At 40.6% G+C, this 121,268-nt stretch overlaps 1 protein-coding gene and 1 non-coding gene across 2 annotated transcripts; both read left to right on the top strand.

Annotated features, from left to right (window-relative positions):
• Positions 1–14,197: 14,197 nt before the first annotated feature.
• On the top strand, positions 14,198–14,268 carry TRNAC-GCA. Its single transcript has one exon. It is a non-coding gene; the product is annotated as a tRNA-Cys (tRNA).
• A 45,878-nt stretch (positions 14,269–60,146) lies between these two features.
• Positions 60,147–119,887, top strand: ME2 (malic enzyme 2). The gene is made up of 16 exons (XM_025273405.3): positions 60,147–60,636; positions 71,717–71,836; positions 78,611–78,744; positions 81,331–81,480; positions 83,851–83,926; positions 85,558–85,719; positions 86,019–86,122; positions 88,685–88,794; positions 88,891–88,988; positions 89,285–89,398; positions 91,777–91,891; positions 94,453–94,595; positions 104,465–104,567; positions 113,226–113,296; positions 113,848–113,946; positions 119,045–119,887. Exons 2-16 carry the CDS (start codon positions 71,729–71,731, stop codon positions 119,210–119,212), a joined length of 1,755 nt encoding a protein of 584 aa, XP_025129190.1. The 5' UTR covers positions 60,147–60,636; positions 71,717–71,728; the 3' UTR covers positions 119,213–119,887.
• The last annotated feature ends 1,381 nt before the right edge of the window (positions 119,888–121,268 follow it).

Here is a 121,268-nt window from a genome sequence, read left to right as displayed (position 1 = left end):
TCTCCTGCTTTGAGCAGCCAGTCGTTGGAGGGTTCGGCCACTCACCTCTACAGGCCGTTCGCACTCTCTGAGATCTTCCCTTCTCTCACCCTTGACCTTTCCCACCTTGGTTTCTGCTCCCCTCCCACACCTCCCTGGTCCCTGTCTTCAGTTTGCTGTGGGCATTGCTTCCCAGGCTCCTTCCTCCTCAACGACTTGGTGTTAGGATTGTGTTTACTTTCCCTTCAGTGTTGCATTTACAGTAGAATCCGGTAGAATTCCCGATGACAAGTGTGTAGGTATTTGATGACAATGAGAAAGACCTCAGTCACAGTTTGACCATCAGAACCATACATCCACATTCAGAAGTGCTCTATAATGTAGGCTGGATTAGAAACCCAGGCTGTGGGACTTTCCTGGCAGCCCAGGGGTTAAGACTCTGCCTGCCACTGCAAGTTCAATACTGGTGATACTGGTCGGGGGAATGAAGAGCCCACATGTCACGGGATGGGGTCAAAAATTAAAAAAAAAAAAAAAGAAAAGGCAGAAAGAAAGAGATCCAGGCTATGACTGGGACGGTTGACTCTTCGTTGAGAGACTGGAGAAAATCACAGTAGTAGAGCACTCTTTGTACTAGCCCACAACAGGTGTTTCAACACCTCCACCTTTGATCACAACACCAACCTCCCACCATAGCTCCATCACAGTATTCCTGCACCTTTCCTGATATTGTTCATTTAATCCCTCCAGAAAAGAACAAAAGAAGTCAATTTGATCAACACACATCTGTTTAGGAATCAAGTCTGTAGCTTTAGGTTCTAGAGCAGCTGCTTCTCTTTCCTGCTGGTCTCTATTCCTTTGAGAAACGATACATTAGATGGTCCCCTGGAAGGAAGGGAAAAGGAGGTAACAAGCAAATCACCCAGTTTCACCCACTAGGATTTTTTTTTTTTTTTTTTTTTGGTAGCTCTTAAGTTTGGGAGGGAAAGTTGACAATATCGACTAAAAGTCCATGTGCCCTTTTTTGTTTTGGCTGTGCTGGGTCTTCATTGCTGCACTCAGGCCTTCTCTAGTTGTGGGGAGCAGGGGCTACTCCCTAGTTAGCGGTCCATGGGCTTCTCATTGCTGTGGCTTCTCTTGTTGCGGAGCACAGGCCCTAGGGCCCGCGGGCTTCAGTAGTTGCTGCTCCCAGGCTCTAGAGTGCAGGCTCAACTGTTACGGCCCACAGTCTTAGTTGCTCCGAGGCATGGGAGATTTTTCCTGGACCAGAGATCAAACCCGTGTCCCCTGCACTGGCAGGCAGATTCTTTACCACTGAGCGACCAGGGAAGCCCCCATGTGCCCTTTGATTTCAGCAATTCTGTTGATCGTTATTCACCTAGGGCAGAGATGATTTTTTGTAAATTAGAAAAAAAGAATTTCTTCCTCAAGCCATTTTATGTTTATCTGCCAGAAAATTATCATAATAAGTATTTACAGGTGTGACATCCACCTGAAACTAACACAACATTGTAAATCAACTATACGCCAATAAAAAAATTTTTTAATAAAATGAAAAATTAAAAAACTAAAGTTATGACGTCTACAGAGTGATTGGTGCCCATATAAAGGAGTCACTTTGTGTAGTGTACAACCTGTACAACTGTATACGTTAGCCCTGCCTGCGTGCATGCTCAGTGGCTTCAGTCGTGTCCGACTCTTTGTGATTCCATGGACTGTAGCCTGTCAGGCTCCTCTGTCCATGGGGATTCTCCAGGCAAGAATACTGGAGTGGGTTGCCATGCCCTCCTCCAGGGGATCTTCCTGATCTAGGGATCAAACCAGCGTCTCTTATGTCTCCTGCGTTGCCAGGAAGGTTCTTTACCACTAGCACCACCTGGGAAGCCCACATTTACCCTGGTTACCTTATAAATGCATACAAAGAACAACATCAGGATATATGTTAAAAAGTGTTGACAGAAACGGTTTTTGTAATAACAAAAGGATTGTTGCGATGTCTATCGGTAGGGGACAGTTTAAATAAAAATTTGGGGCATGTTTATATAATGGAATTCTAGGGAACCTTACAGGAAAAAAAAATGGAGATTTATCAGTTCAGTTCAGTTCAGTCAATCAGTCGTGTCCGACCCTTTGCAAGCCATGGACTGCAGCACACCAGGCCTCCCTGTCCATCACCAACTCTCGGAGTTTACTCAAACTCATGTCCATTGAGTTGGTGATGCCACCCAACCATCTAATCCTCTGTCGTCCCCTGCTCCTCCCGCCTTCAATCTTTCCCAGCATCAGGGTCTTTTCCAATGAGTCAGTTCTATGCATGAGGTGGCCAAAGTATTGGAATTTCAGCTTCAGTACCAGTCCTTCCAATGAATATTCAGGGCTGATTTCCTTTAGGATGGACTGGTTGGATCTCCTTGCAGTCCAAGGGACTCTCAAGAGTCTTCTCCAACACCACAGTTCAAAAGCATCAATTCTTTGGTGCTCAGCTTTTGTTATAGTCCAATTTTCACATCCATACATGACTACTGGAAAAACCATAGGCTTGACTAGACGGGTCTTTGTTGGCAAAGTAATGTCTCTGCTTTTTAATATGCTGTCCAAGTTGGTCATAACTTTTCTTCCAATGAGTAAGCGTCTTTTAATTTCATGGCTGCAATCACCATCTGCAATGATTTTGGAGCCCCCCAAAATAAAGTCTGTCACTGTTTCCACTGTTTCCCCATCTATTTCCCATGAAGTGGTGGGACCAGATGCCATGATCTTCGTTTTCTGAATGTTGAGCTTTAAGTCAACTTTTCCACTCTCCTCTTTCACTTTCACCAAGAGGCTCTTTAGTTCTTCTTCACTTTCTGCCATAAGGGTGGTGTCATCTGCATATCAGGTGATTGATATTTCTCCCAGCAATCTTGATTCCATCTTGTGCTTCATTCAGCCCAGTGTTTCTCATGATATACTCTGCCTATAAGTTAAATAAGCAGAGTGATAATATACAGCCTTGATGTACTCCTTTCCCGATTTGGAACCAGTCTGTTGTTCCATGTCCAGTTCTAACTGTTGCTTCCTGACCTGCATACAGATTTCTCTAGAGGCAGGTCAGGTGGTCCGGTATTCTCATCTCTTTAAGAATTTTCCACAGTTTGTGGTGATCCACACAGTCAAAGGCTTTGGCACAGTCAATAAAGCAGATATAGATGTTTTTCTGGAACTCTCTTGCTTTTTCCATGATCCAGCAGATGTTGGCAGTTTGATCTCTGGTTCCTCTGCCTTTTCTAAAACCAAATTGAACATCTGGAAGTTCACGGTTCACATACTGTTGAAGTCTGGCTTGGAGAATTTTGAGCATTACTTTGCTATCGTGTGAGATGAGTGCAATTGTGTGGTAGTTTGAGCGTTCTTTGGTATTGCCTTTCTTTGGAATTGGAATGAAAACTGAGCTTTTCAAGTCCTGGCCACTGTAGATCTGTATGTGCTGATATAAGTAAATGTTCAATATATATTACTAAGTAAAAAAAAGCAAGGTTCAGAGGAAAATATATTATAACTCAATGTTTTAAAATTTTTAAAAGAAATCTGATATAGCCCTTTTTTTCTTCCAAGACACTCAAGAAATCATTAACCAGAGTCTCTTTGGAGGAGAGTAACTGGGGGAAGAAGGAAGCTTTTAGTTCAAATGTATACCTTTCTGTGTAGTTTGAATTTTTCTTACCAAATGTATTTATTGCTTTCAATTAAAAAAAAAATCAACAGGGGTAATCAGAATAGAAAGTTACAGGTCTTTTAAATTTTTTATTTATTAAAAAAAATGTTTGTTTATTTATTTGGCTACACTGGGTCTGAGTTGCATACATGGGATCTTCAGCTGCAGTCCTAACTCCCTGACCAGGGATGCAACCGGAGCCCCCAGCATTGAGCGCTGGAGTCTTAGTCAGTGGAACACCAGGGAAGTCCTTACAGATCTTATTTAATTCTTGCACTTTTGAGCATAAAAATATCTAAGAAACATTTTTTAATTGCTGTGCACATCCTCCCATAGAATACATTTAAAAAATAAACTACGGGGTTTTTTAGTTTGTAAATATTGTTGTTAAAACTTTTTTTTAGTAAAAGAAGTTCAATTTATAAATATTTAAGGTAACTTGAGAAATACATAGTAAAAAAGAGAACAAAGCCCAACACAAAGATTTAGCTAATATGCAAACTCCTGTTCCATCTAAATTTGGCATATGCAATCTACTTATCTGATTTGCTTCATGTGGTGAATTTTTTTGATAAAATTCAGCATTCCACCCTGGTTATCCTTGTCAAGGGCATAAACATATCACTCTGCCCCCAGTGTTTTGGGTTGTCTCTTGTAGCAGTGGGGCTGAGGAGTGGGAGTGGGTAGGAAGCTGGTGGAGGAAAGGGAAGACAGAATCCTCTGCACCTCTTAGGGCATTTTCACCTCTCACTTCGTGCCTCTGAAAACAGAGACTAAACTCATGTGTCTGTTAGACCACAGATACATTTAATCATAGAACAAGAGCATCATTAATCTCACTTTATTAATTCAGTTCTTGTTGGGTGTAAATTCAGCGCTTCCTGAGTTGCCTGTCATTTAAAACCGAGGGACCTGGTAGAAAGCTGATAATTGTATGTCATTTCACTTTATAGTACAAAGTGGGCGTAGAAGAATCAAATGAGCTGTCTTTCTCCCTCTGATCTCTGGAGAAAAGAGAATTCTAATTGTTCCTCTCTATTTGTTCCTGAACTTAAAACTTCATTAGAATGAAAAAAAAAAGCTGAATTCATTATTACAAATTTTGTGCTAAGAGTTCACTCTCCCCAAATGAATATTTATTTAGGCTTCAGGTACATAATTCCAAAAAGAAAAAGAGAGAGAAGGAAAAGAATGATTGTTCTTGGATGAGCAGAAGTGACATTGAATATCATTAAGTAACATAGCAACCCCAACTCTAACGATGAAGTGACATTTCTTTCTTTTTTTTTTTAAGAAAGAACTATTTGTATTTCTTTTAAAAGTCATTTCGGGATGTAGGAGGAGGGCACACTGAACGTGATAACTTTTACAGAACATTTTCTACTTGGGAGTTTTGTATCGTGAAGCACGTGTTTGTTCCGGTGTTAAGGGTATCAGACCTCGATTTTGATTACAAGTTACACACATTCTACACATTGGAAAGTAAGTTTTAAATACTGAACTCCAGGGCAAGGTCTTCCCTCAACCCATTAAGGTAACAAATACTCTTTCTACCTCGCTGAATTTCCATTTGGAAACGCTATTTAGAGCCCAGTATTTATTTGCTGGCCACATCTGCCCCGGGTGTCCCCCGACTGTGTCATTGAACAAATATTTGTTCATTCAATAAACATTTATTGAGAGTCTCCTCCGTGCCAGGCTCTCTGCTCAACACGAGGGTATACGGAAGATGAAGATAAATATATAAAGAAAAAGACATGATCCCCACCCCCTAAGAGGTCACAGGCTGGCAGGCTACGGGCTCTTCCATCCAACGTCCACGAGGATGTTTTTTCCTGTGCATTTTGGGCCAGGACTGAAGTAAGGCCAACTTACACAGTAGGACAAAATTCTAGGAGCCGCTCACTCACAGGGGTGAGCGAAGGCAGACGGCATCCCCTGGCTGCCTGAGCTCCCCACGTGGCCTTTTCCTCCTGTCTGCTGCCCTTCTCTCAGTTCACTGACACACTCACGCTTATCTCAGTCACTCCCCCCAAGTGTTTACACTCGGTGTCTATTTCTCACGCCCAGGTTACCCTCCCGGTAACCATCCTTTGTTTAACCACTTCTTCCAGGCCTTGTTCAGTCTCCACCTTGAACGTCCTTCCCAGGCCTAAGAGCCTGGTCAGTTTCTCCCCACGCACTTGCATTCCTGCAATGGCCTTTATCACCAGACAACTTTTTAAAAAATAATTTTAATTTTTTTGGAGACACTGCCTTGGGAGAGACCCCTGGTCTTCTCCTTACTTGTTGTTGTTCAGTTGCTCAGTCGTGTCTGACTCTCTGTGCCCCCGTGGACTGCAGCATGCCAGGCTTGCCTGTCCTTCACCATCTCCTGGAGTTTGCTCACATTCATGTCCATTGGGTCGATGATGCTATCTAACCATCTCATCTTCTGCCACCCCCTATTCTTTTTGCCTTCAATCTTTCCCAGCTTCAGTCTTGTTGTAAGTAATAAGTCTTTCATTTTCCCTGAAAAAAATTTTTTTTATTTTTAATTGAAGTATAGGGTTTTGTTTGTTTGAGGTTCTTTTTTCTTTTGGCCATGCCACAGCTTGCGAGATCTGAGTTCTATACTATATATATGGGCTTTCCAGGTGGCGCTAGTGGTAAAGAACCCAAACTGCCAATGCAGGAGACAGAAGACAGGAGACAGGTTCAATCCATGGGTTGGGAAGATTCCCTGGAGGAAGGCATGGCAACCCACTCCAGTATTCTTGCCTGGAGAATCCTATGGACTGTAGCCCACCAGTCTCCTCTGTCACAAAGAGTTGGACACAACTGAGGCAACTTAGCACATACGCATACCATGTATATGATATATATATAGTATATAGTAAATATATATAGTATATGTATATGTGTATATATATATATGTATATATATGTATATATACATATATGTATATATCAGATCAGATCAGATCAGTCGCTCAATCATGTCCGACTCTTTGCAACCCCATGAATCGCAGCACGCCAGGCCTCCCTGTCCATCACCAACTCCCGGAGTTCACTCAGACTCATGTCCATCGAGTCAGTGATGCCATCCAGCCATCTCATCCTCTGTCGTCCCCTTCTCCTCCTGCCCCCAGTCCCTCCCAGCATCAGAGCCTTTTCCAATGAGTCAACTCTTCGCATGAGGTGGCCAAAGTACTGGAGTTTCAGCTTTAGCATCATTCCTTCCAAAGAAATCCCAGGCCTGATCTCCTTCAGAATGGACTGGTTGGATCTCCTTGCAGTCCAAGGGACTCTCAAGCGTCTTCTCCAACACCACAGTTCAAAAGCATCAATTCTTCGGCGATCAGCCTTCTTCACAGTCCAACTCTCACATCCATACATGACCACAGGAAAAACCATAGCCTTGACTAGACAAACTTTTGTTGGTAAAATAATGTCTCTGCTTTTGAATATGCTGTCTAGGTTGGTCATAACTTTCCTTCCAAGGAGTAAGCGTCTTTTAATCTCATGGCTGCAGTCACCATCTGTAGTGATTTTGGAGCCCAGAAAAAGAAAGTCTGACACTGTTTCCACTGTTTCCCCATCTATTTCCCATGAAGTGATGGGACCAGATGCCATGATCTTTGTTTTCTGAATGTTGAGCTTTAAGCCAGCTTTTTCACTCTCCACTTTCACTTTCATCAAGAGACTTTTTAGTTCCTCTTCACTTTCTGCCATAAGGGTGGTGTCATCTGCATATCTGACGTTACTGATATTTCTCCCGGCAATCTTGATTCCAGCTTGTGTTTCTTTCAGTCCAGCGTTTCTCATGATGTACTCTGCATATAAGTTAAATAAACAGGGTGACAATATACAGCCTTGACGAACTCCTTTTCCTATTTGGAACCAGTCTGTTGTTCCACGTCCAGTCCTAACTGTTGCTTCCTGACCTGCATACAAATTTCTCAAGAGGCAGATCAGGTGGTCTGGTATTCCCATCCCTTTCAGAATTTTCCACAGTTTATTGCGATCCACACAGTCAAAGGCTTTGGCATAGCCAATAAAGTGGAAATAGATGCTTTTCTGGAACTCTCTTGCTTTTTCAATGATCCAGTGGATGTTGGCAATTTGATCTCTGGTTCCTCTGCCTTTTCTAAAACCAGCTTGAACATCAGGAAGTTCACGGTTCACATATTGCTGAAGCCTGGCTTGGAGAATTTTGAGCATTACTTTAGTAGCCTGTGAGATGAGTGCAATTGTGCAGTAGTTTGAGCATTCTTTGGCATTGCCTTTCTTTGGGATTGGAATGAAAACTGACCTTTTCCAGTCCTGTGGCCACTGCTGAGTTTTCCCAATTTGCTGGCATATTGAGTGCTGCACTTTCACAGCATTATCTTTCAGGATTTGGAATAGCTCAACTGGAATTCCATCACCTCCACTAGCTTTGTGCATAGTGATGCTTTCTAAGGCCCACTTGACTTCACATTCCAGGATGTCTGGCTCTAGGTCAGTGATCACACCATCGTGATTATCTGGGTCTTAAAGATCTTTTTTGTACAGTTCTTCTGTGTATTCTTGCCATCTCTTCTTAATATCTTCTGCTTCTGTTAGGTCCATACCATTTCTGTCCCTTATCGAGCCCATCTTTGCATGAAATGTTTGGTATCTCTGGTATCTTTGGTATCTCTGATTTTCTTGAAGAGATCCCTAGTCTTTCCCATTCTGTTGTTTTCCTCTATTTCTTTGTATTGATCGCTGAAGAAGGCTTTCTTATCTCTTCTTGCTATTCTTTGGAACTGTGCATTCAGATGTTTATATCTTCTCTTTTCTCCTTTGCTTTTCACTTCTCTTCTTTTCACAGCTATTTGTAAGGCCTCCCCAGACAGCCATTTTGCTTTTTTGCATTTCTTTTCCATGGGGATGGTCTTGATCCCTGTCTCCTGTACAATGTCATGAACCTCATTCCATAGTTCATCAGGCACTCTATCAGATCTAGGCCCTTAAATCTATTTCTCACTTCCACTGTATAATCATAAGGGATTTGATTTAGGTCATACCTGAATGGTCTAGAGGTTTTCCCTACTTTCTTCAATTTAAGTCTGAATTTGGAGTTATTGGAGCAATAAGGAGTTCATGGTCTGAGCCACAGTCAGCTCCTGGTCTTGTTTTTGCTGACTGTATAGAGCTTCTCCATCTATGCATATGTATATGTATATACATATATATATGTATAGTGTGTATATATATATATAGAATCTGAAAAAGAATATTCTTTTTCAGATTTTTTTTTCATTATAAGTTATTACAAGACTAACACCAGCCTATTTGTATCCAAATTGTTACCTAAAAACCTGCCTCCCCAACCTGGGATCGGGTGCTCGTGGAAAGCAAGGCTTGTGTTCCAGTCTTTGCAGACCTCACTCCAAACCTTCGGGACCCAGTACAGTGCTTTACACGGGTGTGTGTCTTAGTCCACTCAGGCTGCTGTAATAGATACCACTGACCGGGTGGCTTAACAACAGACACCTGTACTTCTCACGGTTCTCCCAGTTCACAGGAGGCAGTGAAGCCCAAGGTGCCAGCAGCGGCAGTGGCTGGTGAGGGCTGGCCTCCTGGTTGGCAGATGGCTGGCTGTCTTCTTGCTGTGTTTTTACACAGAAGCAAGTTCTCTCTCAGCTCTCCTGTGTAAGGGCACTAACCCCCTACCTGAGGGCTCTGCTCTCTCGACCTGGTCACCTCGCAAAGGCCAGACCCTCAAATACCATCACACTGGGAACTAAATTTCAACATAAGGATTTAGGGAGGAGCCCAAATAGTCAGTCCTGTAGACCAGAGTTTTAGCAAATGATTCCTTTATTTATCTGATTCTTTACAGGCTTCAGCACATTTTTAGGGTTTCTTTTTGCTTTAACAAAAGCAAACATTGATTTAAGGCATTCCCAGCACTTGAATTTAATTCTACAGAAGCAAGAAAGGAATTGTAAGAAGTTAGCTTGCTAGAAAAGAAAAAATGTGTGTGTGTGTGTTTTTCCTAGCAGCTAATTAAATGCAACAACAGATTAAGTAAACGAACATTTTGTTCAGCAATGGCACCCCACTCCAGTACTCTTACCTGGAAAATCCCATGGACAGAGGAGCCTGGTGGGCTGCCATCTATGGGGTCGCACAGAGTCGGACACGACTGAAGCGACTTAGGAGCAGCAGCAATTTCCTCTGTGTGGCAGGGAGGGAATAAATTGGTTAGGGCAAAATAGGCTTTCTATTTGTAGTGTAAGAGATGGCTACTGGGTAAAGGTCTAGGGGCTACTACTGAATGGCTTCTAATAAAGAATCACCCTGGTGACCCTCTTCAAACTGGGCAATAGTCGCAAGATCTTCTCTTTCCTGGTGATGAAAATGTGTGTGGAAAAGAATTGGATGCAGCCAATTTTATAAGCAGCGTTTTCTATGTATTGCTAAGGCACACCACTCCCTCATTGTAGGAAACACCACACACACAGCACAGATGATCATCTAAGCACACGAGTTAGAGTGCTTCTCAAGATGGTGCCCTTCATGCGCTATGTTTAAAGTGGATAACGAACATAGACCTACTGTATAGCAGAGGGAACTCTGTCGAATGCTATGTGGCAGCCTGAATGGGAGGGGAGTTTGGGGAATAATGGATACATACATATGTACGGCTGAGTCCCTTTGCTGTCCACCTGAAACTGTCACATTATTAATCAGCTATACTCCAATATAAAATAAAAATTTTAAAAAAGAGATGGTGTGCTGGAGGAGTTAGTGGGCTGGGCCCTTAGCATAGTTTTTACTAATGGCATTCGCTCTGTCCTGTGGCATTTAATCTATCACAGTTATTTTGGTATTGATCCCACCTGAGCTTTTGTGAAGTCCATCCTGAATCTGCCCAATCACTGGCCTCGAGAGTAGCCCTTCCCTCTTCTTGCTGTTGCCGTACACCAAGGGCCTGGCGGAGGAGCCGTTTGTCTTCATGTGGTGACTATATAATGCAGTTTAATTTTGCTAATATAGTTTAGGCCAGCAAATTCAGAATACTGAATGGAAATGCGTATCTTTCTTGGAAGGTCTTAGCTAAAGCTCTCTGTGATCTGTTTTTCCTCCCTCCACATCCAGGCATCAATCCTCTTCCACCTTAAAGACGAAAAACTCAAAAGAAGCACCACTTGCTGAATGTAGAACAGAGCAGGGTGTCTCTAACGCACGACGACTTTACAACTGCCATCAATATAGGTTCTGTCAACCAGGAGCGGCTCCAAATGTGGAAGCCCCAGGGCACATTCAGGAGACCTGCTCTGAAACGTGGGAACATTGTAGCCAGAGGGTAAATAAAGGGAGACTCACACTCCTCAGTATATCTGTTTCTGAAATCAAGGAGACTTTTAAATTAGTTAATTGGAAGTTGATTGTTTTAAAGGAAATAGGAATGAAGAATTCTTGATTTTTATCTGCTTGAAAATTTTGACTTTAGGGCTTCCAAAAAGTACGGAGGGTCCTCAAAAAATTAAAACTGTAACTACCAAACATATCTATGAAACGGAAGCAGACTCACAGATAAAGAGAACAGACCTGTGATTGCCAAGGGGGAAGTGGGATGGGGAGGGACGGATTGGGAGTTTGGGATTAGTAGATGCAAACTGTTATATACAGGCTGGATAAACAACGAGGTCCTACTATAGAGCACAGGGAATTATGTTCAATACTGTATGATAAACCATAATGGAAAATAATAGAAAAAGGAGATATATATATATATATATATAGATAATTGAATCATTTTGCTGTATAGCAAAAATTAACACAGCATTGTAAATCAGCTATACTTGGTAAGTTTTTTTTAAATAAATAAAATCGTTTGCATAAAGTCTACTTTTTCTTTTTTGTGGCTTTTTTTTTCCTGGATAAGTTAGCTCTCTGTACTTTTCCTATTAATACCATTCAAACCAATTTGAACCAGTATCATTTAATCTTTCTACAAACATTGACAAAGCTCTTCTTTTGTGTCTCATTCTGGGAATATAAAAATGGAGAAGAGACCATATTTTTGGTCTACAAGCAGTTTATAATGTAGAAGAGACAGATTTATAAACCAATAATATATAAGAAATTGGGTGTCATACGTCTACCAGAGAATTATAAGGGTGGAGGACAGAAAGGCCAGAGTCATCAGTTCCTGATGAAATAGAGTCAGAATTTAAGAATCTGAGTCATTAACATCAGAGACCTTTTCCAGAACTAGCATTTTCTGAATTGATTGTATCTTCAAGGATTTCTCAGATGTGTCTTCCCTTAATTAACAATGGCATATGTCAAAACTCCTTTCTTTTTTTTTTTTTTTTTTTGGTTGTATCATGTTTTAGTTGAAGCACACAGGATTTTTCAGTTGAAGCATGAGAGATCTTGTTCCCTAACCAGGCATCAAACCTGGGCCCCCTATACTGATCCAGTGCTCTGAGCCACAGGATTACCAGGAAAATCCCTGTCATAAGCTCTTTAATAAAGTCCTGTTAGTTGGAGAAACTCTTGGTGTTTTCAATGATGACAGATTCATTTGTCATTGCCTATCTTGACGATCTCTGGTTCATAGGAAGATCGCCAAAGGGCAAATTTGAATTCCCAGTTTCCTTCAAGGTCAATGGGAAATCACTCCCTTTTTTCCCTCCAGTCACTTGGCTCTCCTGACGTAGAGCAGTACACAGCACTAGCAAGTAAGCAGGCATCTACTTGTGATCTCCAGCTTCTGAATTCGTTCCCTCAACTTTTAGCTAAATATGGATGAAATTTAAAATTCAGTGATTTCTTATATCAACCAGTGTTTTTAACCTGCAGATTGTGATTCATTAACAGGTCATGAAATCAGTTCAGTGGGTCTTAATCAGCTTTTATAGAAAGAAGTAGGATAGAAGAAAGCAAAATAGAAAATATCAGGATGCATTTCTTCAAGTAAGATAAAAATTGGTGAAACTTTTTATTCCCACTTTTGTGTGTGTGGCCACAACATAAAATGTATTTCTTACTGTGTCACAGGGAGAAAATTAAGCCACTAGACTCTAATCATCATAAAGGCACTTATAACCATCTAGCAAATATTTGTTGAATCGACCTGATTTGTACGTGTGTTTGTGGATTTACTCAACAGACACTACGTCTGTATGTGTATATGACATTGACCATTGCAACCCCTCATTTAAATTTTGTGAAAATGAAGGATGAGAGCAGGCTTTCAAAGGCTAATCAGCTTCAGTAAATGCTCTTTTTTTAAGAATAAATCATTCTGTTTACCAGGACTGCTTGATAACCTTTAATCTGGCTGGTGTAAAATAGACCCTAAGGTCTCTAAATCATGTCCAAAACAGATCCTACAAAGCAGGAAGCCCCTGAGAAAGAAAGAAAGTAAAGTCAGTCATGTCTGTGACCCCAAGTCAACTCTGTGACCCCAAGGACTGTCATCTACCAGGTTCCTCCATCCATGGAATTTTCCAGGCAAGAGTACTGGAGTGGGTTACCATTTCCTTCTCCAGGGGATATTCCAGACCCTGGGATTGAACCCAGGTCTCCTGCATTGCAGGCAGACAGTTTCCCATCTGAGCCACCAGGGAAGCCCCCGGGTCATAAGCAAACAGAGCTTTCAGATGCTAATCTGTCCTGTGCTGGCCCAAACTGCTGCCTAACAGCCAATTCGAGCCGCTCAGCACACGTTCCTGGCCCCCTAGCATAGATACTGTCTCAGGTACTTGTCCCTGGTGTTCTCTTTCATGCCGTGAGGCTGAGCACTGATTTTTTCTGGCTATGATGACTGCCCACCCCCACCGGCATTGTCACCACAGGCGTCGCTCTTCCTGGGAGCCACAACCTCCCTGTCCCCCGGTGGGCGGAGCCACCACTATCCAGAACTCCCAGTGCCCACAACGGTCACAGGCTGTACCCAGCTTGCAGATCTGGGCCAAGGCTGCAGGGGCCTGCACCGTCCCATCTGCCCTTCTGTGCTTCTGTCTCCCTGCTGTGTGGGCTAGATCATCCTACAAATTCTTCAGTTCTCTGCCTGTGGGTCCAGGAGAGTGGAGTGGGGTGTTGGGAGGAGACTGGGGGGAGGGGAGTTGTGGCAGGGGTGTCTGGTCATGAATGCAGTCAATAAGACTCAGCCTCTGACCTGCTTGCAGCCCGGTGGAGGGCATCGGACTGTGATGGTCCACAGATAATCTGAGCAACTCGGGGAGGCGGCAAGGGAGGATCGCAGAGGCCCCCTTGCCATCCCTACAGCAAAACAGAGTGCCCTTCAGCAGGACCTGTGCCCTTCAGCAGGACCAGAGCTCTGAGGTTTCACAGCTGCTGCCGCAGCCCATGTTCCAGCACTTCCTGGAGCAGGGGCTTATCGCGTCCCCTGTTCCCACCCCTGAAGGTCAGGCATGTTTCAAGCGCCAAAGCTTCTTTTGTGGGGAGCATAGACGTGGCTCCACTGAGATAGAACACCAGAGCCTACTACCCAGACAGAATCTGCAAAAGGGTCCATTTTTGTGCCCTCTGTTTTCCCTGGTGGCTCAGTGGTAAAGAATCTGCCTGCAATGCAGGAGACCTGGGTTCGATCCCTAGGTAGGGAAGATCTCCTGGAAAAGGGGATGGCTACCCACTCCAGTATTCGTGCCGGGAGAATTCCATGGACAGAGGAGCCTGGCAGGCTATCGCCTATGGGGTCGCGAAGAGCTGGACACGACTGAGCAACTAACAGTTTCACTTTTCCCAAATTCAAACATCACAGCAGCCTTGTCTTGGAGCAAAGCAGAGTCCCAGCTTTCCAACATAGACAGCTATTGAATGGAGCAACATAAAAACGAATACTGAAACTCCCTTAAGGGGCTCCTCCTCAGAAACTGAAGACAGATTCTTGCTCACTCCTGTGTGATCTGGAAGATCAATTGCATTCCAGAATCTTCTAGTTTAAAAAAAGCAAGCAACCAGCAAGGAGTTTTTAGTCTGCCATTTGTCTGGTTTTTGGCACAGCAGCAAAATGGCTAAATCTAGATCTGGGGTCAAATCCCAGCTTTGTCACTTAACATCACTTAACCCTCTAAGCCTCAGTTTCTCTCTCTATAAAATAGGGATAATTCCACAACCTACTGTATTTGGTTGTTATGAGGATAGATTAAAAGAACCTATCTTAAGTACCGAGTATAGTATCTGGCACATAGGTAAACAGAGCAGGGGCCTGTGGTCCTTGGCCCCCATGTCCTCTGCCTGCCCTTCACAGTCTGTGAAAAACTTTAGCCAATAAATAAGTTTAATCAAGAAAGTGAGAACATGCAAAAGCAAAGGAAAACAGTCAAAGGAGACCAAATAATAATAGTTTAGTCATTAAGCATAGTCAAGGACCTTGAGTTCCTTCTCAAGGGCTATAGATAATATTCTAGCCATATCCTGTGAGCTGTCTGATAGACACCGAAACCAGCACAGGGAGAAGTGAACTATGCGACAGCCGATTGCAGATGACATAAGCTGCCACAGTTCTGAGAACTGGCCTCAGGAAAATGGAAGCAAACAGACCCTGAACTGAAGATTAACTGTATGTAAAACAATCGAGATGACGCTGGTCAGACAGCTGATGACCAATTTCGAGATGACTGTCAGAGCTGACTGAGCTATCTCTGCTTGTAGGCCTCTCCATCTGTCTACAAACGCTCTAGCCACTGATCGTCGGTTGTGGGGACTCAGCCTTTGGACAGGATGGACTTCCCCATTTGCCAGCATCCAAAATAAAGCAGACTTTCCTTTCCGCTAACCTTGTCCCGCTATTGGCTTTTGAACAGCTGCTCAGCCAGACCACACTTTCAATTACAATAGGAAACAATAAATGTTCATTGTTGTTGTTACAATTATTAGCAATTATGAGAACTGGTGAAAGAGTAGGACAAGGTAATTCAGACTAAGACAAATGATAGAGAGTTTATAGACATGTGTCCTTACTTCAAAGTAGAAATTAAATTTACTGTATTTCAGTGTATCCTACTTGTTTGCTTGTACACATGCCAAAACCAGAGACATAGCACATCATACAGTGGAAAGAATATGGACTTCAGAGTCGGACTGTGCTCACATCCCCGTCTTTTACTTCCTGAGACATTTGGGCGAATCATCTAACCTCTCTGAGCCTCAGGGTGCATGCGTGCATAGTCGCTCAGTCATGTCCAACTCTTCGTGATGCCATGGACTATATAGCCTTCCAGGCTCCTCTTTCCATTGGATTTTTTTCAAGCAAGAACACTGGAGCAGGTTGCCATTTCCTCCTCCAGGGGATCTTCCTGACCCAGGGATCGAACCCGTGTCTCCTGCCTCTCCTGCACTGCAGGCGGATTGTTTTACTGCTGAGTCTTCAGGGAAGCCCTGAGCGTCAGTGCATTCATCTACAAGATGGAGTCATAACAAACTTGTAGGATTGTGCTGAGGATTTTAAAAAAAACCCTCTCTTCTTCTCTCGCAGGCTGACACTCTGTCCCATGCGCACAAACAATTCTTACCCTATAGGAGCCCTTATCACGTTGTGCCATATTATCTCCCCCACCATAGTGTAAACATCTTGATTGGAGTGAGCCTGTTTTGTTTGCCTTTCAACCTCTGGTATTTAGTGAGGTCCTTGGACGTAGCTGGTGACCAGCAAAAGCTTGCTAGCTGACTGAATGAATCACAGAAAATGGCAGAAAAATACAGTTGATAGGAAAACGAAATTCATTTATTCCCCATATTCCGGAACAAGCTTAGTAGCTCTTTCATAAGCAAATTGTGTGTATGCTGAGATTTTCTCACTGTAGGAGATGTAATCTGATTCGTGCTTCATCTAAATCTTCACGATAAGTGATATTACCATGCATCCCACTATATTCCCAGGTCCTCTGGGCTCTGTGTTATCTGACCTTGCTTCTAAATTTTCTGCTGAATGGAAATCTTTTCTTAAATTATCATTACACAAATAACACACAGTCACAAAAAATCATAAGTCTGGAAAAGTTAAACTAAAAATAAAACTAAAACACTCCAAATTCTACCAATAAATTATTATTAATATTTTAGGTATAAGCTTCTAAGATTTTTTTTACACAACCTTATTGAACTACAATTCATTACATTGTTGTATTAGCATTAGTTTGTATTACTAATTGTATTCTTGTATTAGTTTGCTAGGACAAGATATCAGTTAGGGTTCTCCAGTGAAACAGTAAAGGGTGTGTGTGTGTGCGCGCGTGTGTGTGTGTGTGTGTGTGAGAGAGAGAGACAGAAAGAGAGAGATTTGTTGATTAATTTTAAGGAATGGTCTCACACGATTGTGGAGGTGCAAGTCCAAAATTGGCAGGGCAGGCCGGCAGGCTGGAAACCCGGGGAAGAACTGCAGCCCAAATGCAGTCTTCTGGCAGAACTCCTTGCTCAGGAAGGTCAGTCTTTTGTTCTATTAATGCTTTGATTGACTGGATGAGACTCACCCACATTAGGGAGGGTAAACAGCTTTACTCAAAGTCCACCATTCAAATATTCATCTCATTCAAAAACACTTTGACAGAAAAGTCCAAAATAATGTTTGACCAAATGATTTTATTTTTGGGGGTTCCAAAATCACTGCAGATGGTGACTGCAGCCATGAAATTAGGAGACACTTACTCCTTGGAAGGAAAGTTATGACCAACCTAGATAGCATATTGAAAAGCAGAGACATTACTTTGCCAACAAAGGTCTGTCTAGTCAAGGCTATGGTTTTCCTGTGGTCATGTATGGATGTGAAAGTTGGACTGTGAAGAAAGCTGAGCACCGAAGAATTGATGCTTTTGAACTGTGGTGTTGGAGAAGACGCTTGAGAGATCCAACCAGTCCATTCTGAAGGAGATCAGCCCTGGGATTTCTTTGAAAGGAATGATGCTAAAGCTGAAACTCCAGTACTTTGGCCACCTCATGCGAAGAGTTGACTCATTGGAAAAGACTCTGATGCTGGGAGGGACTGGGGGCAGGAGGAGAAGGGGACGACAGAGGATGAGATGGCTGGATGGCATCACTGACTCAATGGACTTGAGTGTGAGTGAACTCTGGGAATTGGTGATGGACAGGGAGGCCTGGCGTGCTGCAGTTCATGGGGTCGCAAAGAGTCGGACACGACTGAGTGACAGAACTGAAATGAACTGAACTGAACTGAAATATATGGGCACTGGCTGTCCTGCCAAGTTGACACTTAAAAGTAACCTTTGCAGGCAGCCATGACAAAAATACCACAAACTGGGTGGCTTAAAGAATAGGGATTACTTCCTCACAAATCTGGAGGGTACAAGTCTAAGATTAAGGTGTAGCAGGGTTGATTTTTTTCTGAGGCTGCTCTCCTTGGCTTGCAGATGACCGTCTTCTCCCTGGATCTCCATATGGTCTTTTCTCTGTGTGTCTGAGCTTTAATTTCCTCCTCTTAAATAGACACCAGTCATATTGGACTAGGCTTCATCCTAGTGACCTCTTTTTAAATGAACTGCTTCTTTAAAGACCCTCTCTCCAAATATAGTCACATTATGAAGGGCTGAGGGTTAAGATCTCAACAAATGGCCTTTGAGGGGGACATAATTCAGCCTGTAATGGTACCATTTTGAAACTGGGCAGGATCCTGTGGGGCCCTCCTGGTACAAAAAGACTTTCTGTGTCCTCTGTTTCTCATTGGCAAAGAAAAGGCCTCAGCTTCCCAGACCTTCCCGGAGTACCATAAGGCAGATTCAAACAGTTGTTAACCAGGGAACTGAAGGGACGCAGAAACAAAGGAAGAGTCGTCCAGAAACAGTAGTGCAGCAGTAAAGCAGAGTCCTCTGAACTGTGGTGCTGGAGAAGACTCCTGAGAGTCCCCTGGACTGCAAGGACATCCAACCAGTCCATCCTAAGGGACATCAACCCTGAATATTCATCAGAAGGACTGATGCTGAAGTTGAAGCTCCAATGCTTTGGCCACCTGATGCAAACAGCCAACTCATTGGAAAAGACCCTGCTGCTGGGAAAGATTGAAGGCAGGAGGAGAAGGGGATGGCAGAAGATGAGATGATTAGATGGCATCACTGACTCAGGGGACATGAGTTTGAGCAAGCTCCATGAGATGGTGAAGGACAGGGAAGCCTGGCGTGCTGCAGTCCATGGGGTTGACATGACTAAGTGACCAAACAACAAAGCAGAGTCCTAGTTCCTCCTCAAGCAACTTACAACACATCTCCAAGTTCTTCCACAGGAACTGAGGCCCCCACCCTTACTTGGTGGAGGATGGTAACCACATGCTGAGACCTCAGACCGGATGGGCTGATGGGTTGGTATTCCTAAAATCCCACTCTGTTACTTCAGGACCAACCAATCAGAAAAATTCACATGCCCTGCAGCCCTCCCTGAATATTTTGCCTATAAAACTCTTCCTGGAAAACCATCAGGGTGTTTGAACTTTCTGAGCATGAGCTACCCATTCTCCAGGCTTGGCCCGTCGATAAACCTTTCTCTTCTCCAAATTCCAACAATTTTGGTTTGCCTGGCCTCATGGTGCATCTGACACATGAATTTGCATTCAGCAACAATTCAGTTCACTCACGGAAAGTGTATAATTCAAATTTTTTTTTTTAACATATTCAGAGTTGTACAACTGAACTCTGGTCCACTCCCCTGCTGCACAGCAAAGTCAATGAGCTGACACTGGATTGTAGTGAAGGAGAGTACAGCGTTTATTTGTAGGGCCCCAAAAAGCCCAGACACCCTGAGATAAATTTCAGGGAGAGTTTTTTTTTTGTAATTAATTAATTAATTTATTAATTTGGCTGCACCAGGTCTTGGTTGCAGCATGCGGAATCTAGTTCCCTGACCGGGGATTGAACCTAGGCCCCCTGCACTACGAGCTCAGAGTCTTAATCACTGGACTGCCAGGGAAGTCCCCAGGGAGGGGTTTTTAAAGGCAGCATTTGGAGTGAAGGTTGCAGCTCATGGACTTCCTTCTGACGGGTTGGTAGTGAGGTAATGGGGTGATATTTGGGGAATGACTACCATCATTCCCCATTCTACAGGAAAAAAAAGATAACCTTTTTCTTCCAGTTGTTCTGGGGTCTACGTGCTTCTGGTCAGTAAATAGTCACCATCCTCCACTCGGGTGGGTGGTGGAGGGGGGGGTCTTAGTATCTGCAGAACAGCACAAGGATATGTATCATATTGCTATATATATCCCTCAAGGTGGAACTAGGACTCTATTTCATTGCCCAATGATTGTCATTTCCTTTTTTGCCTAACTGCTTTTCTTTGGTCTCTGTTCCTTCACTTTCCTAATTAGTAAGAGACGTGCCTGCTCTTTGGAACTCAGGGAAGTACTGGGAAACTGAAACCTTTTTCCTACAAACGAGAAACGGAGGCACTTTTGTATCTGGGAAGGCTCCATGGGGTCCTGTTTGGTTTCACAACCATCACCGTAATCAAATATAGACCAGTTTTATCACCCCCGAAAGAATTCCCATACCCATTAATAATTGCTCCCCATTCAGCACCCCCAGTAAAGGAAGGATCTAAAGCTCTATTCATAATTAAGGAAATGGCGGCCTGGAGATTAATCCAAGGCTAGAATCTAGCTGAGGAAAACCACAGGGCTTCCTCCCAGGGAGGAATTTGAAATACTGATAGACAACCACCTGTTCAGTCATACTCCTTTTTCTAAGTGCCAAAGTAAGAACTAACATTCCCAAGAATTTTCCCATCTGTCAGTAAATCCCACAGCTATCCCAGCTGTATGATTGTGGAGCTAGATATCTGCTTCTTGTACTCATGTTCATCAGGGTGTTACAGTCTTTTGCTTAAGCATCTTGTTTATCCCCTCTTAGAAGCAGGTACAAAGTGCCCTTCTCAGAGAGTAAAGAGCCATCCAAGTCTGAAGCACGAGCTACCCACACACCTAGGGTTTAGTTCATAACATGGGTGTCAGCAAAAAACAACAACATGATTTTAATTGTTCAGAAGTGCTGCCGCAATATCCCCACTTGGAAAAGGCAGCCAATCAGTTCTCTTTACATTCTTTAGAAAGGACGATGGGAAATGCCACAACAAATTATGTCACGGGTTACACAGTTTTTTGGTTGAAAAACAAAATACAAGGAAGGGGGATTTCCCTTCTAATGATGTGCATCCCTAAGATGCTAGTTTCTTTAGACTTTTTGTCACTTTTCCTTACTAAAGTGACTTCAAGCACTGCACTTAGCAGCCCCATCAAACTTCTAGCCCCATAGGCTTCAAGCATTATCTTCAAAGATGTGCAGTTTAAAGATTCCCACCTAGTACACTACTGTTTTATAAAACAAATAAGAACAAATAAGTAAAATTATTCTGGGGTGATGGGGTTTCTATAAAAGAAAGCATGGTAGGAGACAAGTTTCTATACTCTGTCCACAGTACTCTGTCCTCAGTGGGGTGGGGTAGGTACCAGATTGCAAAATAGCATAATAAACCCAGAATCAGCTCTGGTTTGATGGCCAAACTAGGCTAGGGCCAAATTCCTATCAGTGAGCTAGGCTTATAGACACTTGCTTGGATTTTGCTTTGCAGTGTAAAGATATTTCAGTCCTAAAATCTGATCTCTGGCCCAATAACACTTTTTTTTTTTTTTTTATGACCATGTGGCAAGCAAGACTTTAGTTCCCCTACCAGGGATCAAAGCCCTCCACATTGGAAGCTCGGGGTCCCAACCACTGGACCACCAGGGAAGTCCCATCAATTTTGAATCAAAAGTCAGAGCATGGTCAAAGTTGCTGATATACTCCTGTTTCAATTCATGCCCCTTTTAGTGTGACAAGCCAGTCCACACCCAAATTTCTAGCTCTTCAGGTCCAAGAATAGAACTGGAAATGTGCACCACCCTCAATGTAGAAAAAGACCAGGATTCTACAAAGGTATACAAACTCTGCCCAGCCATATACCTCTTCCTCAGCCAAAACAAAGAGAGCTTGTCAATTTTTGAGATGTAATCAAAAAGGATAATCCAGAACTTACATGCAGATTATGTGTTTGCTTCTCTATAATGTAATTATCTATTAGTAATAAAATAAGTTACCATTAGCAGCATTAATTGACTTTCATATGAACTCATTGAAATATAGGACCCTGAATGTACAGACAGATCCAGGTCAACAAGGAGAAGTACTAGGACCCAGAGTTTCTTCCCCTCAACTTAGGGAAAGGGTTTCTTTCCCAGCACCCCTAGCTTTGTTGTAATGCCATTACCCATTTCTTAATCACTTAAAATTCCAAAAGAAGTACCTTTGACCCACTTTTCTTTCTTTTGTGGCCCTAATCCCTTTAGTCATCAAGTTCCAAGCATTATTTCCTTGAAAAGTCTCACATCCTCCCTTCTTCAGTCCTCAGCCAGGGCAGGTCCTCAGTAACTACATGCTGCTCATGTCTTGCCCTAAGCTCCTCCCCATCTAGTCCGCTTGGTACATCCATACCAGAACCCCTGTAATGCCATCTTCATTGAGTCATTCCTCAGCACAAACACATACAATGGTGGCCCCCTGGCACCTCCAACTTCAGTCTGTAATCCCCTACCAGGTTTTTGAAGTCCTTCACAAACAAGATTCCTCCGCTAGACTTGCTACTCTTGGATGGCAAGGCTGGTCTTAACGATCCCCCATTGTAACACAGGGTAGGCAGGGATAAAATTCCAGCCAAACGAACCACCAACAAACCTTGAAGTCCACAGAATAGGTCATATCACCCATTTGACTATAATTACTGGGACAGAGAGTTAATGAGTAGTGTGGATGTTTTGCGTTTATACCGGTGAGAAAGCACAGGAAGGGCATTTTGACAGGTCAGTACTTTGCCTGGTCTTGTAAGTGCTTGCAATCTTTCTCTTGAGTGCAGAACAATAAAACACAATTATTTCATGAATACTTTTAAATGGTAGTATAGTCTCAGAAGAATTGATGTCAAATATTTCTTAAAGTTGACTGCAATGTGGTGATTTATAGGAATAACATATGTTTGGCCTTCATCCACAGCTCCCCAAACCCTTGGAATTTCCTGAGCAATAAGAGCAATGGGATATTTGGTCTCTTGTCTTCTGCTCCTGGAAATACTTCAGGGAAGTTGACATTTAGATCCCACTCAAGCATGGGACTGGCTGCCAGGAAAACTGACCATGCGTTTAGAGGGTTGGAACTTTCAGTACTACCCCCATCTCCACTCCACGTTTCTCATTTCTGGGGAACATGGAGGGGTCAGAGGTTGAATCAGTTGCCTTTAGTCAATGATTTAGTCAATCATGATAATGCAATGAAGTCTCCATAAAACCCCCAAAGGACCGCTTCTTGATTGTTTTGGGGGGAGCTTTCATGTTGGGGAACCAGAAAGTTTCTGTGTCCCCTGAGCCAGACCCTAAACACATCCATCACAGAAGCTCATTTGTTCAGGACTTCTCCTTATGTATTTCTTCATCTGGCTGTTGATTCATGCCCTTTAATATCCTTTTATAATAAACTGACACTCTAGCAAGTAAAATGTTTCTCTGAGTTTTGTGAACTATTCTGGCAAATAAATGGAACCCCAGGAGGGGGTTGTGGGAACCTCTGATTGTATGGCCGATCAGTCAGAAACACAGGTAACAACCTGGACTTGCTCCTGGCTCCTGAAGTAGGGGGCAAGTTTGTGGGACTGAGCCCTTTACTGTGGAATCTTATTCTATCTCCAGGTAAGACAGTGTCAGAACTGAGTTGAATTGCAGGACACCCTGCTGCCGTCCACGACTTGCTTGTTGGTGTGGGGAAGCCTCCAAGGACTCTGGATGGAACTGGGTCCAGAAACCATCTTCATTTACTGCACAGAATTTGAGGCTGTGGTGAATACCCTGTCTGACCACAGAACACTGTTTTGTTTGATCACATATCCTTTCACACAAATTAGATATACTATAAATAGCACCACTTGAAAATATAAAAATAAAAGAACACATCACTGGGGAGATCACTTAACGTTTCTAGGCCTCAGATTCCTTATCTAAAATGAGTTTGTACAAACCAGATGATCTCTGTGTTCCCTTCAATTTTGATGTTATTTTATTTCATATGCTAGACAACCATCTTCTGCTCCATAAATTAGTAAGTTAATTAGTTTGAGCATTTAATTTTAAGAGCACACAGACCAGTAAACTCCTGTATCTCCAGTATATTTCTATGGAATATTCAGAGGGTTGGAAACTATTTATTTTGATAAGGAAGGAGTTTTGTTTTTTCTTAATTTTGAGCACAACCATGCTGCCAATCATTACCATCATATCATTTTAAGAAGACATTTTAAAGCCAAAAATTTAGTCTCTGGATAAAAGATAAACCTTATGTTTAAAATATTTACTTTATTTTTAAAAACTCATTGCAACCTCTTTATTTGTCTCATTTCACCACAGACTAAGGAAAACTTAGTCACAGACTGATATCTGTTGTCATCCTGACATCATTTCTTTTCCTCTGTGTGACCTAGAATGTATTAAATCCAGCTTCCCCATCTGCACATAAGGGTACAAGTAAATCCACCATTTCATCATCTATAAATATAAAATATAAAATTTTGGCATTGGAAGATGTATTAAATAGAAGAACCGAAAGACACATTCCACCCCAATGTTTATAGCTGCACTATTTACAATAGCCAAGGTACAGAAGCAACCCAAATGCTTATCAACAGATGAATGGATAAAGATGTGGTATTACACTGGCACAAAAGTAATTATGGTTTCGAACCTGAATTTGAAATCATTATAACTAGGCTCAAACACACTTTATTAATCAAAATAGGAGCCATTACAATCAACACATTTTTTTTAATTTAATTTAATTTTATTTTTAAACTTTACAATATTGTATTGGTTTTGCCAAATATCAAAATGAATCTGCCACAGGTATACATATGTTCCCCATCCTGAACCCTCCTCCCTCCTCCCTCCCCATACTATCCCTCTGGGTCATCCCAGTCCACCAGCCCCAAGCATCCAGTATCGTGCATCGAACCTGGACTGGCGACTCGTTTCATACATGATATTATACAGATTTCAATGCCATTCTCCAAAATCTTCCCACCCTCTCCCTCTCCCACAGAGTCCATAAGACTGTTCTATACATCAGTGTCTCTTTTGCTGTCTCGTATACAGGGTTATTGTTACCATTTTTCTAAATTCCATATATATGTGTTAGTATACTGTATTGGTGTTTTTCTTTCTGGCTTACTTCACTCTGTATAATAGGCTCCAGTTTCATCCATCTCATTAGAACTGATTCAAATGTATTCTTTTTAATGGCTGAGTAATACTCCATTGTGTATATGTACCACAGCTTTCTTATCCATTCATCTGCTGATGGACATCTAGGTTGCTTCCATGTCCTGGCTATTATAAACAGTGCTGCGATGAACATTGGGGTACACATGTCTCTTTCCCTTCTGGTTTCCTCAGTGTGTATGCCCAGCAGTGGGATTGCTGGATTATAAGGCAGTTCTATTTCCAGTTTTTTGAGGAATCTCCACACTGTTCTCCATAGTGGCTGTACTAGTTTGCATTCCCACCAACAGTGTAAGAGGGTTCCCTTTTCTCCACACCCTCTCCAGCATTTATTGCTTGTAGACTTTTGGATCGCAGCCATTCTGACTGGCGTGAAATGGTACCTCATAGTGGTTTTGATTTGCATTTCTCTGATAATGAGTGATGTTGAGCATCTTTTCATGTGTTTGTTAGCCATCTGTATGTCTTCTTTGGAGAAATGTCTATTTAGTTCTTTGGCCTATTTTTTGATTGGGTCATTTATTTTTCTGGAATTGAGGTGTAGGAGTTGCTTGTATATTTTTGAGATTAGTTGTTTGTCAGTTGCTTCATTTGCTATTATTTTTCTGAAGGCTGTCTTTTCACCTTGCTAATAGTTTCCTTTGTTGTGCAGAAGCTTTTAAGGTTAATTAGGTCCCATTTGTTTATTTTTGCTTTTATTTCCAATATTCTGGGAGGTGGGTCATAGAGGATCCTGCTGTGATGTATGCTGGAGAGTGTTTTGCCCATGTTCTCCTCTAGGAGTTTTATAGTTTCTGGTCTTACGTTTAGATCTTTAATCCATTTTGAGTTTATTTTTGTGTATGGTGTTAGAAAGTGGTCTAGTTTCATTCTTTTACAAGTGGTTGACCATTTTTCCCAGCACCACTTGTTAAAGAGATTGTCTTTTCTCCATTGTATATTCTTGCCTCCTTTGTCAAAGATAAGGTGTCCATATGTGCGTGGATTTATCTCTGGGCTTTCTATTTTGTTCCATTAATCTATATTTCTGTCTTTGTGCCAGTACCATACTGTCTTGGTGACTGTGGCTTTGTAGTAGAGCCTGAAGTCAGGCTGGTTGATTCCTCCAGTTCCATTCTTCTTTCTCAAGATAGCTTTGGCTATTTGAGGTTTTTTGTATTTCCATACAAATTGTGAAATTATTTGTTCTAGCTCTGTGAAGAATACCGTTGGTAGCTTGATAGGGATTGCATTGAATCTATAAATTGCTTTGAGTAGTATACTCATTTTCACTATATTGATTCTTCCAATCCATGAACATGGTATATTTCTCCATCTGTTAGTGTCCTCTTTGATTTCTTTCACCAGTGTTTTATAGTTTTCTATATATAGGTCTTTAGTTTCTTTTAGGTAGATATATTCCTAAGTATTTTATTCTTTCAGTTGCAATGGTGAATGGAATTGTTTCCTTAATTTCTCTTTCTGTTTTCTCATTATTGGTGTATAGGAATGCAAGGGATTTCTGTGTGTTGATTTTATATCCTGCAACTTTACTATAATCATTGATTAGTTCTAGTAAGTTTCTGGTGGAGTCTTTAGGGTTTTCTATGTAGAGGATCATGTCATCTGCAAATTTTGCCAATAAGAAATAAATTTGTTTATTCCTGTAGCAAAAAAAAATCCATGCCTCAGGATTCAATGAACTCTTGGAAAGTATTTTCTGTGTGGAAAATGTGGAAGTATTTTCCCTGCAAAAAGATGTTGAGATGCTTGAAGAAGTGGTGGTCAGTTGGCAAGAGGTCAGGTAAATATGGCAGATGAGGCAAGCCTTGTAGCCCAATTTGTTCAATTTTTGAAACATTGATTTGCGACGTGCAGTTGGGAATTGTCATGGAGAAGAACTGGGCCCTTTCTGTTGACCAATGCTGGCTGCAGACCTTGCAGTTTTTGGTGAAGCTCATCCATTTGCTGAGTATACTTCTCAGATGTAATGGTCTTGCTGGGATTCAGAAAGCTGTAGTGGATCAGGCCAACAGCAGACCATCAAACAGTGCCTGTGACTGCTTTTGGCGTAAGCTTGGCTTTGGGAAATGCTTTGGTGCTTCTTCTTGGTCCAACCACTGAGCTGGTGGCCATTGGTTGTCATATAAAATCTGCTTTTTGTTGCACATAACAATCCAGTCCAGAAATGGTCTGTTGCTGTTGCATAGAATAAGAGAGGATGACACCGCAAAATGACAATATTTTTGATTTGTGGCCAGCTCATGCAGCACCTACTTATGGAGCTTTTTCACCTTTCCAATTTGCTTCAAATGCTAAATGACCATAGGACGGTTGATGTTGAGTTCTTCAGCAACTTCTCGTGTAGTTGTGAGAGGACCACCTTCACTGATTATTTCCAATTGGTCATTGTCAACTTCCAATGGCTGGCCACTGCACTCCTCATCTTCAAGGCTCTTGTCTCCTTTGCCAAACTTCTTGAACCACCACCGCGCTGTATATTTCTTAGCAGTTCCTTGGTCAAATGCATAGTTGATGTTGTGATTTGTCTCCCCTGTTTTATGACCCATTTTGAACTTCAATAAAAAAATCGCTTGAATTTTCTTTTTGTCTAACATCATTTCCATAGTCTAATATATATATATAAAAGAATTAGCAAGTAATAATTCATTAGCAAAAAAACATAAAGCAAAAAATGTGCATTAAAATGATGTATAACATAACCACATTTATTTAAGAATGTATTCCAATATCAAATGGGAAATTTCAACAATGCAAAACTGAAATTATTTTTGCACCAACCTAACATGTATACAATGGAATATCACTCCGCCATAAAAAATGAAACAATGCCTTCGCAGAAACATGGATGAATCTGAGACTATTAAGCTTAGTGAAATAAAATACTGCATGATATCCCTTACAAGGGGAATCTAAAAAAATAATACAAACAATTGTATATGCAAAATAGGCTCACAGATGGAGGAAAAAATTAGTGGTTACCAAAGGGAAGAGAGAACGAGGGACAGGCAAATTAGGAGTATGGGATTAAGTGATATAAACTACTGTATATAAATAGATAAGCAACAAGAATACAGAACAGAGAATTACAGCCATTATCTTGTGATACACTTTTTTTTTTTTTTTTTTAGCTATAATGAGTAGATTACTGCCTTGCAAAGTCCATAATTGAGGTCCTGTTACAGTAGCCTCTGGAAACTCATTTCTTTCTAACCTGCAGCTGATATAGAAAAAAAGGAGGATGTATTCTGTCTGTCAGCATAAGCAGAGACAGTGGAGACCATGTTCCAGCCCCAGTGGCCGCCGGCAGACTGGACACCTGCATGTGATGAAGGAAGGGATGGGGTTCCAGGAGGAGCTGAGAGGTGCGTTATGTGTTCGGATTTGAAAGGCATCAAACCACCCCTCCAGCTACAAAAGCACCTTTGAAAAACATGACATTATCTTTTAGAGTAAAAAAAAATATTTGTCACGCAGTCACTCAGTCATGTCCATCTCTTCATGACCCCATGGACTGTAGACAGCCAGGCTCCTCTGTCCATGGGATTTCCCAGGCAAGAATACTGGAGTGGGTTGCCATTTCCTTCTCCACTGTGATAGGTTTAAAGAGAGTAAACCTCTTTTACAGAGTAAACTCTGTAAAAATACTGAATCACTGTGCTCACACCTGAAACTAATATGATGTTATAAGTCAACAATGTTTCAATTAAAGAAAACAAGTAAGGTTAATTGGGCCCATCCATCCATCAGAGGGTGTTCGCATTTTTTCTGGTGCACCACCACCAGTTATCCTAACAGACAGTTGACAACTGGGCTGTTCTCGGATTCTCAAAGTGAGAATGGAACCATAACCACAGACAACCCTGAAAAATGCTTATTTACCATCAGCTTCCCTGTTACAGATCCCACATCTGCTTTCTGTGCTCTGAAAAGAGACCGAGAAACATAAACTTGGTTAAATGTATGCATTCGGTCTAACACAGAGAGAGGCCCCATCTGCACACGCTTCAGTTCAGTTCAGTTCAGTACAGTCACCTAGTCGTGTCCAACTCTTTGTGACCCCATGGACTGCAGCACGCTAGGCTTCCCTGTCCATTGCCAACTCTTGGAGCATGCTCAAACTCATTTCCTTCGACTCGGTGATGCCATCCAACCATCTCATCCTCTGTCGTCCCCTTCTCCTCATGCCCCCAATCCCTCCCAGCATCAGGGTCTTTTCAAATGAGTCAGGTCTTCGCATCAGGTGGCCAAAGTATTGGAGTTTCAGCTTCAGCATCAGTCCTTCCAATGAATATTCAGGACTGATTTCCTTTAGGATGGACTGGTTGGATCTCCTTGCTGTCCAAGAGACTCAAGATTCTTTTCCAACACCACAGTCTAAAAGCATCAATTCTTCAGCACTCAGCTTTCTTTATAGTCCAACTCTCACAACCATACATGACCACTGGAAAAACCATAGCTTTGATTAGATGGACCTTTGTCAGCAAAGTAATGTCTCTGCTTTTTAATATGCTGTCTAGGAATTATAAAATACGCTTACTTCTTGGAAGAAAAGTTATGACCAACCTAGATAGCATATTCAAAAGCAGAAACATTACTTTGCCAACAAAGGTCCGTCTAGTCAAGGCTATGGTTTTTCCAGTAGTCATATATGGATGTGAGAGTTGGACTGTGAAGAAAGCTGAGCGGTGAAGAATTGATGCTTTTGAACTGTGGTGTTGGAGAAGACTCTTGAGAGTCCCTTGGACTGCAAGGAGATCCAACCAGTCCATTCTGAAGGAGATCAGTCCTGGGATTTCTTTGGAAGGAATGATGCTAAAGCTGAAACTCCAGTACTTTGGCCACCTCATGCGAAGAGGTGACTCATTGGAAAAGACTCTGATGCTGGGAGGGATTGGGGGCAGGAGGAGAAGGGGACGACAGAGGATGAGATGGCTGGTTGGCATCACTGACTCGATGGACATGAGTCTGAGTGAACTCCGGGAGTTGGTGATGGACAGGGAGGCCTGGTGTGCTGCGATTCATGGGGTTGCAAAGAGTCTGACACAACTGAGCGACTGAACTGAACTGACTGAGGATGGTCACAGCTTTTCATCCTAGGAGCAAATGTCTTTTAATTTCATGGCTGAAGTCACCATCTACAGTGATTTTGGAGCCCAAGAAAATAAAGTCTCTCACTGTTTGCATTGTTTCCCCATCTATTTTCCATGAAGTGACGGGACCAGATGCCATGATCTTCTTTTTTTGAATATTGAGTTTTAAGCCAGCTTTTTCACTCTCCTCTTTCACTTTCATCAAGACTCTCTTTAGTTCCTCTTCACTTTCTGCCATAAGGGTGGTGTCATCTGTGTATCTGAGGTTATTGACATTTCTCCCAGCAATCTTGATTCCAGCTTGCACTTCATCCAGCCTGGCATTTCGCATGATGTACTCTGCATATAAGTTAAATAAACAGGGTGATAATATACAGTTTTGCCCTACTCCTTTCTTGATTTGGAACCAGTCTGTTGTTCCATGACCAGTTCTAACTGTTGCTTCTTGACTGGCATACAGAATTCTCAGGAGGCAGATAAGGTGGTCTGGGATTCCCATCTCTTGAAGAATTTTCCACAGTTTGCTGTGATCTACACAGTACATGTTTCACTTGTCTCTAATTTTCAAGGCTTAATTCAAATGTCCTCCCCCTCCAGGAATTCTTCCCCACCCCTTCCAACCAGAAGCAATCTGCCCTTTTTTGAATTTCCTCAGTCTTGTTTCATACTATTTTATCTCACTTTTCAGTTTCTTCCAACTTTGTTTTTAGTATTATAGTGCTATGCTATGCAAGTTGCTCAGTTGTGTCCGATTCTGTGCAACCCCATGGACTGTAGCCCACCAGGCTCCTGTGTCCATGGGATTTTCCAGGCAAGAGTACTGGAGTGGGTTGCCATGCTCTCCTCCAGGGGACCTTCCCCATCCAGGGATCGAAACTGCATCTCTTAAGTCTCCTGCATTAGCAGGCAGGTTCTTTTCCACTAGTGCTACCTGAATATTATAGTAAAAGAAGTAAAAAAATCTTACTTGCTCTAGTCAGTTGTAAAGTCCTTGGTGTTGAGAATAAAGTCTTTGGACTTCATGTGTAGTTAGGCACATGTAGCAGAAGATCCTACAGGAAATGCATTCTCAGTAAACTCAGGGAAGAATGAAGCAAGGGAAGAAGGAAAAAAACAAACAAACAACAACAACGAACAAACAAACCTTTAAGTCTGTAAGTTAAAGGAGAGGACTTTCTACCTGGAGAAGTCCTCTAAGGGAGTATTCAAGAGAAAGTGAAGAAGCAGAAAAGGAAAGAGAGTTGTGTTAAAAAGCCAACAGATGAGAGAAAGGGATTATGTCTAAACAAACAAGGGGCAGAGAAAGTGGGGGAGAGGGATGCAGCTGGGAACATTTTCTTTATGGAAGATACTTTGTTTCATGACCTTCCCTTCTCTCCTCCTGCTTTTCCAGTCTGCTTGCTCAATGTGTTGACTTGCTACCAGAAAGAAGTTAGAGCTAGGCATGTATATGGGCTAACTGCAGACAGGCTTGCACTCTGAGAAGCCAAGTTAATTCCTTCCCTAGAATGTAAGGACTACTCCTCTGAGAGCAATCAACTGACTCACTCAGGAATTTTTCTCCATTGCCAATGAGCAGATTCGTTCCTACAAGGAAATCACTGGAACATCTTGTTCAGCCAAATAATTTCTTCTTCAACAAAGTCCAAGCCAGTTCTCACAATGCCAGGCTGTCCCTTGCTCACCCGGGACTTTGTCTGGACAAATCATCTTAGCCTGGGTCAGCAGGGGGTAGGACAGAACCTTCTGTCTTAGATAGAGGCATATCACCCACATACTGCTGTGTGATCATCCTTGCCAACTCAGAGCTATATCCATTTGACACTAGCTTCATTTCAACCATTGAGCCCATCAGTTCAGGTCTGGTCTTAGAGCCAGCACCTCAGACTCAAGTGTCCAGAACAGAACCCTTCGCCTTTTCATGCATCGTTTGCTTTTCTTCCTGATTCCTCAAGCCTTGATTTAACATCACTCTCCCAAGTCAGGAAGCCTTCAGATCTATCTACTAACCAGCCCTAAAGGCTCTTTCTCTCTTGGGCCTAATAAGATATCAGGATCTCCACCTATCTCTGCTGTAAACTCCAGAGATGAAGCCAGAGTTCCCCTCCTTATGCAAAAGTTGCCACTTAAGCCAAAATTAAGTGAAAAAAAAAAAAGGAAAAATTAAAAAAAAAATCACACCTACCATATAGCACTGGGAGCTATACTCGGTGTCATATAATCTACAGTGGAAAAGTATCTGAGAAGGAATATATATATATATATATATATACACATACATATTACCTGTCTATATATCTGAATCACTTTACTGTATACCTGAAACTAACACATTATAAATCAACTCAGTTTAGTCGTTCAGTCATGTCCAACTCTTTTCAAACCCATGGACTGTAGCATACCATGCTTCCCTGTCCATCACTAACTCCCGGAGCTTGCTCAGACTCATGTCCATTGAGTCAGTGATGCCATCCAACCATCTCATCCTCTGTCGTCCCCTTCTCCTCCCACCTTCAATCTTTCCCAGCATCAGGGTCTTTTCTAAGGAGTCAGTTTTTCACATCAGGCGGCCAAAGTATTGGCGCTTCAACTTCGGCATCAATTCTACCTCAATAAAAAATTTTTTTAAAAAAGATAAGACTATTCACACCACACAAAACAAAACAAAGCTTAATCAGTTTTTCTAGGAAGAGTTTTATAGCCACTCCCTTCACAGGAACACTAGCTGTCTATAAATAAACAGTGCATAGTTTCAGTTCAGTTCAGTTGCTCAGTCATGTCCGACTCTGCGACCACATGAACTGCAGCATGCCAGGCCTCCCTGTCCATCACCATCTTGCGGAGTTCACTCAAACTCACGTCCATCGAGTCAGTGATGCCATCCAGCCATCTCACCCTCTGCCGTCCCCTTCTCCTCCTGCCCCCAATCCCTCCCAGCATCAGAGTCTTTTCCAATGAGTCAACTCTTCGCAGTGCACAGTTTACAGTGTTCAAAAGTCACAGCCTTAGGGAGCTCCCAGGCTCTGTTTCTAGAGGCAAAGCTTACCACCCAGCCCCTTTCTCTGGCTGGATCTTCACCCCAGGCGTCGACAGAGCTCACAGAATAGTTGAGCTGTCCTCTATCAATAAGTGGTTTGCATTTCTAAGACTCTCCTGTTTCATGTCTCTGACCAAAGAGTGATCACTTTCCATTTTCTTAGGTCTATTTTTTTTAGCTAACTAGTCTTAAAATTTAGAATCATTCCTCCATCTCCCGCAAAACTGCAAGCTCTATCCCCTATCTCTTCCTTTCCATTCCATCCCCATTGTCCTGGTTTAGGTTCTCTTAATATTAATAGGTTAACTAGTCTAGCTTATCCCTCTGCCCTCCTAACTGATCACTTGATTTCTGATATCATCCCAGAATGATATTTCTGAAGCATATTTCATTATGTGACTACTTTCACTCCATCCAGGTATGACCTCTCCTAAAATGTTCAGCAACACCATTGCTTAGAGAACAAGGACAAGATTACTGAGCAAGGCTTCCACATTTGAGCCCCAACCTGCCACTCTTACATTCTCATAGTTTACATTCTGGCTATTGGAATAAGATCTAAGATTTCAAATCTCTCTCTCTGTCTGGAATACATTTTTACTTATCAAGTCCTAGCAATCATTTACACAAAATCCTGCACGTGGGTGTTCTATAGCAACTTTATTCATAACCAGGGAATCTTGGTTTGGGCCCTGGCTAGGGGGTCCTTTCTCTCCTACTAGTGGGGTTGTGAAATATTACTGGCTTTTAATCTGTTTTCCATATATAATGAAACCTCTTCCCTCAAACTCATTATGACTCACAGCAACTTGGTAAATTGTAACTTGGTAGGCAAAACTGAGACATGTATCTTTTCAGTGTACCCAATCCCTCCAGAAATTGGAAACTTAGGTTCCCAGCAGCCTTAAGGTGAATAAGAAAGGTCACCGTCTGACAGCTGCAGGAATCTCAGGAGATTTGGGGGAAGCTGAAAAGAGATGGATTCACCCAAATCTACAGAACCTGGAGGCAAAGCCCTTGGCATGGCTTTTGAGAGGCCTTTTAAAAGTTCAGTCTGAGCAAACAAATTAATCTTAATTTGTTTTTGGCAAAAATATTTGGCAAAAAATGAAGGCAATTTTAGAGAGAAAAAGATTATGTTTCAAAGGATATTAAATTCTAGTTTTCTTAGTTGGGGTCTGTATCTAAGACCCACCTCCCAGCTAATTCTTTGTTATGTTACACAATTGTAAAGTTTAATTGCATTATTAGAAGACAATTTGTTTCTGAAGCTTATCACAATGATCTATCTTTGGATAAAAATCAGATGCCCCACAACCTGCAACCAGGAGATTATACATACTGGAAAGGGCATAATTTGAAGAACTGTCTCCATCCTAGCTAAAAGTACCCTTACTGGGAGAAGGAAATGGCAACCACTCCACTGTTTTTGCCTGGAGAAACCCATGGACAGAGAAGCCTGGCAGGCTACAGTCTATGGTGTCACAAAAGAGTCGGTCACGACTTAGCTACTCAACAACAACGACTGGGTACTCTTCACTAGCTTATTATGAATTCCCAGTAAGAAAGGGCCTCTGCCCTGGACTGGTCTATAGAAAGGACTGCTGACCTGAAATGACACCAGTATCAGTGGAAGAAGACAGCAGCGGTAGGGAGCTGAACCCGAAACCCAGACCAGGCCTGTAAGACCCATCCTCCCAACTCAGTTGAACTGTTTCCCAACTGTTTGTCTCCCTGTAACATTGAGTGGTATTGCTTTACTTCTAATCTTATTGTTGCCCCCAGTGTTTAGGATAAAAAGAAAATTCTCTAGTCACAGAGTATGTACTACTCATGACATGAATCGCTGCTTGCTTTAAGTCCACTGCTAAAAGCCCATGTAAAATGTTTGTGTTATAATCAGGTACAATTGATAACATGCATAGCCTAAAAATTAGCATACCTCTGAGCTTCTTCACAATGTCTGATTAGTTTTCCCCTAAAGTGGATAACTACACAAATGTGTAAACACACACACACACACAAAGAAGGCCTACCTAGCACCGAGGGACAGGATGGACACGGGACAGGAAGTAATCACCCTGGGGTCAAGGGATAAATATTGAAAGATTTGCAAACAAAAGGGGAAATGATAGAAGAAATACTCACATTCTGAAGTATAGGGAAGTCCTTCTAATTTAACTTGAACTTAATAATGACCAGAGCAGCCTGTTTGGTGGCCCACTGATCATGCTTTGTACATCTGCTTTGGCTCTTGAGGCATTTGAAAGTCAAAATGGAGTGGCTATGGTTCAGGCATCCAAAGTGGGGCTGTGTGGCCACTGTGGGTAAGATTTTGGACACATTGTATTGCTGAGGACTTGAATTTTCTGAACGCTGTTGCACTTGGGCACACTACCAGTTGCTTTCAAGCAGTGTCCCCCGGCAGCTGGCAACTGAAATGAAACCTTATGGTCTCAAGGTCTCCTCGTATAATTATTAAATATTTTGCTTTAGATTAGATTTCAGCATAAAAATATGACATATGTGTAATGGCCATAGCTCCTGTTATGTGTATAATACCACTTCAGAAGTTCAAAGCTAGTTTAGATAAAATTAGGCAACAGACGACCTGGCTACAACAAAACTTCCCCAGAAACACCAGGTCCAGATTGAATTTCAGGCTTATTTTCCTGAATTCCTCAGGGAATGAGATCTGTTTCCCCAAGATTTATTGGAGTTTGGGTTGTCACTCTTCCTCCTAGTGTTCTTGCCTGGAGAATCCCAGGGACGGGGAAGCCTGGTGGGCTGCCGTCTATCGGGTAGCACAGAGCACAGAGTCGGACACGACTGAAGCAACTTAGCAGCAGCAGCAGCAGCACTGCACCAGAACGGTTGACCAAGGTGCTCTGATCTTGACCACACATTCTGCCTGCTTGGCCTGCACAATAAACACTACTTTCCTTCACCACAACCTGGTGTCAGTCAGTTGGCTTTGCTGCACTGTGGGCAAGTGGATGCAAGTTCAATTCGGCAACAAAACTAACTGCATAACATCATAATCGTGGATACATGTTATCCATTTGCACAAACCCATAGAATGTACAACCACCAAGAGTGAGCCTTAATGTAGACTATGGACTTCAGGTGATAACGATGTACTGACTTTGGTTCATCAGTTCCAACAAATGGACCGCTCTGGGGTGGGGGATGTTGATCTTGTGTGTGCTGTGCAATGCTAGGGTCAGAACGTACGGAAACATTGTATCCTCCTCTCTGCTTTGCTGTGAACTTGGAACTACTCTAAAATAAACAAAGTCTACTAAAAAAACAAACCTGAGCAATCCTTCAAGGCTCAGAAACAATGACGCTACTTCCCAAGCCTTCCTTGATTTTCACTACCTGAAAAGCTTTCTCCCTGCTCTGTGCTCACAGCACTTCCACACACCTTCTCCAGAGCACTCACCTGTTATTTATATCACAGTAACATGTTCACATCCTATTTCCTCTTCCAAACCACAAACTCCAAAGGCCCAAGAAAGTACTATTGATTTTTTTTTTATTTATTTGACTGCTCCAGGTCCCAGTTTCGGCAGATGCAGGATCCTTAGTTGAGGATCAGGATCCAGGTTCCGGACCAGGGATCTAACTGGGACCCCTGCACTGGGAGCACCGAGTCCCAACTACTGGACCACCAGGGAAGTCCCTGATTTTTATGTCTTTCAACGTCTAACACATTTCCTTACATAAATTTCCTTAAACACTATTTGTTAAGTCCTTTAATACACCAATTTTGAGTTTCATCAATAACTGTGTGTGTCAATAAATAGCTTTCAGTTCAACCTACAAACACTGGGACTTTTGCCAGGAATTATGTTAATCATTTCTCATATAACTGTACTCTCAGTCCAAAGGTTAATCTATACAAAGATAAACTTAAATAATAATAAATCCAAGTATGTTCCTGATAACTGTATGCTTATCTGGCATTTTACATAAGAACTGGTTCTTTTGTATTCCCTGAGTCAGAGAAGGAAAGGAAACCAGACAGATAAAGGAGCAATTTAAGGACCCAGCAAATGAAGGATGAGATTAGATTTAGAATTTTGCAGGGTTGAAGGAAAGGTTCTTGCTGAGCTCCCTGGTGTGCCAGCTGATGAAGCAGCTGACTGAAGGTGCTGATTGATAAACAAGGTGATTTGACCAGCATCTTGCACATAACGCTGAAGAAAGGTATCTGGCGGGCAGACGACTGTCCCAGCAGTGCGGTACGTTCTGGGTGAGTTCTGGCCCGGCATTCAGAGGAGCTGGGTGTTAGCTGGTCCTCACCCACTGAAAGGGCTTCAGGGGACACATTTACTCACCTGTCTGAGTCTCACTGCATCTCCAGAGAATGATGATGGCAGACTGAGCATTGGATCGCTCTAATGCTGCGATCTGGAGCAATCCCTTCACTTGATCAGATATTCTAAGTGAGTGACTTTGTTGCATCTGTGGGAAGTATGAAGGGAGACTAAAACTAACACAGTTGAAAAAAATTAACAAAGTGGGGAACAGAATAGGGAAGAAACAGAATGAGCTCCACTTATGGAGAGTCTGAAGAGTTGGGCTATAAAATCTGACCTTGATAGAGGAAAGGGGAAGAGGGCAGAAAATACTGGACTTCAGACTTTTACAAAACCTCCCTTATCTCATCAGATCTTCGAAGTAAGTACCCTAAGAGTTGTGTGAGATAAAGGGACAGTAAGCAGGTTCATCTACAGGTGAATAAAGTTATTTCAGGACCCCACCCCAACAATAAAGTCCTGAACAAATCTTGACAAGCCCCCTTCTGCACCTTTGCTGCTGCTGCTGCTGGTAAGTCGCTTCAGTCGTGTCCGACTCTGTTCGACCCCATAGACGGTAGCCCACCAGGCTCCCCCGTCCCTGGGATTCTCTAGGCAAGAACACTGGAGTGGGTTGCCATTTCCTTCTCCAATGCATGAAAGTGAGAAGTGAAAGTGAAGTTGCTCAGTCGTGTCCGACTCTTAGCGACCCCACGGACTGCAGCCCACCAGGCTTCTCCATCCATGGGATTCTCCAGGCAAGAGTACTGGAGTGGGGTGCCTTAGGCTCCTGTAATTTGTACTGGCTTGTTGCTGCTGCCGGCTTTACTCTGTGACCGCCTAGATTCCAGAAAGATGAAGAATCTAAAAATAACAAATAAAATTTGCTAGACTTATGACTTGAAGTTGATTGTTTCTTCCCGCTACTCTGACATGGGGACATAATGTGACAAAAGTGTTATTTTTGAAAGATAAATTAGACAACCATTAGTGAGATGGAAGAGCTCTGGAAGAGAAGGGAGACAGAAATGTGACCAGGTAGGAGTTGTGGCAATTCCTGAAGGCTAGAGAAGGCAATATAAAGAGAAGGAATTGGGTCTTGGTGATAACTGGATTATAGGAGATGAAGGAAAAATATTCAGATTTGACTGTTATCTATTGAGCATTGATTATATTTCTTGTTTTATAGTTGGGTAGGTGCTTTCACATGCCCATTTAATTTGCTCTTCAGAATGACCCTGCAGAAATAAGTTTTATAAGAGATATTGAGGAAATCACCATGGTCCATGGCTAGGAAAGGAGAGAATTTGAATCTAGATGTCTTAACTCCGAGTTCCATGTTCTTTTCAACACATTACGGATCTATGGGACTTGCCTGGTGGTCCAGTGGTCAGGCACCTGGCTGCCAGTGCAGAGGACATGGATTCTATCCCTGATCCCAGGAGATCCCACATGCCTCATGGCAACTAGGTCCGTGTGCCACAACTACGGAGCAATCTGGAGTCCACATGCCACAGCTGCTGAGCCTGTGTGCTGGGACTACTGAAACCCACGCAGCCTAGAGCCCATTCTCAGTAACATAAGGAGCCCACGCATCGCAACTAGAGAAAGCCCTCGCATGCACAGAAGAAAAGACTCAGTGCAGCCAAAAGTAAAAAACAAAAAACTTCTTATAAAAAGACATTATGGATCTAGAGAAGCAGGATTTACAGAAGCAGCACAGCTGGAGGAGCGGCCCACAGAAGGGACACACTCTGGGTTTGATTCTGGATCTATGAATGTGAGCCAGGGTGGGACATCCTGGAGATGTTCTGTGCTGACCTGGCTCACAGTCTTGCTTTCCATCCCCATTCACTTAAACACAGTCCCTCCCCAGAGCCCAGGCCTGCACTGCACCTCTTCCCCGGGTCACACTGGATTCAGCCATTTCAAGCAACTGCTCCACCCAGTTACCCTAGCTGCTGCCCGTGACTGCCGAGCTTCCCAGGTTTGTGGTTTTCTCATTCCCATTCAGTTTAGTTCAGTTGCTCAGTCGTGTCCAACTCTTTGTGACCCCATGGACTGCAGCATGCCGGGCTTCCCTGTCCATCACCAACTCTGAGAGCTTGCTCAAACTCATGTCCATTGAGTCAGTGATGCCATCCAACCATCTCATCTTCTGTCATCCCCTTCTCCTCCTGCCCTCAATCTTTCCCAGCATTAGGATCTTTTTCTAAGGAGTCAGTTCTTTGCATCAGGTGGCCAAAGTACTGGAGTTTCAGCTTCAGCATCAGTCCTTCCAATGAATATTCAGGACTGATTTCCATTAGGATGGACTGGTTGGATCTCCTTGCAGTCCAAGGGATTCTCAAGAGTCTTCTCCAACATCACAGTTCAAAAGCATCAATTCTTTGGTGCTCAGCTTTCTTTATAGTCCAACTCTCACATCCATACATGACTACTGGAAAAACCATAGCTTTGACTAGATGGACCTTTGTCAGCAAAGTAATGTTCCATTACATATGCTTTGACTTTCTGGAAATGTTGGTCCCTTGATCTTTCTAATTTATTTTTCTTTTACTTTTCTTGGTGCCTCCATCTCTTCAAATGGCCCCAGACTCCTTGGCTGATCATTTAGATCCTGCTCTTACCAGCACCTTTTATTCCCTTGCACCCTCTTCCTCTGTAGCATCTCAAACAACACTTCAAGCCTGGCTCAGTGTTACAATCTGCTTTCCTGCTTACTTAATTACTAGAGAAAAATGTCTCAATCTTGCAGAGAACACTTAACAAATCCTCCAGCTTCAGCTGCACCCTCAGCAACTACCTCAATCCTTTCCCTGCCTGGTTTCCCTGTCAATTGTTGTCGTTATTTAGTCACTAAGTTGTTTCAAACTCTTTTGTGACCCATTGGACTGTAGCCCGCCAGGCTACTCTGTCCTTGGGATTTCCCAGGCAAGAATAACTGGAGTGGGTTGCGATTTCCTTCTCCAGGGGATCTTCCTGACCCAGAGATCGAACCCAAGTCTCCTGCATTGGCAGGTGGATTTTTCACCACTGAGTCACCGAGGAAGCCCCTCCTTCTCTCTTGCCTCCTGTGTTACAGAGAAAACCTTAAGAGCACCTTGCATGCTCTCCCTGTCACCCTCCCACCTAGAAATGTATCAACACCCACTCCCTTCCTTACTGGGTTTCCTCCCATGACAGAGAATGAACTGTCCCTTCTGCCCAAGGCCAGCCCCCAGCCTCCTCTGCTCCCTCACAAGCTACACGCCATCTCTCTTCCTCTGCCAGCTCCTTTCTTTCAGCTTCTAAACATGCTCCAGCTTCTCCTCCTAGACCTCCCCTGCCCTCAACATCCCCTTAGCTGTTGCCCAACTTCTCTGCTGCTCACCCAGACTGCTCGAGAGTCAGTCTCCACTTCCTCACCTCACACTTGCCCCTCACCCTGCTGCAGCCTGACTTTCACCTCCAACCAGCTCATAAAACAACGTTCTGAATTGAGAGAGTTTTTATCTTCCTGGACCTCTCTGCTCTATTCTGTGTGTGTGTGTGGCAAAACACGCATAACATAAAAAGTACTGTCTTACCATCTTTAAGTGTAGTTCAGTAGTGTTAAGTATATGCACAGTATTGTGCAACCATCTTGTAAAACTTAAACTCTGTAACTGTGAAAAAACTCCCTATTCCCCTCAGCCTCTGGTAACCACCATTCCACGTTCTTTAAATCTGACAACTCTAGAGAACGTATATAAGTGTCTGTGTGTGTGTGTGTGTGTGACTTATTTCACTTAGCATAATGTTCTCAGAGTTCATCCATGCTATAGGGTGTCTCAGAATTTCCTTTCTATTTAAGGCTGAATACCATTTCATTGTGGGCTTCCCTGGTAGCTCAGACAGTAAAGAATCTGCCTGCAATCACAGGAGACCTGGGTTAAATCCCTGGGTTGGGAAGATCCCCTGGAGGAGGGCATGGCAACCCATTCCAGCATTCATGCCTGGAGAACCCCATGGACAGAGGAGCCTGGTGGGCTACAGTCCATGGGGTCGCAAAGACTTGGACATGACTGAGTGACTAAGCACAGCACAGCACACCATTTCATTGTATGAAGAGACCACATTTTCTTGATCCATTCATCTGTTGATGGACATTTCGGTTGCTTTCACCTTAGACTACTGTTTGCTGCAAATGCAGGTATGAAAATCTCTCTCTAAGACCCTGCTTTCCATTCTTTCGGATGCCCAGAGAAGCAGGGTTGCTAGATCAGATCATCTGCTCCGTGTTTAAAGCCCGTCCTTTCCTCCTTCCTAAAGCTCTCTGCTCCACTGTTTCTATGGACACCGTCCTTGTTGTCACATCCAGTTCTCTTTGTACCCCACTTTCTCCATTTCCTTTCTGGCTCTCCCTCTGCCTGCCCTCAGGGTCTGCACCCATCGGGGTCCATTCAGAAAAACAGAAACTGCCTTTCAAAGAGAGGGTCTTTGATGCAGAAAGTCGGTTATAGAATCAATGGAAAGTTGAGAGGATGTGAAGGGGGATGTCAAGGTAGCCCAGCTCAAAAGCCACAGGAAGCCACTCCCACTCCCAGAACTGGGGAACAAAGGAAGAGATGAGGTGAACCCTCATCATCATTGGGGCTCAGGGTAAGCCTCCCCAAAATTTGCCACCGTGGCATATTATTTTGAATTAAAATTACTTAAGAAACAGGCTATGGGGACGTCCCTGGAGCTCCAGTGGTTAAGATCCATGCTTCCACTGCTTGCAGGTTCTATCCCTGTTCGGGGTACTACAATCCTGCCTGTTCCAAGGTGAGGCCAAAACAAGAAAGGAACAGTCTGTAAGAAAAAGACACCCGGGCACTCCTCCCTAAAAGCAGGAAATGAATCTCCCCTGTGAAAGGTGCCCTCCTTGCACCTGGAAGAAGGACACCCTCATTGCCAGAGCTGGGAATTCAGGCAGACAGGTCTGTATCCACAAACCCTGTTACTTCTTTAATGTACTACCCCAAGCCCAAACTCTGTTTAGATTCTTCGCTAATTACATACCCAAAGTCTAAGTTTCTTTGTCCTGTCAATTCTTCAAAGTTTATCATTTATCTAAAAAGTATAAACGTGCTTTGACCATGTCTATAAGACCTCCATGCATAAATTGAACCTGTTTTGTTTTTTTTCCCCCCTCCTATTAAACTCTGTTATATCCGTTTTAATTATTGGGCCAGCCAAAAGTACACAAGAAGGGTAAGGGGGAAGTGTCCCCTCCCCCACATCCCCAAGGGGCGACTAGAAGTTCTCAGAAGGCCCCTTCCATGCAGTCCAGCTGGTACCTGGACCCTCACCCAGGGTGCTCAGTGCTGAGACTTGAGTAATAATGGTAACAATTAGAAGCAGGAAGAAACTCCATTCTGCCCCCTTCATGCTTCCCTGTCTCCCTTTAGTGGGTCTCACTGGCAGAAGCCAGCAGGAATCCAGCTGGTAAGGGAGGCGGAGGCGGAGGCGGAGGCGGAGGCGGGAGCGGAACCGGAAGTCCCAGCTGCAGCCTCAGCTAGCACAGTCTAGAGGGCAGATGTGGAGCTGGAGACATTGCACAAGCGCTGAGCCTGGGCTTCTAGCCTGGGCCCACCATTCTCACTAAACACACTTGAGGGGAGGCTTTTCAATTTTCTAGGAGTAAACTCTTACGTGCTGCCATGCCAAGCTAAGTTGCTTCAGTCCTATCTGACTCTTTGCAACCCTATGAACCTGTAGCCTGCCAGGCTCCTCTGTCCATGGGATTCTCCAGGCAAGAACACTGGAGTGGGTTGCCATGCCCTCCTCCAGGGGCTCTTCCTGACCCAGGGATCGAACACGCATCTTTTAGTCTCCTGCATTGACAGGAGGGTTCTTTACCACCAGCACCACCTGGGAAGTCCCAGTAAACTCTTATGGTGACACCCAAACTTGTCTCTTTCTACTGAACTTCAGACATGTTTTTTCCTTCAATTGCCCGCTAGAAATCTCCAGTGCAGTGGCTCACAAATTGAACAGGCTACAAACTGGACTTGTCATCTTTCCTCCTCAGCCTGCTTCTAACCCTGTTCTTTGTCTCTACCAGGCCCCACCTAAGCCCATTAGCTCATCCAGAAGCCTGCAGTTTCCTCCTCTCAATAGCTTCTTTGCCTCTCAGATATCTCTTCAGATCCTCCCTCCCTTCTGCTCCATCTCTGCTCCATGGTCCAAGTTTGGGCCCCCATTCGGTTCCCCCTGGAGGATTCCATAACCTCCTCAATGTTCTGTTTCTTCTTGCCCCCCTTAAACTTACACAGTTGCCTATGTGGTCCATTCAAAACCCATGTCTCTCCCTTCCTTTAATAAACTCTTTGGGGCTTCCCTGGTGGCTCAGAGGTTAAAGCGTCTGCCTGCAATGCGGGGGACCTGGGTTCGATCCCTGGGTCGGGAAGATCCTGTGGAGAAGGAAATGGCAACACACTCCAGTATTCTTGCCTGGAGAATCCCATAGAGGGAGGAGCCTGGTAGGCTACAGTCCACAGGGTCGCAAAGAGCTGAGCTACTTCACTTTCTTTCTTTTCTTTCTTTCGGTGGGTCCCACTGTCCTTCCCTCATCTGGCCCTGCCTCTCCTCCCCAGCATCATCTCTTGCCCCTGCTCTCCTATCCTGTACTCTGCTCCGGCAATTCTGAATTGCCCAAGCTATGCTATTTCTTCGGAGAAGACAATGGCACCCCACTCCAGTACTCTTGCCTGGAAAATCCCATGGATGGAGGAGCCTGGTGGGCTACGGTCCATGGGGGTCGCTAAGAGTCGGACACGACTGAGCGACTTCACTTTCACTTTTCACTTTCATGCATTGGAGAAGGAAATGGCAACCCACTCCAGTATTCTTGCTTGGAGAATCCCAGGGACAGGGGAGCCTGGTGGGCAGCCGTCTATGGGGTCGCACAGAGTCAGACACGACTGAAGTGACTTAGCAGCAGCAGCAGCGGCATGCTATTTCTTGGGCTTCCCAGGTGGTGCTAGTGGTAAAGAACTGCATGCATGCGATTTCTCATCTTTTGTTTGCTCTGCCTGGAAAACCTTTCCTCCTCCATGGCCCCTTGGAGCTAATGCTGTGTGGCATTAGGGAGCTTAGTTTCCCAACCAGGGCCAGAACCTGTGCCCCCTGCATTGGGAGCACAGAGTCAACTGCTGGACCATTAGGGAAGTCCCTTCATGAATTTCTAAGCCAGTTTACCTCCCCATCTTAAACACTCTCTGGGACTTTGTGCTTCTCTCTTTGGAGAAAATATCTCAATTATAAAATTGTATGATTGTTTAATGTCTGTTTCTCCCACTTAGTAGCTGACAAGCTCCACAGAGGCAAGGACTAGGCTTGTCTTGGAGTCTTAGTGCCTGACTTGATAACCAGCACATAGTAGGTCCTTGCTATGGTTTGTTTCTTGCCATGGTTTGTTGAATGAATGTCAATTAATGTTTGAATTAAAATTAATGTTTTCCTTTAATTTAATCTCTATATGAGAGGATGGATGTTCATTAAACTTATTGTGGTAATCATTTCCTGATGTATGTAAGTCCAGTCCTTATGCTGAACACCTTGAGTTTACGCAATGCTGTGGGTCAATTATATCTCAGTAACACTGAAATAAAAAATAATATGACACAATTAAATGAAAGTAATGTTTCCTCACCCTTACCCCAGATGGGTTAGGTGTGTCCTCTCTGTGTCCCCATTATACATGGTTCTCGTTCAGTCGCTCAGTCATCTCCGACTCTTTGTGACCCCATGGACTGCAGCACACCAGGCTTCCGTGTCCTTCCCTGTCTCCCTTAGCTTGCTCAAACTTGTGTCCATTGAGTCTGTGATGCCATCCAACCATCTCATCCTCTGTTGTCCCTTTTTCCTCCTGCCCTCAATCTTTCCCAGCATCAGGATTTTTTCTAGTCCGTGGGATCACAGAGAGTCAGATGTGACTTAGTGACTGAACACACATGCAGGCACTCAAGAAAAATGTTTACTGAATGAATGGAGCCTCTTGAGGGGCAAAGAATAGGATCAAAAGTGGGAATTCATCGTAGGACCCAGATTTGTACATCATCTCAATGGGTTACATTTAAGATTGAACTTTTGGGGTCAACCTTCATTGAGGGGAAGGAGGGAGAGGAGATAGCAAAGGCAAGGCCAGAGATCCAGAGGGTTACTGTGCCAGGGACATTAAAAAAAAAAAAAGAGTTTCAAGAAGGAAGGACAAGTCTGCTGGGTCATACTTTGCTGAACGAATAAGGAAGTTGAGGACTCAAAAAAAAAAAAAAAAAAGGGTTTAATTCCTCTAAAAAGAGGAAGTTCTGCACAGTTTTTAAAAACACTGTGGAAATGGAAGCCAGATTTTATGAAAAAGAAGAAGGGAATGGTTTCCCAGGAGAGAGCAGAGACGTGGACTGTTTCTTGAAAGGGCTTGGCAGCATGGAGGCGAGGCCAGCTCCCCTATTTGGATAAAGTAAAAGGAGCTCCAGAATACTCCCTCTCATGTTTTCTTCTCACTTCTCCTTTCTGTCCTTAGAAGTACAGAATGGGTTGAATTCATGACAGAGAGTTCAATTTCCCATTTCTTGCTGTTAGCATATTGTTTATTGAATACTATTTCCACTGCTGGCATAAAATAGCATTCTCTTCCTTCCCCAAACTTACATAAGGACTCTGGTGACTTTTCATGTCTATTCAGAAATTGTGAATGAAATCTAAAAACATAAAGTCTTTTTTTTTTTTTCCACTAAAGGTGCTAACATACATTTTTCTACCAAGAAAAAAAAAATTGAAAATGCTTTTAAAAAATATCTTCATGGACTCTCTAAAAAACATATTCTAGAGTAATTTTACTCCAAGAGTAAGAATGTCGAGAATAAATTACTTTCTTAACATGTCTAACAGTATGTGCCTCTGGCAACAGGGAGAGACGTGAACAAATGCCTCTTAAGAAGGATCAGAAGATGACAAACAGGAGTTTTCTAAATTAAACACCTTGGAGGCTGGGAAATCTAGCCAAGTTTCAACCTGAAAGCAACCTCTGCAATGCTAGCCAGATAAATCTGCCTTTGAGTCATAAGGCTGAATCACCAGAGTGAGGGAAAGCCCAGGCAACACTGTCCCAAGCAACGCTCAACAGGTGACAATGGAGGGAAATTTACTGAAAGTCACGAAAGACCTTTTGACGGAGAATGTCTCAACATAACTGTGAAATTGGAGCTCTGATGAAAGAAATTGCTACAGGAGGCTATTTTCCGGTAATGCGAGTTGAACTCGTAAATTGCCAACAGGTGGAACGAGGTTCCTAGCTGAACTCAGACAAAGACAGCCTTACTGGGAGTATGTGAACTCGGACTGAGAAAAGTTTATTCATTTTCAGTAAACTCTACCTGGAATTTAGCATTCTCTTCAATTATGGATGTAGATAACAAACCACTAGGATTATAGAAACCATGAATTTTTGTACCGCCTTCCAGCTACCGCAGGCACTATGTAACATGATTTACACTCATCATTACTAGTTATTCAGCCTATCACTAGATTTTTATTTAATGCATTATAAAGTAGCATATGTATCATAATGCCAGAAATTTGAGGTTTAAAAATATTTTGTAGCTTTATTTCATTATAATTAGATCTTCAGTGACTCCATGTATTTCATTTTATGCATTAAAAAAAAAAAATTCAGAGGAGTCTGTAAACTTCACCAGACTCTCAATGCTGACCATTACACACAAAAGATTAAGTACCCTGGTCTAGTACTTTATGAATAAAGCTTATGGTTCATCATTTCTAGTTTCAGACACAAAGATATGGACAAGATTTACACCATTTGGTGCCTTAATAAGTTAGAATCCAGATATAATTTTTGCAAGGTTGTGTTGTTTAGGACTGATCATTTACTACATGTTGTTCTGTGCAACTTAATTTTGGTTCAAGTGTAATACAGGAAAGATGTTCTACCTCCCTTTGGATGCCTGTTAAAGCAGAATGCTCCCAGTTAATTGCTGGAACTGGTGTAGACCCTGACGTGAACCATCAGAATGGAATCAAATCTCCAGAGCGGTCCTGGGGTCCCCCAGACATTCCTAAGGCAATGAATGGCTATGGAAAGAACACCTAGAATGCCCAGGCCAGGAGTGCAGCTTGGTGCTGCACTCTTGGTGCTGGTGGTGATTCATTCTGGGAAGCATTTCAGAATGCTAGGAAGTCTAAGGTCAAAGAGCACTGGAGGAGAGGCACCTAGGTTTCCTTTGTGGTTAGACCACATCTTGTTGATGTTAAAAAAAAGGTGAAATATCCAACTTAACAATGTCAGAGCTGTTTTAGGTTTCTGATATTCCAGGTACCAAGCACTCACCATTTATTGCTCAGTAGGAAAACATATTGGATAATCAAACTCTTTATGAATTCAGGTTCTGTAGTTACCCTCTTGGCCAGAGAAATCTTCAACACTTTATAGAAATATGTCCCTGTACTGCCCCCAAGAGATAGAACCGCAGAGCTAGCTTTTCATCCCATGTAGTCAGAGAAACACGAAGCCTGTCTGGTCTATTAAGGACCTGTATACAGAATTATACTCACGGTACCAGGAACACTATTTGGATAATCAAGGCAAACATTCCTAAGATTTTGTTCCTAGACATCACTCAGACTTTGCATGCATCCTATTCCATGGAAACATTCCACCTGGTGCCTAGCTCATAATTACACATCTGGAGAATTAACAAAAAAATTGCACTGCTCATGATTTAAGCATTACAAATCCTCATTATGAGAAGGAAAGACTAATTGTGTTTTCCCTGGCTCAGGAAATATTTGAAGGTATACAAAGTAATACTGGCTTATTATTCTATACTTAGAAATAATAGAAAAGCTATGATAAACCTGGGCTTCCCAGGTGGCGCTAGAGTAAAGAACTCACCTGCCAATGAAGAAGATGTAATAGATGCCAGTTTGATCCCAGGTGGGGTAGATCCCCTGGAGGAGGGCATGCCAACCCACTCCAGTATACTTTGCCTGGAGAATCCCATGTTCAGAGGAGCCTGGTGGGCTACAGTCTATAGGGTCGCAAAGAGTCGACATGTCTGAAGCAACTTAGCTCGCATACATTCATGACAAACCTAGACAGTATATTAAAAAGCAGAGACATCTCTTTGCCAACAAAGATCCATATAGTCAAAGATATGGTTTTTCCAGTAGTCATGTATGGATGTGAGAGGTGGACCATAAAGAAAACTTAGCACCAAAGAATTGATGTTTTCAATTTGTGGTACTGGAGAAGAATCTTGAGAATCCCTTGTATTGCAACGAGATCAAATCAGTCAGTCCTAAAGGAAATCAACCCTGAATATTCATTTGGAAGGTCTGATGCTGGAGCTGAAGCTCCAATGCTTTGGTCACGTGATGCCAAGAGCCAACTCATCGGAAAAGCCCCTGATGATGGGAAAGATTGAAAGCAAAAGAAGAACGTGTTGGCAGAGGATGAGATGGTTAGATAGCATCACTGACTCAATGGAAGTGAATTTAAGCAAACTCCAGGAGATAGTGAAGGACAGAGGAGCCTAGCATACTACAGTCCATGAGATTACTAAGACCCCCCATTCACAGCAACATGAGTTCACAGAATCTAGGACTTCAGGAGTCTGCTGTGCTTCACAAGTGCCAATGTGCGTGGAGCCACCTGAACCTGTTCTAACAAGCTCCCAGGTGATACCAAAGTTGCTATTCCTGGAGCCCTCCCTTAAGGGTTTATAGACAATGATGGTGCCAGGACTAGGATTTAGAATAAGTAACACTTAGCAGCAGCAGCAGCAGCAACACCAAGCAGCCAGCTCAGGAAGATCTTGGGGGCAGCCTTAGCAAGACCGAATCACTTTGGATCACTTAGAAGGTATTTTCACAATGACAATGACAGTAGTAAATTTTTGCCTTACTCTTTCCAGGTTTCTTGAAAGTCCTAGAGAAAAGTCAATTGTGATGCAATATCAACCATAAGCATCAAAATGCTACTTTTCCTTGGGGGTAAAGTTTCTTCTATTATTAATAAGCCTATGATATTAACCTCTCTGTTCTTCACAAGGATTTCCAGAACTTTCCTTAAAATATTTTGGTAATGATGCTAAGTCACTTCAGTCGTGTCCAACTCTGTGCGACCCCATAAACGGCAGCCCACCAGGCTCCCCGTCCCTGGGATTCAAGACACTGCTTATTATGGTATTAGTTGACTCTTTCAGACGGTCTGCAAAGTTAGATTTATTTTAATTATGTAAGGAGTTGTTAGCACTTTTTTGGAGGTAATTATCATCATTAGCATGTCATTGTATTTTGGGAATAACAAAAACATTATTGTTTCTTAACGATAGTATTTACCTTCACCAAACGTTTTTATGTCTCACTCCCAGACTAGGCTAACAGGTTTGTTGCTACAGTGTCTAACACAAATATCTTTTGTGTTATACTGTTTACTTTCTCTTGTATTTTTAAACAGTTTGCATTTTTAATAACCCTGATTTATTGAAGGATAACTCCCAGTGCCACAGTCAGCATTCATTATTAATACTTCCTATTCTAAGGCAAATAGAGTTGTGTAAATCTAAATATAGTGATTAGGACAGTCTGTTTTTGCTATAGATAATGTGCCAACCTAAAACCAATGATGCTGCTCACATATATTCTCATTACAAAGAGACTGGCCTTCCATAATTCTCTGGAACCTCAATAATATGGATTTCCCTTATGGAAACATGGGCTTCCCTGGTGGCTCAGACAGTAAAGAATCTGCCTGCAATGAGGGAGACCCAGGCTCGATCCCTGGGTTGGGAAGGTCCCCTGGAGAAGGAAATGGCAACCCACTCTAGTACTCTTGCCTGGAGAATTCCGTGGACAGAGGAGCCTGAGAGGCTACAGTCCATGGGGTCGCAAAGAGTCAGATACGACTGAGCGACTGACACTAATGCTATGGAAACACACTGTAGTGCTGGGATGCAATCAAGCTGCTCCAGAGAACGCCCTGGCAGTCCAGGGCATTCAGTGCTGGGGCCGGGGTTCATCCCCGGTTGGGGAATAAGCCGCTTGGCATGGCCTAAAAATAAGGAAGTAAATCAAGCTGCTCTATTTCCATGGCATGTTTTTCCAAGCATTTTTCACTGATCTGGAGAAAGTGGGCAAATGTGTATCCATCTCAAGACAACTGGCTACACACCTCCTTAAACTCTGCCTTAGGAAGAGTTTTACAGCAAAGTCATGTAGCTAGGTGTACACCAGCAGCCTGCCCCTTTATAGCTCCTCCCACTTCACAGGTGAACCAGCCAAACCAAAGGCAAACCCAGAGATCCCAGCCTCTATTCCCAGCAGCACAGGACTCACACAACCATTCCCCACCCGTGTCCTTTTCTATTTGTTCTGCGATGTGGCCCAATTACCTATTTCCTCCTCCTTGTTTGCTGTTGATTTGGGCCTTGGCACCTTGTTTCACCTGATCATCTGCTTTGTGATTTATCCTTCCATGAAAAGCTTGAGCCTTCTTTCCAGGCTCAGCATCTCTTCTATTTTCTGCATGACTACTTTTTTTTTTGGCTGCTCTGTAAATCTTGTGAGATCTCATTTCCCCTACCAGGGACTGAACCCAGGCCAAGGAAGTAAAAGCATGGAATCTTAACTGCTAGGCCACCAGGGAACTTCCCTGCATGGCTATTTTGACAATCCCACAAGGCCTGGTGAGCCACATTCTGGGCAGCCAAGAATGGTCCCTTCCTTTTTCTTAGTGTGTCTAGTGGAGGACAAGGAAGAAGCCTAGAAGAAAGGTATTAGATCCACAGAAGTTTCCACAGGGAATGTCTGCTCCAAAAGAAACAGCACGCATAATGCAAATAGTTTATTTTCTGATCCCCCAGAGAAGGGAATGGCTACCCACTCCAGTATTCTTGCCTGGAAAATTCCATGGACAGATGAGCCTGGTGGAATACAGTCTATGGGGTCACAAAGAGTCAGGCAGAACTGAAGGACTAACACTTTCACTTTCATTTTTTCAAACACATATTTGTTGGAGTGGATATAAAATTCGTGCAGTAAGGTGTATAAGTTATGTCACTGAAATCTGACAAATGTTTATACTTGTATACACTTGTGTAGCTCCTGTCCAGACTGTGATAAAGAATGTTCCCTTGTGTCTCTTTTCAGCCAACCCCCCTTAAACCTGTTTTACTGACTTCTATCATCAAAAATTTCTCCTTAAGGAATTCCCTGGAAGTCCAGTGGTTAGGACTCCACACTGTTCCCGCTGTAGGCCCGGGTCTGATCCCCAGTTGGGGAACTAAGATCCCATAAGCTTCAAGGTGTGGCCAAAAAGATTAAAAAAAAAAATTCTCCTTAAAAGCTAATTTCTTTTTCACTCAGTCATTTCTGTACTCATAGCACCAAGTAAAGTGTCATGATTGTCTCTCACACACACTAAGTCTAGCTTTTTAAGTATTATAATAAGCAGTATTAAAGTAAAAAATTATTTGCTTAATCCCAGAAAAATCAAAATTAAGAAATACACACAGCCTTTCCCTAATTTCTTGTTCCATAAGAAGGACTGTACTTTGGGATGATACAAATGGATGAAGTGCTTGGAGCCAGCTGTGTTTCAGAATCTAGAAACTTTGGGATTTGGGAAAACATTCCAAGGAGCATACACTGTATGTTTTATAATGTCCTCAGTGGGATCTGAGGTAGCACCATAAAAATATTCATATTACTAAAGAGAAATATATGAATACTTACATCATGTTGGGGAAACAGAGACTATAGACAGATGTGACAGTTTCTTATTTGTCATCAAATAAACTCTGACACCAGCAAAGTAACACAATCCCCCCAGATGGGGAAAAAAACACTTTGGGTTCTACAATTATGGATAAGAGTTAGTGAACTTGTATGTAATATATTAAAAAACTTCTCTGCTTAAATCAAGATTCGCTCTTATGTTGCATCCTCCACCAAGCCTTCTAGGTAACATACGTTGAAGAAATAATTACTTCTGGGAGTACCTCTCTGCCAGATGAGATGCTACTGGGATTCATGAATAAAGCCGATTAGATCTTCTAATTTACTGTTAAATTTTGTTTTTTTCTTAGCAGATTGGAGACAGTGATGGGCTCCAAAGTGAATTTCCAAAGGCCTTTGGAGACAAGCAAGGAGAAACATATGAACGGCACCCAAGAACTCTGAGTTCACTGTATTTTTCACCGTTTGTGAGAGCTGTTGAATGAAAACATATTTCCTAGTATAGAGGAAGCCGGGCAGCAGTGGGAGACAAGAGGCTGTGCGCAGGGTGCAATGGTTACCCTCAGAAGCTTCTCACACTAGCAGCCTCTCTCTCCCATCAAACTAAGTCAGCTCTGCATGCATGACCTCTGCCTGACCATACGGACACATGCAAGAGATCTCATGCTTGAAGATGCCTGCTCCAGAGCTTTATTGGGCTTCCCTAGTAGCTCAGAGAAGAGTCTTGAGAGTCCCTTGGACTGCAAGGAGATCCAGTCCATCCTAAAGGAGTTCAGTCCTGGGTGTTCATTGGAAGGACTCATGCTAAAGCTGAAACTCCAATACTTTGGCCACCTCATGCGAAGGGTTGACTCATTGGAAAAGACCCTGATGCTGGGAGGGATTGGGGGCAGGAGGAGAAGGGGACAGCAGAGGATGAGATGGCTGAATGGCATCACTGACTCGATGGACATGAGTTTGAGTGAACTCCGGGAGATGGTGATGGACAGGGAGGCCTGGCGTACAGCGATGCATGGGGTCGCAAAGAGTTGTTCATGACTGAGCGACTGAACTGAACTGAGTAGCTCAGACAGTAAAGCATCTGCCTGCAATGCAGGAGACCAGGTTCAATCCTTGGTTCGGAAAGATTCCCTGGAGAAGGAAAGGCAACCCACTCCAGTCTTCTTGCCTGGAGAATTCCATGAACAGAGGAGTCTGGCAGGCTACAGTCCATGGGGTCGCAAAGAGTTGGACACAACTAAGCAACTAACACACACGCATGCATGTGCACACACACACACACACACACACAGCTATATTACACAATTCCATCTAATCTGATTTAGGTGATACGATGGTAATGTTGATGAAAATAATCAATAAACAATCTATGAGAAGAACAAAAAAGAACTTCATCTGAGCCAAGCCGAAGACTATAGCCCAGAGACAGATTTGAGAGGCACTTGAGTTGTGTTCTGCCAGACTACAAAATGGGGGAGGCTTATAAAAGGCAAAGCCCACAAAACTGATTAGTTGTTTGTCAACAATTAGGATTGGAGCTGGCAAAAATTTAGTTTGCTTATTCAGCGAGGATTGGTTGGGGTTCAAAATGGTGACATAGTTATGGGGGAGGCATTGAGACCATAAAGTTGCAGCTGCTAGCAGCCATTGTTTTGAGAAAAGCTGGTGGTGTCCTTGAGTCTGATTACAGCTCCGAAAACTCAGGTTCTCAGTAACGCAGGAACGTGTCTTAAACCACATCCACAATGGCCATCAGACTTTGTTTTGAATGCCTGAACCACAGTTATCCCATTTTGAGTTTTCAAATGCATTGTTTTCTTTCATGGTTATAGCATATGTGCAATGCACGTTTAATAGGCCACAAAATAGGCTGTTCTAGGTAGCATAAGGTTTAAATTAAATCAAGTTTAAGACAAAATGACTTTCTCATACCTCAGTGTGAACATTTCTTCCATCAGTAACAAAAAGGAAATATTTTTTAAAAGCTTTTCACTGTGTTTAGATCGATGTGGAAGCACTTCTGTTTAAATTTATTATAAAAGTCTTCAGAAGGGAAGTCAAATTATAATTGCCATTGCAGAAACAAAGACTGCTGGGATTTTATATTTTGGAAAACCTAGAGAAGCAGGAAAAGAATTTTAAAATGTTCATTTTGAGTTAACATCTCAACATTTCAATTTATGAGGTCATAAATGCAATTAATGAAATAAAAGAAGTAATCACTTCTTCTGAACTACTACAATGCTTTGAGCTTATTTTTTACATGTTGCCTTTAAATTTTTTATAAGGAAATGTTAAATTATACACAAAAGTAGAGGATATAGTATAATAAGCCCCCTTAAAGACAGGACTCAGTCTTAACAAATGGTGACATTTTGCTAATCTTGTTTCAACTATCATCATTTTCCTCCCTAGAACAATGTAAAGGAAATTCATGACATCATGATTATGTCATTTCATCCATAAATACATACCTAACAACCAACTTCTCTTTGAATTCACCCATGTGAAAAAATTGTTTATCTCCATATCATAAGGTAGATTCCTTGAAGACAAGCAATTTATCTTTTTCATTCCTGTTTCCCAATTAGCTCATCTCAGAAGAAACTTTTTACATTTAATTAATTAATTTTATTTTTTGGCTGCACCAGGTCTTCACTGCTGCTCTCAGGCTTTCTCTAGTGGCAGCGAGCAGGGCCTAGTCTCTAGGTGCAGCGTGCAGGCTTCTCACTGCCGAGGCTTCTCTTGTTGCAGAGCACGGGCTCTAGAGCCTGCAGGCTTCAGTAGTCGAGATGCGCAGGTCTAGTCGCCTTGAGGCATGTGGGGTCTTCCTGGACCAGGGGTCAAACACATGTCCCCTGAACTGGCAGGTGGATTCCCAACCGCTGGACCAACAAGGAAGTCCTCACCAGAAACTTTGATATACACACAAAATAAACTACACTCTGAGGATTGCTTAATGAACACACGGCCTCAGACAGTGGTTCTTAAACTTGAGTATGTATCCAAATCAACAGAAGGACCTGGCAAAACACAGATTGCTGGTCTCCAACCATGGAGTTTCAGATTCAGTTGGGTCTAGGGTGGGGCTTGACTATCTGCATGTCTAACAAGTTCCCAGGTGATGTTATGACCATCCAGAACCACACTTTGAGAACTCTTTCATTAGAACAAAGAAGACGTCAATAGTCTAAACCCGCCCACTAATTATTCAAACATTAATCATATGTGAGGACTTAGGAGGAATACAGGGAGAAATGATTTTTATAAACCCCCACTTTCATGAAGCTTATATTGGATTAGAAGTACTTTAAAAAGAAATACATGCATGAGAACTATTAAGAAACACAGGAGCTGAAATCTCACATCAGAAGATTCTTATGTAATTGGTATAGTGACGGCAATGCATTGTTTTTAAGCTCGAAGGTAATTCCAATGTGTATTTACATACTATTACACCAGGGTTCGGGCTTCCCCGGTGACTTAGCAGTAAAAAAACCCCACCTGCAATGCAGGAGATGCAGGTTTGATCCCTGGTCGGGAAGATCCCCAGGAAGAGGGCATGGCAACCCAGTATTCCTGCCTGGAGAATCCCATGGACAGAGGAGCCTGGAGAGCTATGGTCCATAGGGTCACAGAGTCAGACACGACGGAAGAGACTGAACACGCATGCACGCACACACACCAGGACTCACTGAAGAGATCAGAATTTGAGTTATTAAAGAGATTTTAATAGTTTAAGTGAGGAGAGCCTTCCCATTTCCCAGGCTAGGGGTGGGGGTGCCATTAGTTCCAGATGTTCTTTCTGGTCTTTCCAAGACAGTGAACTGCACATAAAAATACTCAAAAGTATTCAGAGTGTACACAGCATAATTTGTTTCGCTCTTCCACTTATTAGTGGTACCCTTGGGCAAGTCAACCTGTAACTCCTTTTGTAAAATGGGGATAATAATTATACCTACATCGTAGTGTTAAGACAATTAAGTCATTTTAATATATACACAGGGAGACTCAGAGCCATGCTTAGCAGATAATAAGTGTTCATTGAATAATTATTTATTGAGCATCATCTACATGACTGGCAGAGAGCCTGAGTGAGAATGCTTCACTTGTATCTGTATTCCTTTAACTTTACAAAGCCCTTGCTTATTTTTTATCACATTTCCTCCTTTCAAGGGCCTTTGATACAGGAAGGGGGAGTTTAATTTGGTCCACCTGACAGGAAAAAGATGTTGGGTGATTTTTCAAGAGTGTGATAGATAGAATCGTGTATTCAAACCTCCCAAAGAGTACTCTTTCTTTTGCTATAAATAAGCAAACAAAAAACAAAACAAAACAAAAAAATTGAACTGAGGAATTTGTTCAACTCCTTTGCAGATATACCTTCCTATATACACATACATGTTCACAGGGATCTCGACTATCTTCTATTATTCCCAGATGATCTATAAATGGGATGTCTAACTATCGATAATCTATATTCTACTTGGAGTTGTATTTCTCATTCAGCTGTATTTTCAGTCAAGGACTGTCAGCTCCTAACTCCATTTTCTGAAGAGAATTCTACATTTCAGAGAGGTCCTTTCATTCTCTCAAGGAGATTCAGAAAGTGGAAAATGTAAAACAAGTTTGAGTAAGAAAGTCCTCTTCTGCAACATACCCATGCATACCAAAAGTTAATATAGCAACTAACATGTTCCTTTCATGTCACAGGTACTTGGAGATAGGTTACATAATGAAAGCATAGGAAAAAAGACAGATATAAGGAAAACATGAGTAATCATTAACAGAGACATAAAATCTAAAACCTTCCAAACTTTCTCTGATGGTTTCTATTAGCAAGGACCACCCCAAAAGACACAACTCCTGTAATACAGTGGTTGTTATTCTGTAATACACTGTAATACAGTGGTTGTTATTCTGCAACCAGTGGGGAATTTTCTGTATGATTGCAAACAAATATGTGGAAACTCATTCCAACACTTTAAACACAACAATTCTCTTAAGCTTTGAAAAACACTGTACTCTTTTGAATTTACCTTTTTAGCCTCTATCCAAAATTCTTGCTTGAATTGAGCTATTTCATCTGTAAGTGATGCTATTTTGATACAGTAATAATTAAAGTGAGACACCAAGATGTCTCAGTTCAAAGTTAAAAGGCTAAGTGCGATCACATACCACATCCCTAGGTCTCCAGAAATAATTTAAGCATACAAACAAATTTCAAGTATAGAATTATTTTTGAATGAATTTAAAGGGCCAGTATCTAATATAGTAGGTTAGTGGCACACAAAATCAAAGCAGTAATATTATCATTATTAATACAGTAATAAAATTTTAATATTAATACAGTAGTAAGTATTAATACAGTAGTAAAATAGCAACTTTAGATCTGGCATCCTTAATTTGACCTAATGGGAATTATGAGCTATCCTAAAGAAACAAGTATAAAATTAAAATAATATGACAAGATTTCTGTGCATTTTAACAGTAACTGTTAGATTTCATTGTTAGTCCAAACAACAGAAAATCTTATTTGAGGTGATTTATTCAAGCAGAGGTTTATTTCACAGAATAAGAAATATGGAATAAGAATCAAGGTGGAATGTGGCTCAGTAATACTATTGGGGATTCAGGTGCTTTGATCCTACCAATATACTTATAGGCCTTCATCTTCTTGATTTTCATCCTATGGGCCAATAATGGGTGCCAGGACTTCAAGCATTTCTGGTAAGAAGTAGGATGCGAAACAAAAGGTACATGCCAATTGAGTCTTTCTTAAAAAGCCTTTCCTTCTTTTAAAAAAGCCTTTTCCAAAGTTCCATCTAACAGCTTCCATATATGTGGAAGACTCCAACAGGGTCCTCTTAGACCAGCACTGTCCCACTGAAATATAACGTAAGCCACAAACTGGAGTTGTACATGCAATTTAAAATTTTATGATAGCCATGTTAAAGAAGTGAAAATAAAGAGATAAAATTAATTTAAATAATATATTTCACTTAACCCAAAATATCTGAGATATTATTTTGACATGTGATCAATATTTTTAAAATTGACATATTTCACTTTTTTTTGCACTGTTCTGGAACTCAGTGTGTATCTTAATTTAGAGTTGCCATATTTCAAATGCTCAATAGCCATATATCACTGTACTGGGAGGAAGCCTCAAACCATTCCCCAAAGTGACTAAGAAGTGAATTGGGATGGACCAGCAAAACAACACTGTCTGCCTCTTTGACATTAACAGATATTTCATTTACTAAGGAATGAGCTGATCTCAATTTAACCAAAAGAAATCCCATCCATGATAAGCTCTCTGCAACCCTTCAAGTTGGGATGATTCTACTATAGGATGGACTGTCTCTCAAAGACAAAATAATTTTACTTCTACTAATGAAGCATTTATAATGACACATAATTTTTAAATTTTCTGTTTTCAGCTTGAAGCATCTTGACAGTTTCTGGCAAGCAGGGTTATTTGAGGTCATGCTTATTTTTAAAATACTTTTATTTATGTATTTTTGGCTGTGCTGGATCTTCCTTGCTGTGTGCAGGCTTTCTCTAGTCGCAGAGCAGGAGCTACTCTGTTGCAGTGCACAGGCTTCTCACTGTGGTAGCTCCTCTTGTGGAACACAGGCCCTAAGCACTGGGGCTTTAGTAATTGCAGCAGGCAGGCTGAGTAGTTGTGGTCCGCAGGCTCTAGGCAATGGGCTCAGTAGCTGCGGCACACGGGCTTAGTTGCTCCAAGGCATGTGAAATCTTCCCAGAGCAGGGACAGAACCCGTGTCCCCTGCATTGGCAGGTGGGTTCTTACCCACTGCACCAGCCAGGGAAGTCCCATGTTTTTTCTAGTCTCTCTGTTCCAGCAGTGGTTACTATAGCAGCCATAGTCACCATTTATCCTCTAACTACTAGGAAATGGCAACCCACTCCAATATTCTTGTCTGGAGAATCCCATGGACAGACAAGCCTGGCGGGCTACAGTCCAGGGGGTTGCAAAGAGTCAGACATGACTGAGCCGCTAAGCACACACTGTTTCCCCAACATGCCCCACCCTTGCATGCTCAGACAGGCACGGCTGCTCCAAATTTTACAGGATCGTCAGAGTTTAGAAGGTGAGAATCCACTTTTCTCTACTTCTGCTCAATCTTCTCTATCCTACATTTCCATCACTTCATGTTCTCATTTCATCTGCTTTGCCTCTTCTTCACCCTTTACATCTTTAAAATTTCTATTACTACACTTTAAAAGCACGCAAACTCCATTACAGCAAAGCATTTTCGGTGGCCACATTTTCTGAAATAAGGATGAAGAACTATCCTCCAATATCATAACCATGGGTGAATTACACATATATTAAGGTAGGGTCGCACTACTTCCACCATGTCCATTTAGGGTGCCAGTGCTTTTTTCTGAGAGAGAATATTCGAATAGCTACTTATGGGGATGGTGATGACAGTAAATTCCCTGCGGGTCAAAAGTTGTGTCAGCCCATGGTTGATTCATGTGAATGTATGGCAACACCCATTACAATATTGTAAAGTAATTAGCCTCCAATTAAAATAAATTAATTAATTTACAAGAAAAAAAAAAAGTTGTGTCAGTAACCATGGAGAGCAGCAAAGAATTTGGCAGAAGAGCAACTCGAAGGCAGACAAAAATTGCTCAAAAACATAAAGTTGTTCCTCAAGGGCAGAAGCTTCACATTTCCCAGGCCCGCTTTCTTCTGCGTCTCCATTCTCCTGGTTGGCATCCTGGTCTTCGAATCTCTGCTTTCCTCTCCCTGCCTCCACAGGCAGTCCAGGAGCGGCCCACACGCCCAGCCTTCGTCGCTTCCCGCGTTCGGGTCCTGGTACCCGCCGACAGATCCCACCCCGCCCCATCCCCGGCCTCGCCCGCGCCTGCGCAGAGCCTCTTCTCGCGCGAACGCGCGGCCATCTCCCCGGACCTACCCCACCGCCCGTCGCCGGGATGGGAGGTCTGCGGTTAGCCAGCCCCAGCTCTTTCCGTGGGGCGGCAGCTGTCCTCTGCGTGTCTGGACTCCTCCCACCCTACACGCCTGCGGGCTCACTCCTGGCGATCGGGCCCATAAGGGCACCCGCCAGGCCCCCAAACAGTTACCTTAGGCTACCAGGCAGAGGAAGGTCCTTGGAGGCTGGGACGCGGGCGCGCCGGCGGCGAAGCCCCTCCCCTTAGGGCTGGCTTCCTGCCTCCGCATTGGCCCCTGCGCCCGTCAGTCTCACCCCCTTCGTGGGGCCGCGGCGGCGGTTCTCCCCGGTCCGTCTCTTCACTGCGCGGGTGTACTGGCTGCTTCGGCTCGAGTCCAGCAGAGCCGGCTGGTCGGAGCCTGAGCTGGCGCCGGCTCCCTCCGGGAAACCTCGGGAAGGGGAAGGCCGCACTCGGCCCGAGCTGAGCATCGTCCGGGTGGCCTGCGGGGCCGCGGCCTCTCCGCCGGCAGCACCACCTGTCGCGGGGCGAGAAGCGGGGTAAGGGTTTCGCGCGGCGCGCGGCCGCGGGCCCCCGGGGCCGGGAGTTCCGGGATGCGAGCGGGCGCTGGCCTCCTCACCCCGGCGGGCGGAGCCGCGCGTTCGGCCCGCGAGGACCCGCTGGGCGGATGGGAGAGCCGGGTGGAGGGAAAGGAGCTCGCCGAGCCCGGGCTGAGAGCTCGGGGAGCGGCGACACCCTCTCTGACCGTAGACACCTCTTCCCTTGCGCACGGTTTAGGAACGCGACTTAACCGAGCGAGAATCGCTGGTCCAGGGCGCCCCCCTTCCCGACCCGGAGAAAGGCCCCGGTGGCCTCCGTAGCGCGAGCATCTTTTTTACCTTATATTCCTGCTCCCCTTAAAGACCGATTTTGTGGCTCTGTATCCCTTTGTCAAATAGTTCTCATTTTCTGCAGGGATGGATTAATGGCAGGAGTTAGACACTTGTGTGTGTGTGTGTGTGTGTGTTTGGATCGTTTCCTCGCTTTAAAGGAAGTTTGTCGCAGGCTAGAAAGTTCCAAGATTGGAACGATTCTGACCATGTGAAATGACATCTGTGGACTAGCATTGGCAGGTGTTTCTTTGACGCAGGTGATATCCATTTTTGCCTGTGTGATGTTACACAGTGAGGTCCTGGATTTGACTTTCTTGGTTCCGAAGATAATTCTAGAAAATTTACTTTGCCATTTGGTGAGAAGAAGCTTAATCCAAACAACGAATCTCAACAGAAGTGCTTCCTTACAGAACACGTTCTCTCGTATCTGTTTATCTTCTTAATATTTATGGCAATCACTTCAAAACAAAGCAGTTGATAGCACTGTAATTTGTTTTAGTGTTGCAATCGATAACAATGGAAGCACGGATTAATGTGGCACCTCACTGCAGTGCTCTTGCCTGGAAAATCTCATGGACGGAGGAGCCTGGTGGGCTGCGGTCCATGGGGTCGCTAAGAGTCAGACACGACTGAGCGACTTCACTTTCACTTTTCACTTTCCTGCATTGGAGAAGGAAACGGCAACCCACTCCAGTGTTCTTGCCTGGAGAATCCCAGGGACGGGGAGCCTGGTGGGCTGACGTCCTTGGGGTCACACAGAGTCGGACACGACTGGAGCGACTTAGCAGCCTCAGCAGCAGAGGCCGGAGCGCTGTTTCCTGCAAGAATTATCTCAAAATAATGCCCTGAGATTGTTATTCTTTATTATCTCCGGTTTAGAAAGGAAGGGAAGCTGGTGGCTTAGTGGTAAAGAAGCTACATGCCGATGCAGGACCGCAGGAGACACAGGTGCCATCTCTGGGTCCAGAAGATTCCCTGGAGTAGGAAACGGTAACCCACTCCAGTATTTCTTCTTGGAGAATCCCATGGACAGAGGAGCCTGGTGGGCTCCTGTCCATGGGTCACAAAGAGTCCGACGCAACTGAACATGCATGCATTACGAAGGAGGATTAGGAAGGTTAAGTAACTTGCCCAAGATCCCAGGTTTTAAGTGGCAAAGCCTGGATTCAGATTCAGGTAGTCTAACTTAATAGCTTCAACCTCCTCTTAACCTTGTATGCTCCTTAAACATTGTTCATGTTGTAAAGCTAATTGCAGTGTTGTGCTCCTAAGTTTTGATCTTTAGTTGCCAAGCTTTCTGGATATTAAAGAAGAAACAGTCGTTTCCTTACCCCTCCCATATACACACATATTGTAGTAGTTAAAATGCTAGGTAAATATATATTGTGTAACTACTGTAACAGTTAAGTTACATGTTACATTACATGGTTTGCAGAAATAAAGGGGAAAAGTTTAGCAGTTTTCTTCTAGTAGTGGACCTTTAAATAGTCAACTTTGAGCCCTGCTTTGTAACCTGTATCTGATTCTTTTATGGTAGCAATAAAGACTTGAAAGTTAAGCATAGAGGGAAGAAATACTGATATATCTTTAAGATATGTTAGAGAAAATGTTGGGCTGTGCTTTTGTAGAAGTTTTGCATTTTCCTGAGAATTAAAACTTCTTCCTCAATGGTAGTGGTTTAGTTGATAAGTCGTATTTGACTCTTGCAACCCTATGGATTGTAGCCTGCCAGGCTCCTTGGTCCTTGGGATTTCCCAAGCAAGAATACTGGAGTGGGTTGCCGTTTCCTTCTCCAGGAGATCTTCCCAACCCAGGGACTGAACACTGGTCTCCTACATTGCCGGAGAAGGCAATGGCACCTCACTCCAGTACTCTTGCCTGGAAAATCCCATGGGCAGAGGAGCCTGGTAGGCTGCCGTCCATGGGGTCACTGAGGGTCGGACATGACTGAGCCACTTCACTTTCACTTTTCACTTTCATGCATTGGAGAAGGAAATGGCAACCCACTCCAATGTTCTTGCCTGGAGAATCCCAGGGACGGGGGAGCCTGGTGGGCTGCCGTCTATGGGGTTGCACAGAGTCGAACACGACTGAAGCGACTTAGCAGCAGCAGTAGCAGCTCCTACATTGCAGGTGTATTCTCTACCACCTGAGCCACCAAAGAAGCCCAGTAGTTACTCTTGCTCAATGCTGCTGCTGCTACTGCTACTGCTAAGTCAATTCAGTTGTGTCCGACTCTGGGCAACCGCATGGACTGCAGCCTACCAGGCTCCTCCGCCCATGGGATTTTCCAGGCAAGAGTACTGGAGTGGGTTGCCATTGCCTTCTCTAATTCTTGCTCAATAGTTACGCCTAAAAAAGAATTGCTTATAGGTTTCACTTTTATAAGGTGTTTATGTATAATGTTTTTGTCTTTCAATATATTTGTTATGAAAACACTTTAAAATTCATAAAAGAAATTCCCATTTACCACTTGAGAATATCTTTTGTAAATTAACTCTTACTATGAAGCTGTTTGTGCATAAATTGTATTTAATTTCATATAAAAAATTAAGCTATTTTAAACTGCATTACATTTTATATTAAAGTAAAATTATAATCTGTTTTGGTGAATTTCAGGCCAACTCAACAACCATATTTTAAAACATAAATAACACTAAAATGTGTAGTTGTTTACTAAGGATCAATATTGGAGAAAATTCATACTAAATATCAAAGGTACTCCACATTTGATTGAATGAAACGGTAATCATTTTATTAAAAGCTAACTAATTGAAAGTAACCATTTTAATTATTATACCTGCCTATTACACCTGCCCTGATCAATATATACAGATTTTTAAAGTTATGAAGAATATATTGATTATGTAGATATTGTTTAGGATAACATTTGATATTTACCTGGATCTGTATGCCATCCAGATTCTCATTCTTGACCTAATGATTTCATTTGAAATCATTTATATAAATGTTAGCCATGATTATCCTCATAGCCTCATGTTTTTAAAGTTATATAGGGGTTCTTTTTTTAGACAAATTTTTATTGAAATATCATTAATATACAAACTTTGTATGTTCTTAAAGTTGTTTTCACTTTGGAAGATGATTCAGAAACAGCCTTTTAGAAGGCACCTTCTGACCTCCTTAGTTTATTACTACTAATAACAATAATACTTAAATAAAGAACATAGAGCACTTAGAGGGCACTGTGATAAGCATCTTACATGGATTATGTAATTTTAATCTTAAAATGGCCCTATTTAATAGGTCCTGTTGTTTATCACCCCTGTTTGACTGCTACTCGAGGAGATTGAGGCTTAACTGTGGCCTAGTCAGGATCTTGGAGCTAGTAGTATCTCAGGGGCAAAGCTAGAATTTAAGTCCCGTGGTTTGATCATAGAGCTTACTTTCGACCACTCTTCCGGATTGCCTGGATGTGGATCTTATTGAATGAACCAAGTGAAGTAGTCAAGCTCTTTGTGATGATGATAAAGCTCTAAGGGGTTAATGCTGCCGCTGGTGTTTAGTCGCTCAGTTGTAGCTGACTCTTTGCGACCCCACGGACTGTAGCCTGCCAGGCTCCTCTGTCCATGGAGTTCTCCAGGCAAGAATACTGGAGTGGGTTGCCATTCCCTTCTCCAGGGGATCTTCCTGACCCAGGGATCGAACTTGGGTCTCCTGCACTGCAGTCAGATTCTTTACAGTCTGAGCCACCTGGGAAGCCTTGAGGACTTGATACTATATTTAAATATCATCATAACTGCACACAGCTGCTTAATAGGTTCCCTTCCCTTTCCTATTTTGTTGATGAGAAAAGTGAGACCTTCAAGTTAGGGGTTCCCAGACTTTTGGACTTCATCAGCAAGTTGAAAAAAAAAAGGAGGGGGTGTGTAGGTGGGCAATTGGGATCAGATGTAAGGTCCCCAACTTTTAATTCCGTTGACGTTAATGGACCTTTTTTAGAACTACTACAATCTACCATCCCCATCCTTTAAAAAAAAGTTGTTTTTTTTTTTTAACCACCAAAAAGGGAGGAAGATGATAATTACAACATGAAAACAGACAATAAATTTAGTGTCGTGAAAAACTATATTGTCCTAGTTTTTCTTATTTGGTTATAGGTCAGTGAAAAATATGTTCCAGACTGATGCCAATTCAGAGACCATTTGGGAATGCTTGGGTGACACAATGATTCCAGACTGGTAATTAGCTGAGTCCAGATTCAGACTGCCGAGCTTATACTCATTGCACCTGGTCATGAGCAGGAGAGAGGGTATGCTCAATTGTGTCCACCTCTTTGCGACTGCTTGGGCTGTACCCGCCCAGGCTCCTCTGTCCGTGAAATTTTCCCGGCAAGAATACTGGAGCAGGTTGCCATTTCCTACTTAAGGGGATCTTCCTGACCCGGGGTCTCCAGCCTTGTCAAGCAAATTCTTGACCACTGCACCATGACTTCTCTCCAGTTGATGTCTCCATTTCATTGAACTTCTGCTTTCTACCCCTAGCTAGGGAGCTGGGGAGAGGAAACTTCAGCAGTCAGTGACCTAGCAGTTTCAGTCCCAGCTGGGTTTAGAAATACCACCCAGAGTGTGCACTCACTGCCCACCCCACCCCGCCCCCTGCAAGGCAAGGTGAATGACACACCAGAGGAAGAAACCACAGGCATACCTCAACATCCAGGAAACTCGAGTAGTAAGCAGCTTGATTTTTTATATTTATTCAAAATGGGAAGCCCCACCTTCTTTTGTTTCCTGTTTTTACTTAACTCATTTTTACAGTTCTTTCATCCTGTCTTATAATATGAGGAGTTCAGGTGTGCGTTTTCCCCCTTTTATCTTGTTGCCTCCAGCTGGTATTAAGCCTGTCTGTCTGTCTGTCTCCTTAGTCCTTGGTTCTATTTTTGGCAGAAATGGTATTTTCTCCTTAAATTGTTTTTTTGACTGATGCCTACTTGTTTTAAAGACATTATTAAAGTTACTTTTATTTTTTATTTTACTCTCTATCACTTAGTAATAAAGTAATCATTTGAGTGCTATGACACCACTCTATAAGTCTTTAATACTTTTCTGCATCTGTTCTCTCGTTTGATCATTACAGTTACCTATGAGGTAGATTTGACAGGCAGTCTTTATTTTACAGAATAAATTCAGTATTTGATGGAAGCAAATTTATAGCCAGGAACTGGCTGGATGGCATCACTGACTCGATGGACTTGAGCCTGAGTGAACTCCGGGAGTTGGTGATGGACAGGGAGGCCTGGCGTGCTGTGATTCATGGGGTCGCAAAGAGTCAGACATGACTGAGCGACTGATCTGATCTGATCTGAAGATAGAAAATTTTATGTCAGAATGTTGATCTTGAGTACTGAAAGGAAAAACTTGTTTCTTCCTACTCGCAGGCTCAGTTCTTTTGGCCACCAAGTGTGTTTTTTCCCCACACCCAGTTCTCCCCTTCTAGGCAGACACTGCCTGGGTGTGCTTCAACTAAATTTTAACGCACTCTACCTGGAGATAGCTTCCAAGCCCACAAGTTAAGGACTCACTTCAGATGCCAATCAAAAGTCCCAGGTTTTGACCCATACTTCTGACCAACTGGCTGTAGATCAGGGCTTCCCACACCTGCCTCCTCAGGTTAGATAGTTTGCTCTCCTGGCTCACAGAACTCAGAGAGACACTTATTTGTAGTCACTGGTGTATTATAAAGGGATACATCACAGGAACAGATGGATGGAAAAGATACATAGGTCTGGGTATTGGGGCTGGATTCAGGAGGGCATGGCGCTTCTTTGTCCTCTGGGCTTGTCAACCCCCGATACCTAGATGTGTTCACCAACCTGAAAGCTCATCACCTCTCCTTGTTCAAAAGTCTTTATGGATCTTCATCTCTATTGGGCCCACCCCTTTTCCCTAGGGACCTGGAGTGGTACTGCAAAGTTTCCACTCTAATAATTACTTGATCTTTCTGGTGATCAGCTCTGTTCTGAGGTTATGAAGTGGGCTCATCCTAAGTGAGTTCAGTAGCATAAACTCAGGTATGGTCAAAAGGGTCTCCCTATGAATAGCAAAAGATACTTCTGTCATTTAAAATTTCAGTGGCTTTTAGGAGCTCTGTGCCAAGAACTGGAGACCAAGACCAAATATATTTTATTATACTTGTGGTATGACAAAATGTTGCTTTTTTTTTTTTTCAGATAGTCTTTGATTTTTAAAAGTTTTTCAAACTCTATTTTAGATTTGCCTACATCACCACTAGACTACAATACTAATCTAGTCTTTTGGTACCAAAGTTTTAATTGTGATAAATAAAATGCTTTCTCTCCTGGAAAACCCATTCATTGAAACATGATCAGCACTACAGTTTCAATTTCTGTCTTTTCAAAATTTATTTTGAAATAATTTGAAAGACTTGGTTATATACATTATATTTCATTATACTTCATTAATTCTTCACTGTATTTTTAGAACAGGGATACCTCTAAATATGGTTATTGAACTCAGAAAGTTTTAAATTATACAATACTTATAAAGTTATAGTAGATTTTCCAGTTATGCCAGTTATCCCCAGTCATGTCTTTGATAGCATTTTTTGGGATCAGATTTTGCATTTAGGTGTCTTGTCTTTTTAGTCTTCTTTGAATTGCAGTTGTTACTTAGTGTTTTTCATGACATGAACATTTTTGAAGAAAACTCATCAGTTATTTTATGGTATGTCTCTTGTGATTTTTTAAATTACCTTTATTGAAATATATTTGACATAAAACACTGTGAAAGTTTAAGAGGTACAACATAGTAATCTGATACATTTATATATTGTAATTATTGCCATTGTACTGATAATTAGCACCTCTGCATGTTACTTAATTATAATTTATTTTTGGTGATTGGAATAATTAAGCTCTAGTCTCCTTGCAAGTTTGATTGTAATACAGTATTGTTGCCTGTGTTTACCAGGCATTAGATCTCTAGGACTTCTCTATTACGACTCTTGTTGGAAGAGCCTGATGTTTGTACCTTTAAATAACATCTGTCCTCTCCCTTACCCTCATTCCCATCTCTCATGATTCTTGATCATTTAGATTGTTTGATTCTGCAGCCATATTTAGAGACCACATTTATATAAAATATCCAGAATAGGCAAACTCAACACAGAAGGCAGATTGGTGGTTGCAGGCACTGGGGTAGTGGGGCACACTACTTAATGGGTGTGGTGTTTCCTTCTGGGATGATAAAAATGTTTAGGAACTAGATAGAGGTGGTTGTGCAACATTATGGATTTTCTAAATCCCTCTGAATTGTTCATTTTATGTGATGTGAATTTCTGTTCCGTAAAAATTAACTGAAAATCCTAATGTAGATGATTTTGTTGCACCCCCATATACAGCCTGGATTTCTCCTCAAGTAGAAATTCCATTAAAAGCTGTTGCATGGAGGTTTCCCTGGTGGCTCAGTGATAAAGAATCCGCCTGCCAATGCAAGAGACACAGGTTTGATCCCTGGTCTGGGAAGATCCCACATGCCTCAGGGCAGCTCAGCCCACATGCCACAACTATTGAGCCTGTGCTGTAGAGCCCAGGAGCCGAAAGTGCGGAAGCTCGAACCCTCTAGAGCCTGTGCTTTGCAACAGGAGAAACCGCCTCAGAGATAAAGAAGCCCGTGCACTGCAACTGGAGGGTAGCCCCTGCCCACCGTAACCAGAGAGAAGTCTGTGCGGCAGTGAAGAGCAGCACAGCCAAATAAATAAAATCATGTTAAAAAGCTGTTGTATGATAATTACGATGGTTTGTGATGATTAAAGACATGAGCATTGTAAATTGATTTTTAGTGGAAGAATTAATACACAGAAGAATCCATTATATATTCTCATCAGTAAATATTTAAGATTTAATGTATTATGTAGTTTTCCATTTTGAAAAATTCCCATAATGTTTGTGATGAATGTGAAAGGACAAAAACATGTTTTCTAGCCAATTTGTGTGATTTTAAAATAGTAATAGGTTTTCTACAAACAAAAAACATGTTAGTACATTGAATGTAAATATTGACTTTATTAGTACCTTAAAATTTGAAGTCTAGATTAAGAATTGAATTCTTCCTCTGAATGTTTGTATTCCAGGCTTTTTTCTATTATTTACTTTTCTACTTTCAACCTAAACCCTCCCACACCTGTTTACATTGAAATCAGTTCAGTTCAATCGCTCAGTCATGTCCGACTCTTTGTGACCCCATGAATCACAGCACGCCAGGCCTCCCTGTCCATCACCAACTCCCAGGGTTCACTCAGACTCACATCCATCGAGTCAGTGATGCCATCCAGCCATCTCATCCTCTGTCATCCCCTTCTCCTCCTGCCCTCAATCTTTCTCAGCATCAGGGTTTTTTCCAGTGAGTCAACTCTTCTCATGAGGTGGCCAAAGTATTGGGAGTTTCAGCTTCAGCATCAGTCCTTCCAATGAACACCAGGACTGATCTCCTTTAGAGTGGACTGGTTGGATCTCGTTGCAGTCCAAGGGACCCTCAAGACTCTTCTCCAACACCACAGTTCAAAAGCATCAATTCTTCGGTGCTCAGCCCTCTTCACAGTCCAACTCTCACATCCATACATGACCACAGGAAAAACCATAGCCTTGACTAGACAGACCTTTGTTGGCAAAGTAATGTCTCTGCTTTTGAATATGCTATCTAGGTTGGTCATAACTTTCCTTCCAGGGAGTAAGTGTCTTTTAATTTCATGGCTGCAATCACCATCTGCAGTGATTTTGGAGCCCAAAAAAATAAAATCAGCCACTGTTTCCCCGTCTATTTGCCATGAAGTGATGGGACCAGATGCCATGATCCTAGTTTTCTGAATGTTGAGCTTTAAGCCAACTTTTTCACTCTCCACTTTCACTTTTATCAAGAGGCTTTTTAGTTCGTCTTCACTTTCTGCCATAAGGGTGGTGTCATCTGCATATCTGAGGTTATTTCTCCCGGCAATCTTGATTCGAGCTTGGGCTTCTTCCAGCCCAGCATTTCTCATAATGTACTCTGCATATAAGTTAAATAAGCAGGGTGACAATATACAGCCTTGACGTACTCCTTTCCATATTTGGAACCAGTCTGTTGTTCCTTGTCCGGTTCTAACTGTTGCTTCCTGACCTGCATATAGGTTTCTCAAGAGGCAGGTCAAGTGGTCTGGTATTCCCATCTCTTTCAGAATTTTCCACAGTTGATTGTGATCCACACAGTCAAAGGCTTTGGCATAGTCAATAAAGCAGAAATTGATGTTTTTCTGGAACTCTCTTGCTTTTTCCATGATCCAGTGGATGTTGGCAATTTGATCTCTGGTTCCTCTGCCTTTTCTAAAACCAGCTTGAACATCTGGAAGTTCACGGTACATGTATTGCTGAAGCCTGGCTTGGAGAATTTTGAGCATCACTTTGCTAGCATGTGAGATGAGTGCAAGTGTGCGGTAGTTTGAGCATTCTTTGTCATTGCCTTTCTTTGGGATTGGAATGAAAACTGACCTTTTCCAGTCCTGTGGCCACTGCTGAGTTTTCCAAATTTGCTGGCATATTGAGTGCAGCATGTTCACAGCATCATCTTTCAGGATTTGGAATAGCTCAACTGGAATTCCACCACCTCCACTAGCTTTGTTCGTAGTGATGCTTTCTAAGGCCCACTTGACTTCACATTCCAGGATGTCTGGCTCTAGGTGAGTGATCAAGTGATCACACCATCGTGATTAACTTGGTCATGAAGATCTTTTTTGTACAGTTCTTCTGTGTATTCTTGCCACCTCTTCCTAATATCTTCTGCTTCTGTTAGGTCCATACCATTTCTGTCCCTTATCGAGCCCATCTTTGCATGAAATGTTCCCTTGGTATCTCTAATTTTCTTGAAGAGATCTCTAGTCTTTCCTATTCTGTTGTTTTCCTCTATTTCTTTGCATTAATCGCTGAGGAAGGATTTCTTATCTCTCCTTGCTATTCTTTGGAACTCTGCATTCAGATGCTTATATCTTTCCTTTTCTCCTTTGCTTTTCGCGTCTCTTCTTTTCACAGCTATTTGTAAGGCCTCCTCAGACAGCCATTTTGCTTTTTTGCATTTCTTTTCCATGGGGATGGTCTTGATCCCTGAACTTACTTCCATGTAAACATTCGCTGTTTAAATGTTTTATACCCTGCCACACGTGTGTGAATTACAGAAAGGGTAAATATTTGGCTAAGTGTAGTAGGTAATATCGGAGAAGGTGATGGCACCCCACTCCTGTACTCTTGCCTGGAGACTCCCATGGACAGAGGAGCCTGGTGGGCTGCAGTCCATGGAGTCGTGAAGAATCAGACACGACTGAGCAACTTCACTTTCACTTTTCACTTTCATGCATTGGAGAAGGAAATGGCAACCCACTCCAGTGTTCTTGCCCGGAGAATCCCAGGGACGGTGGGCTGCCGTCTGTGGGGTCGCGCAGAGTCAGACACGACTGAAGTGACTTAGCAGCAGCAGCAGCAGTAGGTAATATGTAAACAATAGCAATGATTATTGTCATTGAAGGACTTCAACTGTTGTCAGAAAAAATAAATCTTTGCCTTCACACTGTTGCTTACTCTTTTATAATCCCTTCTATCTATAGAAACATAAATGTATTTTGAAAAACTTCTTCATTTGTGGAAAGTGAAGCTTTCTAAATCTGCTTTTGAAAACTTGACCCTGATATACTTACAGTTCTATGATAGGTTTCTCATTATCTTTATTTGCTTTGTTTTTCCCAGGTGAGAAAAAAGATGCTGTCCAGGTTTAAAATAGTCGCCACTCCTTGTACTCTGGCATGCCGCCATTTGCACACAAAAGAGAAAGGCAAGCCACTTATGCTGAACCCAAGAACAAACAAGGTTAGTAACATAAACACTATCATGTTTTCTCTCTTCCTGGTAAAGGTTTGATATATTTTAGACAGATATAGTATGAAAGATTTGTATTGTGTGGCTTTATACTAAAACTGTTCGGAAGTGGGTTTTTTTTTTTTTTTTTTTCCTGAATGAACTTTTCTCTTTTCAGGGTTGCTTTATACCTTCCAAATTTCACCATCTCAATTTCTACCACCCAGAAAGAGCTGACTTTATTTCCTAGTTCTAGCTTAAAAAAAAAATCCAAGAATAGCAGATTGGTCAAGAGTTTTGGCCAGATGCAGTAAATTTAGATTGACTTCATTTAGTCATTTTATTGCTTTTATAAATAAATGAATAAATGTTCTATAATTTCCTAATCACTGATGGATCATTCATTCACTGTACTTGGAGGGAAAGAAGTAGAAGAGGCCTTTTCTTTTCCCCCTACTATGCTTACCTGCACAATGAAGAGTCTGGTTAAGGGATTTTTATCAATATTGTGTCTGGAAGACAGAAAAGAGTAGAAGGGCAGGTGAGAGGAAGGTTGTTTCTGCTTTCAGGGCATCCGTTTTAGACTATGTCACAGTCACTTACTAACACCAGGCCAGCAAATTTAAGAATTTTATCAACTTTTATTATAAATGCTCAATACGTAAAATTATTTTTTTAATAATCATTTTGATTTCTCCTGCGCGTTATATATAAAATGGTTTTGAGTGTCCCTTAAATCTAGGGACAGATTTAAGGTAGGAGATAGGCAGTAAAACCTTGTGTGGCCAACTCATTTATCTTTAGCAATAGGATAAGCATTTTTAAATGAACTACACAGTTCATTTAAAACTACATAAAAACTCAGGGGTTTTAACCCCTTTACATTTCCCAGTCTTGAATAAAATCTTAGGAGGAGGAACATGACACACAAAAAATTTAGTGATTTGACTTTTTTTTTTTTTTTCATTCTAAAGGTTCAACAATTTTATAAGGTCTTTTTCAAAGAACTAACTTTTGGTTTAATTTTTAATTTTTCAGTTATTTTTTTTCTGTTTTCTATTTATTTTCACTCTATTTATTATTTCCTTCCTTTTTGCTTCAGGTTTAGTTTGTTCTCCTCCCCCGCCACCCAGTTTCTTAAAGTGAAAGATTAAATAATTGATTTGAGATCATTCTGCTTCTTTCCGCTACATCTACAGCTACAAATTTCCCTCTTAAAATTATTTTCACTGTATCCTATAAGGTTTGGTGTGTGTGTTTTAATTCATCTTAAGGTATATTCTAATTTGCCTGTGCTTTCTTCTCTGCCCAGTTGGTTTTTTTTAGGACTGTATTAAGATTCCCCAAATATCCATTTATTTTTATTTATTTATTTTTTCCATTTATTTTTAATTTCTAATCTTGTTACATTGTGGTTGGAGATCATAATTCAGAAGACTTAAAACCTTTTAAATTTATTGAGACTTGTTGTATGGCCTGACAAAGGGTCTGTCCTGGAGAACATTCCTTGTACAGATGAAAAGAATGTATATCCTGCTTCTGATGATGGAGCATCTGCTGTGTCGAGTTGGTTTATGGTGCTCTTCTTTTTCCTTGTTAATTTTCTGTCTAGTTGTCTTCTCCATTATTGAAACTGAGATACTGACATTTTCAGCTTGTTGAATTATCTTTCTCCCTAATTCTGTCAGTTTTTGCTTCATGTATTTGGCCCTCTTTTGTTATCTAACAAAGTATGTTTATATACTTAATGGAGTGTATCTTCTTAACTGGAGTGACCCTGTCAGCAAAAGGTCCTCCTCTAGTAATGTTTGTTTCAAAGTCTGTCTTCTCTGTTACTAACGTACCTCTTCCAGCTCTGTTTTGGTTACTGTTGGCATCCTGAATCTTTTTCCATTCTTTTACTTTACACCTATTTGTATCTTTGAATCAACATGTGTCTCTTGTAGTCCGCATGTAATTGGATCATGTTATTTTATCAGTTCTGCCAGTCCTTTTAATTTTAGAATTTCATCCATCTACATTAATATAATGTCTAGTAGGGTATGATTTATGTCTGCTATTTTGCTATTTGTTTTAAAAGTCTTACATGGTTTCTGTTCCATGTGTTAAATATTTTCCATTATACTATTTAAATTCCCTTGTCTTTTACTGCCTATTTCTGAGTTCTTTTCTCAGTGGTTTGCCCTGGGGACTACAGTTACCATCTTTATCACAGTCTAGTTCAGTTTGATACTAGTTTAATTAAATAGTTCACCAGAACTTTGCTCCTGTAGACGTCTATCTCCTTTTGTGCTGCTTTTTCGTACAAATTATATTTTATACATTGCATGACCATCAACACAGATTTATAGTTATTATCTTATGTAATTGTCTTTTAAATTGAGTAAGAAGAAACCTACAAAAAATATATTTACACTGTTTTTTATGTTATGTAGTTATCTTACCCATGTTATTTATTTCTTTGCATGGATTTGAGTTACTGTCTCATGTCTTCCATTTAGGCCTGAAGGATCCCCTTCAGTATTTCTTGTGAGACAGGTCTGTTAACAATGGATTCTCTGTTTTTATTTATCTGGTAATGTCTTAATTTCTTCATTTTTGAAAGATAGTTTGTAGAATTGGGAAGTTCTTGGTTGACAGTTGATTTTTCCTTCAGCACTGCCTATGGCTTCCATGGTTTCTGATAAGAAATTAGCTGTTACTCTTTTTGAGAATCCCCTGTATGTGATGAGTCACTTCTCTTTGCTTTCAGATTTCTCCTTTTGTCTTTGGCTTTTGACAGTTTGAATAGGATGTGTCTGGGGTAGAGCTCTTTGTGTTTTTCTTGATTGGAGCTATTGGGCTTCTTGAATGTGTGGATTAATGCTTCTCATAAAATTTGGGAAATTTTTGGCCATTATTTTTTCAATTATTTTTTATCCTTTTCTCTCCTCACCTCTGGTACTCCTGTTATGTATGTGTTAGCACTCTTGATGGTGTCTTTCAGGTCTGTTCATATTTATTCCATATTTTTCCTTTCTCAGACTGGATTATCTCAGTTGACCCATGTTTAATGATTTTTTTTCTTCTACCACTCAAATCTGCTTGTTGAACCTCTTTAATGAAATTTTTATTTCAGTTGTATACCAATTCGAGAATTTGTTTGGTTCCTTTTTATAGCTTCTCTGCTTATCAATATTCTCTGGTTAGTGGGAGGTTATTCTCATTCTTCCCATAGTTTGTTAGACAACGGTGTTTTTTAGTTTTTTTGATGTATTTAGAGTAACTAACTTTTTTCTTTTTTTATTAGTTGAAGTATAATTGATTTACAGTGTTTCAGGTGTATAGCAAAGTAATTCATGTTATGCACACATATATATATATACTTTTTCAAACTCTTTTTCCTCATAGTTCACTGTGCTATACAGTATGTCCTTGTTGTTTATCTACTTTATATATAGTAGTGTGTTAATTCCAACTTATCCCTCCCCCAGAACAACTAATTAAAAATCTTTGTCTAGTAAGTACAATATTTGGACTTCCTCGGGGGCAATTTCAATTAACTGCCCTTTTTTCTTATATACGAGTCAGACTTCATGTGTTTTTTGTTTGTTTGCCTTTATGATTTTTTGTTGAAATAGTCATTCCTCCCAGGGTTTGTAGTGTTGCTGTTGTCTATTTTTTTTTTTGTCTATTTAGTATCATTTCTGAATTCTTTCTTCTTGTTATATTTGCCTACTGCAATCTCTGCTTTGTTAACTTAGTAATCAGCGAATGATTAAGCAGAAACTTAAATACCTGGAACCATTCTTTGCCAAGGAGCTCTGTGTATCTGTGCGGGTGTGCCTTTAATTTTCTTTCTTGCGTTCTCAGTTGTGTCCGACCCTCTGCGACCACATGGACTGTAGCCTTCCAGGCTTCTCTGTCTGTGGGACTTTATTAAGGCAAGGGGAGGGTACCCCAAGGAGACTCCTCCAGGGGATTTTCCCGACCCAGGGATGAAACCAGTGTCTCTTGCATCTCCTGCATTGGCAGACAGATTCTTTACCACTTGAGTGACCTGGGAAGCCTGGGGCGTGCCTTTAGTACTCAGCTAAGCAGTTACAGGGCTTCCCAGGTGGCACTGGTGGTAAAGAAGTCACCTGCCAATGCAGGAGACAACCAGGTTCCATCCCTGGATTGGGAGGATCCCCTGGAAGAGGGCATGGCAACCCACTCCAATATTCTTGCCTGGAGAATCCCATGGACAGAGGAGCCTGGTGGGCTACAGTCTGTGGGGTCACAAAGAGTTGGATACCACTGAGGTGACTTCTCTGAACTGCGGTGTTGGAGAAGACTCTTGAGAGTCCCTTGGACTGCAAGGAGATCCAACCAGTCCATTCTAAAGGAGATCAGCCCTGGGTGTTCTTTGGAAGGAATGATGTTAAAGCTGAAACTCCAGTACTTTGGCCACCTCATGCGAAGAGTTGACTCATTGGAAAAGACTCTGATGCTGGGAGGGATTTGGGGGCAGGAGGAGAAGGGGACGACAGAGGATGAGATGGTTGGATGGCATCACCGACTCGATGGACATGAGTTTGAGTGAACTCCGGGAGATGGTGATGGACAGGGAGGCCTGGCGTGCTGCGATTCATGGGGTTGCAAAGAGTCGGACACAACTGAGCGATTGAACTGAACTGAACTGAACTGAGGTGACTTAGCACAGAACAGAAGCAGTTTACAACTATGTGTCAGCCTTCACTTCCTGTTTACACAGAGGCTCAAGGCTAGTCAGAGGTGTCTCAAGTCTTTCCTGAACATGCTTGCTGCTGCTGCTGCTAAGTCGCTTCAGTCGTGTCCGACTCTGTGCGACCCCATAGACGACAGCCCACCAGGCCCCGCCATCCCTAGGATTCTCCAGGCAAGAACACTGGAGTAGGTTGCCATTTCCTATGACCCTCTAGGTTCTTAAGAATATGTCTCAGCTTTTCAAAGTTCCCCCTGAACTTTTCAGTTTTCCTTTTCAGTTTTTTGGTTAACCTGTTGTGTGCCCCATATGTTATCTACTGCCTTGGAGAGATGCGGTGTTAAATAATTACCTCTGATTGCTTACAACAAACTGTTCTGGGGCCTGGGGGAGAAGGCTGTTCACACTGCCTGAGCTGCAAGTCAGGTCAAATAAAGACAGCCTTGCAGATAGGGTCTTCAGGTCAAACAATGACAGTTACCTGGATCCTGGGCTTTAGAAGAATCTCTGACCCTTCCTGCCTTTCTCCAGTGACAGCCAAGCTCTAATTTTCAAAGTGACTGCTTCACAGTGTTTGCTTTTTCAAGGTTACTGTGGAGCTGGGGAGGGGAGAATAGGAAGAAGGAAAGTTAAAATGCCATGAAGCTTTCTGTTCTTACTGAAATTCAGTTTTTCTTGAATAAATGCTCTGCAATTGCTGAAACCTTTGGTTAGTTTCCAGAATTCTGAACTTTTGGCCAGGGTTCTTGTTGCTTTTATGGAGGAAAATATTTTTTTAGAAGTCACTGACATCTCTTTGATAACAAAAAATTTAACCCATAGCTGAATACCAGAAATGGAAAAAGAGTTTATTACATAGGTTAATTTTTCTTAAGTATCATTTCTTCTTCCCTCCTCCCTCTGTTCAACCTCATTCCTGTCTAGTCATGGTAGCGTCTTAGTTTGGTTTGTATTCTTTCAAAGTGTTGCTTTCATTTTTAATGTGTACATGCATCTGTATATAACATGTAGTTTATGGGGGTTTTCTAAACATAATATTAGGGAGTTTGTTTTGATTTTCAAGTTAACTTTTTTTCCTAACTGTGTATCTGGCAGGTCTTTCCACTATACACTTAAAGGTATATGTTTAGCTGTATGGAAGTGTCTTAGGTTCATAATTCTTCCATAATTGATGGACTTTTAGTTTGTAATAGACAAGAGAACTAGAAACAGTGCTACAACTAATCTCTTCGTATGTACCTCTTTGTTTATGAATATTTCTCTAGAATAGGTAGAAGTAGAATTCTATATGTGCATTCAAGATAGGGAAGCAATCTCAGTGTCCATCAACAGATGAATGGATAAAGAAGATATACACACACACACACACACAATGGGATAGCACACAGCCATAAGAAAAGAATGAAATTCTGCCATTTGCAACAGTATGGATTGACCTAGAGTATTATGCTTAGTGAAGTAAGTCAGACAAAGACAAATGCTGTATGATATCACTTACGTGTGGAATCTAAACAATAAAACAAGTAAATGGATATAACAAAACAGAAACAGACTCACAGGTATTGAGGACAAATTAGTGGTTACCAGTAAGGAGAGGCAAAGGGAGAGGGACAAGGTAGGGATAGAGAATTAAGAGATATAACTACTTTGTATAAAATAAATGAGCTACAAGGATATATTGTACAGCACAGGGAAATATAGTCATTGTTTTATAATAATTTTAAATGCAGTTTAAAGAAATTGAATCACTATGTTGTATACGGGAAACTAACATATTGTAAGTCAATTATACTTCAGTTAAAAAAATAAAATATGTGCATTAAAAAAAAATCTAAGAATACTTTAAAATTGGCTTTCAAAAAGCCTAGAGCAATTTATATTCCCAGCAGTGGTATGAGAGTAATTCTTTTACTATATTCTCACCAGTACTAGATATGATCAATCTTACAAATTTTTGAAAGTCGGGGCTAAAATGTTATCTGGCTGATCTTTTTATGTTTAAATTACATTTGGTAGGTTACATTACGTTTGTTACCCCTGTAATTAATAATTTTTAATTCTTTTATCTTTTTCCTTTTTAGGGGATGGCGTTCACATTACAGGAAAGACAAATGCTTGGTCTTCAAGGACTTCTACCTCCCAAAATAGAGACACAAGATATTCAAGCCTTACGATTCCATAGAAACTTGAAAAAGTTGAATGGCCCTTTGGAAAAGTGAGAGTTGATTAGATGTTTAGTTTTTTTTTAATTGATGTTTTGATCAAAAAAATTGGGAGTACTATTATGATGGCCTGAGAAATAAGTCTCATAATGAAACTTGTATTTTAGTTGATTTATTTTATAATGATTATATTTCCTTCACTTCAATGAATAATTCCCTTATTTTCACTGTAGTAAAGTTCAGCAGGAATCAGTTTTTTATAGTTAAAATCACAGAGCTTTAAGGTTTGAATTGAATGGTAGAAGCAGAGACACCCATTCTGTTCAGCTTTTATTGATCACCTACTTTGTGTGCTGTTGCCAGCCACTGAGGATATAAAGTGAGTAATAGACAGGGTGGCCATATAATATATCATCCAATCCAGGACACTTTGGGGAGTGAAAAAGAGGTAAATGAAACTGTCCCAGGCAAACTGCAATGTATGGCCACCCTGGTAACTCACAGCCTGCCTTCTAGGAGCTCATCCATACAAAGTTATGCTATGACCGTCATTGTAGCTGTACTGCAGTGTGCAGGACAGCAAGGAAGAGGGACGTGCAGAGTACATTCTGAAAGCATGAAGACGGATGCCTTCTGCAGCCTGGGAAAGCACTTCCTGGAGGAAGTGATGCTTTAGTTGAATTTGAAACAGTATGTTCCAGGGAGCAGGCAAAATGAGAAAGAAGGGCAGGGTATTTTGGGTAAAGGGATCGGTCTGACTATAGGACTGAAATATTCATTTGGTTTGTAAAGTATAGGGGATTATTGGATATTGGTGACAAGTGAGACTGGTTTCTTTGACATTATGGGGCATAATGTCAAATGAATGAGTGAGTGAGAGTGATGAGTGAGAGACTACACACATATACATACATATACACATGTGTGTGCTGTGCTTAGTCACTCAGTCATGTCCAATTCTTTGTGTGACCCCATGGACTGTAGCCCACCAGGCTCCTCTGTTCATAGGATTATCTAGGCAGGAATCCTGGAGTGGGTAGCCATTCCTTCTCCAGAGGAATCTTCCCAACCCCAGGCTCCTACATTGCTGGAATCTTTACCATCCGAGCCACCGGAAAAGCGCATATACGTACGTACGTACATATGTACGTGTGTGTGTATAGTCTCTCACTCATCACAGAGGGGAAAGAAAGTCAAAAAGTGGTGTGAGGGTCACAGAGGGAGTAGGGTGTTATGGGACCTGAAAATCGGAAAATCTAAAATGTATGTATGTGTGGTGGGGGATGGGAATGACTGAAAAAGACAGCAGAGAGTGCGCCACCTCAGCTGCATTTGGAGAGCATGAGTAGAGAGGACTCTGCCTGGGTAGAGGGTGTTCCAGGCAGCAGGAGCGTCGTCGTGTGCTTCAGTGCCAAGGTGAGAGTTCTGGTGCGTTTGAGAAACTGAAGCAAGTTCAGTACAAAGACGAGGCTGGAAAGTAGTCAGGGAAATCTCCTTAACTATTTTAAGAGCTTAAGGCTAATAAACTGGTGTTTGAAAGCCATTCAAGGAGAAGAGAACTGATCAGAGGTATGTTTTTAAGAGAATAGATTGGAGCAGGGGAAGTTGTTTGTATAGAGACTTGTTAGAAAGGGAGGAAACAACTGTGTGAAAGGTATTTAGCAGATACTCTCTGTAGGACCTGTGGATTTATTAGGTTGGGATTGGGGAGGGTGGGAGAGGAAGAATTCAGGAATGGACTCCAGATGGATTCCCATTTGATCAGATGGTAGCAGGAGGAGGAACAAATGAGAGGAAAAAACGAGTCTATTTTATATTTAATTCAAGGTGATAACTGATTTTTCAGCCCAACATCTCCCTATTTTCTAAACTTTATTCTTTAAAAGCTGTCATTTATAGGTTTATATGAATTAACCATTGCCTCCTTCATGCTACTTCTGTGCACTATAATAGACTTAAAATGCTTCTAAGTTTCCTGGATTATAAACTCCACGAGAATAGGGGCACTTCTTACATCTCTGGAGTTTACGATCGTGCCTGGCACATATTTAGTATTTAGTGAATATTTGAATGAATGCCACTTTATTTTGTTTTCTTGTTTACATGTCAATCACCTTGAAGATTAGCTCCTTAAGGGTGAGGTGGTGGTTTAATCGCTCAGTTGTGGCCGACTCTGCGATCCCTTAGACTGTAGCCCACCAGGCTCCTCTGTCCCTGGGATTCTCCAGGCAGGAATACTGGAGTGGGTTGCCATATCCTTCTCAAGGGGAATCTTCCCAACCCAGGGATTGAACCCAGGTCTCCTGCATTGCAGTCAGATTCTTTACCGGCTAAATTACAAGGGAAGCCCCTAAGGGTGGGGCCTCATGGTAATTTTTGCATTTCCAGTGCCTGGTTCAGAGCCTGACTCACAGTTAGGGCTCAATAAATGTTAGCTGTTGCTTCTGATTCTTTTCATCATCATCATCTACCATTTAAGTGCATTTTTATTTTTTAGTCCTGGGTATTACATAAGGATATATAGGGTTTTGTTTTCCAGGGGGAGGGGATCCTCAATTGTACATGTTTAAATTTCATTTCAAAGGCTAAAATCTTTAATGCTGTCTGATGTAGACATTATTTACTGTGCTCAATTTCAGATACATCTATATAATGGGAATACAAGAAAGAAATGAGAAATTGTTTTACAGAATACTGCAAGATGATATTGAAACTCTGATGCCAATTGTGTATACACCAACAGTTGGCCTTGCCTGCTCCCAGTATGGACACATCTTTAGAAGACCTAAGTAAGGCTTATTTTAAAAATATTTTTGCAAATTACTATTACATAGGAAAAAAATCAGCACCGATTACATTTCTATTTTTTGTGTTGCAGTCTTATCCAACCACAGTGCCCTTCCTTAAAAACTTTTCCCTTCCACAAAAACTTAATTTGGACAGAAAGGGATTCATAAAAATCTAATGTGTCATATTCTTCATTTTGTGGAAATAGCATCATTCATTCCTAACCTTCTTTAAGTTTTGATTGTTAGAGAAATTGTGCATTTTTGTACCGAAAAAAAAAGTATTCTCCATTTTGGTAGCATATTCTGCAGAATAATCATAAAACTTTTTGACAATCTGGCTGACTAAGAGAGTAAATCTCATTTTTTATCAGCTTTATTTCTATTGCTTGTTCATTTTTATGATCTTACATAAATTTTAATTTCACATAGTTCAAGCACTTCCAAATATTTTAAGTGGAAAGGATGCTGGGGTGAGCGTTGGCTCAAGCCTTTGAGTAAGTAAGTTACTTTATCCCTCTGAATCCATTTATCATAAAATAGGGATTTCAGTACCTTTAAAAGAGCTGCTGAGAAGGTCAGATGAGGAAACTGATGTGACAGTTCTTGATAAACTTTTAAGTATTGTGTAAGTGCTATTTTTACTTAATTTGAGTTTTCTTGTCTTGTTCCTCTAACCTGTAGTCATTTCCCACCATCCTTATATCTTTCCAATGTCCTGCTTACATACTGATACAAATGTAGAAATTCAAACACCGTGTGACAGCATTTGTCCTCAGTCTCCTCTCCTCTAGTCTGGTGGCTCTCAAACTTTAACGTGCATATGGAAACATCTGTGGGACTTACTTAGTGTTGATCCTTGCCAACTTTTCCTCTCCTTCCTATTCCCAAGATTCTGATGAAACAGAGAAAGGTCTGGAGGTCCGGATTGTAATGAACACCGTCGGTGATGGTGTTGCAGGTATTCCTCGGAAGACACTTTGGAGAACACTGTCTGTTCTGTGCTATCAGTTAATGTGTCTAAACATTTCTGTGATATGGCCCAGCTCTTCAGCTCTTTTATCGTTTCATTTTCACTTAGAGTAGTAGTATTTCTCAGTTCAGACTAAAGATAAAGGGAAAACAAAAGGATCCTGATGCCCTGCTCCCTTCCACCATACACACAGAGGTTCTGATTCCTTTAGTGTAGAGTTGGGCCCAGGTACTGCTGTTTCATTAAAGCTCCTGGTGTGATTTTGTTGTGCACCAGAATTAAGAACTCACATGAAACATAAAGAGCTTTTGGATGAGGGCAGATACTATGTATCATTTATACAGTGACAGTGGGTTTTTTTTTTTTTTTTACATAGGAGATGGTCGGTAAGTCTTGGTTGGTTAACTCCAGGCCAGTTAAATCAGAATCTTTGGGGTAGAACCCTGGAATTTTTAAAAAGCTCATCAGATGATTCTACTCTACTAGGTAGCTATGGTTGAGAAACTGTTTAAACTGCTTTGAGCTAGGATAGTAATGCCAGAGTTAAGATGTCAATGAGAAGAATGGATAAACAAGGTCCTACTGTATCGCCGAGGGAACTATATTTAGTATTCTGTGATAAGCCATAATGGAAAAGAATATCAAAAAGAATGTGTGTGTGTGTGTGTATATATATATATTTATATAACTGAATCACTGATGTACAGCAGAAATTAACACAACATTGTGAATCAGCTATACTTCAATAAAAAAAATTTTTTTAAAGATATCAATGAGAAAGTTAAATATAAGAACCTATTGGCCCTCATTTCTACTTGCCCTGTTGTCCAGAACCTATGTTTCTTTCTCTTTCCCTTCTCTCTTCCTTTTTTGAAACCTGGATTGATTATCTCAATTGGATAACAATATACTGTACAGAATAACTTTTTCCTTTTTCCTAATGCTTCAAGGATGTATTTTTTATTTGAAATTACTGTAGTTTTCTTCTCTCCCTTCCTGCTTCTTCAGATTTCAAACTCCAGTGACTTTTAACAGTAGTTTACTTAGTGGTTTCATGTTCTGTTGCATTGATGGGATGTCTTTATATTGATTTTTGGAGGTATTTTATGGAGGTATATTGAGTTTATTTGAGCAGGAGATATGGATACATTTCTTCTTGGGTAAAATGATTGCATCATTTAATAAGAATCTTTGTTGCAGCTACTGTGTGAACAATGCAATTACAGCTTCAAGTAGCTGAAAATATTTGAAAATAAACCAGTGTTACTTAGATCTGCTTGGAAACTACACTGTGTCTTGATGTTTTTATTAAAATATCTAAATATTCAAATTATGAACAAAAACTTAGAAAAAAAACAAAAACTGTCATGAAATGCAAAGGTGTTTTTGTTCTGTTGCAGGGGATTATTTATTTCAATCTCAGACAGAGGTCATGTTAGATCAATTGTGGATAACTGGCCAGAAAATCATGTTAAGGTACTCATAGCACAACCTTCCTTTCACAATGTTTTTTCTTTCTATGTAAGTTACCTCTCAATTTCCAAGAACAGTTTTTTTCATTGTTGCTCTGTTTTACTTTATACTTACATACATGCAGATTTAGTGCTCTGAGAAAATCATGATTGTCTTTACAAAAGGGGATGGTATAGAGTTTGCCGTGGGAAAGCAATTACAGTAAGGTGAGCCTGCTCACTTCAGTACCACTGGTACCTCCTGCCTTCAATTAATATTGTTCTAGGTAAAGAAAATACATTAAAATGCCCTAAAAACTTCTATTCTGGTGGGTGATGAGGAGGATTCATTATGTCTTTTTTCTTATAAATCCAAGGTAGATTTAGATCCTTAATCAATCTGGCTGTCTTTCACAAAACAAAAACTAAGGACTTATTTAAGATCTTTTGGTAGGCTTTCGTGTTTATTATAGGCAGTAATCTTGCTTGCCTTTGTTGCGTGTCTTCCTCACCAAAATAATCTTTGAATTATCATTTGTTCAAAGAGCCTAAAAAAAATTCAGTCAGATCATTAAGTTCATAGTATCATCTTAAAACTTTGTAGGTATATTTTTTATTTTACATTTTTTTCACCATTGCTGAGGTTTTTCTTGTTTGGCTTCAGTTGTTGTTTGGAGTAGCATGTGATTTCTAAACTCCAGATGGCAACGCACTCCAGTATTTTTGCCTGGAGAATCCCATGGACAGAGAAGCCTAGTGGGCTACAGTCTATCATAGAGTCACAAAGAGTCGGACACGACTGAGGACTTCACTTATTTTTCTCTTGGTATTAATCCTTATCAGAAATTTGTTCCTCCCTACCCTGTTTAGTCATTGTGAACATATTTAAGTTGATCCTCTAGTCAGGGGGCTTCCCTGGTGATTCAGACAATAAAGAATCTGCTTGCAATGCAGGATGTCCAGGTTCTTTCCTGGAGAAGGAAATGGCAAACCACTCCAGATTCTTGCCTGGAGAATTCCAAGGACAGAGGAGCCTGGTGGGCTATAGTCCATGGGGTCACATGGACACGACTGAGCGACTAATATTTAACACTTTCTAGTCAGAAGCATTCTACTTCTAAACCAAAGACAAGGAAATCAAATCTAGTTAATTCTCCTTTTTACATCTGGAGTCTAGAAATCCTAGAATTTTAAATATTCTTGGGTGGTTTATTTTGAAAGTTAGTTAAGAAACAATTTTATTTTTTAAAGTGAGAGTGAAAATATGTGAAGAAAATCTTTTTTTTAATTTCTTTTTTATTTTAATAGCTTTTCTGAGATACGATGCACAGACAATGTAATTCACCAGCTTAAAATGTAAATTCAGTAATTTGTAGTATATTTGGAGTTGTACAGCCATTATAATTTAGAAGACTTTCATCACAGTTCCCTCATCCCCACCCGCCAGAAAAGCCCTGTACCCATTAGTGGTCATTCCCTTCCCCCCAGCCCTAGACAACCACTAATGTACTTTCTTTCTCTGTAGATTTACGTATTCATGTGAATGGAATAATAGAATACGTGCTATTTTGTGATGAAGAGAGTCTTTTTTAAAAATGCTTTTGTTTAGTGCTCCATTTTGGAAAACTTTTAATTGGTATTTTTTTTGTGATTAAGGCTGTCGTGGTGACTGATGGAGAGAGAATTCTAGGTCTTGGAGATCTGGGTGTCTATGGAATGGGAATTCCAGTAGGAAAGCTTTGTTTGTATACAGCTTGTGCAGGAATACGGCCTGATAGATGTCTGCCTGTGTGTATTGACGTAGGAACTGATAATCCGGTGAGTAAAATTACTTTCCCTCTCTGATCCTTCTCCCACAGCTTTATTGCATCCCTCTTTTAAAGATAAGAAGAGAAAATTCTGTGATTAGATGTTAGCCTTTGTCTTAAACGTCTTTTAGTATCTATATGAATAACAATAGATTAATACTATTAAAAGTTTTTTAAGAAGAGCAATATAGTTATATTGTTATAATAATTACTAATTTTTTTATACTTTACAGTTTCTGTTTTACAGAATATGTTTACATTGGTTATGTAACAAAAAACTTTCACATTTATGTTTGTTCTGTTTTATAGGCCCTCTTAAAGGATCCATTTTATATGGGTTTATATCAGAAAAGAGATCGATCACAGCGTTACGATGACCTAATTGATGAGTTTATGAAGGCCATTACTGACAGGTATTTTTTCTAAAGTTTGAGTATATGAAAGCATCTTAAAAAAAAAAGAACCACTGTTTTGTTTTCCTTTATCTTTTGTGAAGATAGTGGAGATTAAACGTTTGAGAACTTTGGTTCTTTCCTGCCCAGTTTGATGTACTGATATGCGGTAGTAATGCTCTCTGCTTTGCTTTCCTCAGTTATCTGACATCCTGAGCACACTGAAATCTTGAAGTCTGCACTCACTGCTCCCAAGTAATACCTTCACTGTGCAGTTCTTTCAACCCTCAGCATCCAGGCTCACTTCACCATTCCAGTGAAATTCTTGTGCAGCTTTCATATTTTAAATTTTGGTCTTTTCTCTCCTCCTGTCTGCAGCATCTGACCAGGTTTTCCACCGCTACATCCTTGAAATTTTCTCTTCTCTTGAACTAAAAGACTTTCCTGACTTAATCTTTCTCCAGCCGTTTTTGTTTCCTTTGTCATCTCCACTGATTTTTTTCTTGTTCTCTTCTGGTAAATGCGGGTGAGTATATAGTTCTTTCCTCTTTTGAGTCATGTAGCCTGTGACTTTTATGCTTGTGACTCTCAGCCCATGAAAACCTCTCTCTGTAGTCCCACCTTCCTCTGAGGCTTGCATTTCCAATAGCTGGAATCCTCCCTCTAGAGGTTTTGTTGCTATCTCCTTCCCTTTCTAAATTGTCTGAAAGTGAAAGTGAAGTTGCTCAGTCATGTCGACTCTTTGCAACCCCATGGACAGTAGCCTACCGGGCTCTTCTGTCCATGGGATTTTCCAGGCAAGAGTACTGGACTGGGTTGCCATTTCCTTCTCCAGGGGATCTTCCCTACTCAGGGATCGAACCCAGGTCTCCCGCACTGCAGACAGACGCTTTACCTGTTGCCTATCTTTAATAACTAGCCTCTGTTAATAGCAGTAGCATGCACCCTCATCACCAAACCTTTGACCTTGTCTAATCTTTGACTCTTCCTTCTCTTCTGTCAAGCCCATATAGTGTCATTCAGTCCTCACATCCAGTTGGTACTACCCCGTATAAGCCTCAGAAATGCATCTTTTCTTTTCCATTGCCACAGCCTCTTTGCAGATCCTCATGTCTCTTTTGGATTCTTCAGAATCTTCCTCTAGCTTCTCTCCTCTCCACCTTACCACCAGATTAGTCTTTTAAAAACATACTGTTTATTATGTCATTCTTTGGCTTAATTTCCTATTGCTGAAGGGTAAAGTCCAAACATTTTATGATCTAGCCCTGCGCTACCTTTTTTTTTTTTCCTGGCTGCCCCTGGTGGCATACAGGATCTTAGTGCCCCAGCCAGGGCTCAGACCTGTGCCCCTTGCAGTGGAAGCATGAAATCTTAAACACTGGACTGCCCAGGAAGCTTCCCTGCCCTACCTTTTTTACTGGTACATGGACAATCCTAAAAATTAACTCCTTTTCAGAGTCAAAGTTGTTGCCATATCTAAAACTAAACTTTTTATCATCCCAGACATTGCCACCTCTTCCCCTTCCCCTTTTTAGTCATCCAGGCTGCCTTGGCATTTCAGTTGCTTTTCACTCTTCCCAGGTGTGGTCCTCATCATCAAGTTCTGTTTGTTCATTCTGATGTCTCATAATTATCCCTTTCACTTCCTGTGGCTTCTGCTTCACGTCTTCTTGTTTTCGTGCCTCAGTACCTTCCTGATTATTTTCCCTTCTTTCTCATCTCTCTGTGCATTTGATATGTGCTACGCCTCACTGGCAGCTTTATCCTTCCTCCAGGGAGTCTTAGAGGAATTTTTCCCTTCTCAAGCCTTCAGTGATTCTATATCAGACACAGAAAAAAGTCCCCTTCCCCAGTTTTGCTTTCAGAATTCTCCCTTATCTGGCTCTAACCTCCCTTAACCAACTTCTCCCTTATACTTTTATATAAACTCTGAAATATGTAGCCAGATTTGAAAATTCAGGGACAGCAAAATAGACCTTGTATTTCTTCCTACCACTTTACTTTCTGTTCTTTTGGAACCCAAATAAAGTTCCACCTCCTTTCATGCCTCCCCATACTTTACCTCGCCAAGATGACTGATATCTTTTTTTGAAAGCCAGTGAACTCATACAGCAGTTTTTTTTAAACTGCTTATTTAATTTATACTTTACTGTGTTGCTGTTAACTGTGAACGTAATGAAAATTCACATATCAAATACATACTTTTTGAGACTCAGAGACAGAAATCTCTTCCTTTTTAGGAAGTTATTTGTGTATATATGTGCTGGGCACCCTCCTGAAAGTGAAAAGTGAAAGTAACTCAGTCGTGTCCAACTCTTTGCAACTGCATGGACTATACAGTCTTTGGCACTTGGGAATAGTTTGTACAGATTAGTATCCCTTTGGTCCATCATGGTGCTACATTCATTTTAACCATCCCATAAATTTTTCTGAATAATAGATTTTTCTATATGTTGAGTCTAGTCTTTCACAGACTCTAAAAATTGTTAGTGTGGCCTTAAGTGAACTAACTTAGTATGTTATTTTAAAAATGTTTAAAAGTGGTATTTCATCACAACCACAACGGGCTTTGCTGTTTTTTAGATATGGACAGAACACACTTATTCAGTTTGAAGACTTTGGAAATCATAATGCATTCAGGTTCTTGAGAAAATACCGAGAAAAATACTGTACCTTCAATGATGATATTCAAGGTAAAGCAAAAACAAAAACTTAGGTTTTTATTCCTGCTTAAACCTTTTTTGTAGTGTGCCCATTTTTCACTGTACCATGTTTTGCCCTTCTCACAGGGACGGCTGCAGTGGCTCTGGCCGGTCTGCTTGCCGCGCAAAAAGTCATTGGGAAACCGATCTCAGATCATAGAATCTTATTTCTTGGAGCAGGAGAAGTAAGTTTCTGTGAGCTTTTAAGTTTGAAAACCAACACTCTGCCTTAGACTGGAAAATGGGGCATAATGAACTTCTAATTTTGTTGAGATAGAGGGCATAAATTCAAGATCTCTGTTATGAAATAGGTAATTTAAAATCTTTGGAAGAATATCACAAAGAATCAAGTTTTGTGTGCTTCATAAGGGAAGAATAGACCCAGTATTTCTCATACCATATAATTCTCATATATAAAGTAACTTATAATATCGCATCACACTCTAATCTTTGTTTTTGAAATTTCTGTTTTGTTGGACAGGCTGCTCTTGGAATTGCAAATCTGATAGTTATGGCTATGGTTGAAAATGGCCTCTCAGAAGAAGAGGCACGAAAGAAAATTTGGATGGTTGACAAGTTTGGTTTATTATTTAAGGTAAGGTATTCTAAATCTTGAAGAAGCAAAAGTATGTTGTTATAATGATATTTTTAGAGTTTTCTTTTCATATTCAAATCATAATGTCTATGTTGGCACCAGATGTATTCTTTCTTGCTTTGTTTTCTGACTCCTGACTCTTTTAAACCTAGTGGCTTTTAATGGGAAGTCAGAAGTTCCTAATTAAATTGTTAACAGGACATCTGATAATTTGAACAGAAATCCTTTAACTCTTTGGAGATCACAATCTCTTGTAGCAATCTAATAGAAATTTATGGACCTTTTCCCCAGAAAAAGGCATGTATTCCTAAGGTGAAATGATGGATGATAGGTTTATCCCAGGTCAACTTGGTATCCTTTATTCTTGCCCACCTTCCTATCATTGATCGCCATTTCTAATAGCTCAAGAAATGCCTTGTATCTTATACTGTGTAACACATCAAAGAGTAGGTAAACTGTTTCATAGTTGAGCTTATGCAGTACACAATGCTGTTATATTTTTGTGGTGTTTATTGATATTTATAAACTACTTGTCATTTACATCTTTGGAGCAAGCTTATATCATTTACTTTGCTCTAGTTCCTGAAATCTTTTCTTAATTAGTAACAGTATTCTATTAGTACAAAAAATGAAATAAAAAACTGAAGTATATGAATGAAAAATCTTGAATGTTTAAATTTTAAATAATTTTTTAAGTATTTAGAAAGTGTACCACACATTGTGATTAACTTATTTAACCTTTTTTTTTCCCAATCTCATTTGATCTTATCAAAAATTTTTTGAAATTTTACAAATGAGGGAAGAGGTTTAAAAAGGTCAGGTCATTTTTCCAAGCTTGTAAGTCATGGAGGTGGGATTCCACCCAAGTAGCCTGACTATGAATCCTATGCTGTTAGTCATTCAACTGTGCCTCCTCCCAAAGCTATAACTGCCATATTTACTTGTATGTCAGATGCAAGGATTATTGAGACCTTGTACCTGGAAGACCATTGGAGAGTGTATATATTTTTGCTAGTACACAATGAGTTTGGTGCTTTTGTTTGTGATGTTTGTTTTCATAAATGTTTTGGTTCTTTATCATGTTTGCAGTAATCAAGTCTAGGATGATATATGTGCATCTGCAAGTTCAGGGTATGTTTTTCCTTTAGCATGAGTTTTAGGCTTTGTATCTCTTCTTGGGACTCAAAACACTGCCCTCTCTTTTGAGACTTTGAGAGTTTCCGATTGAAGCCCTCATGGAAGAGATGTGGTCTTCTTGGGAACAAGCATGTGAAGCCACTGTTCTGAGAACTTGGATCTATTGAGGCTGTATTTCAGTCTTTTAGTTAATTCCCCAGCCAAGTGATGATGGAGTTTTGCTTTTCCAGGCCCCTGCTGGTCATCACAGACAAGCTGGGGCTTGTCTGGAACTCTGATGTAAAAAATCACCTTTGCCAAGGGAGGTCTTTTCTTTTGCTGAAATAAGGATATGAATTTGTCATCCTGGTTGGTTTTTGCGTTCAACATGTTTTTGTTTGCTTTAAACTATTGAGAAATTCATCACTGTTCTAACATGTCAGTGGTATATCTCCCACACTTGTGACACTACTAAGGAGTTTATTTTTAATGGGTTTTGACCTGGGATTTGGTGAGGAAAGCATATTACTTCATTCAGCTCTTTTAAACCAGAATTCTCCTTTCCTTTTGTTTCTGAACTCTTGGTAGTATAAGTCCATAATGTCTATCTAAAATTCTGAAGTCCCTGAGTTTTTCCTGAAATTCATTTGGTAATAAATCTGACAGACCTGAAATTACATACTAACTTTAGTAGCAAGACCAAAGATGATATTTCTAATTTTCACCTTTTGTACTTGATGTGACTATTCATAACTTCCATTCAGTTGTGGAGTGCCCACTGAGAGACTGTTTGTGATAAATTACACACCCTAGTATTCTTGCCTGGAGAATCCCATGGACAGAGGAGCTTGGTGGACTATAGTCCATGGGATCGCAGAGTCAGACATGACTGAGCAACTAGCACTTATAATATATTATCATAAGACATTTCTGAAATATGAAATTCTAAGCTCTAAAATGCAGCTAGCTCACATAAGGAATTGTATGCCTTTGTGCCCTGTTGGATTTAGGAAGACTTCACAGAGTAAATGAGTTTTTGAAAGGGATTAGAAATTTTTGGTTATAATGGAATTTGATGCATGTTTTATTTTTGGGTTTATGGGCAGTATGAAGAAAGAATTGGAAGATAATGAGTTGAAGAGAAATGTAAATGAAAAAGAAACATTCTTACTGTAGTAACAATATGTGACTTATAATGATGTCTTCTCAACTAATCCTCAATAAACATTTACTAAAAAATTGTATTTTATCTGAAAATTCAGGGGCGGAAAGCTAAAATAGAAAGTCATCAGGAACCATTTGCTCACTCAGCTCCAGAGAGCCTACCTGATACTTTTGAAGAGGCAGTAAATATACTTAAGCCTTCAGCTATAATTGGTGAGTAAAGTTGTTGCCAAGTCATTCTGTTACTTACCTGTATAATGCCAGGCCTAACTTGGATGCAGGATTACTAAAAGTGAAATGACATATTTTACCTAGCTTTCAGCATATATGTTTCTGTGATAGCTTTGTTTTTAAATTGATCTTTATTGGAGTATAGTCGCTTTACAATGATGCATTGGCTTCTGCTGTTACAGCAAAGTGAATCAGCTATATGTATGCCTATATTCCCCCTCTTTTTGGATTTCCTTCCCATTTAGGTCACTATAGATGTGATAGCTTTTTTTTTTAACTGAAGTATACTTGATGTGCAATATCATATAAGTGACAGCTGTACAGTGTAGTGATTCACAAATTTTAAAGGTTGTACTCCATTCATAGTTATTAAAAATGTTGGTTGTGTTCCCTGTGTTGTATGTGATAGCTTTTAGGTACAGTGTATACAGTTCTATTAACAGATGTTGCTTGTACTTTTAACTTCTAGAAGCTGTGTGATTGCTCATACTTTGCTTTTAGAGTTGGTATGACTGGTGGGCTCAAAACCTGAAAAAGACCAAGGTTATTTGACAGACTGTACCAAGAAAATCCCATGCAGAGTCAAAGATTTTCATTGACAACAAAGCTGAAAGCTTTTGGTATGTTTTAAGAGTCAGGCATTTAATAGCTGTCATCAGACTGTGTAACATAGCATTAACAGAAAATGTAAAGAGTATTTAAAAGAGGGACTATTTCATTTCCTATACAGCTATAAGATTTGTATATATATATCATTATATATCATATATATATACACATATATATATCATATATATATACATGCACATATATATATTATATATATATACACACATATATATCATATATATATACATGCACATATATATATCATATATATATATATACACACACACACACATATATATATGTATCATTTTTCTTGTATTTTACCAATTTCTTGGAGGAGCCCAATGGAATTTTAAATAGTAAACTGTTTGAAGTCACCAACAGTTTTTATGGTTAGGAAAAGGATATCTGTATTAGGTTCTTTACTGATTGAAACTCACAATTTTTTAGAGTGGGAAGTAATCTTTAAGATTGTGAGTGCATTTCTCTCAGAACTCAATTTTTTGTTGTTTAGTTGCTATGTCCGATTCTTTTGTGACCCCCACAAGACTATAGCTCACCAGGCTCCTCTGTCTATAGGATTTCCCAGGCAAGAATACTGGGGTGGGTTGACTCAATATGGAAACCTAAGAATCTGTCCATTGACTCCGGCCCTGGAGAATGAAGGAAATGAGAAAAAAAATGTTTCATTCTTTTAGAACTCATGGATTCCTAAGAATATGTCCACATACCTCATGTGACCACATGGGAAAACACTGAGTATACATTCCTTTTTTACATGAGAAAAACAAGCACAGAGTTATTAAACAACTTGCCTGAGATTTTGTGAGTATTTCATATAGCCAGGAGTGACAGAGGAAGCACTAAAATTCTGGTCTCCAGATCAGTATTTCCCTTTATTACATGTCAGTTTATAAAATGGAATTTAAAATTTCTTTGACTGTTGAATGTAAGTCTTTTCATTGGATGAACTACGTAAGCGTTCAGCTGAGGCGTTCCTTATCATCCCAGTTCCCACTCTGGGCTGAGTTCTTCTTTCAGCCATGCCTCTGTACGCTGCACACTGAGCGCCTGGGACTGGTCTTCTGGTTTTCTCTTTACTCTGTTGTTTTCTCTCTCAACTCATAAGCTGCCTGCATTATACTCACTTTTATATCCCAGTGACCTACATACAGTGTCTGAGACATTGTCAGAGCTTACTAAAAGTTCATTAAACTGATCTCTATCAAGAAAGTGGATGACTATAGTCAAGAAGATCTTTTTTTCCCTTCTAAACTCCTATTATTTTATAATGAGTACCACAGAGTTTAACAAGTTAACATTTAGAGATGTAACTTTTTCATTTAAAAAAGAATTTTAATTGTGGTAAAATATATATAACTTAAAATTTGCCCTCATACCCATTTAAAAGTATACAATGAGGTAGTGTTAAATGCATTCACATTGTACAGCCAGTTTGCGGAACTCTTCCCCTTTTAAAACTGAAGCTCTGTGCTTATTAGACAACAATTAAGTTGTGGAAGTAGTCTTTTTTTTCTTTTCCCTGTTGCACCATATAGCATGCAGAATCTTAGTTCCCTGACCAGGGATCAAACCTGTGCCCCCTGCATTGGGAGCATAGAATCCTAACCACTGGACTGTCAGGGAATTCCCTGGAGGTTGTCTTATACTCTTTTTTTTTTTTTTTTTTTTGCTCACAATTTACTATGTCTGGGGTAGATAGTAAATATTTAAGTAGAAATTTTAGTGTTTTTATTGTTTCTCTTTTCAGATGTAAGATTGGAATTATCTTAGCAATGCAAAATCTTATCTTTGTAATGGGAGTTTACCTGTGCTTTTGTTATGTTAAACCTATTGTAGAAATGCTGTTGATGGGAATGCTATATTTTACTTGTAATGAAGTTGCTTTTTTTTCCCCCCTTTATTTATGATAGGAGTTGCAGGAGCTGGCCGACTTTTCACTCCTGCTGTAATCAAAGCAATGGCTGAAATCAATGAAAGGCCTATAATATTTGCATTAAGTAATCCTACGGCGCAGGCTGAGTGCACAGCTGAAGAAGCATACACACTTACAGAGGTATTAATAAGAATATGAAATGGTTATGTCTATTATTTTCCCTCTATTAAGGAGAGTTTAAATTTTAGTTCTTTTGAATTCTTTGCCACTGCCACTGGTTTATATTCCAGTTATAAATATCTGCTTATATACCATTGGAACAGTTGGATTTTCCCCTCCTATTCCACAGGGATATAGTTGTAATCTCCACAATGTAATCCCTTTCTGTATTGTTCTTGCAAGTGACCTTTAAGAGGCTCTAGGAAGTAGGTTTTTTCTTTTTAATTTGGGTACAATATTGTGTTGGTTTCAAGTATACAGCAAAGTGATTTGGGTTTTTTTTTTTTTTCTTTTTTCAGTTTTTTGTATTCTTTTCCATTTTAGGTTTTTACAAAATATCAAATGTCGTTCCCTTTGCTATACAGTAAATCCTTACTGTTCAGGAAGTGATTTTTAAAACCTTGTTTAACAGTGATATATAGCAGTAATTATTGAGTCATGCCCTTAAGAATAATTCATATGTCTTAATTTTTAGTGTTCTGTCTCTATTAAAAGTTGTTTTATTATGGAAAATTTGAGGTATATACAAAAGTCGAAAGAATGATATAATTTAACTCCCGTGTACCAATGTTTTTGTTATTTAGTTGCTAAGTCATATCTAAATCCTTTGTGACCCCATGAACTGTAGACAGCCAGGCTCCTCTGTCCATGGGATTTTTCCAGGCAAGAATACTGGAGTGGGTTCCCTTCTCCAGGGGATCTTGCCGACCCAGGGATTGAACCCAGGTCTCCTGCATTGTAGGTGGATTCTTTACCGGTGAACCACTGGGGAATCCCATCATGTACCAATATTCTGCTTCAGAAGTGGTCAGCTTATTGCCAGTCTTGTTTCTTTGACATCCTACTTACCTTAGATTAGGAAGCCAGCCTCAGGTGTATCATTTTATTATTAATATTACAGTATATCTCTCAAAAGTTAAGAATTCTTTTAAAAAATATAATCACAGTATCATCATCACACCTCACAAGTTTTTTTATTTATTTATTTTTAATTGTGATTATTTCTTTATTTTTGGTTGTGTTGGGTCTTCATTGCAGCTCATGGGCTTTCTCTGGTTGCGGCAATTGGGAGCTACTTGCGGTGTGCGGGCTTCTCATTGCTGTGGCCTCTCTTGAGGAGTACAGGCTCTAGGTGCATGGCCTATCACACTTCACAGTTTTAACAATTTTTAAATGTTTATTTGATGCTTTTGTATAGCTCTTGGTTCTCTACTAAAATTTTGTCTTGTCATTTAATTTCTTGAATACATGAATTATAATTAAAGTAAGTATCTGATAGTAACAAATATCTTGCTCTCTATCAATCCATTTCTATTATGTGTTTTGTTTTCTTCTTGGTTATCCAGTTCTTGTCTTCGTAAGCCGACTTTTGCTTTTCACTTCTTTGTTGACTGCTAGGTAGTGCAGATAAAGAATTGTAGCAATAATTTGAGGCTCGAGATGAAGTTAGCTTCCTCCACAGGGACTTTACCTATCCTTCTGGAGACTGGGATGGTGGTGATTGGTGGTTTAGTCACTAAGTCATGTCCGGTTCTTTGTGACCCCCTGGGCTGTGGCCTACCAGGCTCCTCTGTCCATGGGATTCTCCAGGCAAGAGTACCAGAGTGGGTAGCCATTTCCTTCTCCAGGAGATCTTCCTGAACCAGAAAGTGAACATGTTTCTCCTGTGTCTCCTGCTTGGCAGGCAGATTCTTTACCACCAAGTCACCTGGGAAGCCCTCTTTTCTGGGGTAATCCCCCGTAAGTTCATCAGGATGTAGTCCATGAGAGGCCTCATCTGTGTTCACAGTTAATCTTTTCTCTGGAGTATAAGTCAAAAACCCTGGAGTATTTATTGGCACCTCACCCCCACCCCTAGTGGTCTATAAACTTTACCTTTTTTCTATCATCATGGGACTCATGACACTTTTGCTGTTCAGGCTCTCAGCCACAGATTTTCCTTTTGAAATCACTCACCTGAAGGAGAGCTTCAAATGCTGAGTTCGAATGTCTTGTTCTCCTCATTTTTGAATCTTGACCATCTGTACCTCCAAGCCCTCCCTGTCTAGGTTGCACTCCTATTTCCTTGAAATATATGTTTAATATATTTTATAGAGTTTTTCTCACTGTTACCAAAGGGAAAATTGGTGTGAAGCAACCTAGAAGACTATTCCCAAAGTAGAACTCTGTCTCAGAACTTTCTGAACTTCATATTCATGCTCTTGATATATTTAGCATTATTTTTCTCATTGTTATAAAATTTATTTTGACACATATATTCTCTCAAAATTCCTTCTGAGTCTATATTGCCATTTTAGTTCAGTTCAGTTCATTTCCTCAGTTCAGTTCAGTTCAGTCGCTCAGTCGTGTCCGACTCTTTGCGACCCCATGAATCGCAGCACGCCAGGTCTCCCTGTCCATCACCAACTCCCGGAGTTCACTCGGACTCACGTCCATCGAGTCGGTGATGCCATCCAGCCATCTCCTTCTCTGTCATTCCCTTCTCCTCCTGCCCCCAATCCCTCCCAGCATCAGAGTCTTTTCCAATGAGTCAACTCTTCACATGAGGTGGCCAAAGTACTGGACTTTCAGCTTTAGCATCATTCCTTCCAAAGAAATGCCAGGGCTGATCTCCTTCAGAATGGACTGGTTGGATCTCCTTGCAGTCCAAGGGACTCTCAAGAGTCTTCAACACCACAGTTCAAAAGCATCAATTCTTTGGCGCTCAGCTTTCTTCACAGTCCAACTCTCACATCCATACATGACCACTGGTTTGCTCAGTCATGTCCAACTCTTTGTGACCCCATGGACTGCAGTATGCCAGGCTTCCCTGTCCATCACCAACTCCCAGAGTTTACCCAAACTCACGTCCATCAAGTGATGGACATTCAACCGTCTTATCCTTTGTCATCTCCTTCTCCTCCTGCCTTCAATCTTTCCCAGTTATCAGGGTCTTTTCCAATGAGTCAGCTCTTTGCATCAGGTGGCCAAAGTATTGGAGTTTCAGCTTCAGCATCAGTCCTTCCAATGAACACCCAGGACTGATCTCCTTTAGGATGGACTGGTTGGATCTCCTCGTAGTCCAAGGGACTCTCAAGAGTCTTCTCCAACACCACAATTCAAAAGCATCAATTCTTTGGCACTCAGCTTTCTTTATAGTCCAACTCTCACATCCATACATGACTACTGGAAAAATCATAGCCTTGACTAGACGGACCTTTGTTGGCAAAGTAATGTCTCTGCTTTTTCTAGATTGGTCGTAACTTTTCTTCCAAGCAGCAAGCGTCTTTTAATTTCATGGCTCCAGTCACCATCTGCAGTGATTTTGGAGCCCCCCAAAATGAAGCCTGTCACTGTTTCCATTGTTCCCCCATCTATTTGCCATGAAGTGATGGGACCAGATGCCATGATCTTCGTTTTTTGAATGTTGACTTTTAAGCCAGCTTTTTACTCTCCTGTTTCACTTTAATCAAAACTAAAGGTTATCATCCCCCAAATTATCAATTAGTCTTATACAATGCCTATTTGATATGTATACTACATGTATTATGGGCCTTGGCATTTCCAAAATATAAAAAACTTAAATGTTTTGGGAGATATCAGTAGAAGACTGTTCAAACATTTAAGAATTTTATTTTTTAAGTTGTACACTGAATGAGTGACAACTCCCCAAGGAGACTGGTTTGATATACTCTATTCCCTTAGTTCTCAGTTGCAAATTTTTATATTAATTTTTCCTTAGTGTTACATAAAATAATGCTATAAATATATATATTTGTCAGTTCAGTTCAGTCGCTCAGTCATGTCCGACTCTTTGCGACCCCATGAATCGCAGCATGCCAGGCCTCCCTGTCCATCACCAACTCCCGGAGTTCACCCAGACTCACGTCCATTGAGTCAGTGATGCCATCCAGCCATCTCATCCTCTGTCGTCCCCTTCTCCTCCTGCCCCCAATCCCTCCCAGCATCAGAGTCTTTTCCAATGAGTCAACTCTTCGCATGAGGTGGCCAAAGTACTGGAGTTTCAGCTTTAGCATCATTCCTTCTAAAGAAATGCCAGGGCTGATCTCCTTCAGAATGGACTGGTTGGATCTCCTTACAGTCCACGGGGTTCTCAAGAGTCTTCTCCAACACCACAGTTCAAAAGCATCAATTCTTCGGCGCTCAGCCTTCTTCACAGTCCACATCCATACATGACCACAGGAAAAACCATAGCCTTGACTAGACAAACCTTTGTTGGCAAAGTAATGTCTCTGCTTTTGAATATGCTGTCTAGGTTGGTCATAACTTTCCTTCCAAGGAGTAAGCATCTTTTAATTTCATGGCTGCAGTCACCATCTGCAGTGATTTTGGAGCCCAGAAAAATAAAGTCTGACACTGTTTCCACTGTTTCCCCATCTATTTCCCATGAAGTGATGGGACCGGATGCCATGATTTTCGTTTTCTGAATGTTGAGTGTTTGTTTTTTTTTTTTTTAATTTTATTTTATTTTTAAACTTGACAATATTGTATTAGTTTTGCCAAATATCGAAATGAATCTGCCACAGGTATACCTGTGTTCCCCATCCTGAACCCTCTTCCCTCCTCCCTCCCCATACCCTCCCTCTGGGTCATCCCAGTGCACCAGCCCCAAGCATCCAGTATCGTGCATCGAACCTGGACTGGCGACTCGTTTCATACATGATATTATACAGGTTTCAATGCCATTCTCCCAAATCTCCCCACCCTCTCCCTCTCCCACAGAGTCCATAAGACTGATCTATACATCAGTGTCTCTTTTGCTGTCTCGTACACAGGGTTATTGTTACCATCTTTCTAAATTCCATATATATGCGTTAGTATACTGTATTGGTGTTTTTCTTTCTGGCTTACTTCACCCTATATAATAGGCTCCAGTTTCCTCCACCTCATTAGAACTGATTCAAATGTATTCTTTGTAATGGCTGAGTAATACTCCATTGTGTATATGTACCACAGCTTTCTTATCCATTCATCTGCTGATGGGCATCTAGGTTGCTTCCATGTCCTGGCTATTATAAACAGTGCTGCGATGAACATTGGGGTACACGTGTCTCTTTCCCTTCTGGTTTCCTCAGTGTGTATGCCCAGCAGTGGCATTGCTGGATCATAAGGCAGTTCTATTTCCAGTTTTTTGAGCAATCTCCACACTGTTCTCCATAGTGGCTGTACTAGTTTGCATTCCCACCAACAGTGTAAGAGGGTTCCCTTTCCTCCACACCCTCTCCAGCATTTATTGCTTGTAGACTTTTGGATCGCAGCCATTCTGACTGGCGTGAAATGGTACCTCATAGTGGTTTTGATTTGCATTTCTCTGATGATGAGTGATGTTGAGCATCTTTTCATGTGTTCGTTAGCCATCTGTATGTCTTCTTTGGAGAAATGTCTATTTAGTTCTTTAGCCCATTTTTTGATTGGGTCATTTATTTTTCTGGAGTTGAGCTGTATGAGTTGCTTGTATATTTTTGAGATTAGTTGTTTTTCAGTTGCTTCATTTGCTATTATTTTCTCCCATTCTGAAGGCTGCCTTTTCACCTTGCTAATAGTTTCCTTTGTTGTGCAGAAGCTTTTAAGGTTAATTAGGTCCCATTTGTTTATTTTTGCTTTTATTTCCAATATTCTGGGAGGTGGGTCATAGAGGATCCTGCTGTGATGTATGTCGGAGAGTGTTTTGTGAATGTTGAGCTTTAAGCCAGCTTTTTCACTCTCCACTTTCACTTTCATCAAGAGGCTTTTTAGTTCCTCTTCACTTTCTGCCATAAGGGTGGTGTCATCTGCATATCTGAGGTTACTGATATTTCTCCGGGCAATCTTGATTCCAGCTTGTGTTTCTTCCAGTCCAGCGTTTCTCATGATGTACTCTGCATATAAGTTAAATAAGCAGGGTGACAATATACAGCCTTGACGTGCTCCTTTTCCTATTTGGAACCAGTCTGTTGTTCCATGTCCAGTTCTAACTGTTGCTTCCTGACCTGCATACAAATTTCTCAAGAGGCAGATCAGGTGGTCTGGTATTCCCAGCTCTTTCAGAATTTTCCACAGTTTATTGCGATCCACACAGTCAAAGGCTTTGGCATAGTCAATAAAGCATAAATAGATGTTTTTCTGGAACTCTCTTGCTTTTTCCATGATCCAGCGGATGTTGGCAATTTGATCTCTGGTTCCTCTGCCTTTTCTAAAACCAGCTTGAACATCAGTAAGTTCACGGTTCACATATTGCTGAAGCCTGGCTTGGGGAATTTTGAGCATTACTTTACTAGCTTGTGAGATGAGTGCAATTGTGCGGTCGTTTGAGCATTCTTTGGCATTGCCTTTCTTTGGGATTGGAATGAAAACTGACCTTTTCTAGTCCTGTGGCCACTGCTGAGTTTTCCAAATTTGCTGGCATATTGAGTGCAGCACTTTCACAGCATCATCTTTCAGGATTTGGAATAGCTCAACTGGAATTCCATCACCTCCACTAGCTTTGTTCATAGTGGTGCTTTCTAAGGCCCATTTGACTTCACATTTCAGGTTGTCTGGCTCTAGGTCAGTGATCACACCATCGTGATTAACTTGGTCATGAAGATCTTTTTTGTACAGTTCTTCTGTGTATTCTTGCCATCTCTTCTTAATATCTTCTGCTTCTGTTAGGTCCATACCATTTCTGTCCTTTATCGAGCCCATCTTTGCATGAAATGTTCCCTTGGTATCTCTGATTTTCTTGAAGAGATCTCTAGTCTTTCCCATTCTGTTGTTTTCCTCTATTTCTTTGCATTGATCTCTGAGGAAGGCTTTCTTATCTCTTCTTGCTATTCTTTGGAACCCTGCATTCAGATGCTTATATCTTTCCTTTTCTCCTTTGCTTTTCACTTCTCTTCTTTTCACAGGCTATTTGTAAGGCCTCCCCAGACAGCTTTTTTTGCATTTTTTTTGCATTTTGCTTTTTTGCATTTCTTTTCCATGGGGATGGTCTTGATCCCTGTCTCCTGTACAGTGTCACAAACCTCGTTCCATAGTTCATCAGGCACTCTTATCTATCAGATCTAGGCCCTTAAATCTATTTCTCACTTCCATTGTATAATCATAAGGGATTTGATTTAGGTCATACCTGAATGGTCTAGTGGTTTTCCCTACTTTCTTCAATTTAAGTCTGAATTTGGCAATAAGGAATTCATGATCTGAGCCACAGTCAGCTCCTGGTCTTGTTTTTGCTGACTGTATAGAGCTTCTCCATCTTTGGCTGCAAAGATGTTTTTTTGTTTTTGGTGGAGGGATGTTTTGGTGTTACTCTAACTCCCTCTGCTGCTGAGTGAGAAAAATTCTTAAAAATTTTTTTTTCATATTTTATTGGTTAGTTAGTTGCTCCTAGAACAAAGAACTTCTACTGAACATGGACTTCTGAATGAGAATTCTGTTAATAAGTTCTTGCCACTATAGGTTGATTATGAAAGAAGAATTTTAAAAGGATGGCCTGGAGAAGGTGAACTGCAGTTGAATCTTGCCATTCTAGAGAAGATGCCCAAGATCTTTCTAAATCTCCAAATTTACTGATGCCATGAGGACATAACATTTTTCCCATCAAGAGCTATATTGTATAGCCCACTTTATAAATCTATTAAAATTAATGGTGGCACAAAGATAACCTATATTACACACATTATGGTAACACACATGGCATTAGCCATGAAGTAACCCTTAATCTGGCTTCCCTGTGGCTCAGCTGGTAAAGGATCCACCTGCAATGTGGGAGACCTGGGTTCCATCGCTGGGTTAGGAAGATGCCCTGGAGAAGGGAAAAGCTACCCACTCCAGTATTCTGGCCTGGAGAATTCCATAGACTGTATAGTCCATGGGGTCACAAACAGTCAGACACAACTGAGCCACTTTCACTTTCACAACCTAAATCTTCAAAGAAAAAATTTTTTGTCACAAATTAAGCTGTGCTTAGAACAGGTAGAGAATGGGACTGGCTATAGCTGTCTGGATTTGTAAGTCCAAGACAGTCACCTGGGCCCACCACTGGCACAGTTGACTTGTTTCTGTACCTAAACCTAAGATCATTTTGAAACTGCAAGTATGTCTTGTAAAAGTAATAATTACTATAATAGTAGATCTTCAGAGTGTCCAAAGGGTCAAATTCTTGAGTACTAAATCCACTAGGGTCTACTATCTTTCAAAGGACACTCACTCTTGGTATAATACACATGTTTGCATGTGCTCGTGCTCAGTCATGTCCGACTCTTTGCAACTCCGTGGACTGTAGCCCACTAGGCCCCTCTGTCCATGGAATTTCCCAGGCAAGAATATTGGAATGGGTTGCCATTCCCTCCTCCAGGGAAATCGTCCCAACCCAGGGGTTCAACCCACGTCTCTTGCACCTCTTGCATTGGCAGGTGGATTCTTTACCACTGTGCCACCTGGGAATCCCAATGCACATCTTTTGATATAGGGAGAAGCAGACAAAGCGTTATCTAAACACTTAACGTATTATGGACTTCCCTGGTGGCTCAGTCGGTAAAGCATCTGCCTACAATGTGGGAGACCCAGGTTCGATCCCTGGATCGGGAAGATTCCTTGGAGAAGGAAATGGCAACCCACTCCAGTATTCTTGCCTGGAAAATCCCATGGACAGAGGAGTCTGGTAGGCTATAGTCCATGAGGTCACAAAGAGTTGGACATGACTGAACAACTTCACTTTCACTTTTAATGTATTACATGACATTTCACAGCACAGTACTAAAATTGATGGATACAACAATTTTGGAGACTTCCTTTTCTTTAGAAGACAAATGCCATATATTTTCGGAGTGACTGGTTACACCATATGCCTTTTTTATAAACTGGGGGGCATTGTAGCATAATAGAAAAACCATGCGTTTTTTAGAGTTATGAAAACCTAGGTTCAATTCAAGTTTAATGGCTACAGTTGTGATACGTGACTTTTTACAAAGTATTTGGAAATATTTAAGCCTTAGCTTTCTGAGATTTTTTAAAAAATACATATTAGTGAAATGAGATGATGATAATCTTATAAGCCCTTTGTGTGGGTTAAATTAACTGAGTTAACACATACAATGGAGAAGGCAATGGCAACCCACTCCAGTACTCTTGCCTGGAAAATCCTATGGATGGAGGAGCCTGGTAGGCTGCAGTCCATGGGGTCGCTAGGAGTCGGACATGACTGAGTGACTTCACTTTCACTTCTCACTTTCATGCACTGGAGAAGGAAATAGCAACCCACTCCAGTGTTCTTGCCTGGAGAATCCCAGGGATGGGGGAGCCTGGTGGGCTGCCATCTATGGGGTTGCACAGAATCGGACACGACTGAAGCGACTTAGCAGCAGCAGCAGCAGCAACACATATAAAGCACCTGGTACAGAGCCAAAAACAGCAGATGTGCAGTAAATGGTAGTGATATAATTTTTGATGTTTCCCCCTCATTCACAGATGTTTATAGTAGTCCTCATTTATTATTAGGGATGATATTTTCTTACCATCTACATTTTTAAAGTTTTAAAGGAAAGAGGAGTGTCAGGTTTTGAATTTATTAATGGACATTTTTCAACTTTATTTGAATGTATGATGTGCATATAACAAACCTCATTCTAATAAGGATTTTAATAAAAGGATGGGGAACACATGTATACCTGTGGCGGATTCATTTTGATATATGGCAAAACTAATACAATATTTTAAAGTTTAAAAATAAAATTAAATTAAAAAAAAAAAGTAAATTGTGCCTTTTGCAGGTAATATGTTGATCTACTACAGATTTTAATTTTGTTTTCATTCACCTCAATTGTCTAGTCTACATAAAGTGACAATATTGAGATTATTTCATTTCTCAACAGGGAAGGTGTTTGTTTGCCAGTGGCAGTCCTTTTGAGCCAGTGAAACTCAGTGATGGGCAAGTCTTCACACCAGGCCAAGGAAACAATGTATATATTTTTCCAGGTAAGTGCCATCATTATGTTAGAGTAATCATTAGTTACAGTAAAATTCTTCTTGAAATTCTTTAGAAATTAATATTTGAAAAGCAATAGTATTTATAGGATTTTGCTACAAATGTACAGGATAAGTCAAGGAATTAAGCAAATCCGTTGTGCTCTATTTCCCCTGAAAATTTATTTAATCATACTGTTCATTAAATTTGTTTTTATTACAGAAATAAAATAGTACATGGTTCATAAAAATGCAAAAGGAACAGAATGTTAAAAAATCAATTAACCCTCTTTATCTCCCCTTGGTACCTCCTTATCATACTTACAAGCTATAACTACTGTGGTTTCCTTTGAGTCTTTGTGGTGGTTACCGTCATGACTGGCACACATATCTCCCCTTATCTTGATTCTTCTAACTCTAGACTGATACATGTGAGCTTCCAACTATGACATCTAAGTAACAGTCCACACATACCTCCTATTACCTTCCTTTGTCTCTACTCTCAATTTCTGTTACTACTTTTAGTTTTCCTAGTAGTCAGCTTTATCTCTACATAATGAACTTAAAAGAGCTTTTGTAAGCAATTTAAGATAGTTTTATTAGCTTGCCACAGTGAAAAATGAAAAAAAAAATCTGGTATTTAGCTTCCTTATCTCTTATTTCATCTCTCAGCTATAGTTAGTTAATATTTCTGTTGTAGAGAAATTCTTGAAATTTACACTGTATTTTGTTGTTTTCCATGTTTTGTCTTTGGATTGATTCTGAAATTAACTGATTATATGTTATTCATGTCTAAACAAGAGTGTGGTTTGATAAATACAGTAGAACATGCAGTTCTATCACAAAATTTTTGACATTCAAAGTCTTTTAAGTGTCAGGTGTAATGAATCCTCCTTTAATTTCTTGCTTGCTTTCTTCATTTCATCTAATCCTACCCCACAGTAAATCATTTCTGTGGTGGTTCTCTTGCCCATGTACACTATTCCTTTCTATTCCTTTGCTGATGTTAGCCTGAGCTATTTAAATTCCACTTGGTTTTCTTTTAAATTCCTTTGTTGTTGTTCAGTTGCTAATTTGTGTCCTACTCTTTTGTGATCCCATGGACTGTAGCCTACCAGGCTCCTCTGTCCATGGAGTTTCCCAGACGAGAATACTGGAGTGGATTGCCATTTTCTCCCCTATGGAATACATCTTTGAATAAGTTTTTGTTTTTGTTTTTAATAAAGCATGGATGAAAACTGAGTTTTTATGTATATGAAATGTCTTTATTTTTTCTCTGTTGGTTGGGTAAAGATTTGCAGATTCAAAGTCTTCTTCTTTTTAGTTGTGCCGTGTGGCTAGCTGGGTCTTAGTTTACTTCCCCGACCAGGGATCGAACCCAGGGCCCCAGCAGTGAGAGCACTGACTACTAACCACTGGACTACCAGGAAATTCCCTCAAAGTCATTTTATCAGACCTTTGAAAACATTTCTCCATTCACTTTTAGTGGCCAGTGTTGCTGACAGAACATCTGGTGTTGATGAGATTCTCATTCCATTATACATACTAGCTTTGTGTCCCTGAAAATGTTTCATTGTTCTGTGTATCTTTAGGATTTCTGAAAGATTGGTAAAATGCATTCAGGTTTGGGCTTTATTTCCATTTATCATGCATGTCTGCAAGTGGGCCAATTTACGATATCTTCTTTTCCAAAGGATTTTTTTTTCCTGTTTTTATTTTCCATCATTAATTTCCTTCCATTATTTCTGTTTTTTCCTTATGGAACTTGGGTTAGACGACCATGGTCAAATCCCTCTGTTGTCCTTGACTTGTAAATTTTATTCATGTTTTTGCCTCTTATCCTTTTTGTTCTGTAATATGGGAGATTTCTGTGGTGTTCATTCATTCATCTGTATCTATTTTCGTTTTTAGCACTTCTAGTATATGTTTTGTTTCAACAGTCTTCTTTCTTTTTATTATGGAAAATTTCAAGCATATACAAAAGTAGAGGGAAGAATGAAGTCCTGTGTTGCCTTCTCCCACCTTTTGGCAGTTATCAACTGGTAGCTGATATATTGGAGAAGGCAATGGCACCCCACTCCAGTACTCTTGCCTGGAAAATCCCATGGATGGAGGAGCCTGGTAGGCTGCAGTCCACGGGGTCGCTAAGAGTCGGACACGACTGAGCGACTTCACTTTCACTTTTCACTTTCATGTATTGCAGAAGGAAATGGCAACCCACTCCAGTGTTCTTGCCTGGAGAATCCCAGGGATGGGGGAGCCTGGTGGGCTGCCGTCTCTGGGGTCACAGAGAGTCAGACACGACTGAAGCTACTTAGCAGCAGCAGCAGCTGATATATTTAATCCATATTCCCACCCATTCCACCTTCACTGGGTTATTTTAAAGCAAATCAGAGACATCATATAATTTCATTAATAAGTACTTCTGTATGTGTCACTAAAAAAGTGAAAACTTTTTTTACTTAAACATAACCATAGTACTGGTATCACATCAAAGAAAATAAATGATAATTGCTTAATATCATATCAACTCAGTAGGGTCAAATATTATTTTTTTTTATTCCCAGTAACCTTTTATTCATAGAATAACTCTTTAATGGCCACTTTTCTTTTTAAAGCTAGCAGTGTCCTTTCAGCTCTCTTCCTAGAGTTAGTAAGACTCTTTTAAATATTTCTTCCTTTGTGTTGTTTTATTTTCCAGCAATTTCTGGTGATCCTTCATTTATTTGTTTTAATGAAAGAATCACGTATAGTAAAATAGTGGCTTGGCATGAGTTTCCTTTGTACTTGTGTCTTTCTCCTTGTGGGCCTCTCCCTGAGCAACCGCAGCCAGCTGTAAGATTTTATGACAGGTAGAGCTATAGCATGCAAAGGCTGGCATCAAGGCAGCATGTTATTATAACTCTTGTTAAAATAAAGATTTGGGACCTGTGAATATCCTGGTGCTCTTTCCTCCTTTTCAGCCATGTAGTTGTGGTTGTCTTAGAGTTCCACTCTGCTTGTCTCTTGAGAGATAGCATCTGTAACAGAAATTCTCCCATCATTGACTATCTCTTTCTAGAACTTGATAATGTTCAAAATCAGTCTGTCCCATCCAACATTATTTCTCTAGCATAAAGCCTTAAAAACATGAATACTTTTCTGTTGACTTACCAAAGCCATTTTTAATATTTCATTTGACCAATAGAGCAGTTGACAGTTGATTACTTTTATATAACACTTCCCTGTCCTAACTTAGCAATAATAGTTATTAGGACTATAAATATAGACATAAAAATGACTTGGTAGCAGAGGTTAAAATGGATTTAAAAACAATATTGGCCAAAAGAATGTTCTTGAAGCAAGTAAAAACTGAAGGCTCTGTTTGAATTGTGTGCTGTAGTAGTTATAATTGGATGAACAACAGAAATAAAACCTGAAAAGGGACTGAGGTTTCCTAATGAGGAAAAAGTGGCCAAGAGGTAAAGCTGTGCTTCTCAGCGAGCGAGGACAAGAGTTGGAGTCTGGCGCCTGTGGAGGGTGGGCTGCTAGTGAACCATCTCCTCCTCTAGGCTGAAACCCTGAAGGACTGTACTTTGGAGTGTGGGGATAGTTTACCCTTGAAGTTACCTGTAAAACCTCAAGCGTTTGTTTTGGCCTGCCAGTGCCCAGAAGTGCTCAGCAGAAACAGACAGAAATCTTCTCTGGTACAAGACAACAGTATCCTGCTCCTCAAGTTACTCTCACAAATAAATCTTCAAATTCAACCCCAGTTAAGAAATAAAAAAGAAATGAGGCACATGAAGAGACAAGACAAACATAAGCCAAAAGTAACAGATACAATAACAAATAATCCTCTGGAACTCTAGATATCAGACAAATGCTCTGAAACAAATAACTTATTATGTTTGAGATAAAAGCATTCAGCCAAGTAACACTAAATTCTAGAATTGAAAAATACAATAAGTTAACTCAGTTAATGAGGCTTATAGAGATTAGACCAAAGAAAATTAATAAACTGGAAGATAGACCAGAAGAAACAATCAAGAGACAAAAAAAAAGATATATTAATAATTATATTAATTAACATATTAATTGAGGTACATTTAATTGAGGTCCAGAGGAAGCTGAGAGTAAGAATGAAGAAGAGGCAATATTTACAGGCTTCATGGCTGAGAATTTCTTAGACCTGACAAAGGACATCAATACACAATATTCAGGAAGCTCGGTGAAATCCACATCTAGGGACATCATCAGGAGGCTTCAGAAAATGACAACAAAGAGAAGACTATGCATGCAGCCGGAACAAAAAGGTTTCCTTCAAAGGAACAATTGTTAGACCAACAACTGACTCCTCAACAGCAGCAAGATGCCAGAGGGTAGTGGAGTGATCTGTGTAAGTGGCTTTTACAAAATACTTGTTAAGCTTAACTTGTTAAACAGTGTAAAGGTCTTTCAAGAATGAAAACAATGAAGATTTTTTAGAAGGGAAAAAAAAAAGTTTTCACCATCTATCTGCAGACATATAAAAATGTAGAATAAATTCTAAAGAGTATTCCTTAGACAAAGGAAATATAATTCCAGCTAGAAATGCAGAGATTTAGGAAGGAATGAAGAGTAAAAAAGCTGTGATTATTTGAGTTAAACAAAAGGAATGTCATATATATAGGGGAAAGCAATAATGATATATGGGATTTTGAAAAATACATAGACAAAATACACAATACTAAGAGCTTATTGGTTACACAGAGTTAAACTGTTAAGGAGATACTTCCATTGCCTGGCAGGAGGGTAAATTAAAAATTAGCATGAAACTTTTAATCAGGATGTATGTTACAAATTTGAGGATAACCACTAGAAAGCTAGGAGAAACTTCCAAGCTATGATAAGAGAATATGAGGGAAGAAAGTAAAATGATTTTTTTTTTAAATTCCAAAGGCAAGAAAGAGGAAAGGGAACATGAAACAGACAAAACAATATAAGAAGACAACAGATCTTGCCCCCAAGAAATTTCAAGGAGAGAAAAGAAAAAAGGAGGGAAGGAAATTATCGAAGACTGTTAACATTTCCCCAGATCCAGATTTCCAGATGGAAAGGGCCCACTTACCACATGCCAGATATGGTGGGTGAGAGTAACATACCTCAAGGCACATCATTGAGAAATTACAGAACATTAGATACAAAAGAGAAAAAAAAAAAAAAAGATCCTACGTCATTCCAGAGATGCAAAAAAAAAAAAAAGATAATCACAGGAAGAGTATCTGGAATCACATTGTCACCAGACTTATCAACAACAATGCTGGAAGCTGGAAAGTATTGAAATAATGTGTCACAATTCTGAAGGAAAATTACTTCCAAACTAGAATTCTAAACCCAGACAAACTATCAAATAAGTGGAAGGTAGTAAAAGTGTGCGTGTTCATGTGTGTTGAGGCCCAGTGGGAGCTCTTCAAAAATGCAAGATTTAAAAAAATGTATCTCCCATGTACTGTTCTTTAGAAAACACTGGAGAGTATAGCCTACAAAAAAAAAAGAGAGGAACAAAAATACTAGGAAGAAGTGAGTTTTAGGAAATGGACTCAATTTAGAAGCAAAGGGAATCTGTATGAGGGTGAAGAGTTTCCAGGAATAGCTCCATATCTAGGATGGAGAGCAACGAGGCCAGATTGGAGCTTCAGCAGATTTATTCTGGGGGTGAAACGAGAGAAATGTGAGGTTGTTGAAATTGCTAGATGATTGAGACAACTAAATGAATGTCTCAGCATGAAATAATTTTAAGTACTCAAAAATCAAAGGAAAAGCAAAAAGATAGTAACTTCGAGAGAAATAAAGTTATGCAGAAGAGGAAAAGTTAAGATACAGTGTTAATACACTGTTAATAGCACTTAAGAAGGAAGTCATGATAATATAAACACTAAATATTGATTCAACCAAAATTATGCTCTAACTCTATTGGGAAGAAGGCTGGAAATGTGCCAGAAAGCTAAATATTTGTTTGCTACAGGAATGAGTCCGTGATCTCCAAAACTAAAAGTCAATCAGAAGAAATAGAGGCAAGCTTTGTGAGAGAGAAATGTTACTAGGTTAGCGAGAAAGCAATTGTGGTTTCGGACCATGGATTTTAAGTCATTGTAACTAGGTTCATCATGACTTCCCTGATGGCTCAGCAGTAAATTATCCTCCTGCAGTTCAGCAGACACAGGTTCAAGCCCTGGGTCAGGAAGATCCCCTGGAGAAGGAAATGAACCCACTCCAGTGTTCTCGCCTAGAGAAGAATCCCATGGACAAAGGAGCCTGGCGGGTCACAAAGAGCCGGACACGACTGAGTGCACATGCACATAACTAGGTTCAAATACATATTTATTAATCAAAATAGAAACCACTACAATGAACACATTTTTGCCAATGAGAAGTTTGTTTATTCTTGTAGCATAAAAATCCGTGCTTTCAGATTTGACGAACTCTAAGAAAGCATTTTCTGCCTCCTGCTGATTATGGAAGCTGGTTTTCTCTGCAAAAAGTTGTTGAGATGCTTGAAGAAGTGGTAGTCAGTTGAGAAGAGGTAGGAGAATATGGTGGATGAGGCAAAACTTTATAGCCCAATTCATTCAATTTTCAAAGCATTGTCTGTATGACGTGCAGTTGGGCATTATGAGAAAAATTGGGCCCTTTCTGTTGACCAAGGCTGGTTGCAGACGTTGCAGTTTTCGGTGCATCTCATTGATTTGTTGAGCATACTTTTCAGATGTAATGGTTTCACCAGGATTTAGAACCCTATAGTGGATAATAGGGGCAGCAAACCACCAAACACTGACCATAACCTTTTTTTGGTGCAAGTTTGGCTTTGGGAAATGCTTTGGAGCTTCTTCTCTATCCAAGCACGGAACTGGTCATCACCTGTTGTATCAGTTCAGTTCAGTTGCTCAGTCATGTCCTACTCTTTGAAACCCCATGAACCACAGCACGCCAGGCCTCCCTGTCCATCACCAACTCCCGGAGTTTACCCAAACTCACATCCATTGAGTAGGTGAGGCCATCCAACCATCTCATCTCTGTCGTCCCCTTGTCCTCCTGCCCTCAATCTTTCCCAACAGCAGGGTCTTTTCCAATGAGTCAGCTCTTTGCATCAGGTGGCCAAAATATTGGAGTTTTTCAGCTTCAACATCAGTCTTTCCAATGAACACCCAGGACTGATCTCCTTTAGGATGGACTGGTTGGATCTCCTTGAAGTCCAAGGGACTCTCAAGAGTCTTCTCCAACACCACAATTCAAAAGCATCAATTCTTCAGTGCTCAGCTTTCTTTATAGTCCAGCTCTCACGTCCATACATGACCACTGGAAAAACCATAGCCTTGACTAGACGAACCTTCATTGGCAAAGTATTGTCTCTGCTTCTTAATATGTTGTCTAAGTTGGTCATAACTTTCCTTCCAAGGAGTAAGCGTCTTTTAATTTCACAGCTGCAATCACCATCTGCAGTGATTTTGGAGCCCCCCAAAATAAAGTCAGTCACTGTTTCCACTGTTTCCCCATCTATTTGCCAGGAAGTGATGGGACCAGATGCCATGATCTTTGTTTTCTGAATGTTGAGCTTTAAGCCAACTTTTTCACTTTCATCAAGAGGCTCTTTAGTTCTTCTTCACTTTCTGCCATAAAATCTACTTTTTGTGACGTCACAATCCAATCGAGAAATGGTTTGTTGTTGTTGCGTAGAATAAGAGAAAGTGACACTTCCAAATGACTATTTTTTTTTCATTTTTAGTCAGCTCAGGAGGAACCCACTTACTGAGCTGTGTTCACCTGTCCAATTTGCTTCAAATGCTAAACAACCATAGAATGGTCGATGTTCTTCAGCAACTTCTTGTGTAGTTGTGAGAGGATCACCTTCGATGATTGCTCTCAGTTGGTTGTTGTCGACTTCTGGTGGCTGGCCACTATGCTTCTCATCTTCAAGGCTCTTGTCTCCTTTGCAAAATTTCTTGAACTGCCACTACACTGTACATTCGTTAGCAGTTCCTGGGCCAAATGTATTGTTGATGTTGTGAGTTGTCTCTACTGCTTTACAACCCATTTTGAACTCGAATAAAAAATCACTTGAATTTGCTTTTTGTATAATATCATTTCTGTAGTTTGAAATAAATATAAAATAAACAGCAAGTAATAAGTCATTAGCAAAAAAAAAAAGCAAAAAATGTACATTAAAACTATATATAACATGACCACATTTACTTAAGAATGTATTCCAATATCAAATGGCAAAATTCAACAATGCAAAACTGCAGTTATTTTTGCACCAAACTAATTAAATAATCAGCTAAGAGAATTAAAAACAGTCACCTCTGTAGAGCAAGAAATAGAGGATTAGAAATGGACTGGGAATTAATGTTTTTGTAACAACTGTTGATGAATTATATACATTTATAAATTTGATAAATGTGAAAACTAAATTGCGAAAAGCCATTTGATATTTCTAAAATTATTTTTTCTAGTAAATGAGAATTGTAATAGTTAAAGATCATTTGATTTTAGTACTCAGATTTCTGTTTTCTCTTGGCTGCTTTGTTTTTTCAGATAGGTTGTTTGGGGGAGGGATGCCTTACCATTAATTTGGTTTAAATCTAGGAATTTTATTTCACTCCTTTCATAATTTGAAGTGACCTTACTAAAAAAACTATTTTAAATGTATTCCAGGTGTGGCTTTAGCTGTTATTCTCTGTAACACCCGGCATATTAGTGACCATGTGTTCCTGGAAGCTGCAAAGGTTAAGTGTTTTAAATATTGTTTGGTTATTTTATAAAGGATGAATTATAAAAATGAATTTATCTTAAAAACAGAGAATGAGTTAAATCTGCCTTATGAATGAAAAGGAAATGACTCATCCATTGTTTTTTTGATATACCTTCTTCTTCTACATAAAATTAATTTACCATGATTTTTCCAGTGTTTAATTGCAAGCTGTGAATCCTTTCGTATATACTCTACCTGTATTATACATATCTGAAGGTTACATAATTGTGATAGCACAGATAAAATGTCTCTAAATATGATAAAAAGTCTTTGCTGCTGCTGCTGCTGCTAAGTCGCTTCAGTCGTGTCCAACTCTGTGCGACCCCATAGACGGCAGCAAAATCTAAATATTTACTGTTTAGTGGAAAGCAGTTTTAATTTCTGCAGTGGATTAAGTGTATTCCTGCTAGAAACAAGAATAACAGAGAATTATTCTCTGTTCCCCCAACCCTTTTCCCATTTCATTTGTCCTTATTACTCTGTTATTTAAGCAAACAAAAATGAAATTCTTTTCTTTCTCTTCAGGCTCTGACAAGTCAGTTGACAGATAAAGAGCTGGCTCAGGGGAGACTTTACCCACCACTTTCTAATATTCAGGAAGTTTCTATTAACATTGCTATTAAAGTAAGTAATAATTTATACCTCTTCACAGAAATTTTAGTGGTGTTTTTACACAACTAACACAGGTTCAAGAAAAATTGGGAACATTTAGAGAGGGCAAACAAGAAATTTTAGGTTGCTCATATTCTTACTCCCAGAATGTAACTCTCCTTTGATGCCTTCTAGTCTTTTTTTTTTTCCCACAAACATATAAAATGCACACATGTGTAGTCACCTGTGCCTGTTTTTAAAACTGGTTTCTCACTGCTTTTTTTCCACTTAATATATTGTAAGTATAGTATGTGAATCAATAATAATTCTTAGGAGCACTAATATTTGTGGAATTCTCTTTGTTGTTAGATCATAATTTGTTTAACCATTTCTCTGTTTTGGGGGACATTTAAGCATCTTCTGTTTCACTAGAAATAATATTATAGTGAATATCCTTAGATAATATTATAGTGAACATTCTCAGATAATATTACAGTGAACATCCTCAGGTAATATTATAGTGAACATCCTTAGATAATATTACAATGAACATCCTTAAATAAGTCTTTATATGCATTTGTGATCATTTTTTCTTAAGGTAAATTTCTCATCATAAGAACAAAAGGATTGACATGTTAAGGCTTCTGATAAACATTGCTAAATGATTTTTCAGAAAAAAAGTATTGATTTATACTGCCCTGTTAGATAGGAATGTATTCTGCCAATACTTAGAATTACTTTTTTAATTGCACATGTTATTTTCATTTAAAGCATTTACTTTATTAAATTGAAGAATATTTTTGTTTTTATTGAACAATAGTATTCCTTCTGTATTTGTCTTCTACTTTCTAACAGTAGGCTCTTTAAACAGTAAGGGTAATGATCCTTCTGTTTTCTGTGCTGTAGGTATTTTCCCCTTTGTCATTTATTTTAACTTAGTGCCATTTTTCACACTTTTTTTAATGGAATGATCCGTTTATGGATTGTTTTCTTACTTCCTGTGGATGTTGATGCTTTCTCCCTCTCCAAAGTCATAAACGTCTACCTGTATTTTCTAATAACATAAAACTTTTTAATCCCTCTGAGATTTTAGTGTATGATATGAGATAGAGAAACATTCTTTCCTGAAAAGTTAACCAGTTGTCTCAGCACCAACTGACTGGGAATGCTACTCTTGTTAACATAAAAACAAACATTGGTTCCTTTACTAGGAGTCTGTTGTGACCATATTTACCTATTATTAGGCACTGTTTTCGTTTAATAATGTTTGCTATTTGATACTACACATTATACATATGAAACCATCATTATGGTTTTTTCATGATTTTCTTTCTATTCTGACCTTTTTATTCTTTTGGATGAATTTTTGAGTCAGTTTTTTAAATTCAAAACCCTTCAAACTGTGAGACTATGTCATATTTATAAATTGGTGAAATTGAGTCTGTCTGTATTGACTCTTCCCTATTCGATATCTCTCTCTCCATTTACTAAGGTTTTTCTCTAAGTTTTTCAATATAATTTTGTTGTTTTCTTCATTGAAATGTGGCATGTTTCCTATTACTTATTTTCATAGATATTCAAAATTTTTGTTATCCTTTAAAATAACATTTTTCCTTTCCATATATATTTCCTCACTGGTCATGTCTAATATATAGGGAAGGTATTTATTTGATACAGGGTTCTTTGTTGAACTAAGTTAATTATTTTGGAATTGTTGAGTTGTGAATTATCTGAAAATGACTGTTTTTTAATGTATATAACTCACTTTTTCCCTATTTTACTAAGTCACTTGCTATGTAAGAGCAGTTTTAAACAATTGAGTTGATAAGGGCACACATCCTTGTATTTTAATAAGGATTGAAATAAGTACTTCTAAAATCTTTTTGAAGAAGTAGGCTTATGTTCCTACTATTTACTAAGATTTTCTTTTTTATTTTTGGCTGCTCTGCATGGCTTGTGGGATCTCAGCATCCCAACCAGGGAGTGAACCCAGGCCTCTGTTCCACTAGGCCACCGGGAAGCTCCCAAGATTTTCATAAATACCAGGATTAGATGTAGAATTTATCAATTGCACTTTCAACTTAAATGCTGATGATCATAAGATTTTACCCCTTTGAGTATTAATGTTATTGTTGCATTATAGTAATACTCATAAAATAAGCAAAGATTGGAAATTGATAAAGAATGATATGCCTAGGAAATAATCAATTCAGTTGACCTGGAGTCTAGAATATAGATAGGAAAAAGGCGTTAGGTAAGATTTGAAATTAAGACTGGCTGTACAGATGCACAGATGCCAGATTTAGGACTCTGAATACTATTGTAAAACAACTGAAGAACTTAGAGCCCAGCATTTAGATGAATAGAGTTCAACTTTAGAGTGTTATAGGTGGGACAGATTTTGGAAGATACCAGTCAATTAGATTACTAGTATGTGCCCATGAAACGTAATATATAAGGAAAAAGAAGATCTGTGCTTGGGGGTGGTATGGGAGCAGAGCCCCCAGGATTGTGTCTCTTCCCCCTCTTCCTCCTTCTGTGTCCTAAGGTTTTCCTTTTATGGAGCCAGGGTATCAGGAGAGTAGACAGTGCTTTGTGTCTATCCCCCAACGCTACCCACAGCCACCGGGCAGCTCCACATAGCCACTGGTCACCTGCTGGATATCTGTGCAACCTCCTTGGCCCTGCCCCTAGTCTTTCCTGTGAATACAGACGTGTTTCCTACAAAAGACTAGACAATACAGGTGACCCTTGAACAATGCAAAAGTTAGCTGCTGACTCTCTGCGCAGCTGAAAATCTACATATTACCTTACTGTTGGTCCTCAGGGTCTGAGGTTCTGCATCCACAAATTCAACCAACTGGGAATCACGTGGTATATGTTTAGTAAAAGAAATTCACATGTAAGTGGACCTGTGCAGTTCAAACCCTTGTTGTTTGAGGGTCAACGGAATTTGACACATTTTCCATCACAAAATATCATGAGAGTGAGCTCCTAAGACCAAGTTCAGTTCAGTAGCTCAGTCATGTTTGACTCTTTGCGACCCCATGAATCGCAGCATGCCGGGCCTCCCTGTCCATCACCAACTCCCAGAGTTCACTCAGACTCACGTCCATCGAGTCAGTCATGCCATCCAGCCATCTCATCCTCTGTCATCCCCTTCTCCTCCTGCCCCCAATCCCTCCCAGCATCAGAGTCTTTTCCAATGAGTCAACTCTTCACATGAGGTGGCCAAAGTACTGGAGTTTCAGCTTTAGCATCATTCCTTCCAAAGAAATCCCAGGGCTGATCTTCAGAATGGACTGGTTGGATCTCCTTGCAGTCCAAGGGACTCTCAAGAGTCTTCTCCAACACCACAGTTCAAAAGCATCAATTCTTAAGCATCATCCTAAGACCAAGGATTACCTTTAATAACCATCATTTTTCCTTAAATATTTCTTTTAGAAAACTGAAAGAACTAATAGTAATCGTCATTTAGAATGAAAATTAGAGGAGGAGACATAATTGTTTGAAAAAAAAATTTTTTTTTCTATCATGTATCACTACGTTCTTTTTAAAGTTAGACCATAACTTCAGAACTTAACTATATGATAGACACTGTGCTACCCTGTGAGGAAGCTTTTTCATTCTGCCTCATTTTACAACATAAGTAAGACTCAGAGGGTTTATCTTTACCACCAGTCATGGTGTGTGGCTTGCTACAAAGATCAGAAATTCATTCAAGCCAGTTTAGGTAGGAAGTACCTAACTTAACTTTTTAGGGTGGTCTGCGGTCTAGTCTCAGAATGCTGTGGGCTTGAAACATATTTCTCACTTTAAATACCTTGGGCAAGTTACTTAAACTCCTCAGACTTTGTTGTTCTCATGTATAAAATGAGAATAATAATAACAGTGGAAACAGTGTCAGACTTTATTTTTTTGGGCTCCAAAATCACTGCAGATGGTGATTGCTGCCATGAAATTAAAAGACGCTTACTCCTTGGAAGGAAAGTTATGACCAACCTAGACAGCATATTCAAAAGCAGAGACGTTACTTTGCCAACAAAGGTTCGTCTAGTCAAGGCTATGGTTTTTCCTGTGGTCATGTATGGATGTGAAAGTTGGACTGTGAAGAAGGCTGAGCGCTGAAGAATTGATGCTTTTGAACTGTGGTGTTGGAGAAGACTCTTGAGGGTCCCTTGGACTGCAAGGAGATCCAACCAGTCCATTCTGAAGGAGATCAGCCCTGGGATTTCTTTGGAAGGAATGATGCTAAAGCTGAAACTCGAGTAATTTGGCCACCTCATGTGAAGAGTTGACTCATTGGAAAAGACTCTGATGCTGGGAGGGATTGGGGGCAGGAGGAAAAGGGGACGACAGAGGATGAGATGGCTGGATGGCATCACTGACTTGATGGACGTGAGTCTGAGTGAACTCCGGGAGTTGGTGATGGACAGGGAGGCCTGGCGTGCTGCGATTCATGGGGTCACAAAGAGTCGGACACAACTGAGCGACTGAACTGAACTGAACTGATAGGGTTCTTGGGAGGGTTAAATGAGATACCCATGGAAAGCACATAAAAACATGCCTGACACTCAGTGATGGTGGTGCTGAGTTATTACCATGTACAGGTTCCAGTCCTTACTTTACTTGACCTTATAGTTCTAGTGTCCAACACCTGGTTTGTAATAATTTCTGTGTCCTTTCATCGAAATTGTAGAGCAAAAACACCTGGCTCACTTGGGTTAGATTTTCACCCTAGCCCCGTCAGCTGTGACCAGGAAGTCGAGTCTCCCACACATATCTCAGCAGGGCTGTGGGAAAGGACACAGGCAGGGCAGGCTACCCAAGCAGGTCTGCTGGACCCGTACACGGTAAAGCGGAAGGTTACTGCAGTGTCAAGGAAATGTTGATATTTCAGGGCAAGGGGAACTTTAAAGTCACTTTAAAGCATATCAAACTTATGGTGAGAGTGCAAATATTTTTAATCTTCTAATAGTTTCTGAATGTTTTGAAGTGAGTCCAAGTAATGTTATTTTTTCTTTTGAAAAAAACACCATCCTTCCAAATTCATTACTTTGTGATTTAATAATACCTTTTCTTTTAAATAGGTTAATACTCAGAGCCATACAGTAATCTTATTATTTTTCAGGTTACAGAATACCTGTATGCTAATAAAATGGCTTTCCGATACCCAGAACCTGAGGACAAGGCCAAATACATTAGAGAAAGAATATGGCGAAGCGAGTACGATTCCCTGCTGCCCGATGTGTATGAGTGGCCAGAGGCTGCGGCGCACCCTCCCCCCATAACAGAATAGAAGCACACCACTGATACTTTCCATGCATCAGGGAGCTCCTTTTTTTCAGACAGAAAGAGAGAATGTTCTTAAATTCATGCTTTTTTCTGTTTAACCCCTCCTCCACTTTATTTTTGCCCATGAATCCACACTTCTGTACCAGGGTGAATGTGTTGACTACTCTGCCCACCTGCACCCTGCAATCAAATGACCATAATGCTTTTATTCTTGTTTGTAGCTCACGTCATATCAGAGATATTAAAAATGTTCTTGTGAATGTCTTCACTTGTGCTCTTGTTCACTCTTAGCAAAATATTTGCTAGTTACTACTACAGCTAAAAATCCCTTGTCCAGTTCTTGTAGGGCTACTAAAATAGAAATTTACTTCTGTGGTTATGAGTACAGAATTTTGAGAAGAAGCCAAATTTAACCAAATTCTAAGGACAAGTTGTCAGCATCTAAAAATATCCTTTTATATCTGCTTTATTTGACCTTCATCCTCTGAAATGCCTTTCCAGTAGACAGATACAGAAAAATCTACCCTATTATTTATTTTCTGGGACTAAACTGAAGCTTAATTATAAAGTGAAACAAGAACTATTGCTGCCTTTAGACAAATTAAATAGTCATTGTTTTCAACAGTGTGTGAAAATCACAGTGTAATTTTGTAAAATAAAGGTAATATCTTAAATTTAATTGCTTTAATTATGCTATTTTTATTGCATAACTAGAAATTTAGATTTGCTTATTATGAAGAACACATTTTCATTTTCTCCTGGATGATTCTAAAGAACGGGGTCTAGGTAGACTTCATAAATTATGATTTTTGACAAGTGATTTTTAACAAATTGACCATGTGTTTCCCATCTAAATGAGTCACATTTAGACTCATCTATGTGAATCTATACCCTTATTCCAGTAGTGATGGTCTTTATTGAGATAATTTGGGAATGTTCCTATGATACATTCCTTTAAATATCATTAGTAGTAATAACTAACTCCTTCTCCATTGAAGATGGATTTAATTTTTTGAAATCACCAAAATTAATTTAGGTCTAAGTGGGAGTGAATAGGTGTTTAGACCAGTAAATGTCATTTTTAGTCCCAGTAACATGGGTAATAACTACCTAGTCAAATCGATTTTCTTATGTGGCTTATACATTGGAGAGTTCTAAAGGAAAATCCCAAACATTTTGAGAAGTAGTCTTGCTATATATAACCCTAACAGAGTTGCTTTGGGGCAAAAAAAAACAAAACTTTAAAATGCCCATTTTACAAGATAAACTATAAAAAATTATTCATGGCTGCAATCAATGTGCACATTGTTTGAAGTTTCCCTCCACAGTCCTTGATACGTTAGATGTGATATTCTGGAGGGTGATAAAAGGGCTTCATTTTTATGTTCCTGTTTCCTTTTACCTAATAGGTAGAGATTAACTGAGTCATAGTAATTGTGAATGTAATTCAGTGTTTTAAGAATGCTCAAAATGGCATTGCCATTTTGAGTATGGAAAAATGCAGTTGGTTAAATATACCTAACAGATGAGTAAAATCAGGTATGTTTTATCTGTTTGGTAAAATAAATAATCAGATCACTGTTTCCCTCAATTAAAGATGAAAGGCTTATGGTTTTCATGCTACCTTGGTCAAAATCATCCACAAAAATACTCTCTGTGAAATCTTGATTTTAGTTTAACATTACAAGTAAAATAATTACAGACCTGTTTTTTCAATCAATTCTTCTTGAAGACAGGAAAATGCAAAATTAAAGTAATTTTACTCAGATGTTTGCTTATTCAAATGTGTCTAATACAGTATACATGGAAATATTTTAAGGAAAAAGCAAGGCTAAATGGCATATAGCCTGCTTATTTAAATAAGACAGAATAAAAGCTGCCTACTCTCATTATGTGTTATTTACCAACCAGAATTTCAACACATAACAATTTTTGGATGTAAATTAAAATGTTCTATTATTTAAGCCAAGAATACAGGCAGGAACTATCATGGTGGTAGGGGGAGGGGTGGCATCATGGCAACAAATTGGAAAAGAAACAACATTTGAACCTAATAGAAA

This window comes from Bubalus bubalis, chromosome 22, assembly GCF_019923935.1.
Source record: "Bubalus bubalis isolate 160015118507 breed Murrah chromosome 22, NDDB_SH_1, whole genome shotgun sequence".
Lineage (NCBI taxonomy): Eukaryota > Metazoa > Chordata > Mammalia > Artiodactyla > Bovidae > Bubalus > Bubalus bubalis.
Note: the sequence above shows the minus strand (reverse complement) of the source record. Positions and strands in the feature narration are given on the sequence as shown.

Coding starts and splice junctions, on each gene's coding strand:
- ME2 (XM_025273405.3), top strand. CDS start 71,729: ATGCTGTCCAGGTTTAAAATAGTCGCCACTCCTTGTACTCTGGCATGC. Junction 83,927..85,557: donor GGCCAGAAAATCATGTTAAG/GTACTCATAGCA, acceptor TTTGTGATTAAG/GCTGTCGTGGTGACTGATGG. Junction 86,123..88,684: donor ATGAAGGCCATTACTGACAG/GTATTTTTTCTA, acceptor GCTGTTTTTTAG/ATATGGACAGAACACACTTA.